This window comes from Watersipora subatra, chromosome 10, assembly GCF_963576615.1.
Source record: "Watersipora subatra chromosome 10, tzWatSuba1.1, whole genome shotgun sequence".
NCBI classification, from domain to species: domain Eukaryota; kingdom Metazoa; phylum Bryozoa; class Gymnolaemata; order Cheilostomatida; family Watersiporidae; genus Watersipora; species Watersipora subatra.
In genome coordinates this window covers 6,223,423-6,347,641 of record NC_088717.1, presented here as the reverse complement: position 1 = coordinate 6,347,641, position 124,219 = coordinate 6,223,423, and the positions used below count along the sequence as shown (strand labels likewise).

Here is a 124,219-nt window from a genome sequence, read left to right as displayed (position 1 = left end):
TGTAATTCTTGTGGCTTTTGTACTTTTGACATCAGCTGTGCCTTTTATCAGTAAGATGGCTTTTAGCCAAACAAACCCTGGGGTAAAGATGTTACCCCTACATGCATCATTGCACGCCCTTATGCATCATTACTCGCCACATGCATCCTTGCACGCCAACTTTAGCGACATTGAATTCAAAGAGGCTCATTTTAGATTGTCATTAAAAAATCTATTTATAAAAAGCTAATTGGTTTTAATTTTAAATGTACTTGTATATTCAGTATAAACTACAGGTATATTAAATGTATATGGAGTTGTTCTCTCCGAGTTGCATAAGTGATCTTAGTCTGAAGCTTTCTATTAATTATAGCCATTTGCTGGTAATTGTGGTACTCAACTAAAACCTATAACAGAGTATTGTTAGATTCTAGTCAGCACATAAGATGTCTCTGCATAACAAGAGCTATGATTACAGACATCATCTCTTACTCTTACTAATACATGTATATAAGGGTAACAAGAGCATATAAAAGAACTATGTCTACTTCAGAGATAATCTTTATTAACTTCTAGTTGTTCATCACGGAAAGTTCCATTATAAAGATTATTTTTTAATTCAACGATAGTAGAATGTTTATTAAAAGACCAACATCAACTTTAGTGTATTTCTATTGCAGCTGATCCAACCTAGATTGAATATAATGATTATTTATACTGATTCTTTAAAGATTTTAATTAAGATTTCTATTTTTTATTTTTTTATTTAATGAAGATTTTTATTTATGCCTGAACTGATCTATGTCTCACTCTATTTACTTAGTTGTGATGAAAGTAACTTCATGAAAACTTGAATGCTTCCTTGAGTAAGTGCTGTGCCAGCATCTGTTTGTATGTAGCCTACATAGATTGATTTAAACAGTAGCAATTTTAGATTTTAAACTGTGGCGTTATTAAATTACTATTACTAGTACGCTGACAGTCTACGGTGCTAAGAGAAATCATCAAGTAAAGGTTAGGTCTACCAAGATGAATTCTGCAGAGTGTCTTTTATCTTTACTTCTAATCGTGGCTTCCGCAAGGTCGGATAAACACGGCTCTAATTATAGAAAAGATTTTAATAATCGTTGTGACTAATACCTTCCCAGTCGTTTTATTACATAATTGTTGGTATTTTTTAACAATTATTTTATGTTTTCATCCAATCACTATCAACAAAACTCCGAGAAAAGATAAACTTTTCCTACAGTAAGCCCGCATTCCCTTGACAACTATAATTGATGTAGCATTCAGATGAGATGCACTCACGCAAATAGTATAAACTGTCATGAACCTTGTCTACACAACCTCCACTTGTATCAGGGTGTGAAGGGGAGGAGAACAATATAAATTGATTGCTTGTCATTATCAGGTATTAACTGGAGGCAATTCCTTCAAATATCCAATGATCTCTATACTAAATGAGTTACTGGGTGATTCATGACCTAATAAATAGCAAACGGCTTGCAGACCTTCCCTATATAAATCATAAACTAAACTTGCCTAGAGCTAATATGATAAATGAGTTTCAGTCCAGGCGTATGACACTGACCTGTTTTATGATGCTGTGAGAAAACAAAAGTGGCAGCATAGATGAAATCCGCTGTTCTAATAGCCTGTCACTGCTGACTTTGACTTACTGAGATGTCTGAGTGTCTAAAAATAGCAAGGTATCATTTGCCTTCTGCAAACTAAAATGTTCTGAAATAGTGTAAATCAAGGCCAACAACTAAAATGCGGTTTCCCTTTGGCAGTACTTAACGGGCGTGTTTTGAAGCAGATCTCTAAAGCAGAACTATCAAGTAATATCAAGTAAATATCAAGTAAACACATACTACTCTGTTTTGCCGAGTACATCCACAAGGAGAATATTCCGCTTTGAAGTCATATCTGGGCCTCTGGCTGATTGTTTTGTGATTGTATCAGGATTGAATGATTTGGTCAGTTTGTTGCTATGCCCAGTGGTACTGATCTGGTCATTACCACTGGTCATTATCCCGGAGATGGCTTGCAGCTAGTGCAAATAGCATTGCGCATTTCACCGCTGCTTGTGACACAGAGTCAATAGTGTAAGTAAAAATACTTTAATAACTCAAGTGAAATAGTTACACCGATTATTACTTGTCCTGAATTGTTTAGACTTGAGTTGTGTTACTCTAGTTACCTGCACATTCGCTTTACTTTACCATAGTTTACCTGCATGTCCATCTTCTTTTACCAGCCTTTTATGGTTCTGGATATTCGGGTTTTTTGAAAATTTTATTTGTCAGATGTAATGCCGGGAGTAAAATCTGATCAATTGGCAATTACTTGGTTTCAAATCGAAATGTTTTTCAATTGTTATCAATGAGTTGTCTTCTCTATGATATTTCTACATCTATTATGTACATCTGCCAGCAGTTCTTTCTATAATCTCCTGATGAAGATTGTGTTTGGAGACTGTAAAAGCATGCATAAATATTCCTCTATGTTATGGTGCATTCAGAATAAACTAAATGTAGTTAGTTTATGAGTACACAGGTGTATATAACTTCTGGCTCAGGCCCAGTAATGTTATGAACTCATATAGATCAGCTAAATGTGAAAACAAAAAATTACGTATTACAGCTTTCTTGTATAACGATATTTGTGGAATCTGGGCAAACAGTTTTACATTTTTGGTGAGCATCTACATGTATCGTAACATTAACGTTAAATAAAAACCTCAGGCTACACTAAGGGTAGAGGCTAAATCTAGCATGGCTACGCTTAAGCTCACTCTACTGGTTTGAGCTCTATATGAAGCTACCACCATGTTTGCCGTTGGAATTTCCTCAGAGAGATGGATGGCATTCCAAAATGTCATAAACATCGCACACCAGAATATTATCCGTCTGCAGAAAACTTGTCAAAACTTCCATATGTCATTATCAATACTTACTGTTAAGCTACTAAAAGCTAAATGAGAAAAAATTTAGAATTTGGTTTATACCCACATATGCTTGTAAAGTTTTAGGCTTTTGACATATTTGTCATTGACACCAAGTTTACTAAAATAATACAAATACAAAAATATAAGATGTAGGGATGTTTCTGACAACACATAGTTGCAGGGCAGAAATAAATGACTATCAAAAATATGTTTTAAAGCCATTCAAAGCGTTCATGCAATAGTTGTTATAGATGAAAGGCTACCTTGTAAAACATGATAACTCCAAATTGCGTTTGTCTCTAAAAACAATGAAACCCATTTATTGCGCATGTTTATAGGTAAGGTAGGAACATAAGCTTCTTGTCCATATTTTCAACTTCATTTCTTTACTGATGCTCGGTACATACTAAACCTTCTAATGAAACAAGTTAAGGAAAAATCTAATTAAGACTTTGATTTTTAGAGACTTGTTGGGAGAGAACAGAAACATCTCCACTTATGTGAAAGCACAGATTATGGAACCGAGGCTATGACGTATGACTTTCCTTGTTGGTCTTACGAAAAAAAGGGAAAGGTTGGTTGCTAAGGAAGATTGCTTTGAAAAATATTGCGGCGACTGGTCTACAAATCTTAAACCACCTTTAAACTGTTGCGTTTGTAAATTACTAGACTAACCTTTTGATAGTTTAATGTGCTGTGAGAGATTGTCAGATATGCTATAGGAAATTATCAATAAATGGTATTTTATCAAAGTTCATTCTTATTATCTCTGTTCATTTTTTCTGAACAGAAAATAAATATTTGCATCATTTTGTTTCATCAATAAATCTATGGGCTAGTTGGGACACGTCTGCATTGTTTACCTATAGCATTGTTTACAAAAGAACTGCTAATATTAATACCTAGTGTCTCATCAATAAGTCTGGGAGCTAGGTGAAGCCCGTATACATGCTTGCTGACATATTGATTACCTATAGGAGTTTTCAGCCCCCGATTTAACTTAAGGATATTTCAAAATACAAGCTAAAATTACTGATTACTCTATAGGTGCAACAAGATTCCCCAGTTGACTAAAATTTCATTGCCAGCCCCTACTGTATGTTAAATAGGTTAAACAATCGCTATTGATAGAAGTTGCCTTCTACTTGTTGCAACAATCTATGGAATAAGATAAGCAGCAGTCTATTACCAGAGTGGACAACTACTATTTTTGAACAGAATGTCATGAAGTACTAGCATTAAATGCATATTGCAAAACACATTCAGAATTGTGTTAGCTGATATGATTAAACCTTTTTAAAAGGATAGCAAAATTTAAATAGAAAATGATTTACCGAGAATACAACTCCCTTTTGAGTTGAATAGGAAGTGAGAATGTGAAGGGATTTGTTGGTCAGGTAAGTACTGACATTTTTGCATCTGATAGTCTGTAAAACTAATAAAAGAGCCTCAACTGTATTATTTCTGGTAAACATTCCATTTTTTGCACTTACTCTCACCATTGACTACCACAGAGAAATAGTAGAGTACGTCGGTTCTAATCAAATACCATATAGTTTGAGTTCCAGCTAAAGACATTTAGTAATAAGTTTTCACTAAACTTCCAGTTTTTAAATAATATTTGTTCAAGCTAGGATACAATAATCAAAAAGTTCAAAATTGTCTTTACTTTCTTCCTTTTTTCTTGAGTTGTATGATTTAAAAAACCAACAAGATTAAAGTGAGTTTGATGGCTAGTACTTTTCAAAACAGGAAGTGTTTAGTTGGTCCTCATAACTTTGGTTTTAGGTTACTGAAAAAGTAACAGAGTTTCTCACGTCATTTTGGTTTAGCACTCTAGTTGCTAAAAATGGCAGCAATAGTCAATCCGCTGTCACCACTCTCCAAACAAAAAACTCTCAACTTCTGTTAAGAATACTGAAGGTTTACGAGTAAAGATGTTCTTAAACAAAGTAGCACACATATAAACACGTAACTAGTGTCCTGTTTTACTGCTGACAGAGTTCACGACCCTTTACACTGATAGGTCAGAAAAGCCATCAGCGGAGTAATAGTGCAAGGGAACGGAAAACTACAGCAACAGAGCAGATAACCAATTCTACTGAACCTCATCACAAAAACACAGCAGTCGTCTTCTCCAGCTCTGTTCAGAGAAACGGAACAAACAGAAGCAAAAAGACATGGTAAGGTAAAGAGGGTTTAAACCGAGCTTTGCAATTAATGTTAGAATTTTCGCATAATAGTTTAGGTGCTTATGCTGTTAGTAAAAAGAAAAAAGGGGTATCAGCTCTAGAATAATAATACTGATATTAATAGTTTCCAGCTTCTACATTTATCAGTGTTTCCTGTTAGTATTCAGCTCTAGTAAGGAAGATCCTGACTATAACAGTTTAATTAATTTAGATTGATGACTGTGTAATGATTAACTCTGTTGCATATTCACAAATAACTATAGATGTAATAACAAGGAAGAGTGCGTTGTTTAGAAAGAAAATATATATTCAAGTGACATTTCCAAGCAGGTGCTGGTTGACACCTCTCATCATCCTACACAAAAGGTGCCCATCATGTTCCCTAACAGCATATAAAACTATGTGTGCAGCTATTATTTATAGTTGTACACATTTTTTACATTTTTCACATTGTTTACTTTATAGGCCATATTGACTCATCTAAAAGTAAACATGGTAAACATGGCCTCAAAACTTTTGAAACTATTTCGAAGCCTCCTAGACAGGCAGAGCAACACAAAAGAAATGATAGCCTCAAACTTGTAAAGTCACCTCATCAAGAAACTTTGGCTATGTGAACAAGCAAGCTCTTCAGGACATCGATTGTGCGCTTCTTCTTGAAAAGGAAATTCCTTTGTCTAAAAAGTGAGAACGGCCCTTGCTGACATACGCAGTTCAACACCTCGGGCTAAGGTAACGGTTGATTTCAGTAAAACAGAAGGCAAGTAACTTCAGCTTCATGATGATTTCATATCGTTTAGTCACCTAGCTGAAACTGCAAATGAAGATATCCTCTGGTTCCATGAAAAAAAGAGGAGACAAATCCTTATATGGAAAAAAGAGCACTAAAATTTATTTTAAGTGAGAAACCAGTCCCTCCTCAGCCCTAGTGACAAATAAAAATTTAGGAGCAAGCAAAGAAGTTGCAAAGGAAAAGCAAAGTAAGTGATTGCAATTAACATCCCGATAGCCAAGTTTAGGTAAACCATAGCCTGTGTGCCATAAGCCTTTTGTCTTAGGGATGGGACGGCTACAATCTCTCTACTGAGAAAGAAAACATTGCAAGGAAAACTATAATTGAAACTAAATATAATTGAGTTATATGGTCGTGCAGTTATAATGTTATTTCTATGTAATGAGAAATTGAATTGAATAATGGTAATAATAATAATAACTTTTTCATTATTTTTCAGATTGTAGAAATGTAAAACCTGCCTGACGCTGATCAACCAGAAAGAGCAGTTCTGTAACCTATAGAGTTGCCTCAACCCTACTTCTAGCTTCTATCAACTATCAAGTTATAAACATGAAAATTAGTATGAATTTTAATTATTTAAAACTGGTTAAATATGGCAATCATAAAAGGAGTTGCCCGCTCATAGACAAAATCCACATTTTGCTGCTCATGCTTTGTGATCTGAGCTGTTGGAATTTATAGCGTTGATGTGAAGTACAATGGTTGATTCTATCTAGCGATAAATGTATGAGAGAAAGAGAGAGAGAAAGAGAGAGAGAAAGAGAGAGAGAAAGAGAGAGAGAAAGAGAGAGAGAAAGAGAGTGGCTAATTAACCAACTCAACTCTGTGTCTATTAGCTACGAAGTGTAAGCTGATAAACTGGTACAGATATCCATTTACTGAACTCTTGGTAGTTGAATCATAAAAGGATGTGTTTGCCCACGAAACCAGACACCTGTTTGTTGCCCTTGTTAGTTGCTCTAAACTGCCAGCTTTGATAAATTTCATGTTATTTTGGAATAACAATATAGGCTAGATTATTGTGGTTGCAGACAAACTGAAATGGTTTAAATAATAGAATAATAATAAATTTGGTAGGCAAACACCCTTCATGAATGGATAGTGTAAAACATTGCACTAATAGTAACATCTATAAAAAAGGCAGAAACATTTGATGGTTCAAAGATTTTTTGTATCGTTGTCTCCGTATTTTTACAATGTTACTTATAATAAATTCAGTAATAGACGTAACAGATGTAACTTTCCCTTATTTAGAAAATAGTTAGCCGCACTCAGTTAAAAATATTGCCACCCAAAAAGTATGAAAGCTAGAATTTCAAAAATGAACTTAACAAAAACTTGGAAAAATTGTTGGCGCTGGTTACAATATATTATAACAACAAAATATTATGTATTAGACCATTCAATACACATTATATTTAGTTCAGCTTTTTTAGGAGTATTTGTATCAAGTTTCTTATTAGAACTCCAATAAAAATACTAACCCTATCAGATTTGAATAGCTACACACAGGTCTCAAATTGTATCATGTCCTCTAAATACTGTGTAAACACATAGGTAAGTACCCGATGCCAATGAGACCATATACGTGTATTTATCACTTATAAACAATATGCACGGTACTGACGTCATTTTTGGAAAAGCCTAGGCATGTCTTTAAATGTGATTTTAATCTTGAAACATCCTGGCAGTATGATCACCTACAAATCTGAAAGCACAAAAGAATGTCTATACTTTTTGATTACATCTTTTAAAATTTGACAATAGTGACCATTTAAACTGACTATTGTACATGTCATAAAAACCAGAGACATGAGGTGCTGGCACTTACAGCTTGTGCTAGGTCATTTATACTAGATTAGATATCATGTTAAGAAGACATGCTGTCACAAGATCTGCAGGTTTATATTTGTAAATTTGGAATATTTGGTCCTCTATCATGAGGCTCCCTCATTTTGTAGAAAGACAAAGACACGCAATCCAAGATAAGCTTTTGAAAAAGCTGCCAAAAAGTAAATGTGTGATGTATTGCATTCCTAACAGAATAAACAAATCCATATGCTATGCGTGTGGGTAGTACAAACCTGGAATGAAGAACTCACTTGGGTATTTTGACAAAGGAAAGCAACTTCTATTATACATGAAAAAATGTCTATAAGGCTGCTATGAAAGGTTGCGAAACAGCACAACCTGTAAATATGAAAAACAGGAAGGCAGCAGTATCTAGTAATCTCAATTTTTTTTTATAATTATGTCAAAATGTGTTTATGGTAAAGCTGTTGGCCTGCGTGTTTGACCTTGAAAGTTCGCTCTGCAAAAAACAACAAAAGCACAACCGCTTCATCTCTAGAACACCCAGTACCGAAATTTCCTACGTCTCTTTATGCTGAAAAGTTATAACTCTGAAAACTCTGAACTTTGCTGCTGCAAAAAGAGTGTTCTAGTTTATCCTTTAAATGTATTACTTGGTGGAACCTGAAGAGATATGGCACTGGAGCCTATTAATGGTCTATAATGTTTATTACTTGGTGGAACCTGAAGAGATATGGCACTGGAGCCTATTAATGCTCTATAATGTTTATTACTTGGTGGAACCTGAAGAGATATGGCACTGGAGCCTATTAATGGTCTATAATGTTTGTCTTTTTTTGTTCTTTTGAGATTCGCTGACTGCCAAAAACTCATCTTTTTAGGAGAGAAAGATGAGCCACGTATAAATCTGATGCTCGTTGGCGAGTCAGCCAATATACCAGATATCTATTAGTATCGTGTTTTGAAGTAAATCTAGCAAATGTTGGAGAGTAAATATTAAAAAACAACTGTATACTAACCATATGTTAACACTTGGTGTCCATATACACTAAATATTATAGATTATCCGTATGTATTATCATGTAATGTCTATATATATTATCCAAATTGACACCGTGTTAAATATAAATGAATTGCCACTGTAAACCAATTTTTAATGTCTGCCCTTGCGTCTTGACATATTTGGAACCAGCTTAACTCTAACAACAATTGTAATAACTTCTTTTCAACACTGTTATAAGCTAGACAGTCAGTACAAGCAGGTATTACATAACTAACACTACAAAGCTTTAGCTAGTTATAATGCTATATATTTTATCTCATAATTGCATAAACATAGAAGCTGTTTGACAAGACTATTTAGTATTTGAGAGAAGTCACAAAACGTCTTTGCAAGACTAACATGTATCGAACACGAAAAAACACAGTGAACAGCAGAACTCATGCATTGAAGGAGGTCAAGGTGAAATTATTAACTAATAATGAGATTGGTCAACATGTTACGAAGGTAAGTGCTATACATAAATCGTAAATAGTTAATGATTATGGAGTACTGCATTTTTATGTAAGTTGGTTCTTAACATTTACCCATAATGCTGCAGCCACAGTTTTAAATGTAACAGATAACCACCAGGTAACTAATCATATAGTGATAGTAATAGGCTGATAAAAGAGCCATTGAAATGTAGGGATAATTGATGGTGAGATAATAGAGTTGGGCACAGTGCCTGTCACTCTATCATAATAGACAGTTTCTAGGACTACCTGATATCAAGCGAGGCCCACAATGGTCTAGATGTGTAGTCTGACGTCATGAGTTTATAGTGATTTATGAAAATATAATAGAGTTGTCCGCTTTTGCCTATGGCTCTAAATGATTCCTTGCATTATTATAGTAACAGAATAACAAGGCGGTCCAGGAATATGTATAAAGTGGAAACAAGGATATAGTGATTAATTAAATAGTAAAGTTGGTCAACTTTTCTGTAGTTATGAGGTTTACTATCCGTAATTCTTTGCAGAATTATTATAATCAGTCATTTGTGAGTATGTTTATCTCAGTGCCTACTTTTGCATTCCGTGTGATGTCTCTATACTATGTCTCTTATTCCTATGTAGCTGTTATAACACTAGCCTGACAGGAAGTGGGGTAAGTCAAGTCAGGTGTATTGAAAGGCGAATCATACATGGCTAGCTGAAAATGCTAAGGCTATCTGCTGAGGCCTTAGTCAAATTTATTATTTTCAAGTGCAGAATTAGCCAGAAACCAACGAAATGTGCATATGAACATTGTTGCTAACGGCGTATGTCAGCTTCTGCATTTCCAAATGTTAGACAAAGTCTTAAATAGTTTGTTAAATGATTTGAAAGCAAATGTTCTTTGTTACATGTAGCCTGAGAGTCCAAAAGAAAGGAAACACAGTCTAATAGAAACATCAAGAATGTCTAGTGTTTCTCTATCACCATCTAAATACCGCTCTAAATCTTTAGATTCTGGGGTGAGTTTGCTGTTTTTGGATGTAATACAGTTACAACTTGCCATATTTGAAAGGAAAATCTGTCCAAAGTTAGGAATCAACGGAAATTCAAGGATTAATCTGTGTGATATGCTGCCTAAATTGGAGTGCGTGCTGCTTGAGTTCCTAGCAGCAAAGGTTACACACTCTGAGCTTCTCCTACTGTGTAACTCATTGATAAGACTCCGGATGAGGTGTTAATCTTTGCTTGTATGACTTTGTGTGTAATTATCTCTATCAATTTTCATAATAAAATAATGTTTGTAAAGGCTGTCTGTGTAAAAAATTGTAAATGTATATCTATATTAGCGGAATTCCTGGCGTTGCACGGGTATTACAAATCAGCTTATTAACAATGAGAGGTAATGTAGTTGCCTGCCACTTGCTATTAGTCTGGCGCATTGCTAATGGCTAATTTGAGCAAGCTTACTAATAAGAGCTAACTACTTGCGCTCACAATTGGGCGCGCATAAAATTATGCTACCGCTCTCCATCATGTTGGGCCATCACTTTACGTCGAAACGGTACGTGGTAGCGTATTTGTACCTTATATTGCTTAATGAATCCAACAAGTTTGTGTAGCTTAATTGGTAAGAGATTGGACTGGTGAACTGGAAGGGTTTGAGATTAAATCTCCTGCGACACATATTTGTTATTCCAAAATATCAATAGCATTAGCTGGACAAACACACATACCAATTTTGAAAAATATAGATTAACAAATCCCGCTTGGTCACTGCTTGTGCGCATGTGTGTCTGTTAGTCGGCATGAATGCTATGCCTTTTCACGCTTTTTAGCTGAATTCATCTGAACTTCACACAAATTTTCTCCGTGCATTCTGACAGGTATTTAGAAACATTTAATTTCAAAACTTCATCTAGCTCCTGCGAACCGGCCTCCTAAACACTCACCTGAAATAAATCCCGAGCATCGCCACGCTTACTAAAATATAAAAGTTGTAGATGTATGCGACTATATATAGAATATATATATACTATATATAAATATATATAAAATAAAGATTGTGAAAAAAAAATGAGAAAGCTACCACGATTTTATGTCTAGAAGTTTGGGTAGAATTTGAACACATACTGAGCGAAATCACAGTTTGTGAGAGTTTGCGCCAACAACACTAAAATTTCCTTAGAATTATGCAAGAATAGAGCATACTATTTAATGGACAAATGGAATTTATTTAGAATGTATATGTATTTAATCTATAATCTTAATCAATTATTGGTAAATGCACAAAATATATTATTTTATTTTTATGTGTCAACAATGACATAGTATGGATATTACATAAATCTTCTAGCACATTCCAAAAACAATTATGGGCCGCTTATTAATTATTGTAGAAGAAAATGAAAGGAGATCTTCGAAAAGCTGTGATTTTAAAGCAGGCGCTATCAATGCGCAGGTCAAGCTCCATCAACAATTCAACCTACCTGCTCTCACCATCTCTTTCACCAATCTATCCTTCAACACAATCTAATGATAATAGCTTAAAGACGACACCTAGCTCGATATCTGTTGATGACACGGTATCTGCCGCTGACAGCACACTAAACAATTCTACTTCACAAATAAATCATGAAAATGACGATGTTTTTCTCGATGACACAAATTGTTAATAGAAAGTAAAAACTTTATAGTATAAGTTTGAAGATTAACTGAGATTTTAATCGTAGACGAACAGAGCCAAGAACACTGGACATTCAATATTTTACAAGATTTTATTATTTGCTACACTAACAGGTGGCTTTTTGACTGTGCGCAATACGTAGACTAGTGGTGTTGGAATATGGAGTTAAGAGTTTGAATATATGGAGCACGGAGTTGAGTAGCCTGTCTTGACAAACTGTTGTTTTTGCGGAGTTGTCCCTCGTTGAGCGGGACGACAACGTCCCAAAAACAACAGTTTGTCAAGACAGGCTAGGAGTCAAGCTGCTCTTACAATAAATCTCGTTAAAAGCAGAATGTCTGATATCATATTCAGGTCTTTCTAAAATATCGGAGTCAAATTCACACTAAATGTTTGAAACATTCGTTTGAATATTTGACGTAAATTAGATTTTTGTATTTTAATAGTACATCAAATTTTTTAGTTCCTTTATAGTCTTCAATTGCTCTGAAGTACTCTGTTGCTGTAAACTGTGTACTAGCATTAATATTATTGTTAATACAGTATTACAATTAGTGCTATTACTACTGGTATTATTGCTATTGTGATTCCTCATCTTCTCAACAAAACTGTTAAATGTTTGAGGTCAAGAGCTCTCGATGCCGTTCCGTAGCTAAAACACTTTCTCCAAACTTATTCTGTCTTCTCCAAGACCCTTTTTTCTTTTTGACACCCATACATACAATTGCCTTTATTATTAACTATTACTGATTATTTGTCATCATTAAATTGAATATTCTGATGAATTTAGACAGCTTAAAAATATAGTCAACCATTTTAGATAGTCGATAATCAAATATTCTATTGAACAGGCAAAATGTCAGTCAGTAGGAAGAAGTTGTCTTCTCTCTACGGTGGTTGCTAAGGTAAACAAGGAAACTCATAGATATAGTAAACCCATAAATAAACTCATAGATATAGGTATAGGGTTTACTATACCTATGTGAAAACTGCCACCACTTACATGTCATAAATTCCCGTTTTGGCACGTTTTAGGTCTTTTAAAGTTTGGTTTTAGCAGGCTTACTCAGGCTTTGTAGGTTTACACTTTGGTGATGAAACGCTTGCTCATCCAACCGTCTTCCAACTAACCCATTTTCTACTCCTGTTCCACAAGCATTGCTACAATCTATAGACATCTACAATCCCTGACATCCCTGAAGATGAGTAATTATGTGTTTGAAAACTTTTTTGCCATTTTACACAAAGCAAACATGCTATAAAGTTCCTCTTTAGAGGATTGTATCTTTGCTGATTAGGCAGGAGTGCTGCAAACGTGCTCTGTCTAGTATTGTTTGTAGCGCAAACTGGAAACGATGCAAACTTACCCAAATTGGCTAAAAAAATTAGGAAAAGTGACAATGTATTTTATTGCTATGTGGACTAAAGAAACAAATGGTTTCTCATTAAAAGATCACCACTACTTCATTGTCTGTAAGGTGAGAGAGAAAAGCACTTGCCTACTACTTTTTGTTTACTATGTCTAACTAGGAATTAGTGGCTAGTGGAGAGAAGATGACTGATGATCAAAGTTACATTCTTGAGCTGAAGACTAACTAATGACCTTCGTATTGCTTTTACTCTTCTTTACATAATAATCAGCTGCTGCACTGAAACGTAACTGCCCTCTGAGGAACCGAACTGCTCTGCTATACTTTGACAATAGAAATGAGAGACACGAAACTTAAAAAAAAAATGATGAATAAAGTTGCATTATTCAACTGACTGATCAAACATCTTAAAAACCATAAAAATGGAACAAGTACATTATCTTACAGTTGAGATGGACAAGTTTAGAAATTAATTTTAATTAAAGTTAATTTAAATTTTAAATAACCTTTATTAAAAGGGCGGTTTACACACGTTTCCTGATTTTTCTTTTGAAGCTTTCTGTTACCACCTAGAAACATCCTTGTTTCAATTGGCATCGAAAAATTGTTTCAATTGGCATTGAAAAAGCAACCTTCCCTGTTACGGAACACTTGAGTGACCTGTCTATGACCTTACTTGAATAAAGCAGCTGAATGCTAAAATATATATCTGATCTAGCCAAGCACTACTGTATCTTGGTAACCTTAAAACAAACATTACAAGGTTGCGATGCAACTGTCACAAACTATGCCCTTACCTAGGAACCTGATGTACTACATATTAGGCCAAGCCTATTATGACCCTTCGTCAATTAAATATGTTTGTGGGCAAAGAATGACCATAAACTTCTAACCCATGTTTGCAACTTAACATACATACTTCTTTACTGATGCTCGTTACCTACAAAACCTTCTAGAGAAACAAGTCTAGAACAAAAACAAATAGCAAATAACTTCCACCATGACAGACGAAGTCTTGCTCTGCTAGTATATGAGTGAATATGGAAACATCAGCATATTTCCTCTATGCAGTTAATTACGTTTGTGTTTATTATCAAGTCATTATTCTATTTCCACTATTCTAAGTCACTATTCTATTTTAGTATGATAAATATTTTTATTTTTCACTAGACAATGATCAGAAGTTACTTTACACTGCACTAACGACAACCTATGGTTAAAAACTCGTCCAAGATGATTGTAACACAAAGAAGGAAGGCAATTCTAAAAGTATTCAACTCCCTGCAAATGATGTATACTTCTTTAATGAAACGCTAAAATTTGGTAAAATGAAAATTTCTGAGGTTTGGAGAGAACTAAAAATGTATTCACTAAAAATGAATGATACAAGTTAAATTGAAACCTCATAAAACATACTAGTTTAAAACCACGTCATATTCATGCGCAGCCATGATTTTACGCTGCAAAAGTGCTTAAGCATTTTTTGTAAGATACGTTTTCAGTCTGCTAAAGGATTTTAGCAAAACTGAATAAAATATAAAAGCGTTAGCACTAGTCGAGCGAGTGAAGATAGGAGTATGTACAAATAGTGCAAAAAATCATTTGTACAATCATTTGGTATACAGAATGTATAACTAGCCTGACATGCCTCGTCAGTAAATATAACAATCGCTACCTACGTGAGGCCTTCTATGGCACAAATAAAGAAGTTGCACATTTTCACACACGATTAAAATAGTTAAAAAAATGGGTTGATGATTTATGCAGGTATATGTATATACATTTGGGCACTTGCAGAGTATTAACTAGCCACTCTAACCGCTACCTGGTAACACTGGTGCTGCATGGGCTGCTTGTCGCACTGGTGTTATCTATGCTACGGCTGTTAGCGTTGTTATTGTTTGTGTTACAATCGAACATGTCACTCTCACTGTCTGTGGTAGTGGAGCTATAGTTGTCCGTCGTTGGCAGCGGACTAAAAGTGCCACACTGCGCTGACGAGGTTGAATGTATCGCGCTGCTGACCGCTCCGACGGATGAATGCTCAGATGCGCTGTCATCAAAACTGCCCGTTGATAAACTGCTAAAATAATAATTTAGCGTGAATCCTAAACTTACTTACCTATAAATAGTGTTGATATTATTTTTAAAGTACAGATAACCTGATAGAACTAACCAGAAAGCATACATGACAATCAAAGCTGAAAAAGAAGAGAAAACGAGCCAAGATTTTCATAGTTTGCAAATTATAGCTCAGCAGAACACAAACAGCGGCGAGTTATATAACCTTCGCTGCCAAACAAAAGTACACAAAATGGTCAAGACTAGTATGGTCTTTGAGAACATATAAACCAAAGGAGACCAGCTATTTATACACTGACTACATTAGGTACTGCCCATATTAGACAACTAACTATATACGTATGAACAACAGGGTTATACAGACACACTTTATGGAAAATGCAACCGGCCTAAGTGATTCCTAAACTAATTGATGTTAAGCGATCAGTAAACTTCTATAAATAAGTAATCGATTACAAAGCAATGATGAAGACATATCAGTTCACGGGAGGCAACACCTTAGCTACCCAGTTAACCCTTTGAACACTGACGGCTGGTATTCCGCTATCCACATGGTTTTGTTTACAAATGCTGTTTCTAAGTAACGGCATGAACCAATCAAATTAATTTTTCCATATGGCGTTAGACCGAAACTTTTACTTCCATTTATAACCATTGTCAAAAATCTTTATTTACTTCCTTATAATACCAATTTTACTAGGATGACATCGGTAAACAAATTTGATACGGCTCGTTTGTTGTTAGGCCGTGGATGATTGTGATGCAGATGAAGAATTATGTGATACTAACTATAATTTTGCTTCTTATTTCGAGTTAAAAAGCGATAATGAATGTGTACTTGGAAGTATATGATGCTACAACAAAGATTTTCAGAATTTGTTAAACTCGTACGGGTTTTTATGATTTGAGTTTGAGTAATTGTGAAACAATTTTTTTTATAGTTGGTGGCATTTGCTGTGTGTAGTTGAATTTTTTTTACCGGTGTTTTACCAAATCTCATGGTGTTATGAGCATATTTAGACATATTTAATAAACATTTCACGACGTCCTATCGTTAGACAAATAGCCCAGGGATACTGACTGACACACATTGACAAGAACAGTCAGGGTTCAAAGGGTTAATCTAAATGGACAGTAAATAAAAAAGCTTGCACAGAGCAAAAGTGTGAAAAAAGCTTACCTGGAGGCATGCTGACGCATAGTATGCAAGTCAACTCCTAGCCTCAGGTTATTGTTGATAACTTGGGAGGGTGAGCCGACGTGAAGTGAGGCTGGAGATAGCAAACTGCAGGAGCTGCTGGTGAAAATTCTCTTGGGCTGACTGAAACCTGACTCCCCGTCGCTATCTACTGCAGGATGAACATGTATTAGATGCTGATAGGACAGTGATTCTAGCAAAAAACCAATAGAGCAAACAGGAAACCAGTGATACCTCTAGAGATATCAACACATCATAGAGCACCTGTAATACATCCAAGTTGCCACAAAACCACTTTTTAATATGCAGGGGTAAGTGTTGGATATTATGATCTGACTGTACAAATGAACAACCTATATCAATTCTGTTGAACTTATACTATTGTTCAACTATTAACAATACTACTAATGTAATGCGTACCACTCAGCTAATTGTACCATTACTAGCAATATTATTACTGACATACTGTGTAACTAACATACAATGGTAACTGAGCATCTACTTGTATGACACTATCAACCAGCTTATTGGTGCAACAACTAGCACACGATTTTGGGAGTAACATAATAACCATACAGAACAGTTCAATAGGAGAATCTACAAACCGTTCACCGAACAACTGAACTGAATGACGACTACAGCATTTGATCAGACAAGAGCTTTTTAAAGTTTGGCGAATTATGGTGTATGTGCCATTAGCCTACTCTTTTACAACGCTGAATAAAAGAGAAGACAATTCTTAATTAATATTGTGCTAGGTAATGTAGATTTGTTTGCGATGTATTCGCAACAAGCTTGCCAGTCGCGACAAAAATTTGTGAGAAAGCTGCTTAGTAAACAGTTTGCAATTTGTCCCATAAATTTCACAGATATGGGAAATGTTTCAACCACTTACATTTACGTTTCTGTGAAAGCGTGGAGGGCTTCAGAGTGACTATGGGACTGAGACTACGCCGTGTGACTCTCCTTGTTGGACTTGGTGAGGGAGAAGGAGAAAAGTTAAAATTGCCATTGAGGATGACAGGTGCTTGCATCGATGGTGAAAAGCATTGCTAAAAGTGGTATGTGAAGTTTGAACAGACTGGTCTGGTGGTAAGTGTCATTTCATTGACAGGTCTGTTGACAAGTGTCATTTCATTGACTGTCTGGTAATACATGTCAATTCATTGACAGGTCTGGCCATAAGACTGATTTCATTGATAGGTCTGGTGGTAAGTATCATTTCATTGACAGGTCTGGTTAAAATTTTCAATCTCATTGACAGGTCTGGTCACCTGGCTTATGTGAGGTAAGATAAAATACAAAGAGTAACTGCAAAAAGATGACTAACGAATGGAACTAAGGTGATACTACAAAAGTATAACGAATTGCGAAAAAGGATGAGCAACCTTGCCAACTCGAGTAGGGGAAGGGGAACTTGCCACTGGAAACCCTGAGGTGAATATATGGAGATTCTCACTAAGCGAACGAGGTCTATTCTTCTGACCATCTGTATTTGACATGCTTGAGTCTTCCTGCCAACAAATATACATCACATTTAGATAAGATCCTGCAATTTTCAATACAATAGGATCTTGAATTTGGCCTAATGCCGCATTCCTTGTGCCATAAAATGTATAAATGGTAACCTAATGCACATTTATTAGTAAACTAGGTGAATCTCCAGCGTTGCACGGGTAATAAAAAGTTTTTACACAGAAAATTTGTTTTTAATCAACATATATACAACGTTTACCATGCTAACTCTTAAATTAAAGTGCTTGCTTATTTCTGTGTGCGATAAGTTTAGTTAAGTTTATGCTATATTTATATAAATATATATTTATGTATATAAATCTCAGTGTTTGTCATTTGTCATTTGTGTGTCTTGGTATGGCGAAAGTTATAGGAACGAAAAATCAGTTCCACACTTAAATTCAACTCTGAACTTCCAGTTTTGAGGTGCCATGCGTCCTGTCCATTACATTACGTGTCCAACTGGCATTACTACGGAATAATTGTGCACATACTCATACACCTGCCAATAAAAGCCTAGTATTCCATCAAAACATTGAGCGGAGAAAGACAAGTGACAACCAGTGGCCACAGGGCAATAATAGAGAATGTCTGCAGACATAAGAAAAATATTACTGACAAGAGAAAAGTTATCCTCCCATGATTGAGACATTTGCATGGCTGATTGTGTTTCCCTTTCGTGTTTGATTTCTCTGTGCACGTTTGTCTGCACTTCCTCATCCTGTTTGATCTGATGCACTCTGTTTGCGACTTTGATTGGAGTTGAAACCTGCAGATGGAGAGGGCTGCCATTGACAAACAAAATTAATTATCACTTACAGTACCATAGCTTTTGACTTCTTTTGTAAGTCAAAACCAAATGAGCAATGCTAAAATTTTTCTTGCAGTTTTTTATGGCTACTTCATTTCTAGGAACATTTTCAGAAGATTTCAAGATGAACACTACTTTTTCCTAAATAGCGCAATGTAACAAAATGGTATCCAGCATACGTGTCGTGAAGAATAAATGGTTCCAATGCAAATGGTCTCCAGCACAACTAGCCTCCATAAATAGCTATCTGTAAGCACATGCTGTGAAACCGACTCGCATAAAAATGTTGACGGACAACACTTGTCACATCAGCCATAACTAATCATCAAACACTAACACACCAAATTAATACATTCCAATATTTGCTTCTTATGTCGAAGCAGTCGCGCATTGGAATAAATATTCTTATAAGAATACTGTGTGTTAAATTTAATTTTATCTACAGCCCAAAAACCTAGTGCGACCTACTTCAGGTAAACCTAGTGCGACCTACTTCAGGTAAACCTAGTGCGACCTACTTCAGGTAAACCTAGTGCGACCTACTTCAGGTAAACCTAGTGCGACCTACTTCAGGTAAACCTAGTGCGACCTACTTCAGGTAAACCTAGTGCGACCTACTTCAGGTAAACCTAGTGCGACCTACTTCAGGTAAACCTAGTGCGACCTACTTCAGGTAAACCTAGTGCGACCTACTTCAGGTAATTGTATTTAAAAAACAAATTGTATAAGGCAAAGTAAAAACCAACGTGTAAAAACCAAATTATTAGTAAGAAACTAAATAAACAATCTAATAATCAATAGAAGGTGTGATAAACAGATGCACGGAAATTAAGTATTGGACATACAGGTAGCGGTTGAAGCCTGGGTAGAAGTGGCGTTAATCATACGTAGCTAATATAATTCATACTATACGAATTTTAAATAAACATACTTTATTCATACTTTTTGTTTCCATATTGGATGTTTGTTACATTTTATCTTTAACTATCATAGCCAACTTCTCCACTTCCACTTTAACAACCCCTTTGTCTTCTACCTTAAGATGTCTACTAGACACAATCAGTTTTTAAAAAGACTGAACCAAAAGTTATTTGCAATTTTTTCTATTATTATCTGTTTTGTAAATTAAAAGAAAAACATTGCTTTTCCATATTTTTACCTCTATTATCACTCGCAGTGATATTCTTAACATCTTAAGATTAGAGGACAGCGAGGAGTATAGAGAGAAGAGAGTATATTGAAGGAAGCATAGGGGACAGCTTACAATATCATTAGAGCAATGCATAACTGAACAATGGAAAAAAAACTGGGTAACTGTGCAGTGATTTACAAAACTACACTATTTGAGCAACTTTGAATATTGCAAATTGGAAACTGCTTAGTATGTCGAGAGTGATATTTGCTCCTAAAGTCAACAAAGTTTATATGTTGAGTTGATCACGGGTTGAAGTTTGACTAGATATAAGACGGAAAGTTCGTCTGCTCCAACAACTAACCAATCAATAATTCCGAATCAACACCGAGTTGAATGACGCACTAACTTACATTATTCCCTGAAGAACTTGCAGTAATAAGACTGCTGGTGCTGTAATGCCTGGATCGTATCTTAGAGTCAACTGGCTTGAAACCCGAGGATGGGGTGGACAATGACAAAGAACTACCAGGCTCCAGACTGAAAAAGCAATACAAGCATTCCATTGCGTGAACATTTGCAACTACAACTAGGTAAATGCGCAACAAAGTCCTTTAGAATTGTCAAAGAACTAATAACTGTTCCAAAATAAAATCCAGAAATAGACTGCCAGAGAGCATAAACACCTGCTACTGGTTATCGGCTTGGATGTGTCATCGAGCGCTCTTTTGCTGCCAGAGCTAAAGCTAGGATATGCACTGTCAGAAAGCATGTTGATCATTGGTGCGCTGCTGCATCTTTTGAGGTTAGACATGCTATCCATAGGTGGCAAATGCTCTCCATCCACCTCCATGTGGGCCGCCATGTTGGACTGGCTTTAGAGCCAGAGTGACACACCGCAGTGACCTATTTCTATATGCTCCCCTATAAAAATTAAAATCAACAAAATGAATCGAAAAAGTATAGCATTATGATTAAAGATTAACAGGAGACCCTTGTAATTATCATATGTTATACTTGAAAATTTGCTAAAAATCTGAGCGGAACAACAATAGAGTTGGTGACAGGAGTTGAAACTGTGATAATGATTTGATTTACAAATATGCATGCTTAAATAATCTATGTACAATCTGTAATTTGTCTATTTGAAAACCCAGCTAGTTTATCCACAACTTACATTATGCTTATATAACTCAGGGCATTAAAAAGCTTTCACAGTATAATAACAGACAAATAATTGACAAGCTTCCACAAAGTAGTGAATTAATCTGATGACTGACTAGAATGTGGCCGAGGAAAAAATGGATGGCATGTGACAGTGTTGACAGAAGGAAGCTGTGCTCAATATGATTTGTTCTGCTTATAGTTGTTGCAGATAGCAATATTAAATTTCTTTATCTTGTACACTATAAAACTTAAAAATGTTGCAGAGTTGTTCCTTGGAAACCATAAAAAAGACGCAACTTTTTATATTCTATTCCAATAACTGAATGAGAAAATTTGAATAACCAGCGACATCTAGCAAAATAAAATGTAGCTAAATGACCTGATGACGAATGAAAGGGTGTGAAATGGATTGACATCTCAAGCGAGATATACTAAACTACAATTGACATCATCGCTGTGATAGAATATCAATACCTAATTATAATTTTAGCTATCTTTTTCTTCTCATGTTTATATATTGCATAAGCTTGTAGAGATAATAAATATAAATTAGTTTTGTTATTAAAAAGGAAGTTCCACTGGTTGGCTTTTGAGTTCCACATAATGAATTATCTCATATTTAAATCTACGCATTCTAGACGACAAAATTGGTGAAGTGTGAGGAAGCAATAAAAAAATAATTATACGGTATTATCAAAAATTGAGATAAAATTTTCGCACGCAAGATTTGGAGAAAACCGAGAACTAGATTTAGAGATATGTCGTTGTATTGTAACTACCCATTTGAGACAAAAAAGGTTATTTGATCAATGTTGTTTCAAAATAACTTATATGCCATATACTGTTGCAAATGATGTACCTGAGGTGAACACGAGGGGCTTCAAGGCCGCGCTACATTGCTGCTCGGAAAATTCATACTGTTGCCCATAAATGAAAATAAACATTTGGTTTACGAATCAAATGCATAGTACGTTGCAAATACTATGCTTCTATGTTACCACGCAGAAAATAGATGAGCGTGATCTGCGACACTCGGTGACCATCACTAACTAGCACTATAGTAACTTCGTTATTCTTTCCGTTTCTTTTTTACTTTAACTACTGTGTTCTGCTGATTAGGTTAAAGGGCATTAATATTTGGAGCATTTTTTTACAAATCATGCCTGATTTTGTTAGCCAGAAACAGCAAGCATGTGTTAGAAATAGTTTTTATAACTTGTTTGCCAAATAGCACAACACAATTGCGATTATGAGCTGCCTCTATGCGAGCTTTATCCGTTTGCCAGTTCTGTGAAGTGGTTATCCTTGTCTCAAACATTACACCTGAGAACAACGACAAGATTGTATTCCTATTTAAAACGTGTAATAACCAGTTTATTAGCATTAGAAACGTTTTTTGAGGCCGACTCCAAAGGAAGAAAAAATTTATTTCGGTTTTAAAACTACAGTCTAATCTCCGTTTTGAGAAAATTCTGATATGAAATAATTTGGAGTTCGAACAAAAAAATTCAAGGCTCTCACTTTAGGTGCTTCTCCCCTTAAGAATTCAGAACTCAAACATTTCTATTTTTTATTTTTTAACATTTCTTTGCTTCGGAGGCTGAAAAAACTTGGAACTCGAAATGTCATGACTTCCTCTGAAGGCATAACATGAGCCGAGAAAATCTGGCGAAGCATTTCAGTTGCCAGCTGAAGCTCGATCTTTTTCTCGCCAGCTATTTTTAGTAATTCACCGTGAAAGCAGATGTGCTAATTATGCTTTACAAAACAATAGCTGTATTTTGCCACTGTGCAAAATATATTACTTTATTTTTCATTAAAATAAAACATACAATATGTTACAAAACCTTTTGTTTTATGCAACAGCAAAGTTGGGGCACAAGCTGCAACAGAAGCAACATTGCATTCCCAAGCCTAGCCATTTCTATTACCATAAATTCCGGTGTAAAGTCCACAATTTGACACCAAATTGGAAGCTTAAAAATCCACCCTCGACTTATACGTCAGTCACATTTTTCCTGACAAGAATTTTAGCAAAATTAAACTTCAAAAACCCATTGCAAATCAAAGTTACATGATATGACATACTGGGTTTTATAAAATTGTACAATACTAGTAATACTTCTCAACATGAAATGGATCAAACACAAAATCTCATTCTTCACCATTCAAATTGTCATCGCTAGGATTCTTTTCTGGAATGTTTTTTTTTAAAGATTCAATGCTTTCTTCAAAGTGCCTGCCCACAAGCCTACACTTCTGTAATCCATTTGAGACATCCACGCAGATATATAGGCGAGGCAATAGGATGGTGAAGTATTGTTTTTTGTGCCTTGTGGTTTTTACTAGAGCTGTCATCTCTCACTCTTTTGTTAATTATTGTGCGTATTGCGGACAAAAAACATGGTCATTTTTCAGGTTTTTTCGTTTTTGTCATTTTTTCAGCTACGCATCATCCACCTCTGATGCCGACTGAGCTACTTGCGATAAAACGATTTGAGTCAGACAAAGAGGTTGACTCATATGGCAGGTGCATGTCAAAACCAAGATTTTAAAACCAAATTTAGACCTGAACTTACGCGTCGTGTCAACTTGTACCTCAGAATTTACAGTAAGAGTATATATGTAAAATTCAATGTACTTTATTGATCGACTGTTCTCTCAACATACATTTTATGGCGCAAAATAATGTAAAAGTGCTTAACAAGTAATTTTTTTAATTTATATCGGATTAGATCTATTACAAATTTTGTAATAGTTTGTAATAGAAATAAATGGTTTCAAAATATTCCCTTTTTAAACAACACTTTGGAATGGAATATGGTGAAAAAGTGCAGACAAACAGTTCTACAGTAGCACTAGTGCTCACCATTTAATTTTGTTATTAATCTGATTGTTGAGATATGAACCTAATCATGTTTGACATCATAACTAGTCTTGCAACTCAATGCACATAAATGCTGAAATAATGCTCTCAAAAGCATTAAACAAACCGAAGTAAAATAATAATGAAGGAATAAAATTCAACTGATATTTCAATGTTGAAACTAGTGGAATCAAAAGCCTAGCTTGGTACATGTCACTTTTCTTTTTGTCAGTAGGCCTATCTGTTTATCACAAGCAAAATTCATTCAATTGAATTAATTTTGCATGGTACTCTTGAACAACAGAATTTTTTGCTCTGTTGATTGTAAATTTGAGAATATATTGTAGTTTGGAATTTCCAAATATATTTCCGTCTTTGATAAATGGTAAAATAAATGATCTTTGATAAATGTATTTCACATAACAAAATGCACCAAAAACTTTTAATAAGCTCATGATTTTTATTGCAAGTTGTAAAATTACACGCTTTCAACACCTTGTGATTAAACCTGTACACATACTAACACTCTCACTCCCTGAACTAGGCCACATAAGCACTTACAGGTTATTTCCCGGTGTACGCGTACAGCCTAATGCAACTTCAAATTATTTGCTGAAAAGGTGACTCCATTGTACACCATCTCTTTTATGACTATAAAAACACAGTTATTTTACAATAGATTTGATACAGCAAATCAAGATTTAGTGCAACTATCTTGACAATTTAGTGACAATGCATTTACTTTCTTTGGTATCATACTGTCTCTATATGTATTTACTGTACATACTGTACAACTATGTCTGCATATTTAATCCTATTCTAATGGCTTAAAATTGTAGACATTAGATAGAGGCCTATGGAAAAAGCATACTGATTTCAACTTTGAGCTTCAAGAGATGTGCAAACAGGGCATTACTTACAATAGTAAAACTCTTTCTGACATGTTAATAACACAGTAAAAAGCAAATAAAACTTGTATACTTGAAATTCAGCAGCTGCAAATAATGTTTGTTCAGCAACACTAGCATTAACTCAATTGATTACCACAATAAAGATTGCTCATATATAACCCAAAACTTCCACAGTACTCTCATTTGAACGTTACACAGGTCCAAAACTTTGTAGTGCACCTAGAATCACTGTATGAATTGACTTCAAAAGAGCTTTGGGCTATACAAATTTTTCACAATCAAAATATGCCTATCAAATTATGTTCGATGTAGGCCTATTTGTGCTGATTAAAATGACCACTCATAACTATACTTCGAGGGGAACGTATTTCAAATGTTTTGTAGTCAGATCAGATTGTTCTCACTGAGAGCCTCTAAAGGCAAAAAGACGTGAAAACTCAGTTTCAAGAACTTTTTTGTTTATTTTTACTTTTATTTATTTATTTTTATTCTTTATTATATATTTATTTATTGACATATATACATGTACAAATCTCTCCAGTTAAATCAAAGAAACTAAACATCTGCACACTCGACATCCCTTCGAAGATCCCTAGTTGTTTTTGGCCAAAAGGAGTGAAAATATTGCCCTGAATTTATAGATGGCCTGTACAATTCCCTATTTTGTCTTGTATCGTGCGGGTTATTGGAAAGAGTAAAAGTGTTTTGAATAACACCAGAACTCAACACTTTGCAATATAGTTTTATTCGGGCATCTTTTCTACGTTCTTGTAATGATTTTATGTTAGTGCTTTCCCTTAATTGTGAAAAGCTTACTGGTGATCTTATGCGGTAAACAAATTTTAGACATTTATTTTGGATTTTCTCGATCTTCTTCATATCTTTTTTTAAATGTGGGTCCCACACCTGGCAAGCATATTCAAGGCCTGATCGTATCAGAGTCTTGTATGCCACTAATCTTGTCTTAGTGTCAGCTGTTTTAAGAACTCTATGTAACATTCCTACTAGTCTGTTAGCTTGTGATATAATCATATCTATGTGTTTTTCCCATTTTAATTTACTACTCGGCTCAACTCCTAAATATGGATTAGAGTCAACATTTGTTAACTTTACAATATGTAAATAGTAGTCTTGCTGAGATTTCAGTTCACCGATGGAAAGAACTGAATACGTTGAAGGATTAAAAGAAAGTTGCTAAATGCGGGACCATTCCTCGAGAGTCATTAAATCTTCGTTTAAAACTGAACTCTCAGTTCTTAAATTGTACACAAGGGCATCATTTGCAAACAGACGACATTCCGATGTTATTTTGCCTGGCAAGTCATTCACATAAACAAGAAACAGAAGCGGACCCAAAACCGATCCCTGAAGGACCCCAGAAAGAACATCGCAAAAATGTGATTCAACACCCTTCCCTGAAACAAATTGCTTCCTACTAATTAAAAAATTTCTAATCCATGATATAAATATAAGGCGAACGCAAAGGCTTTCTAACTTAAATAGGACTTAAATAGTAGTACTAGATTATAAATTTACCTGTTAACAAGAGATTTCGTTTTTTCCTAAACCTAACCAAAACATTTTGTAAAATAAAAACCGCTTACATATATAATATTTTTTCTTAGAAAACAACATATTATCATTATTAGAGATGCACTAAACACAGCAATGTTCAGAACTTTTTTCGACCTTGACCTTGTTTATTGGGTTGAGGAAGTTTGCTAAATTATGAGTCCATGTTTATTTTAAAGCAAATTTTATTTGTAAAACACTCACACTTATATTTTCTTATCAGATCAAACATATTTGCATAAAATATAAATAGTTTAAACAACCCATCAGCAATTTACGCAAGGTCAAACTGATCGTGACTCTTCGTGAGTATCTGCACATAGAACAACTCCTACTGCTTTAAAATAGTCCGAGAACATTAGCAACATATTTTTGCTATAAAAAACGACACTCTGGTGCAACGTCATGTTTAACCCTGCAGATCGCAAATGGTTTATCGTAGGAGATTAAAATCACGACGCCAGCCTCACTTTGCGGTATTCCATCCGTGCACCTCTTTCGCGCTTCATGGGTTTTTTTCAATGGAAATTTAAAAAATGATTAAGTCAAGAGCCAAAGTAGACCAACAAGCCAATTTGCTACTAGCTAAAGTTCAAAGCGATAATGAGGTAAACTATTGAATTAAATAGGCAACTTACAGGAATATGAGTAAATTAAAATCTTGGTCCTTTCGCTTTTGAACAGTACTCATGTACATTGCGACCCGGGAATCAATGTGTACATTTTGATTTATTGCCTTTATTTCTACCTTTTTTTTAGAGCGAACAAACCTAGATGTTAATTTGTTCATAATCAATAACACATGCTTATTAAAATTGAGGATTTGTGCTTAATTGAATATGCAAGTGGCGTGAATATAATCTTTATGGTACCGGTAGCTGCATTAATTTATAACTAATGCTATTTTTATATTATCACGTTAACGATATTGTTTAATATTTAGAGAAGACTGAAAGGTTACCAACTTGGCAACCTATACTACCAAGCAAGAGAATATGATCAAGCTAAAAAGTAAGTATTTTACTTTTGACTCAAATTTATCTGTTATACTCGTACATTTCAGGTTGCAGTAGTCATAAATTTTGGTAAATTATGTGGACGTTGTGTGTTATTATCAGTAAAATTAGTACCTGCTAATATTTCACCGAATACATTGTGCAGGCCTAAATAGAGTGGTGAAATTGAATAAATAATTATAAATAACAATAACCAATGGATACTCCTAAGAATTATTTATAAAAATGAATGAAATGTATCACAGCTTTTACACATAACCGAGTGTTATATCCCAGATCGTTCTAGGAAGAAAACCGGCGGTATGTATTACATTTAGCAAATATATTTATTCGCAGTGTAACTCGTTGGCTATGAGTAGTGGTTCTGCTTTGATCCGAAAAATTAAAAAAATATCTTGAAATTTGTGTGATAAAGCTTCTGCAGATCCAGAATGTGAATCGCTAGTAATTTTGTGCAGCAAATATATATGCATGTTTTTTGACGATCTCACGCCGAAGCTGCGCATTTCTCAAACATTGCACCTCATTTTTTAGCTCAAGTTATTTCAGGATTTTATAGAACTGCTGTTCATGGCGGACATAGAAGTATCAAAACTAAAACAACAGATTGAAAATGAAGTATCGATATATTTGTACCATCAATGTAGCTAGTGCAATTGATCGGTAATTTAAATGTTTGACTGCAACTAGCCTGTGTTCAATGTGTTGCAAACATTTTTGTTTTGTATTTGTTTCCATTTGTTAATCTTTCAGTTCTAGTCCAACACAGATTGGTCAGAAGTGAGTAAAATGACAAATAAATGTATTGATGATCTCCAGTCACTGGATTGTTAAAGAAGGGTATCTTCAAATTTGCTACACTAGCTGCACATAGTCAATAGGCAGAGTGTGTGCGATTAGTGTGAGATATAATCACACATACTTATAGCTACATAGTTCTAACAACTTGAAAATACAACATCTAGAACTGCTGCCATATTGATTTTAGGTCTGCCGTTGCCATGAATATTTTCATTTTGTTGATTAACATGTTGCTTAGCAGTGAGTATTATATACATGTAACTTACTAGTAATAAATTGCCGGAGACAAATTCATTATAGACATAATGGGATATTACATGTTCTTTCAAATAAAATGATTCCAACTTTTTTTATTTTGCATTAGAAATAACAAATAGTGTAATGGTACAGGTATATCATGTTTTTACTATTTCAGAGAAAATTAAGCATTTCTATAATATTTCTATTTGCTTACTGCATATTAATTTTTACATAGGAAGCCAGCATTCGCAAGTTTCATTCAAAGCTTAAATACAATATATACAAAAGATATTTGTTTTTACGAATGTAGAACTAGTGTGGTACTATATGAATTCCAAGATGGTTTATGAAAAAAATAGTTATGACGGAGAAGTTAGCCACTGAACTTTGACATTTCTGATGACAACATTTGTGTTCAGAAGCTGTGTCATTTCACAGCACTTGTAGTTGTTCAGTTTTACACTTTGTTAGAATTTATTCTGTTCACAGGAAGCTTTGTATTACAGTGCAACTTAGGTTTTCAATCACAATTCCTTCTGAAAGCTGTTCAAAAAGTTGACAGTTTAAATTCCAGCATGATTTTTTCCATTACCAATGCAGTCATACTTCGACTTACAAGTGCCACAACATACGAGAAACGTGAGATACGAGCCATCTCTTAAGCGAGTTTTAGCATTAATATGCGAGCCAATTTTGAGATATGAGCACGCGAGTCAGTGGCCAAGTACGTCAGACGTGTCTCATGAAAACAGCATCACTCTGTATTTTTTAACTGCTCAGGTTATACTTTTGCAACATGTCTTTTGGTGCGTGTTTATCTGTGTAAAATTAAGTGAGTTAAAAGTACTGGGTGTAGACCGAAAGCCAACTGATACAATGATGGACAATGAAAAGAAAAAGCGAATGATATGAAAAATATGAGAGAGGTGTAGCTGAGGGATGAGCTGGCTTGCGAATATGACAGAAATACATTCACAATTATCAAACAGAAGGATAATATTAAGGGCATTAACCCTGCAAAAGGGCTAACCATAGTTTCCAAATGGCACAGCTATCTTCACGACGAGATGGAGAGACCGCTCATGCTTTGGTTAAAAGACAAACAATTGGCCGGCGACAGCTCAACTGAAATGATACTATGTGAAAAGGCCAGTGCTATCTATCAAGACTACAAAAATGACATTCGGACAAGTTGGCTAGTGGTCGTGCATTTGCCCTTTACAACGACACCCGTGTTAGTTTTTTTTCGCAACATGTTGAAAGGACGACAAAGGGAAACGTCCTTAGATAGGTTTCTCTTAAAACGACCGGCTGATCGTGAGAGCGAGAAAAAGGAAAAATTAGCTAAGCCGCGAGAACAAATTTGAAACTATGAACACCAAAGAAATTTTAATTACGTCAAGTTTAAAATAAAAGTTTGCTTTCAAGTCTGTGCATCAGAATCCAAATATATCAAAGTCAAAAGTTGTAATGAAGGATAACTTTTCTCTCCCTCCCTGGCAAATGCTAGCGTTAGCTGTTACTGTATTTAATTAATGACATTTTCTTGTATTATTTTTATTTGTTGCTTTTTGAAAGCATGTGGTAAGTTAGCACAATTACCAACCAGGGTTGTTAAAAATCGATGATTTTAAAAAAAAACTCAAAAATTGATTTTTCTGATTTTTTCAATTTAAGTCAATTTTTTTGTTTCAGAAAGATGTTTTGTGTTCTAAATTGCAAGTTATTGCTATCAATTTGGAATTTATGATTTGCAAGGGTGTTATGTAGTTTTATTACAATTAGGAAATGAAAAAACAGTTACACAGTTGACAAACCTCAAAAAGGACAGTATAATTTATGCGTTGGACATTAAAACCCCGAAACGAAGATGAAGAATCACAGAGAACAGATCACACAACCGAAAGCATTATTGCATGTTAACATTGACATTCCCAAGTAAGAAACCAAAATACATAGACCTAACTCCTTAGTTCAATAGCAATTTATCTAGAATGCATCAAGTCTTAAGAATTTAGACTAAGAATTAAGAATTTCACTCAAATCAGTGCGGTCATTGAAGATTGAAATATATTTAATTATCTACCAGACTTTTCTTCCCTTCCATTAATTAACGAAAGGTGCAATGCTGTTTATAACCTCATCGGTATAAGCTATGGACATTAATAGGCTTCTAACCCACTGTATTGCTGCACACAATGAGCTAGATTGCTAGAATGGTCTGCAAAAGAGCTTTCAGTGAGCTCAAGATACATAGCAAGGTTTATTTCAAACATATCTACCGCGTTATAGAATAAAAATCAAAAAATCATGATTTTTTGAGCGATTTAAATCAAATAAAAATCGCCTGATTTAAATCGGTTGATTTAAATCGTAACAACCCTGTTACCAACATGTTTTTTCTGTTACAATATCTTGTTTTAAGTGTTTTTGTTTGTGTTTTTCAGAGTATTGAAACCAATATATATTTAATTGTTCTATATATAAATAAATTGCACCAACATGAAAGTAAATTGACATACGAGCCCAGAACACATTAAGCTCGTGAGTCAAAGTATGACTGTATTGTAATTAGTTATAATCTGTACCAAGACTAGAGAACAACATTTTTGCATTTTATACCATAAACTTTATATTAAGAGAACAGGTATTGTTTAAATAAAGTAGACCAATCTTCCCACAAATACTCTATTAAGTATTAATTGAACAGGCGGAGCTGTGTAATGTATTGCTGTAACTGTTGCAGTCTAACTGTGCTCAGCCTTGTTTTTTCTTTAGATTTTTTGTGTCAATGAATAAGTGTGAACTAATTTTGTGTTTTATTTTATTAAAGGATAAATTCTTGAACAATGCATTACACAAGTACTGTCAGTATTTCGTTAACCACTATACCTTTTTTGCATATGACGCTTGAATACTTCAAAGTGACAAAAGGAAGGAGGTAGAGGAGAGAATGCTAAGTTTGAGTTCTTAGTTTCTGTTTGGCGCCCAAAGCAAAGAAGTCTTGACGGATTCGAGTTCTAATTTTTATTCACCGATCTTTGCAAAATATTGAGATATTTTGGGAAGAACGGTAAAAAAATTAGAAAACATCTCATAAAAAGTTGTGAGATATTTTATTGAAACTACAATTTGTTCGAAATCTGATACGAAAACCGAGATTGCGCTGCATTTATAACCATCTTTATGTTTATTGGCCACATAGACAAGTTGGTTTCCAGTCATTTACATAAACCCTCGTTTGGTCGAACTAATGCAAACTGGGCCATGTCCAGACGCTGAAAAAGTCGGGACAATGAAAATTGAGTACTGTACAGTACTTAAACGGTCTATGTTATACACATACTCTTAGGCTACATTATGGTACGATATGCATGTACAGCATACATATGAGAATAAAATATGGTTATACTTTTAATACGGTACAGTATTAACAGCAGTAATAGGTACAAACAAAAATTATGGTACAACACTCTGGTAGGAAATGCTCACATCGTCTGTCGCGAGAGCCACCTATCAGTCAGAGTTATCATTTTTTGTACAGACACGACCGCATTGTACAATTGTCCAGACCCCGGGCGTTGTCTGTGCAGTTGAAAGTGCCGGGAATTGAAGTCCAAGGAAGCTAAGGTCGATTGTACAGACATTTGCATGCTTTAACAAACTGCTTGTAACAAGAGGTTGAAATTGAGTGCACAGTATGATGAGACATTTTGTTTTCCATCGTGTTTAGTTTATTTGCTTAGCTAATAGTTTTGTCAAAGCATGATGTTGATCTCTAAAAATGATATGATATGTCTAAGGACGTTTTAGTCTCATACCTAGTTGTTGCTCAGCAAATTGCTTTTTTGATTTAATCGGCAAATGCATGCAGTCTTTTCATGGTAATTTTACAAGCTATCTGTATTGATTTTCTTTTGAGTTCCACACACCAGGTTACTGAATAACTCCTATTTAATATTCTTCCACTCGACATCCGACTGTACATTTCTTCGACATCCGACTGTACATTCCCTCGACATCCGACTGTACATTCCCTCGACATCCGACTGTACATTCCCTCGACATCCGACTGTACATTCACTCGACATCCAACTGTACATTCCCTCGACATCCGACTGTACATTCCCTCGACATCCGACTGTACATTCCCTCGACATCCGACTGTACATTCACTCGACATCCAACTGTACATTCCCTCGACATCCAACTGTACATTCCCTCGGGGATCCGACTGTACATTCCCTCGGGGATCCGACTGCACATTCCCTCGGGGATCCGACTGTACATTCCCTCGACATCCGACTGTACATTCCCTCGGCATCTGACTGTACATTCCCTCGGGGATCCGAAGGGACTTTCCCTAAATAAATCTATACTGAAAGCAACCACTTCTGTTGTGCAACCACTTCTATTGTGCAACCACTTTTGTTTTATTTGTTTTTACAACCACGTCTAATACATTCATATATTTATCCACTCCCGGTCAGGCAGCTGGCTTTATGTGTGATTCTTGATTATGTATTATTAGCTTACCCCCAAATTCTCCGTCCGTCAATTATAAAAGGCTTTTACTAATCTCTCATACTTCAGAGTACATGCAGCAAATCTGAAAACTGTAATAGAAGATGAGATTGATAGGATAGTGCAACGGTTTGTCTACTTTTTATATAGGTATGTGTCGCAATTTCTCATGATCAAGGATGACTACGCCCCAGCTCACAAGCTCCTTGCACAGATTTTTGAAAGGAGCGCTTCTCAAGAGGACATAAAGAAGTCCATTAATTACTACAAGAAGTCTTATGAACTGGATGAGAGTCAGACACAGCTAACGCTAAAGAGTGAGTCACAGAAAATGATATCTTGCTCCACTCACTTTCTCCTCTATCAAAGATGAAAACAGTATTTTCACAAATATTTTATATGTATTTAAAAAAAAATTTATTCAAGATGTTAAAAGCCACTTTCAGGCTGTTGTCAAGTGTACAAACTCGTTAATATCTCAGTTCAAACACATGAGCTATGACATTATAACATAACATTAATGATAATAGTAATAAAATACCTAGTCTGTAGTAACATTATCCCAGGGTTACCAGCCATGTTGCTCATGGCTCATGTAATGTAGCTGCTGTCGTGTTGTTTTGTGCTGTCATGTTGCTATCATATGTAATAATCGTATATATGTATATAATTTTTACTATTTTGTAATAGTAGCGCATCCAATACTTCGTATAATGTGTCACATTATCTATGGTTTGATTAACCACGAGCTAAGCATTGCGCGATTATTTTTATAATTGGTACTCATCTATATTTGTAATTTAAAAGTGATTAGTAATAAGCTGAACTTCATCATATTGTAAAAGTTGATTGATTTCCAGTAAATATTAAGTTGAAAAACACATTAAATTATGCTTTACCCTATCTCTAGAATTTTATCTCAACTTTTTAATACCTTTTTCTTGCTTACGTAACTTTTCTTCTCTTACATACTCCGTTTTATCCCTTTTCATGTTTTATTTCTGTATCTGTTATTATTACTCTCCACTTTTCTGTTGCTATTCATCATTCTTCTTACTTGGCTTTACTAACCTCTCTTCATTTGTTTCTTCATATCTCCCGTTTCTTCTTCCCTTTTCTGTATTTTTTAATGTAACTTTGTTCATCACAAGTCAGCAAAAAGTACATATTTGAGAGTTGTGTTACATTTACTCCTTTCTTTTTAATCTCAATAGAGTATATTGGTGCTATCATTGTTCTTATTAAATGTGCATATCATATTCTTTACCAGTGCCTGTGGAATTATTGAGTTTGTACTTCTATATTGCGCTTGCAGTTTGTGCTCTTTATCTGAAAGTGGAAACAACCCCTGAACAGGCTTCGTCTGTAATGTATTGGATTGAGAAAGCGAAGATGTTCTATCCTACAGACCCTACCATTTTCAATCTACAGGTAAGATGTCATACTTTGCTGAAGGATAAGTTTTGTGACCAGTTGTCTCAGAACTCAAAGCTTTGTCACAATGTTTGCAATGATGCAATCGTGAACGAAAACTTTCCAAATGATTTTATTATTAATGCTATAAATTTTGATGACGAATCAGTTATTCAAACATACTGCTGCTGTACTGTATGAATTCTTTGATGGTAAATCAAAGTTGTATAAGATTTATAAATATGCTGATAGATATGCTGCATAATTTCAATTCAGCCTTTTATTTTAACAAACTGGTGCTTCCTTGCTCGATTAGCCTGTCTTGACAAACTGTTGTTTTTGCGGAGTTGTCTCCTGGCGAGCGCGGCAAGCAAAACAACAGCTTGTTACAGACGCGCTACACCTGATGCATCAGCTGCACTGAAATGGAGTTGTTTTCTCCCGTCTATGCGGCTTGGCTGCGATGTTATGTCGGTCGCTCCATTGGTAATCATAACGGATTTCGCGCAAAAATTTATGTAGAAAAACAAAGTTATAAACGTTTAACCAGCGACCAGTCTCTGCGGTAAACTTTAATATAACTATGTATATAACTATAACTGTATAACCTATGTATCGTTGTATACCTTATAGTTTATTTAATAACAGGCTACGTGTAATGCTAAACTGTAAGTTTAGCATTACAAATTGTAATGCTAAACTTACAGTAAAATTGTAATGCTAAACTTTGTAGATTTAGCTAAAACTACATTCAATTTAACCTCCTTCCATATGTAGGAAAAAATGCTTGAACAAGCTGCCAGACTTGATCCTGGGGCTTCGCTTGATGATTCCTTGAGCACCATGGAAAACCTTCTCTTCGCCAACTTGGTGAGTTTGCTCATCTCATCAGTCCTAAAGGAATTATCTGTAAATTCACTCCTAATATGTCAAACTATTAATTTACTAGAATTATAAATATTGTGTATTGTGAGATGATACAGCGGAGTCCTCCTTCCGGAGCATGCACTGTTTTTGTATACAGTTGAGGACACTACCTTCTGAATGCTATATTTAGCCATAGTCAAACTAACATGTTATATGATAAGGTTTATACAATTCACTAGAGATGACCGTACGCGATCCAGCTGATGTCATAAGATTGCAGGCCCTTCACCAATGATATAGTTATTCTCTGCGTCCCTCCACGCATTATCTTCTTTGTATGCTGATGTCTCAGAAATCTCAACCAACAGAAGTAAATGTCCGGATAAAGCTGCTCAAGTGCCTCGAGCAGTCGCAGAAGTTTGATGAGGCTATCGACTGTATCAGCGATGTGCTCATGAAGTCTCCCTACTATGACAGCTTTGAATGGTACAACTACACTGCTGGCCTCCTCCAGGTATTTCATTCTGTTTCTCTCATTTCCAATACCATGTCATTCGGTGCGAGCTTTTAATCTTTGAAGTTGTGGAGACGAAGGAATGTTTTTTAACAAAAATTGAGGAGCTCCCCTTCCTCTTTTGCTTTCTTAAACTTAGTCTCCATGGTTTTTTTTTAATTCTAACAGGAAAACAAACACTGTTTGCTATGTTGATTAAATGTAAAAGGTTTTCAAATGTGGAAAACATCACGAATACAGAGATGGTGGTAGATTTATAAAATGTTTACCAATTAATCTATTCATTTAAATTTAACTTATCTCTCTTTAAATCAAATCTTTAGAAACCTGGATTGGAAATGATTGGATCTCTGTACAACTTCTATGATGTTTTTAATTTCATAACACTGATTTATTTTTGAGGAACCGCTTGTTTTTCACAAGTTACCGATCTATACGCAGTGCTCAAAACTGTATGAAAATTTGTTATTTCGACTTTAAATAACAACTCAATTGTTTTCTTCATCGATGTATGTATAGGCTTTGCAGCATGCCATGCAATGTATATAAAAGCTGTTATGTTTATAGAATCTCATCTTCTTAAAATGTTGAAGCTTCAAAATTATTTGCAATATGTTCTATTTTCAGTCTGTGTCAAAGGAGAGAGGGGAATTAGCCAGCTATTTATACCTGCTGCACAGTTTTGGGGCCGCAAGAACTGCGCTCATGAATCATCCAGAGAAGGTTGCTGTGGAGGCATTGAATAGGTAAATCATTCCACATGCCTTTTTTCGTCTTTGCTGTCCATTTTTTGAAATTGGCTTTTAAAATCTTGAATGAATTTTGAAAAAAATACATATAAGAAAATATTTGCTTGCAAAATACTGTTTTCAAATTTTATCATCAACTAAAAGTAAACTTGGTTATTCCATGTAATCTAAGGTTAGTCTGATATCTTGTGCTTATATTCATGAATAGCTGTTCATGAGATGAATCGGTCGATATTGATACCAAATGCACATTCTATGACAGTGAGATGGTCATAACATCTCTTATTTCTTCCTACCGAACCTCTGGTAGGTCCAGTGATACAGTTAAATTAACTCGGTAACATCCAGTAAACTTTGACTTGAACTCCTGATAAAGCGCGCAGTGAAACCTCACAATTTATTGTTTTTTTGTTTGCTAGGTTTGATCAAGCGCTTTACAGTTCTCTGAATCAGACAGGTGCCCTTGTATCGACCCTGCGTGAAGAGCTCAAGGCTCAGCAGCTCCTTCTCTTCGCAAACTCACTCGTCAAACGGAACGCTGATGCATTTTGCATATCTGCCCTCTACATAGCAGCATATAGTAAGACGCTAGCGGCTGATGTTGCGACCGGAGGAGATGATGATTTGAGGGAGTTGAATGCCATCACTGAGCATCTGAGAGCTAATAGGCTCGCTCAAGCAGGTATGAGACTGACACAATATTTCAAATGACATTTTTTGGAAGACTGATTTTTTATCGTTTTCTAATGAAAAAATCTGTCGGTGCAGCGTTGTTGTTTTGAAAAAGCTTACTAACGGAGATCATTGATTGCGTCTCTAAATTATTGACTTTTTGTCAAAGGGTTTCCTCTCACGTAATGATTATTATAACATCACTAGCGCAGTGAAACAGTTTTATTGACATAAACAGTAGTCGTATCATGAGTATTCGCGACTTGTTCACATCGCAGTTCAGTGAATACACTGAACTCCTTAGCCAGTCATGGACAAAAAGAATACCGTACTTTTCAGACTATTACCCGCTAATTTTTTCTGATGTTTTGAGCCATGCGGTTTATATAAGGGTGCGGCTATTTTGTGGTTTTTTCTTTCACTGCTAGGGCGCATTAACTGGTGGAAGAAAAAATGAAACAATGCCCAACGGCACTGTTCCGTTAGGGTTATAAAGCGTTGGTTAATACGAAATAGTGCCTAATGGCACTGTTCCGTTTTAACCAGCAAAGTTGCTGCCGTGTTAAAAAGCACCGTCATGAGTTCTGCGGCCTATACAAAAGCTGCGGCCCATGTATTGTTTTATTATTAGTTTTTTGACAATAAAGCAGATGCGGCTTATATAGGGATCGGTTGATAGTCCGAAAAGTACGGTAATTGTCCATGACTGGCTAAGAAGTAAAGTGTTGTCTTCTCTTTTAGTCAAGTCATCCTAAAGGGGTGTATAACTCATTCCATTGTACACCCGTATTTGATCGTAGCCAACCAAACTTGCTTGAACTTTTTGTTCAATTCATTATTGTAAAAGTTTTCCCGTTACCAGTAAAAGAGTTGCGAGTTTTCATATTGTCACTGCCAATAGCTTCACAGCTATTCTTCAGTATGACCTTCTAAAATGCCTTACACTCCAAATAGTTTTATATATATATATATATATTATTTCAACTCTTTCTAGGATTTCTTTTAGGCCAATTTCAAACATTCTGCATTCATTTTGAAATTGGTTCAGTGTTTCTATAATATTTCCCGACACAATGCTTGTGTGTTCCTTTTTTGTGGGAATGCTGTCAAAGTACCGTAAAACCTCTATTTGAACGTCACCTTTATTTGAATGAAACCTCGAATATAACGCCACTATAGGAGAATTGCAAAGTAGAGCGCTACCCTTTAATTGAATGCCACCTCTAGTGACCGCCACCTCTATTTGACCGCCACCTCTATTTGACCGCCACTCTAAATTTCTTTAAAATTTTCGGACCCTCAAAAAAAAGTGATCGATAGAAAGTGGCCACAAAATTGTACTAATGACGGCTCGCCTACATCAATAACGATTAGATCGATCATCACAATCAGGGCAACTACGCACTGATTTGAAGTCATTAAGGTCTAAATCTGATCCACTGTCTTCAGATTCGTCGATCATGTGGTTTACAATCTTACCTGAAGACTTGAAATTGTTATGATAACCGATGATAATACTATTCAGGAAAACCGTACGACGTTATAACAGCCATTGTTAGGGTATAACCAAGTCCGTTTTGTAACTCAAAAACTTTATGCTTTTTTCTTTAAAATTTGCTTTGAAAATTGCTTTAGTTTAGCAGAAATGCTGAGGCCAACGGCATTAATGTCGCTCCGCCTGAAGGAAAGCGCAAAATATAGGCGACATTAGCATCGCTTCGCCAGACAAAGGGTTAAATTTATCTTTCAAAAATTCTGACGAGCTAGTCGAAAATTGTGGTGCCACTCCTCTATTTGAACGTTGTCTCTAATAAAACGTCACTATAGGAAAGGGTTGAAAAATAGAGCGCCATGGCTTCCAATAGAGGTTCTACGGTAATACGCCAGTGACTGGGAGCTGATCTAAAATAAACTTATTCAATTCCACCTTCCTACAACTTTGTCAGGTTGCCCACACGGCAGCTGAAATGGGTTCTATGATTTTGTTAGTTGTTGATTTGGAGTTGTCCCAATACAACCAAAGCTGCAAAACTGCAAATCAAACAGCTTTGATCCTTTAATTCTGATTATTATTTCAAATCTGAAGTTTGCTTATTAATTAGATACAATTTTTGCTTCATTTTCACACAAACTGTTAATTCAGTTGTGATTTAGAATGCCACCAAGGGAATTGTGCAACGACGGAGCAGAAAACGCCTAAAACGAAGTTAATTCGCCTTGTTAGGTTCAGGCATACGTGGTCACATGATGTGTGATGGATGACCTTGATTATTACATAGCCATTTGTGCATCATCATTGTGCTATGTCGCAAAGATATCATCACACTTTGGGAGTTGTCATTTTATGAACAGATAATTCTCAAATATATAATTGTTAACAGCTGAACGGCGCCATTAGAAGCACAGTTTGTAGCTTAAAAATATTTTAGGTTCACACAGAAGTTCTTTCAATATCCTCTGGCATGGGTCATGTTATGATACACCTTGATGTAACTCGTAACAACAGGAGGTTATTTGCTTTATTTATTTATTGTAGCGGTTGAACTCTTGATGAACTTACTCAAAATAAACTGTTGAAAAACAGTGTATGTTTTGCAAGTCCCAATTAGTCCTGTTGTCTTTTTGCTATAATGCATATTTGAATACATTGAGGTTTTGTGGCAGCTGAAGTTTTTAGTGCAAACTCAAATTTTTGGAGATCTTGTTATCTTCTGCAGGCTTATTTTTTCATCGAAACATTCTTGATAGAACTTTCATAAATCAATTTACGAGCCTTTTGATGATCATTAATATTGCAGATTTCTTTGCCACTTACTTTCCTTCTGCTAACTTTTTTGTTTGACCAAATTTAAAAATATTTCATATCACCAAATGTATTTAATTTAGTTGGCTCTTGTTGACAACATGGAAGAGCTAAGTTTCATACCACGACACCAGAACTTGAGATTCCCGCTGGTTCGTAATTATTGGTCATGGTGGACGATGCATTTAATATTCATGCCCACGTTTACATATCGTACAAGAGCGTCTTCTGTCTACCCTTGATGACAGTCGATCATCAGTATTCAAACTAGTGCTTGTAGCTCTTGCTCTCTCTATGAGTATATTCTGGCGCTGCTAAACGTTTGTCTTGGCACTCATTGTACATTTGCAAACACCCTGTAGATGATGAAGTCATCATGATTCTTCTCAACAAAGCTTATTCTGTTAAAGGTTATCTCGTCCTGGATAGATGTCCCTCGGCTGATCAGACCACCTGGCTCAGGAAGCTTTCGCACAAATTCTTCAACAGAGATGTAAGTTGAGCTTTTCTTGTCTTCCCGTTTTGCAATAATTTTTGAGAGTTGTGCTGCATTTTCGACCAAGTGAACTGGGCTGGAAATTTTTCATTATTTTTCTGCTTTAAGTACCGCCATCACATATGTAATTTATATGATGTATGATTACCCCGTACTCATATTTATATTATATTCATGATTATCCCTTCATCGTATTTTACCGGTATTTGCATTAATCATTTAAATAAGTTTTACTGACTTCTGTTGGTTTTCTAAACATATGCCTGTTGAAATTACTCACCAACTAATTTATTGGCTTGTTTTGGGCAATAGGTTACAAGAACACCAGCAGTAAGAGTTAGAGCTGATGCTTTCCTTCAAACTAGTCTGGTCTGGTATCTTGGAACAAATTTAGTTCTCAAATCATTCCATAGCTGTTAATTCAGACAGCTTAAGGTCTGACATCTAGCATTAGAACAGCCGTGTAAAAACTGTACATACTGGTTTATCTAAGATATTCTGATTAAGATGTGACTTGCAGTCTGACATCTAGCATTAGAACAGCCGTGTAAAAACTGTACATACTGGTTTATCTAAGATATTCTGATTAAGATGTGACTTGCAGTCTGACATCTAGCATTAGAACAGCCGTGTAAAAACTGTACATACTGGTTTATCTAAGATATTCTGATTAAGATGTGACTTGCATAATCTTAACAATGAATTTTCATAATCTTAACAATGAATTTTCATAATCTTAACAATGAATTTTCATAATCTTAACAATGAATTTTCACTGTTACAAAAACCTGCGGCTTCAGAACTTGAACTCTAATGGCAAATACCGGTAACCTTTGTATTTGACTGCCGTACACTTTGAGTAACGATTACGCGCTTCCTAAGTTTTACTTCATTCTAAGATTAATGATATGTCAGGTATGATTTTTATCGGCATTGCTAGAATACATAAGGTCATTGTATGATTCTGTAGGAATAGGAGTGTTATCGATCATTTTGTTAGAGCGTAAAGATTGTTCAGCTTCGATATAATATCTTGCTTTATATACCCATGTGATTTAAAAAGATAATGCTATATCTGGCCATGCCAACTATTAGGCCCTGAGTGTGACCCACCACCCTTGCCATGCCAACTATCAGGCCCTGAGTGTGACCCACCAAACTTGCCATGTCAATGATCAGGCCCTGAGTGTGACCTACCAAACCTACCGTGCCATATACATTTTATTTTTTTGCTTAACACCTTTTCGTCTTAAGTCCACACCTATATGTATGACTTCTGCTCAACATGTATAAGTTATTTGAACAGCCGAAAGGCTGTATAGGTGCTGCACAAGAGTAGTTTCTCTAAATATTAACACATTTGTTTTGTATTCACACTCTAATCTCGGAATAGTTGGCACGATAGGTTTAGTGGGTCACACTCAGGGCCTGATAGTTGGCATGGCAAGTTTGGTGGGTCACACTCAGGGCCTGATAGTTGACATGGCAAGTTTGGTAGGTCACACTCAGGGCCTGATAGCTGGCATGGCAAGTTTAGTGGGTCACACTCAGGGCCTGATAATTGGTATGGCAAGTTTGGTGGGTCACACTCAGGGCCTGATAGTTGACATGGCAAGTTTGGTAGGTCACACTCAGGGCCTGATAGTTGACATGGCAAGTTTGGTAGGTCACACTCAGGGCCTGATAGTTGGCATGGCAAGTTTAGTGGGTCACACTCAGGGCCTGATAGTTGGTATGGCAAGTTTGGTGGGTCACACTCAGGACCTGATAGTTGGCATGGCAAGGGTGGTGGGTCACACGCAGGGCCTGATAGTTGGCATGGCAAGCTTGGTAGGTCACACTTTTCACCAAATGGTTGACATGCTAAGTTCTGCCACTCGCGATCTTATGCTCACTTATTTGAGAATTTGTTAGATGAGCCGCTTACAGATGGAACATGATACAGCTTTTGACAGTTACTTGCCTGGATCCTTTAGGATACGGATTGTGTTACGTAGAAATTTGTAAAAGTTAATCCAAGGTTTCGAGGCTGAGAGTCATGCTTGTTGGTCTTCGCTGTTAAGTTATGCTATTTGGTCAGGTTTGTGTTGAATAGAACTGCTCCCGTCAGTCTAATAAAGTCTCTCTGGCTTTGTTCGTAGATGTTATCACCGAGTGAATCTTTGGATTTCATGTAATCTTACACAAACAGTTCTAGCATCCGCCTTGATCAACTTTTTTAAATAAATCGTGTCTCATGCTTTCATTTTGGACAGAAGAGATCTCGTTGAGATTACTAGCTTGTTGGATATCTGATAAACGTTTCATTGTAGACATTGAAATTATTGGGATGTGATAGCGTGCTCTGCGTATGGAGGGAGGTGCATCGTTACCTGTAATACTGTACTTTTGCATTGCGAGAATTTTTAAGGCTCTGGCTATTTGTTAGCTTTGCAGTTGCAAAGACAAACTTTGGTAGGCCTGACAAATGTCTTCACAAAATATTTCCAGTGAGCTGAAATAATCTTGCGCAGAAACATCATAACTCTATTCATATTTTATAATAAAGAAGAAATATGCAAGCTCGTTGGTATCTCAATTAAAAAACTTGAGCTATGTATAACATTATAACATAACTAATGATGTTAGTCATATAATTTCAAGTCTAATAAAACCATCTCAAAGTTGCCAGCCATGCTGCTTATAGATGAGTAGGTAATGATTTTTATTATCTTGTGATAATAGCGCTTCCAATTTTAGGAAGTAGTAACATTATTCAGTGTTGTATCAACTGTAGACTAAGTATTGTGTGATTATTTAATATTTATCATTACTCATCTATAATTTTAATTTAAAATTAGTTGGTAAGAAGATGAAATTCAACTTATTGTAAAAGTTGTTTGATTTCTAGTAAATATTCGCTTGAAGTTAAAAAACGAATTATCTAATGTTCAAGTTTCTTTGGTTTTGACAAATTATGTTAAACTAGTACGCTGACAGTCTTGTGTGCTGTGAGAGGTCATCATGTGTAATAAGTATGTGCACAATTATTCCGCCATGCAGCGAGGTGTTCGACTGGTGCAGTGGTAGTGGACCTGACTGGTTAGTCCGAAGTCTAAGTTAAACGTGGCTAAAGACGACTTGGCTTCCGTTATGGTGAAAGATGTACAGCCAAAATTTGCCCTCTGAAACAATATTTTATGCTGTATGCATGCACTAAAAAGGTTTTGAAGTCCTTTTGTTTGGAAAATCTAGCTTGTAAGACAAAGGGTCTACTCCAGATTCCTGTGTTTTAGTTTAGGAATTGAAATGTAACTCAATTTACTGTTTTTTTTGCTCTGCTAAGGATTCCTTCCTTTCAATCGTTTCCATTTTGCTTTTGATTACAAGCTAGAATCATTGTAACCACACCATTAAATTATCTCTAGTTGGTCACTTGCAGAAATCATTTTTTCTAAAGGTAGAACTAGGTCTCTGTGCAACATACATAATATAACAGACTTAATATTCTAAAACTCCGAATAGAGACAAAAGCATTTATGTAAATATAAATAGTACACAATGATGGCTTATCAGACTCCAACCTGTTCTTCTAAGTTGACTGCCTTCTTAAGCTGTTGAATTACACCTCATAAATGTGATTGCACTCTTAATGGATTTGGTAACCATACTAGATAGGAAAGACATGCATCATCCATGATTGTTAGTATAGTTTTGGTAGAACTTATAATGATTACCTCTAGTATTAGTGAGTTGGCAGTGATCACTTCTAGTGTTAGTGAAGTTGACAGTGATGACCTCTAGTGTTAGTGAAGTTGACAGTGATAACCTCTAGTGTTAGTGAAGTTGATAGTGGTGACCTCTAGTGTTAGTGAGTTGATGGTGATGACCTCTAGTGTTAGTGTTGATAGTGGTGACCTCTAGTGTTAGTAGAGTTGACAGTGATGACCTCTAGCGTTAGTGGAGTTGACAGCGATCACCTCTAGTGTTAGTGAAGTTGACAGTGATGATTACAAGTTTTATAGCACTTTTTACGCGCTCTTCTCTTTTCATTACAATTTTTAAAGAGATCTATGTCAGACATCGGTAAGGAACTCTCGACCAACATCATGTTCTTAACATTGACAGGCCAAGACAACTCTGTATACCACGGTTTTTGGAAGCTCTAGAAGTCAAACTACTTCCATGTTTATGGCTGATGGTGGTCTTGATCAAATAAAAGCTCTTATGCCTGACGAGAAAGAGTTGATCACACACTGTTCAATCGCCCAACAGCTCTATCCTGATTCGCTGCATTACCAGACCTGGTTCGCTCTAAGGCAATATGAGAATCCTCTAGAAGATTGTAAGTCCAGTCAACGGCTTGTTCACTTTCAGAGTCGAGTAATTTGAGCCACGCAAACAGTTGGTTTAGCTGTTTTTACAGAGCCTATTATGCAATTGATTGCATATACTCTTATTATGGGTCAATTGCTAAAAATAATTGATTTCTTGAATTGTTTCGTACCGTTTCGTATGTTTTGTTGTTTTGAATTATTATGGAGGCGTGCAAGAATTTTAAACACACGTTTCTGCAAGAAAGTAGAAATAAGTGATAGTATCATGATGATGTCATGTTGGGCATGATTAATATTGGAATGATTAAAATAACGCTTTTATGAAAATCATCAATGATGATCTTTTGATCATGATACTAGAAATGCGCATGGGTAGGCATCTGGCATGATAATAATTGCTGCGAATAGTTTTATTGGTTGCAGGTCATTATTTACTTTCAATTGTAGAGCAATTAAAAGTAATTTAACTGTTATATTAAACATCATTGTATTTATTTAATTCCAGTGAACTTGCCTGACTATTAACCTATTGATTTTTCCTTTCCATGTTCATGACGATTAAAGATATTGTATGTACCTCATGGTTGTATTTGCAGATATCATGGATCTGGCACCACGTCTTACCTTCTCTCCTGCCAGAATCACTCAATGCGAACCAGAGAGCCTTTCTCAAATAGACCTGACTGTCTTTCTCCTGCACACAACTTATGCTGCACATTCTCGGCTCTGTGAGCATCGCATTGGTGACAACGGCGTAAAGGTGGCTGATCTCTCTCCTAGCCTGTGCTCAGAGGCTCAGTCGCAATGGTGGAGGGCCGTGTATGAGTCTAGTACAGCCAGCCATGTGTCAGCGAGGTATGTTCCTTGCCTTTTCTCAGTATTTTCATATTAAAGTAGACTGTTATGCTAAGTCTCGCCATTTTTGTTTTGCCACTTGTTAAGTCACTGAAAACCTGTCTTAGTATTGAAGACTCTCAGCTTAGGCCATTTTTGTTTGCGAATAACAACATCGATATGATCAACATCAATACTGTTTGCGCTCCTGATGACACATTGACAAGCATTTGGGTCATGCATCATGCTCTGTAGGTGAATCACTGCTGCTAAATGCCTCAAAAACTGTCTTACAGCATTCCTATATGTATATGAACACTTAATTGACACAATTGACCAAACACCTGTACTGTACAACTACTGGACACCTGTAAAACTGTACACCTGTAAACTGTACACCTCTACAACTGCATACCTGTACAACTACTGTAACCTGTACAATTAAACAGATGTGAAAACAGATCAATGTCGACCTACGACTTCAACCTCTGCATATGACTTTTCTGACATAACAACATAAATTTTGAGCAAATACTCAGCTTGATATATGAAGTAAATGTTTAATGTAAAATGCCCTTTTTCAAATCTACTCAGTTTTGTAAGAAAAAAAACTGATAAAAATCGAACGAATAGAAAATGCATATATTAATTTGATTAAAACACTATCTAACTTTAATTGACTATCAGTTTCTATATAATATCTAATAAGTTCAGATGCATTCTTGCATATTCCTTACAAGTAAACATCACTTTTGTTTTGAAGCCACTTTCACTGTTTCTCAGGATGGTGAAAAGTATTTTTTTTCATTTTGCTTGTGGATATACCCGTTGATTTAAATGTTAACAAATTAGGCTTCTGTATGATTATTTGTACATAGGTTAGGGTTAGTTTGAAGTAGCTTGAAAGACTTGCTGGGGCATGGTCAGGTGAAACATGTTGTTAACAACGTGTGGTTAACAACTTGTTAACAACATGTTAGGTCATTTTTGTGTAGAATTTCAAGTAATTTTAAGCATTTTTTTTCTTGTAACTGGCTGGAATATACATGCATATGGCTCAAGGCCTGAAGAAAAGTTATAATTTTGACCAGTCATTTGACAACATATATAAATAATTATGCATCATTTCATATGCTTCAACCAATCACAATCTACATGTATTTCCAACGTAAAGATCTTTTAGCTGCAGAAAGCTATGACTAAACATTGGTATAGATAAAAATAACGTTTCGTGAAACTAGTGTGAGATTTGACTTTGAAAGACAGCTCCATTCACACAGTCACTAGAATATTTTACTTTTTGAAAGTCTGCAAACTCTTAGAAAGCGTGATATAATTAGAAACAATCAAAAAATCCAATCTAAAAAATATCAAAGGCGACGGATGTGAAGGTAATGTTTTATCTGGCTCAGCAACGATTTAGCTTTATTCAATAGATCAACAAAGAAGGTCAGTTATTAGTTTTTGCACAATCGTTCTATATGTGAAATATGAATGCCTTCAATTCATCAGCCAGCTGCTCTAAACAACACACACTTTATACATGTCATCAAATGACTGGCCGAGACCGTAGCTGTTTTTTAGTTGATGACAAATGTGCTTGCACCTCTTAGCAAGCTGCAAGAAAGCCAATGTTTCAAATGACTTGAAATTTCATAATTCTACATAACAGACCCTGCCTAGTAACATGGTGTTAACAGATTGTTTCACCTGAACACGGCCCAACAGGACCTTTAATGTAGTCATTTGTTTTCTATTCAATTTGATGAAACGATGCTTCAAAGAAACTTGAAATAGTTTCTTGCTGTTCATATAGCAAGCTATAATCTAAATATGGTGGATAAATTTGAAGATGCTCCCTGTCTCTAATAAAATATATGCTTTAAAATTCTAACTTTTTGTTTTTAATATATGTTGATTGATTAAAGAGATAGCAAAACTTGGCTTGTTTATTTCGGACTAGTATATACTAGTGAGTAATTATTTAATGTAGTATGTTTTCGAGTGAATTATAATTAAAAATTTTTAGTCATTTGTGTTTTGGGCAGAAATCCTATTTTACTTTTGTTCTAAATGTATGTAACTGCTGTAATTACATGTTTTTCTATAGTTATGGTCTTTGAATATTGTGCAGTCATTTGGCATCTATGAAGCTGGAGTTTGACTGAACTCGGGCTTGACTGAGCCGGTGCAGGTGGCATTTGAAGGCACTAAACTCGACTTCACATGTCATGATAATCAATAATAAAGGTTATAGATTATAGAAACCTTATCGTAAATATATTTGCAAATGTTGTCAACCAGGCATTGCGAATCTCTATAAACAAGTTATCAAATCGTATAATGAACACTGTTCACTTTTTGCCATAAAGCTGTAAATGTTTAGGGTAGTAGTCCTTTCTAAGCCACAGAACTTTTAGTTGCCAAGAATTGAATGTGTCAGTTTTAGGCGACAGTTGAAAATGTTGACTGATAACCGTTTTTCAAAAATGCTAGTAAACAGCGAGCTGTTCTTTTACAATAACACAGAATTGTATTGGCTCTCAGCTTTTTGTCTGGTCGTCATGGCAATCCATGATTGATGGTCTTGCTCAAGAGTTACATATATGTAAAGTGCATCTGTGTCACAGCAGTGTATTATAACTAAAGCTTATAACTATCAATTATTCCATTGCAAAGGTGAAGAAGTAGGTTGGAGACGTAGAGAACAGTACAAAAGTTTAACTGAAGAATGAAGTCTTCTATATTAATGTTTGATATGAAAGAATAAAAGGCATTGATTATAAGCCACCGAGTGCTGCTTAAACCCGATAAGAGATATTATGTAATCATCTGTAATGGTAGCATTACCTGTGAAACTAGATATATGCACTAGGGAGATTGCAAGAAACAGTAAAGTTACTCAATGACCTGCGCCATCATTAAGTTGAGAATATTTTCTTGTTAGGTGTAACTGCATTCCAATAATAATAGACCAGATTGGAGGCAGTTGAGCTCCTATGGATGAAAAAGAAAAGCATATAAAATACTTGAGAGTAAAGATATGTCATAGTTAAACATCGGAAAGTTTTATCAATGTACACTTTCAGCAGTCCAACTGTTGCTGAAGATTGGCGGGAAACATCGTATTTATTGAGGTCTGTATCAGCACAGTTATTAAATTTGAGTGAAAATTTTTGTTATAACAAAGAAGAAAATGAGAAAAGTCCCTGTTGGTGGATTGGATGAGGCAGTGTTACACCCATCTCCTATACATTTGCAATCCAATAATCCATCTACTTCATAGCATCCAGCTGGCAAGCCGTCTTTTTTGCTGCAGTGTCTGTAGACTATATGAACATACAATGGTCAGTTAGTTCAGCAAGATAAACTAACTACCATCACTAGTTAGATTAAAAAAAGTTTAATTAGAAAGCAACAAATAAGTAGTGAATTTCTAATTGACTATAGTGATATATCGTATTTAGTTTCGATCCCAGCTACCTTAGTAACATCATGTAGTGGTTGAAAACTGTCTACGGAGACTGGGTATTTCCTTTACACAATTTTATGTCATTTGAATTTCTTCATGCTGAGATTAGGTTTGGAATGTGGATATTAGCTATTTTGTGTAAGGATTGAACTCCGGTTTATTTACTTTGAACATTTCGCAGGGTTTAGCCACATCTATAGATTCCTAGTACAAGATATGCTTCTATGTCATTCTAGCAGCGATTGCATACAAACAATCATTGCATTAAGCCTATACATGTTCTACTAGAGTTCTGACAAATGCGGATGTTTTGAGACATTGTTGATCAGAAAAGGCAAACTGATGGTTTCTTCATGATCATTTTAATGAACTTATTATTTTTTCAATTATACCTATGCTGGCTGGCTATTTGCCAAATAAGTGGCACCTTTATGGCTGTATACAATGGTTAATTTATATTTTACTTATACCCTAGGACACTTATATTTCGCTAGTATTTAGTTTCGTGAGTAGCATACAGAGTAAATTTCGCTGCAACTTAATTTCGCAGCTCTGATGAATGCGAAAATATAGTGATGTGAAAATAAATGCAGTGGAACAAACATAATTAGATTCCTCAGGTTCAGTTCACCGATAAAAAAAAATTCAATTTGCGACTAGTTTGTAATTGTGAACCGCAGGTAGAATGGTGTGGGCGAGGTCGATAATGCAATCTGATCACTTGCTGCCATTTGTTTCTTGGACTATCAATGAACAAAGCTATTTAATTTCGCGTTTTTGCTCGTTCGTTAAGATAGTTTAGTTTCGCGCATGAACTTTTCGCGAGAGGATGACTCCGCGAAAACGCAAAAGTTAGATGAGGCGAATACATAAGTGTCATAGGGTAAAAAAATTCCAGTAGCACGCTAACTTTCCTTAATTTACAAACTGCAATACTCGCTAACAAAATTAGCCGAAGTAATGCAGTACATCCAAACTCATTGGTTAACTTTCATCCACAACATCCACAATTCATTGGTAACTGTATTGGCTTGGATCATAAGCCTGTTTAGCTATTCCTTAAGGGAGGGCATTATAATAATAGCAGGAGTACTAACAACCCAAAAAATGTAGTGATACATTTTGTTCATTCTAAACAATTCGAGTGGAGTATTACACAATTTAAAAGTAACAATAATAACCCAGCTTTTGAGGTTTTATATTAAACTAGAATAAACTAGAGTTCCTTAACTCATGAGTTGTCCGACAATCCTTGTAGTGTCATAAGTTGATAATGTTCTAACAGAAACTACTGTTTTTCAGCTACAGGCAGAAATGTCTTCAACTCTTTCACTAGTGCGCTAAATTCGCTATTCTGACCAAATTAATTTGAATGGGTTTTCGAAAAAATCGATATACCGTATTGTATTTATATATTTGATATACCGTATAGTATTAATATAGTGTTTATGCAATATCTCGAGAATCAATGCAAATATTGTTTTACTGTAAAATGCATCTTATTTAGAACAAAATTCTCTACAAGATAAGTATAAAATTGTTTAGTGAAGTCTACTCTTGCAAAATGTCTGACGCTTCCTTTGCATTAAACGAACGCGGTGAATTTCTTATTGCCATGACTGTGCGATCTGGTTTTCCCGTTTTTAAAAATAATTCGAAATATAATTGCTTAGCAAAATGATTTTCGATTGGTGCACAGGATTAGCAACAGGGTTGTTTCGTTGGAGACAAAATTTGATTGGTCTAGCTAAAGTATAGGCTTCGTAATGAAAAGAAAAGTGAAACCCTATTGATAAGCCGATACATCTTCTTACGGTCTGTACTTCTATTACCACGAAAGCCGATACATCGGCTTTTGCGGTAGGAAAGAGTTAAAAGCACACATTTTTTTCCAAATCGGATAGTGAAGTTTGCGGTGTTGCTAATTCATTTGCAGTTCAACTAACAAACTCAAACCAGTTCCTTACAATCTTTAAATCATCATTGTTATTTGCAGACATTTCTACTGCCGATTTTTATTAAGCCGTAAAATTGTTTTTAATTGTAACTTCTAATCACTGGCTATCTCAATGACTGTCATGGGTTGTCTAACTTATACTCAATGATTTCAAGCGAGGCAGGCGAAACTGTCATGACAAAAGCCCTGCTATGCGTGTCACCAAACACGACTGTATTGCTCGTTCAATCAATGGCAGATATGATCCAATTTCAGCGATGAAAGAGGTTTTGTCTGCATCAAAATGAACTCTATCTTGACATCTTATTTTTGATGATGCTTCTCAAATAACGAGTCACATGTGACTACCAATGTCTCTTTTAACAATTTGCATGTGACCTGATCTGTGAAAATCTATGGTAAGTTAACGATTTGGCTGGTTTTAAAAATGTTGTGTTAGATTATTTTAGCTTCAGTAATGCAGTCTCTACTTACTGGTACCAGCGCTGTCGATTATCTTTCGACAAAAGTGCTCGTCTGCCTTAATAGTGCTGCAGTCATCTGGTGTGCCAAGGTCAGGCCCACAGATATCGCAGTTGTAGCAGTTTACAGCTGAACAGATCTGTATCATCGCTAAAATACAAATTATTGGTGTTGTACACTTCTCAAGTTCTCATGCAGTTTAATAACCAGTCCCGCATAGTACATCTATACAAGCGATATGACCAATGATATGAGCTTAGTTGTACTCGTATTCACTTTTGATTATTTAGGCTTTGGCAATAGGTACGGAAATTACAGCCAGTGTTTATCATTGATGCTGTGTGGACCTCTAGTGATGCCGTGTTGACATCTGGTGATGCCCTGTTGACATCCAGTGATGCCGTGTTGACATGTAGTGATGCTGTGTTGACATCTAGTGATGTCATGTTTACATCTAGTGATGCCCTGTTGACATCCAGTGATGTCATGGTTACATCTAGTGATGCTGTGTGGACATCTAGTGATGCCATGTTGACATCTGGTGATGTCGTGTGGACATCTAGTGATGCCGAGTGAACATCTAGTGATGCCCTGTTGACATCTAGTGATGTTGTGTGGACATCTAGTGATGTCATGTTGACGTCTAGTAATGTTGTGTTTACATCTAGTGGATGCTTGTTGTCGTCTTGTCACTCTAGTCCATGCGTTAATCAGACAGTTTACATAACAGTGACATGTCTACTTCTTAGAGTTGTACAATTTGTGCAATAATTGGACTGACAAATGCTTACTGTCCATTGCAGAGTGTTATTTATAAATGCTAACAATGAGACTGCCATCACGGTGTATGATATACAAATTCCTTCGTAATGGAACAGAACTCAATGATATTTTACAGTTTTTCTCATATATTGTGTCTGCCTCTTATTGACTAATCCCTCCTGCCGAAGGATCAATTGCACCTTTGGTTTATTCTACCAGATGAAAGAGCTTATTATTTATTAAATATCAAAACAGTATTTTGTCACAAATAGATGGCAAACTAGTGACTAATTTAAACTATTAAAATAGGTTATAATCTTGTAATATATTTATAAATAAAAGTAAAATGTCTAATTTACTATTGAGTCAAATAGCCAATCTGCAGTTTAATTACCAAACGTACTTCACCATTGTGATTACAGTAATCTTTCTACTTAGGAGGTTATGAACATGGTAATTTCCACGAACTTGAAACTCGAGTGGCCGCAAAACCCGTGATACAGCGAAACTCGTGATACAGCGAAACCATGATAGTTGACATCGGGAGATAGGCAGGATGACTGTACCTTATAAAACGTGGTTTTTACTTTCTTACTAGAATTTCTTTCAACGCAACCGTATTGTGTTTATTACCTATGTGATCAAGTGGTGTGATCAAGTTCATGTCCGAAAAAGACAGCCATAGCAATATTTGCAGTTTTTGGAAATTTAAATCTTTGAAGTCATATTATTTTTAGTATTTGACACGAGCTTGTGCTTCTTTAGGCAATAATAATATTTGAAGATTTGTTTGCATTACTGAATAATATGTTTGTTGCATGTTTCCATAGGATCTCTGATAATCGACTGACTGTTACACTGTAATTCTAATGGATGATTTGTCAAATGTCAACTAAAGTCACTAATCTATAATATCTTTTGATGAGTTTTTTGCACTAACAAAACCTTTGAATAACATTCCTTAGTGTTAACTGACCCAAAGTCTGAACCACATTCTGAGTAAATTCTGTGTTTTGATGACATTTTCTTATTTAAAGATCAAGATTCTCAAAGCATGGAAGCTAAATAATTACCTCTCTCAATGTCATGATGAACAATATTCTTTAAACAAGTATTAAATCAACAGCGCCGTTGATAAATAACAAATGAAATAGGCAAAAAAATGGCTCATCACCATAATTTACAGCATCTAGAGTTGGTTTTTATGGAAGATGTGGCATCAAGCCATGATTACATTCAACCGCAACACACCGCTGCTGTCCGGCATGTATGTGTGAGACTAAAACACTTGCTATGACTATGCATAACAGGACAGCTGCATAACGCATTGAGTTGACAATTGATTTGCCCTCCGGTTTTCTAAAAGTCATTCTACACAAACTTGATATTATATAGACTTTGACAGGTCTAAATCATCCAGGATTCACAGTCACTCAGTTAATTCTTCAAAATGAAAACCGAACAGCTGCAGATAGCAGTATATTTGCATAAATACATACTGAATAAAGAGAAGTTTGAGAAATACGATGAGTCCTTCATCCCTCATCACTTATGAATGGATCACAGACACAAGGCGATTTGAGGTGAAAAAATAAGTTGAAGCTGAGTCAACTTTCATGGTCAATAACTAGGGTGTTAAGGTTACAAATCAGCCCATAATAGTTGCATGAGGAATGAAAAATTCTTTTGCACGGAAATTTGACTTTTAATCAACATAGACTGTAAAACCTCTATTTGAACGCCTCCTTTATTTGAACGCCACCTCTATGTGAATGCCACTATGGTAGAAGGGTTGAAAACTATAGCGTCATGACGTTCAAACAAGGGTTTTCGGTACATTCGTTCAAAATTTAAAACAGCTTATAAACCATGGTGGGTAATGTAGTTGCCATTGGGTGAGTTTCTTCACACAATGAATTTCAGTAATTTAAGCTAGTCTACACTTTTACTATACATATAATGAAAGCTGTGTCCGTCTTTCTGAAGCTGGCTTGCGCTTATAAGTGTTCTTATAATCATTACGTTATGGCATGATCTCTCACGCAATCATGATTGTCAAGCGTCCTAGTAGCAACCGATAGTATTTCAATCGGTGTGATAAGTATGTGCCCAATTGTTCATTAGCATGACTGGTTGAACGCATATTGTAATGGATAGTACACCTGTCTGCAGAGCTGGCGGTTGCGAGTTCAATTAATTCCTAAAACGTTCGTTCAATTCATTCCTAGAGTTTTCATTCTTGAAACTTTATCGCTCTAATAACTGTACATACGTACATCAACAGACAGGCACATAGATTTATATATATATTCCTACACTCTGCAATGGATAGTAAGCATTTGTCAGTCCAAATATTGCACAAATATAGCTTGTCTATATATATATATATATATATATATATATATATATATATATATATAGACAAGCTGGCGTTTTCATTGAATTTCCATTGTCCAAATCAGAGTTGTCTCCTCTCTTACACTGATTATTTACTGCATTCATGCTTGTAATCACCAAATGTTGGGCCTCGTGTTGCAGAATAACTTTTAGAAAATCGTCATTCATAATATTTTTGTGATTATCTTTAGTAATAGGGGAAAGTTGGGTGATATGGGACGCTTAAGCTTCCAGCAAACCCGGCAAGTAACTCGACTAAAATTTCACCTTTTTGTTGAACAGCTTGACTTTCTTGCCATGTTATTAAATTTTTAGCAGCTTATAGCTATTAGTTTGGCCACAATATCTTTTTTTGTGTGTCCCATATCACCCGTGATTTCGAGAGGCTTATGGGTGATATGGGACAATAATTTAAACTGATGAAAGCTGTTGTATTTTACCCCACCACTACCATTATTGCTACTGACAATCGTTTAAAATATATGTGAAAGAAAGAGCAGTATTAAAATAACATCGTTTGTAAAATAATTGTAAATATTTATTGGAGTAACAGTTACAACATGTCTTTAAAGAAACAAACTGCCTATGTAAGTATTTGACCCTACCACCACATTATTTTTGTTATCTATTTAAAATGAACACAGTGAGTAAAATAGCAGTGGCAGTAAAACACATTGCTTGCCAAACTACCCTTAAGTCTATGAACTAGTCCGATTCGCAGTTGTGGCATGTATACAAGTGGTAACCAGGAGTGCAGGCTTCATGAGCCCAATGTTTACAGTCACTGCACTGAACCCATGGTTCCCTTGATGCGCTGTTACCGAAGTGTTCAAAGCACACAATACAAATGTTAAACTCGTCGTCTGAGTCGTCGGAGTAAGATAAAGGTGGCCTCTTTCTTTTTTGTTTGCCTTTTACTGACTTCTTGGTTACGGCGGGATTATCATTACCTTTTGATGTTAAAGTGGGCTCGCTAGAAGATTTTTTAGCTGCCTTCTTTGCAGCCTTTTCTAACAAAGTGACTTTCACTGGTGTTGTGTTTAAGACCGTACTACTTTGAGAGCGTGATTTGTCTTTGGCCTTACTAAAGTTCATAATTGGTTTGGGAGAAATCTCGCTAATCAATGATCTGACACATTTGCTTTTAGAAATAACCAAAGATAATGTATGATCATGATCAGAAGCTGTGCTCAAAGTAGAAATTTCATAGCCATTGTTAGAGCTATCAGCTGCAAGAGGTTGGCCATTTGAAGTTTCTCTGTTTTTGTTGGTCTGACCTGTTGGCTGACATGTTTCCATGCCCTCTGTTATATTGTCATGATGTGGTCTCGGTACTTTGAAATTAGCAGCTTCCAAATCATCTTTAAAAATACTAAAGTCTTCATCACTAAACACGCTTCTGTTAAATGGCGATATGCCTGTAGCGAGGAATCCAGAAATTGCTAGGTCCATTCGACATGTAGACGAATATGCCTTGTTGAAAATCCCAGCTACATCGACAGGCGTAACAACCTTTCCAGGATTTTTCAACAGCCACAAGCGTACATTCTCTGCATAGTTAGTTTTTAGTGGTTAAAAAAAACTCACATCTAGTGGTTGGATTCTATGCGACGTATGTGGGGGAATCGTTACAAAGTTTATACCATGGTCACGTAAAAACTGCCAAATCTCTAGCGAAAGATGGCTGCTATGATTGTCGGCGATAAGAAGTACAGGATTTTCTAAAGAGCAATTGGTGAACTTTTGAAAGTGTTGCAACCACTTGAGAAACAGTTTTTCATTTACCCAGCCACTCTCTGAGCATTCTCCGACAGATCCTACTGGTGCTCCATTCATAAGATGGGGAGCCATTCTTATTCTCTTAAATATAAACATTGGTGGTACAAATGTGCCGGTTGCGCTCATGCAACATATTACAGTTGTATTTGTCCCTCTTTCCCCACTTGTTACTGCTCCTACTCTTTTCTTTCCACGCACTGCTAAGATCTTCACAGGTTTGGTTACAGTGGATACTCCAGTCTCGTCAACATTGTATATGCGCGCAGCATCAATTGCAAGAAAAGGCTCCAAATTGTCATAGAATTTTAAAATAGCAGATTTGTTAAATGCCTTTGCTCTGTTCATTGATGTGCCTTCAGGAAGTCGAACAGTAAGCTCTGGATGGCGTCTAATAAATGCTGTAAACCATTCTTGCCCAGCCATTTGTGACTCCTTGTTGAACTTATGTGGGATGCCTTTCTTTTCTGCAAGCTGTAATAAGTCAGGAAAAGGTAAAATCATTTGATGAAGATTCTTATAATTTTCAATATCATTAGGCATTGCAGAACAAGATTGATTTAAAAAGTTGAAAGGATCCTAAAATTATGGTTTTAGCTATTTACTTGATATGCCAGCTTTCTTAGGTCTCTTGCTGTGATTCCGAACAATGTCCTTTCCATATCTAGTACATGACTAACAAGATCTTCTTCCATGTCACCTAGCACGGGTTTTCCACCTAGAGCAATCTTTCCAATACTGAGGTTGGACTGCCTTCGAAGTAGAGTTGTCCGTGGTATGCCATATTGTGATGAAGCTTTACGAAGAGACATTCCATTTTTTACACTGTCTAATGCTTTCAGCAAAGCATCCTCTGACCATGCAGCTCGAATGTTTTTTGCAGTATAGCGAGGCATGTCTAACAAAATCACAAAAGAGGACTTAGCAGAAAGCAATAGTAGTATATGGGTGATATGGACCACCTGTCCATATCACCCATATACAGGTGGTCCATATCACCCATACACACATAATTTTGTTTATAGGCTAGTGTTAAAAACAAAGCAGACAGAACAAATCCAATTTTTGAAATAATGATGGCAAGATAAGGTAGAACAACTTACCTTTTACACTTTGAAAAATATTGGATGTTTTTTGCCAAAATGGCAAGAAAAAGGCTGCAAATTGTTAAAAGGAATTGTGTAAAAACAGTTAAATTACTCTCTCTACAAAGGATGCTGTTTTATGTTGGCAGCCATTTTGCAGGAAGTAGGGTAACTAAACCTTGACCTTTTACTACCTTCAGCTGTATCCTATTACTGTTGCCTAGTGAGATATAAACTGTCCCATATCACCCGGTAGGTCCATATCACCCAACTTTCCCCTACCAATGTGCGTGTTGATGTACAGATGAGTACAAATCTGCTTCTCTATTCATAAGCATTCAACATCGCTCAGTTAAGACATGCTTTGATTGATTTCGATATGTAGTGCCAGAGGTCTTAGATTTCATATAATTTGAGTATGATAAATTCAATTTCAAGCCTTGAATGTGGAAGGTTGGGAGAGTTAATATGTAAATTAACTACAGCAGGAGCTTTTAAACTAATCCTCCTACAACAGTAGCTATGAGTGCACTTGCTGACGTTTGTAACCCTACTGTGGTGTTTGAAATAAACTGGACTCTTTTGTTGGAAAACTAAAATTTCCATTTACATTATTATTACTCGTCTCGAATTCGGTCAATGGCTATAAATTATATATTAAATTGTCTTGATTTCAATTACGGAAACCAAACAGCTGTGAATTTGCGTTTTTGAATGATCATGTAGCCTAAATTCTGAACATTTCATATTTTTAACAGTTGAAGGTAACAATTTGTACAGATATGATCACACCGCATACATTTTTATTAGCTTATGTCAAGCCAAATACATGTATAGCTTACTTTAGCAGTTAGTTTACCACCAGCTTTTTGATGAAGGTTATTGGTGATTAGGCTGTGTAGGCAGATGTACTATAATGCCATAGTCGTTGTAACACAAAAATAACAGATCTCGAAACGGTTCTTGCTTACTTATCCGATTGCTATTTTGAGTTTTTACAAATAAGAATTCTTCAGTATTATCGCCATCTTTCTTACACTAGTGTGAATGCACAATATATATATGCTTCATAGTCAATACATAAGTTTATTATAGCGTAAGTCCAATTTAGTAGACCACTAATACAATGCTATAGCGTAAGTCCAATTTAGTAGACCACTAATACAATGCTATTATTAAAAATAAATTTCACCAACACAGAAGATTTGCCGAAGTGGCTCGAGCACAAAATTACTGAATAATGTTTTGAAATTCTAGTATAAACCATTTAAAAACAATTGCATTTTCGAATCCAGAAAATAGGAGAAATAACTTATAGTTTTCACAGAATGTATGTAGGTGATAATGGCTATAAGTTTTGTGAAGTTTGCAAGAAATTGTTCGATGCAAAGATACAATGTTGGAATTGTTTTTCTACAAATGTAATTATGACCAAAATCGAATGATGTGATGTACATGTGGTTCGTTTCAATTTTTTTGGATAAATATTGGAACGATTTATTTTCTAACCAATAATCTTTCAGAAAATATAATAATGAAGACAGCAGACTGCCGTCTTTTGACTTAACAGGTTCTTAAAACTTGTTTAGTCGAGTTGCGTATTTGTTTCAAGGAGATATATTCTGTTTAACGGCGAACATTTATAGTCACATAGCGTAAATGGACCTACATTTCTGCTTAGACAGAACTTGTTCAGTTAGTGTTCTAACTGCACATAAATTTTTTACAATTAAAATAATTATATTTCAATTCTAACAGGTTTGTACTAATTTATTGTTACTCCATTGTGACTAGAAAGTCTTTAATTCTTATTTAAACTTTAGCCAGCTGTCTCCATTGATATAATGACAATCTTTACTTGAAATCTTTGACAGTAAAAGGTGTTCGAAGAGAACCATTGAAGTGAATCGTATGATCAGTTTTGTATTAGTCACACACTCTATCAGTATACTGGTCTGTAAACATCTACAACTAGTATCTGTTATTACTAGAGCTTTACCATTTTCAAAAATCACCAAACGATTCGATATTGCAAATAGACAATTCACGATGCTATTAGAAGGTTGAAAAATCTGAAAATTTTTGTGTATTTTTTTGTATATTTCAACTTTGAAAAAAACTATTTTGTGTTCGTGATAATTAGAAACATTAATCTCATGAATGCGCATGTGCATGGAAGCTCCAGTATCGCTCACTTTAAAATACGTCAGTTATCGCCATTACACGATTTGATAGTTCATACGATTGATGATATCTCTTAAAATGGTGGTGATTTTCAAATCGCCTACCTTAAAAATCGCCACTAAGTAATCAAATCGCTTATCGTGAAGCTATCTACACCACTCACTCCTTAGAACCATAACCGTAAGAATTGGTGCTTGTCGATATATCCTTCAAGAATCTCGATGTTACTGTATTGTTATGGATACGTTAGTAATAGTTAGATCAATACTCACCGATAATTAATAATGTGACTACTATTGATTTCCACATGTTTGCTTCTAGTAACCGATGTGCAGCAAGTGCTCGCTGGTTTAATGTTGGCAGTAGAGTATCGTGAGGGTAGTTATGCGGACTGATGGTCGCATGCCTTATTGCGAATGTTCATCTCACGTGGCTCTCTCTTAATGTGGAATACTGTTGCAGTAGATCACTGCACCTTTTGTGTCAACAAATCCTTTAGCCAGTTAAACGTGACCCTTTTGGCTTAAGTCCAATATCCTACCTTCTGAAATTATTATTGCAGTGATAGTTTTCTAGGGAGTTGTCTTTTCAGTTATCATCGGGGGAAAAACTTCAAGTTTATTATTATGTTCTGGAATCTTTAAGAAGTCTTTTGCGAAAACATGTGGTACTATCTTTACAGTGACGTTGTGATCCTTTTTTTTCATAATCTCAGTCAATCATTGCTTCTGCTTTTGTTTTACCCAAATTATGAATGTTTTTGAGCATTGCCATAAGAAACAATCCTCAATCATGTATCACAACTTCAGAAATTCATGAAATGTGCCAAAGTAAATCTATTTCCGATTCCACTCTCATAAAATATATAATTTCGCTACCACAGTCCATGGTTCCCCCTATTGACTGATAGTAAACCTTTGCTAAACACGAGACTACAATTTACGCAAGTTTCACCAAGACATGAGTTATACAATTGATGGGCACATATGAGACTGAACCTGTTTAACAGTTATTTCAATAAGTCTGAGAGTTGACTTGTTTTTGGTTTAATTTGATACCCACTCTCCAAGGTATCGTACTCCTTAGGTGATTGCCACACAATTAATGTCATGAGAGATGTCTAAAAACAGGAAGTTATATGCAAATGCATATATTGTAATTTGAAGTAAATTGCTGGCACATTACTGTTTTTGTTATACGTTCTTCTCTAGCACCTTTCTGTTTGTTACTGAATACTAGTCAATTGGTCCATTAGGAATTTGACACAAATACCGATTTCTTTAACTGTCGTTGCAGAGAATTCCATGTTGTGTTATACTGCAGCAGCAAGGTTTTAAAAAGCCACACAACTCAAGACAGCTCAATTGTTATTTTGCATGAAAAAATGATGTGAGATATTCACATTGTTAGATAACTTAGAAATGCCTCAGAAAGAATGTGTATAGCCGATTGTAGTGTTATTTCATATCTTCTTGACAAAATTGTAAGCTTGCCTCCAAATAAGTTTCCAAATGTCTCAGATCATATGATTGCACATTTAAAAATTATTCATTTGATTTATTTATGTACATCAACAATGGATATAAAATACTGAAAACATCAACAAGGAAGTCCTAATTTGCCAGCGCGTCCGCAGTTTAATAAACAAGTATTGCTAGGCATAAGCTAACTAGAACAGAAAGCATCGTGGCAACGCTCATCGTCGCGTCGTTGCACAGGTCTGTGTCGCACTTACACACCGTCATGGATGTCGATTTGCTGCAGCCAACTTTGAGATAGCTTGACAGCTCATCGGTTTGGCAGGCCCTTGACACTGTAACACACAAGCAATGAGTTACTCGAGTACAACCGTGGCTGTCTGATGCTTGTTTTTCTTTGTTTTGTTTTCTCCCTTCTGTCTATATGATGTATTGACGTTTGTCTATCTTTGTTTAAGTCAATCGGTGGTTTTAACATCATGGTTCTCTAATAGTCTCATTAGCCTGTCTCGTTAATCACTTGCATTTATATACATTTTTTTTGCTGTGAAAACATTTGCGGTTGCTCATTTGGTGGATAGAAGTTAGCGTAGTATAATTGCATTAGAACAATTACAGTTTGCCACATAAAAAATATTTGCATTCACAGGAACATATATAAGGAATGCTCTGTCATTTTTGCAATTTAAAATATTGAAGAAAGTGGCAACAAGAATATAGTACAATATTTTTGCAGGTAACAATGTTCAACGTTGATAAAATTTGAAAAATTTCAAATTTTTCCTAAACTTTTAAAATCCTTTTTTAAATTGTCAGTTTTTTGATTGGAACTATAAAGACAAAAAATTGATGGTTGAAGCAATCAAATACTGCTGTTTATACAGTATTTGGAACAAGGTCAGTGATATTGTCCCGAAGCCATATCAGCTCTTGTTAGCTGTTAAGTTATAGTTTTGTTATAATTGTTATAAGTTATAGCTGTTTGAACTCACCTACACCGCTGCTTGTAACCGCTTTGAGACAGTATTTGCTGTTTACCATTCCGCAGTCCAACTCCATGCCCACATTGTCTTCACAATCAGCACATATGTAACATTTGATCCCATGGCTGCTGCATACAAGACCTAAACGTCAGAGCAGAGTATTTGCATTCTCCAAACATTAGATGCTAGTGGTTGTCCTATATTGTCAAGTATCAGTGTGAATGTAGCTAGTTGTGTTAGATTCTTAGCAGGTTAGACAGCTGCATTCATCGGGCACAAGCTGAGACGGCATTTTCACAACATCAAATCACTTACTAATCATACCATAGCTGCAGCGCATAAACTAAGCATGCTTTTTGTTGCAAATAATAACTTTCTCTACATTTATGTTCTGCGCAAGGCTAATTTCAAAAATGCTAACTGAAATCAGCTGTGGTTCTTGGCGTATGGATATAATCTTTTAGTATTGCTTGCTTTTTTACGTAAAAAATTAAGACTTTTTCTATGCAAACGGACAGTACACTTGTAGATGGCATCTATATTAATGTCAGACTTGACCATGGTAATTTGCAATTTGTCAATTTTTATTTTTTGCACTCTGAATTAATTGAGTTCACATCGGTATGCAAGTGGATTGTCAGAATTTATGCCCTTGGGGTACAGACCAACATGAAGTAGTGTGAAGTATATAAAGGTCTACCTGCTAGGGTTGTCGCTGGTAGCTGCTGCTAGTCAAATGAACAGCATGAACAGTGCTGACTATCACAGCTTGTACATAGTCATAGCTGTTTATTGTATCGGCTGGTTCATGTTGACATCAAAACCATAGCATAGCTACGACTTGTGTTGTACACTTATAGACGTTCTGATCGCATAGAATACTAACAGCTCGCATTTCACAGGATTTTTTCAAACTTGACCTATTCCACAAATACCAAAAGGAAAGCAAACAAGAGTTAGTAGTATTGTGGCTGTGAAACAACTTTTCATAATTTGAAACATCTCAATGAATTTTTTGCTCACACATTTTTATAACAGAAAATCTCATGCTCCAAAATTTTTCAGTTTTTTTTTCTGTTTATGCTTGAATGCGTCCTAGACCAAAAATTTTGTCCTTTTGTTTCCATCTTCTGATTAGAAGATTACCCCAAAATATAAGAATTTCTGATGATCAAATATTTGGCTTTGTTACATGGAATGCTCAGGGGCGCCACCAAGGATGAAAACCTTTGATGTTGTGAGTTTCTCTGAAATGATCAGCGAGCCAATCCTTTTAAACATCATAAAGTTCTTGTAATTTCTTTGGCAAGTTTTTGAAAGAACGTTATTATTCATACTGCTAATTTTTGGAAGCTTAAAATCCATACATTCAATCGTGGGTAGTAACAAGAAGGTCTTAATAGTGTTCGCAAAACTGCTTCACAACCTAAAAATTACTGCTTTCTTATCTGAGCGAGCCATTTACAGCTCATTTATAGCAAAGAACTTTTTCTTTTAACATGTCCATTAAGTGGTAGACACTTCACCTGAGCACACCTGATTGTAGTAGATAGATAATTAATATAACTCGATTAGGTGAGTTTACCTACTTGAATGATCATATGCTGCAATTTTAAATTAAAAAAACAAAAAGAGCCAATTATCAGAGCTTCCCAAAGCTGTCTTTTCCCCTTTAACAATCAATCCTACATTGCTAGACCTTGGCTAGTGCTGCTACTCTACAGTTTCACCAACTCACCCATAAACACTATAGCGACAAGTAGCAAATTTCTCATTTCGTTGCACTCAGGTAGACAATGATGAAGGATGATCCTGACTCCTCGACAAGCAAACAGCCAATATTCTCATGGATATTACCCTTGTTTCATGCTTAGGAATTAGCCTCAGAGATTAGTCAGTCAGGGTAATGATAGAGAGGCAATGGCAACGCCTCATCTTCATTGATGAGACCTCGGTCTAATTTAAAGTAGAAATTAGGAAAAGGATCATGCAAATTATACTGAGCTTATTCATTAGTATTCAACCCACCCTTCCTAATGGTGTGTTAGTCAGGCCTTTCTTCTATATCTAGAAGGTTAATTATCTAAATAGTTGTGGTGTTTGCTGGGTGAACCATATCTATATTTTGGATGTTATTGTGATACCTTCCTTTATATGGGCATGTGTCATTGTATAAATTGAAGAATTTCCATTCATATCCGACATTGGATATGATATACTAACAAAAATTGGAAATCAAAGAATACTAACAGGATTGATGTATTGTGTCAGCTGTAGATAAAAGAGTTGCCAAGCGCCTGGTACAAGTTTATCTTGCGTAACAAAATTTTAGCAGACAATATCATCTAGGCATAGTTATTTTCCAGTGTTAATTAATGTTCTTTAAATAAATGATTGGCTCAGTTTGCTGCATAAACTCGCACCTTCCCCAATCCACCAAAAAGTATAGTGTTTGATGGAGCATGAGCGATTGCTGCAGGAAGTAACTAAGTGAAAAGGTCTTAAGTGTCCGATATAAATGAAAGCGTGTTCTTTTGTTTTAGCTCACTGAAGTTTGGCCGGCAGCGGCAAGTCATATCCAGAGGCCTACAAGTCATCAGACTGATTGACAATCACGGGCTTTCTGCGCAGGCCGTGTGCAGAGTAGCGCAACTCCTTCAAGCCAAGGTATGGCCCTTGTTTATGCAGCTCTTTTTGAAAGTTTATTATTCCTAGCGCGCGAAAGATGCTTTCGCGCATAGTTTGAAATATTCCTCTGATTCTATACTATGTTTGTTAGCTGGAGGAGGTCAAGCTAGGACTATCCGATGAAAATTCAAAGGTCATTCACCTCACACAATGGGTCAGACAGTATTGGACAGAGGCTGTTAGAATGCTTAACGTAGTGTTCAGGTAGGCTGTTGTTTCTTCTGTGTCAAGCAGGTTTTTATGGTAAACTTCGAAGTTCCCAAGTCTTGTGCATGAAGAGAACCAGAAATACTATTTTTGGAAACATTTCAATTCTATTCAAGCAATGAACTATGTTGATTTTCCTTCTTCAAGTTAGTTGAATTATATCTGTTAATTTTGAACCAACTGATATGTTTCATACTCTTTGGTCACTTCATAATTATAATATTCTAATGTTTCATTGCCTAATTCGGTCTAGTTGTTGAGAGTTGTACACTCTGTTTATGCCATACTCTTCCAGTTATTTTTTTATTCGCCCTGTAGGCGCTTTGCATAGGTTAGACAGAAACATCGCGAGATGTGTTATGTTCTACTGGGATGCGTTGACGCGCTGTTTTCTGTCAATTGTGTCATCTGTGCTATTATAGAAATGGCACCCTTGCTCAGCCAAGAGAAAAGCTGTTTGGTAACTATGAAGAGAACCTTAGACCAGAATGTGTAAAAGAGCTGCTAGCTACGGGGCGCCTGTGGATAGCCCTTGAGATGCTTGAAGAGGACAGGGAAGATGAAGCGCTGGACGAACTAAAGGAGTTGCCTCAGCCTGTAGCCTCTTATACCGCTGCTCAGGTATGCCTTATCTAGTTTAACGGCTGCCGGCTTGCATTTCATAGGCACTAAGGCGTCGTCTAATAATCTACCAGTTTCTCTTTAGCCCTTGCGAGATACCGTTGTCATCATTGGGAGTCAGTATCATGGATTTTATTTAAAACAAATTTTTTTTTGCCAACATTTCAACAGTGTTTAACATTGGCCTTCTTTAACCTTGTTTTTCTTGCCCGTTGCTATTACTCGCGGAGACTACACCTCTGTCTGTTGTCTAAATATCTATTAATGCCGCGATGAATAGTTCATACCGGTAATTGCTTTCCTCATGCCTTGTTTGTGAGACTTTACTTGGTGCTTAAGTTATTATGCCATCTGTTCACTACAGATATACCAGAGCAAAGCCGACACCTTCGCAGAGGATGAGGATGGTAAGGAGGTGTATCTTCTCAGAGCTCAAGAACTCTTGAGGCTGACCATGGATAGGCTAGCTAACGACATCAGAAATCCTCTTAACGTTGACGTAGAGAGGGCGCTGGAGAGAGTCGAGGCTGAGCTGGATGGCCAATCTGTCTCTTTTTTTAGTGGTAAATAGCTAGTGATTGGATTCCGGAACATTTCGGAGAGTGATCAGATTCATTTGTTAGACTTCTTTCTGTAGAATGGTGGATTATCAGTAGGAGGGTTGTTAGTTGGTTGAAGGGTGGTTAGGGTGTTGATGGGTCGCGTGTGATTGGCTATGACGCGATTCGCTAGCATAATATAGATTATTCTTTTATTAGATTTTGCAGGATTAGTTATTTTGTTACTTTTCGTTAGATCGGTGTATGCGACTGTTAAATAGAACGGTAGTTGTTGCCCCTTTATTCAGCAGTATAGGTTATATGATTGTTTGTACACACGTCATGAGAATGTAAATAAATAGAATTGGATAGGTTAATATCACTGCAGTGAATAGTTTGTGACATTGAATGATTTATTATTTATTAATGTTATTATTTATTAATGCTAATATTTATTATTTATTAATGTTATTATTTATTATTGTTATTATTGCCTGATGTGTGAACCAGTCACCTCTGGCACATTTGGAATTTTACAAAACGGAACTCGGCAAACACATACATGAACTCAAAAGGACTTAAAATCCACTATAGAATGGAGAATATTTAAGAAAGACAAACCATAGGCCTACTCTAACTACAAAATTAATTGATAAATATATTAAACTAAATAAATAAGAAAATGAGAATATATAAAGTACACTGAAATTCCGGTAAATGCTTTATTAACCCTTTCACTGCCCTACGCGAGTTTATGCGAAATCTATGAACGACTGCCGCGGATGCATTTTGGCAAAATTTACAGTGGCTGTGTAGTAACTGGATATTATTGATTCATGACAACATAACCCACGGGCTTTAGTATTTATAAGACGTTGACAGTAATGTACGAATATTTCTCTAAAAAATTAGCCTATATTCGCAAAGCAAATAATAGTCTGATCAGGAAATTCCAAGTCAAAAACGAACATTTTTTTTCTAGTGTTCAAATTTTTAATTGTAATATGGCTTCTGCAAGCACTTCTCGTGTTAAGGAATGAACAGCTTTTGTTGATGACATATTTCAGATTCAGACTTAATTACATACTCCGATAATGAAGGTGACAGCACTGACTCTGTCGGTGGTGAAATTAATGGTTTTTATAAGAATCAGTAATATTGTAGAGGATCGTTATAGCTTCGTAGCGATCGTAGCTTCAAAGTTCAAATTGCATTAGTAATGCACATAATATAGTGGCAATAAATTTTTTGCATAGTTCTATTTCTTAACATTCTGACAACATAAAATATGTAACAAAGTTGCTCTAGATAATGTTTGAAATTGGAAAAAAGTGCCTCCATATCATACAGCAAAATTAGCAATTTTTAGTAAAATGGCTGGCAGTAGGATGGTAGTGAAAGGGTTAACCGACACGGCTGGACTGGAGAATTTATTGCCTTGTCTGTATCAGCTCGTACCGCAGCCTCGTTTCCACAGATTTTTGGGTGAAATAAAGTGCAGAAACAGCCAGTGTGTTTTCTAATATAATACTATACTAATGTATTATGTAAAATACAGACTGTATTTTTCAAACCGCAATGAGCACAGCTGCATACTATGGTTGAAAGGTGAAGATACCAAGAGAGTCAGTTGACATTCAAACCATCTATCAGGTTTCTTGAATTTATCTCATAGATTAATTAGATTATTATAGATTATTAGAAGGTGTTTGAATTAGGAATTTATGTTCCTCATCTGAAACAAACAACTTTTTTGTTTGTACTTTGAATTGTTTGAAATTTTAGATGTTAGAAAACTCAAGTTACACAGGGTATAAATACCTATCAGACTTTTCAAATAATGATTCAAGTTTATTCTAGATTCTGCGTAATATTGTGAAAAGATAAATGACATGTTTGATAAAATTTTTTTACTTAAGATTATAATGTTATGCGGTTTGATATGACCTTTTACATTTATAAGCTTGGACAACCTATCGAAAGCAAAAAGTTAACTCGGTCTATGACGTAACTCGTTAAAAAGTCATGGTCGATGTTGATAGGTCCTCAATTGAGAATAATTTTAAGTTGACAGTTATCCTTTCTAGCCCAATTGAATATCTCTCATCGGAAATGCTAATTTTGGAAAATTCTCTAAAATTTTAAGTAGAAGTTGTATGTAAAAGGTTATGCTAGCAGACACGTAGTTATGTCAGATTATTCTGATTTGTAGCTGGCGAAACAATGTCTCACACAAAGGCACTAAATGGTTCGGTGGCCTCTACCCCTAAGCAAGCTATTGGAGCCAGGGCTATGAGCATGAGGCTATCGTCTACTCCTAGAGGCAGCCCAGCCCTCAATGTATCAGATGTACCAACTGGTGTAAGCCAAATTTCTTTTGTAAATTACAGCCTGGTTTTATTATTTTCCAATTTACATTTGTTTAATTTTTCACTTATTAAACCTGGTGCGTCAGAACATGTTCCTTTTGCAATATTTCACATCTACTCATATGTGCCAGCAAGCTCTGAAGGGTTCATGTCTGCCTTATGGTAACGTGCCTATATCTAGTTTTGTTCTATACATTCAAGATTATACCTTCATTGTTAGTTAGTTGATAGAGGTTAGCATCAACCTTCACCATCAACCTTCTCGTGAATTTATGGAAAAGTCATGCCTATTTTGGCGAAATTGGTCATCCATAATCAAACTGTACTCCTTATAAATACCGCTCAAATTTTGAGACAATACCCTTTCCTTACTGGAGTATTGGCAATGATTCGTCATTCGACAGTAGATCACTGTTCTGTTGGCAGAGGGTGAGGCCAAGTCCAGAGCGCCTCGAGTTACAGGTGCGGTCGCTGGCCACAGCACAGGAGTCTCTTCGTGCGACCATTCACGAGGAGAGGGACATGGCTACTGAAAGCAATCGACACATGATCGACTCTGTCACTCAAATTTTTGATGACCGTTTGAAGATGATGACAGCCGAGTTTGGGAAACTGACAGAGCGTATGCAAGCAATGGATGAAAGTTTGAAGGAAGTCAAAGCTTTTCAGGTTAGGCAGGGCGCAGTATGCCAGTTCTTGTGTGCGAGCTTGATTTCAATGCTCATCATGCGCATCGCTCGTTCACACGTTTTGCAAAATATATATTGCTTGAAGCATCCATCTTGTGAGTACTTTTCAAACAATTGGTTGAGCGCGTGAGCATTCATGGTTCATTGTATGCCAGTGTTATGTTCATATTGCTCCAGATGAGGCTAGTGCTGTTCAATTGTACACAAATTCAACCTAGTTCCTTACCGCAGGATTTAGCACAACTATTTGAAGTAGTGAATGCAAAGAATCTAAGCCTATGGACAAAAATACTTGAAGGAATGGTTCTTGTAATCCACTTATTGATTACTTGATGTTTGGCTGTTATGGCTGAATGTACAGGACATGAGTTCAACTTTCTTCAATTGGCTGGTGGTTGGCATTTCTCTCGTCTTTTTAAGGAAAGCAAGAAGACGCCATCCTGCAATTTAGCCTCGGTCTTGAAACACAATTTACTCGTATCTTTGTACATCTTTTCACCTCTTGTTCCTTTTCACCAAACAGCAAGATCTCGGAACTGACATACGAAGTATCAAGGCCAAACTAGACTCGCCTCCCGCTCCTTCTCCTCCTACCGCCACACCGCAGCCGTCGAGCTCCGACACTCAAGTCACCTTCCTTCAGCAGCAATTGGCGGCACTAACTGCAATGATGGCAACGTCTCTTCAGCACCCATCTATTAGGCCGCCTGCACACCCAACCAGTTTCTCAGGCTATGGTACACCTACTAGAGGCACTCCTCCCGTCTTTCAGGCTGGACTGCCAGAGAACCTGCAGCTAGGTTTGTTTGTCTGTCTGATTTTTTGTCCATTTCACCCTTTTACACTTGTGTCTGTTCCTAGCTAAATAGTAGCAGTTTATGTTTAAATGGGAGCAGTTTATGTCACTTTAACATGAATGGAATTTGTATTTAATGGTTAATATTAATCATTCAATCGCGTAGCAGTTAGAGGGACAAGGCAGACTTGAAAGTGCCAGCTCACTTACATCCTTTTTACTTAGGTACATACCCTCACCTGCAGCAACAGTCGACCACTCCATCGAGAGCGCAACCCAGCAAACCCGTGCTCACCCAACAGGAAATGCAAGCGGCTGCAGTCGCCGCCGCCGAGCATGGATATAAGGATAGGGAATACTACGTTGATGATGGCGGAGATGATTATTACGGAGAGGATTATGGCAATAATGACTACGAAACAGGCTATGTAGGAGCGGAAGGTAAATGGTAACGGTAGTCACCATTTCTTTTTATTATTCGGTATACTAACTGGTCCTCAGAATCAGTCATTGTGTTCAGATGTTACTACATGGAGGGCTGTTCTCCGATAGTCTTACTTTTTCGCTATGCATCAGGCACGCAACTTCACCAATTAATATGTAAATGTTGTTTTTTGTTCCTTTGTGCTGAGTTGTGGGATTATTTTTAAGCACAAAGGGATGGGAGACGGTCATGATTACACGCAACAGTGATTTTGCGAGCATATTTTCCTTGGGCATAACCGTCCACGCTCTTCCTGACATGATGCTGAACTAACACAAACCCTTATAGTAATACTGGATTATAATTACACATGCAGGTGCTATTTTACATTTCTATTCGTTTGCCATTTTGCAAACAGTGCCTTGAAATGGTCTGTTTGCAGGGTATAATACCATAGCCTACATGCCGAAAACTTCAGCATCTGGGAAACCCATGCCGCAGCCCGGGTTCTTTGCGCAACCAGAAAAAACTCACCATAAACTAGCAGAGCCAAAGCCTGCAGAACCCGGAGTGCCGCCAAATGTTTTGATGGGTAAGTGGCAATCATAATATCAACATTGGTACTAGTAATCATGAATGAGTGAGTCGTTTGCAGAAGATAGAGAGCATATCTTAGAGGGTTACATATGACAAGATATTACAAAGATATCTATCGTATATTGTAGTATATGATGATAGACATTTGGTTAGTTCTGCCCTTATCTATATGTCTGCTACCTGCAACCTTCATTGATATATGACTAACACGGTAGCTACTTTATCGAAGAGCCATGTACGAATCAAATAAATCATCTTTAACATACACTGATAGGTAAAGCAAATGTTCAGTTATCAAAGCCTAAAACCGTTACATTTATAAAGATTTCGAGCAATGACTTTTGCTGACACATCCCCCTTCCGTATGTCCTTATTCACTGTCAAAGGTCAATTCACTGACTTGGTTATCATGTACCATCATAGACCCAATTCAAGGCCAAAATTACTTTCTATTTGAATGTTCGATTCAGAAATCGAAAAATTCGATTTCTATTGAAGTTCTGAGGGGAATGCAATTTGAATCTGAATTTAACGGATCTCATAACAGAATCTAATCTAATGATCGCATACCCCCTGTACATAGGGAATTCAATCACCTTTATTCCTACACCGCTTTTGGTGGTTAGTTAAGAATGCCCTCAGCGTGATATGTTCCTCGAAGTAAAATCTGGTATTATGAATGCTGTGGAATGGAAAGCCATATATAAATTTATTCAAATGGAGGAAACTCAAATCATCTGTCACCCTCCTGTGCTTGTCTTCTGTTGTGATATATATCAGTAACAACCACTTCATGTAAAGTTTGTGTTACACTTGAAGAATGTTGATCATGCTTGTTTCGGGCACTCTCTGAGCAATGAAAACTTATTTGTTTGTTCCTATGAGCTACATTACTCAGGGGTTTGTAACCCACTGCTAGTATAGAGAGCAAGTCAAATTTCACATGTTTCTATTCTGTTTGTAACTTTGTCTTATGTGGTTGCTTCAAAAATCCTTTCATTATCAGGGCTGACCACCAGTGTGTGATTAACTGTGTTACAGCGAGGAAGGAGGGAGAGGGAGTAATTGTGTGCCTTTTAAGTGCTTTGAAATCTTTCTTTTATTAACAACAAAATGTTTCTTTTTGTTTTTATTTAACTTTTCCGCTAGGGTGAGTCGATGTATCGGCAATCGCGGTAATAGAAGTATAGACCGCAAGCCGATGACTCGGCTTATCACTAAGGGTTTCACTTTTCTTTTTATTATGAAGCCTACGCATTAGCTAGACCAATCAAATTTTGTCTCCAATGAAACAATCTTGTTGCCAATCATTTGCAACCAATCGAAAGTTTTTTTGCTAAGCAACTCCAATTTTTTACTTATTTTTCAAAACGGGAAAACTAGGTCGCTTTCGCCATGGCAAAAAAACTCACCGCGTTCGTTCAATGCAAAGGAAACGTCAGAAATTTTGCGGATTCACTAAACAATTTTGTAGTTATCTTGTAGAGAATTTTGTTTTGAATAAGACGCATTTTACAGTAAAACAATATCTGCATTGATTTTCGAGATGTTGCATAAATACTAGCGGTATGTCGAATTTTCGAAAATCTATATGAATTAATTTGGTCAGAATACTGACTTTAGCACGGTAATGAAAGAGTTAAAAAGATTAGCCCAAAGTATTCGTCGAATTGCCATCAACTTGAATGTTATAAACAGTTACATCTCATCAATGCATTCTCTGGAATACCATTTTCTTTGAGTTGAGGTTTGTGGTTACGTCAGATCCAATGTTATAATGTCTGTATTCTATGACACAATAGCATTTTTTATTTCCTGAACTTTTTCTCTATGACCAGATTAGCTAACCACTTTTAGCCTTTGTCGAGATTCAAGTAAAAACTGGAGAGCTCCTAGCAGTCAGGTTCAGTTGATAAGTAACTCTAGAAATAATGTCCGTAATTCTGGCGGCATAGTATGTCTCTTTTCTCTAGATAAGACTCAGTTGATATGTAGCTCTAGAAATAATGTCCGTAATTCAGGCGGTATAGTGTGTCTCATGTCTTTAGATAAGGTTCAGTTGATATGTAGCTCTAGACATAATGTCCATAATTCTGGCGGTATAGTGTGTCTCATGTCTTTAGATAAGGTTCAGTTGATATGTAGCTCTAGACATAATGTCCATAATTCTGGCGGTATAGTGTGTCTCATGTCTTTAGATAAGGTTCAGTTGATATGTAGCTCTAGAAATAATGTCCATAATTCTGGCGGTATAGTGTGTCTCATGTCTTTAGATAAGGTTCAGTTGATATGTAACTCTAGAAATAATGTCCGTAATTCTGGCGGTATAGTGTGTCTCATGTCTTTAGATAAGCATATGATGGATAAAGACCTTGCTGCGCAGAAGCTTGCTGATGTCAAACCGAGTCCCCTGGTTGTCAATGTACCAAAAAACCCTATCACTACCCCTGATCCTACAACTCCAACTTCAGGTAAATATCTTTCTTTTGATATTGGGCAAAGTGCTATTGCTTGCTCTGATAACTCTTGACGAGTGTGCTTGGTTTGGCTGTAATAGTGAGTGGCATTGGCCTGTGCTGTTTGGTACACTCAGGTTTGATTAAACTTCAGATAGTATGCGTCCGTGTTTATAATCCGTCAGATGGAGGGGGTAATTTTAATACCCAATTGGAACGTTTTTCTGTTCGCGTTTGCTGCGTTTTTATGTCTCACTAATGGCTTCTGATCTGGTGTTGGATTTTAGTATCTAAAGGCAAGGCAGTTCCCCCTTCTCCAGCCAAGTCAGACACAGGCTCTGTTCATGACAGCTCATTTGATCCACAATTTGAGCCAATTATTGAGCTGCCTCCGGAGGTTGCCGTGATTACCGGTAGGTTTTATTACACTTTCTACTTCGTTGCATTCTTTGGTATTACCAAATTCAGACGTATTCCATACTTCACTGGTTAAGAATTTGTTTTTGAAAGCAAACTTAATTTCAGGGTTATTTGTGAAAGGCACTGAACAATGTGTTAAAATGGTATTTTGTGAGAAGGTAAGATGCTAGGCTAACCAATAAAAATAAGTATGTGAATAGAAAGGTTTGCATTCGTTCGCAAACATGCGCGGATTACTTCTCATTTCGCTGTTGCTGTAAGCGTTTATTTTGAAAACTTTCAACTTGAATAAATTTCGCGTTTACGAAAAATAAATTTAGGTCACTGTATGCAATGTTCATTGCGAGTTGTATTCAAGAGTGTCTCGGTAACATCAGCATTCTCTTTTGTCAACTAAATATATGCAATGGTGGAGTTGAGGACTAACTAACGCTAGCTTCCCATCAATTTCCCTGTGCTATTGATCGTTACAATGATGTAATTGTGCCAAGATAATGCCAACATGCTCACTGTAAAACTTGTTTTATTGGGAACAATACCTTTTCCTGCTGGTTGGCTCTGCCCTGTTCAGGACACACTGAAACCAAAGAAATGCATTTTTTATGCAAATGTTTATTGCTTCTACTTTTCTCATATCATACTTGACAGGTTTAATTTAAGTTTCCCTTTATTTATTTTGTTTCAATGGAATTTCATAATAGAGATATCAGACATATAATTGTATGCATATTTTAATGGGTGTCAACAAATGGTTCATTGGTATATATTGATGTATAATGATACTTATATAACGGTATTGCTACAGATTACGGATAACAGTAAATTACAGAGATATTTATCTGATTACATAAGATAAATAATTTGACAGAGTCTCTGTGGGTAATGTTTAATCAAATCCATTGACAACTAAGTTTTCTGACATTTCCTTTCATCTCTTTCATCAATTCAACAAATGACTGTGGAGATGTTTTAATTTGCGCTTGTTGTCACATCTATTAGCTCCGGTATTTTAAACCTACTTTCATCCACAATGTTTCTGCCTGTTGCCTTCGAACGAAACCATATTCTGGTACCTGGCTGCTGCATTAGTAGAATAATGGTATCTGCCTAATGTTTGTTTTTTTATGGGATCAAGCTTATATCATAGCGGTGGTCCGATGTCTGAGGGACTGCTTAGACTAGTGAGTCTTACAATGTTTCGAATTCCAAATCAAATACGTTTTCTGTCAAGTTGTTAGTTCAACTCTCTACAAGTTGAACATTTCTCTCTGAATTGTGTTTCATTAAAACAGTACAAACTGTAATCACATCTAGTACATGATGTAATCACCTCTAGTACGTGCTGTAACCACCTCTGGTACATACTGTAATCACCTTTAGTACATGCTGTAGTCACCTTTAGTACATACTGTAATCACCTCTAGTACATGCTGTAATCACCTCTAGTACATGCTGTAATCACCTCTGGTAAATGCTGTAACCACCTCTAGTACATGCTGTAATCACCTCTGGTACATGCTGTAATCACCTCTAGTACATGCTGTAATCACCTCTGGTAAATGCTGTAACCACCTCTGGTACATGCTGTAATCACCTCTGGTACATGCTGTAATCACCTTTAGTACATGCTGTAATCACCTCTGGTACATACTGTAACCACCTCTAGTACATACTGTAACCATTCTAGACAGTCTGCTTACTAGTATGAAAACTATAGAGGCTTTTGGAGTTTGATTTAGTAAAATTATCATGTATTGCATGAGTATGCATTGGGTTGCTTTTGTCACATAAATCTATTTAGCCATAAACTGACAGATATCTTTTACTAAATTTTTATCGAGGCTGAAAACAAGGCTTTGTGATGATAAGTTCTAGTAAAAAGTTGTGAACTCCAACTCCAGTTTTGCTTGCAATTACAACAGCTAATGCAACAAATAAAATGTTGCCATTATGCTATTATAGATATGACCATGTTTAAAATTGAAGAACTATTTTCTGTGAATGGTTTCTGCTAAATATCTTGGTATGTTAACAATAGCCATCGATTATTCTTGAGATTGTTCCTACCATTACAAACCTGTGGATAATATAGTGACTCAGTGATTGTAAACTGTTTTCGATCATCTCAAATTAAAATCTGTACTTTATTAATTTTAATGGTATTGTTTTGCCAACGCTACAAGCATTTGATTGAACTGTTGTTTTTTACTCCAACTTTTTATTTGAGTCATGTTTGACTTTGACATCCAGATGTTGCTAAATAGGTTTCACTGTACATATAGATCCTTTTAAGCAGTTCATAGTTTTGACAAATCATTGTTTTCGCACCTTTATCTGCTCACCCGCCATACAATTTTGGTAAAGTAGCTCTGTATATGACTACATGTTGGCTTAGGGGAAGAGGATGAGAAAGTTCTGTATGAATCGCGAGCCAAGCTGTTCAGAATGGATGAGAAGGAGTGGAAGGAACGTGGCACTGGAACCATCAAGTTGCTCGAGCGTAAGGACACTCCTGGCAAATCGCGACTTTTGATGAGAAGAGATCATGTCCACAAGATATGTCTCAATCATGCCATATATGCGGAACTCAAAATGGTTGCTATGGGACCACAAGGCAACGGTATGCATTATACGCTTGTGACAGCAATGATTAACACTCGTGAATTTTGTGAATTTTTATGCTTTTGTAACGCTGACCTCACTTTTACTAGTTGAAATATTCAAATGGTGTACAGGGTTACTGCTCTCAATATAAATCATGGTTGTTTAATATTGCCATCAGGCTATCTTTTATGTATAACTGGCAGTCTCGTGCGCTGGGAGTAATCATCAGGGGTGCCGAGTAAAGTGCAGAGAATAACCAGCTGACAGTTATTCTCAAGCGCTTGAAGGTGGGTGATTCACTCAGGCGTCAGAGTGCTGATCTACTATGCTGAATGTCATCAGTTTGAGATTTATCCCAACCTCTAACCATAGCTTCAGGCTGTCAGATGTGTACTAGTGCAGTTTTATAGAGTTTCTATCATTTGGAAAAAGTAATTGTAATGTCTTTATAGGTCGTGTATAATCTGTTAAATAGAAGCCTGACCTCTGTTTAACAGTTTACATCTATAAAAATCGCATGTTCTGAAAAGTTTTTGAATATCATTATCTGCAACCCAAAGTGCTATATTTAATAGAACAATGTTTTAGCATGGATCTGGTCGGCGCTAGATCACTCTGAGCCTACGCCCGTACAGGAACAGTTTGCTATCAGATTTAAGACATCGGAGATAGCGAATGAATTTAAGAAAGCTGTTGACTTGGCCAGTCAAAAGTGTGGCAAGACAGAGGTAAAGGTCGTGCGTAAGCCGGCAACTGGTGTCCAGGTTGAGGAAGCCACCCAAAGTAGCTCTCCTACTTCTACAAATGGTAGGCCATCAACTCTTGTCGTTGACCCGTAGTCTTTCCCTTCGTAGTACCAGTTTCACTCGCTAACTTTACTGTATCTTTAAATCATTTTATTGAAAGCTTAATGTTCTTGTTTTATTTGTCATGACTAAGGCTTTGAGTGTGGTGCCTGTGACAAACATCTCTATCCCTTGTTAACTGGAGATAGCTAGTTTAATTCTTACAAGGTATTGTCACTTAACGCGACGTCTTTGTTAGTGTATGCCAAGAATCATCGGATACTTTTAAAAAAAATTTGAGCTTTTCATGATGTAAAACGTGACACATTTTATAAGTTTATGTGACCTGTGACACTTCTTCAATGCAGTTTGTTAACCTTCTTGTCTCGCATTTTGTCATACCGTATTACCAAGTTCTGATTATTGATTCTGGTTTATGCTCTATTTTTATTCATAGCACCGCTAGCAGAACTGTTCAAGCCTGCTGACGATCAGTGGCAATGTGATGGCTGTTATCTGCAGCACTCCACATCTGTTACCAAGTGTACTGCTTGTCAGAGTCCGCAGCCAGGTCTTCCATCAGCACCCGCTGGACTGTCGGCATCTGCTGAAGCCGCAAGCACCAGCACTTCGACTGCCATCTCTACAGCCGCTCCACTCGGATTTGGAACCTTCCGTATTTCTGGCCAGTATGTATATCCGACAAGGGTTTCTGAGTAGAATTGTTTAACAGGAAATTGGATATTTGCAATTTTAGATGGGTTTTGATTTAAAATTCCTCACTATGTTGACACGCTCATTATAAAGTGTTCCTTATGTGGTTTGAGCAATGCCTTAGTCAACCACTGTTTGACCCAGCAAATAGCGAAAAATATTGTCGAGACCCGTTGAAATGCTGGAGATAGTAATATTCAAATATATTACTGATTGCTTTTATCACTCAGTTATAGATGAACTTGCACAGAACTCTAGTAGATTTAACAGAAAGTTTCAGTAATATTTCCGTCATTTGTGATTGTTTCTGATGTTGGAGCTGATCTGACTGCCAGGATGTTTCAAGATTAAAATGACAGAATTTGATCGCTGTTGAAATACTAGGAAGAAAAATACGCGCGAAATTACGTCACTAGTTGATATAGGCCAAGTTGCAGCATTTTGTTGGTCTCTTTGCAACTACGTATAGACATCATGATCTCACCTTGGATTGATCGGAGCGTCTCACATGCGATCAAGTTTTGTTGATTTCAATTTCGAAACATTCTGGCAGTCAGGTCACTTCAAACATCGAAAACAAAAGATAGAAAAAACACTGATACTTGTCTAAAATTTAATGAAAATTTTAGACAAGTTCAATTCAGAAATTCATTGATTTGTCTGCACCTTCTGTAGACCGTTGAATTGTAATATAGAGATAACAAAAAAGTAAAAAGAAATTGAATACTTGGATGGCATTGTTTGTCTGAGCATCCTAAAGCTGGTCAGATTAGCTTGTCAATCGCTCAAAATGTCAAGGTCATCAAACTCGGATAAAATGTTGGTTGGCAAGCATAGGTGACTTGTTTAACTTGGATAAAATAGTTGCAGGTTTTTTGGTAATTTTATGTCACAATGTCAATGCTTTTAATAAAGATTAAACTTCAATGTGTTTGTTGCCTTTCCTTTTCTATAGTTGCATTTTACCGTTGCCCAAGTTTGACTATACCGTTTATCTAATCACATTGGTGTAGTGATAAAGTGACATCAAATTACTCTAGGTTTTTAGAGATTCATATGTTTTTGTGGCGAGACATTTCTACACTGAAGCGTCTCTTTTGGTTTTTCAAGTATTTCTTTTTATGATTATGAAAAACTGCCAAATCTTAAATTGATACGATGTGCCAGTTTTAAATGAAATAGCATGCACACACATTTTTGTTATTAAATACTTCTTAAAGATGTAGTTGCGTCAAAATTTAAGTTGATCTTAAAAGAAAGCATTTTTTTTTCTCTATCAGTTGATATGTTGTTTGTTGTGTTACGCGATCGCATTGCCAAGATATTTGAAGATTAAAACCGAAAAAAATCTGATCACCGTAAAAACGCTCAGGCCACAAAAACGTGCCCAGCCTCGCCAAAAATGATGTCACGCGTTTGGCAACCTCTCTCTATCTCTCGTATTCACATCGGCTATTTGCGATAAAAGTCTAGTCTTACGCGGCTCTATTGGCATATATCTTATTTTGTATTTGCTCGTGTTGGCTAGAATAAAATTTTAAATCCTGCTACAGATGCATCATTATGAATGTTTAAAAGGCCTCAAATAACGAAAATTGAAAGTTTGTTCTACTCACTTTCTCCAAATGTTGTGTAAACATTTGGGTACCGACTACCAATTCTACCGGTCTACGGTAATTCTGTCTAGTCACTTTATGTAGAACGCGGTCTTTGTATCAGCACAGTTCTGCAGCTACCCATATAAACGATATACAGCCTCCCATAAGCCCCGCCCACATTATGTCGCCTATTACCTATTGCCTACGTACTAGTTTCTTACTACTAGCAAGCCACCTCTTTGAAAAGAATATAGACAGGGATAGAGTTTTAAGGATGAGAAGTCTGCTGCAAACTGGATTTGAACTCACATTCTCCAGTTCTGCGGACACCCATATACCATATCCGATTCACTGCAATATTCTGCAAATCATGTTTTGCATTATCTTCAACAATATTATTTTATTATATAATTTTTACAAGCAAAAATATTTTCATCTCGGCATAAAGCTTTTATTAAAAATATTCATCAAGTCGTGGCCACTCACATAGTATTAGCTGATACAATAAGACAAATTCATCTACTGCAACAAACTCAAACAAAACATCATCCAGCACGCATTCAAGTCTTGCTTTCTCCTTTATAGCAGTTTCCACACTGACAAAGCTTCTTCGGCTGGTGGGACGACATAAACATTCTGTAATCAGTAAAACAAGTAAATGTAAACAAAGTAGATGCAATAAATATGTCATTCATAGATATGTCATTCTAAAGCGTATCTATTGACAGCTTCCAAATTGGGAGTTAAATAGATTGCGAGTGTAATTTTAAAAACGAATAAACATTTAATAAAGGCACAAGTACGCCAAGCCAACGATTCGAAGCTTTGGTTCTGGAAATTAAAGATTTGCAATGATCAATCGATTTTACCCACTTCCTACGTGTGAAAATAATTTGTAATCATGACTCTAATTTACCAAAGAAAATTCGAAAAAAATATTATAGCTAGGTAAAACGGCAGATAAGCTATGAAACGATGATTGGAGATAGCAAAGAATTATCATTTTATTAATTAGTATATGTATTTATGACTATAAAAAATATTACATTTACTAAAGTATAGAAGACTCTAAGTTAATTTACCTCCATTCTGTCTTCTTCTGCAGCAAAACGCTGCTGACGCCTGTCAGCTTTGGCCATAGGCTGTCTACTCTAATCTTTTACTAAACGTTGCTCAGATAACTCTGAGTAGCGGTCGCTCGAACTTGAAGCCATTTTAAAACTATGTATAACTTAGTAATTGTTGAAACGCGTTGAATCAGTAACGATGAGCATGAATTCTCTAGCGATGAGAATCTTCGAGATCACAGACAACGCGTTTTACGAGTGATAACATTTATTACGGTCTATATAAAAATTTCGCGATCGTAATTGGCTAACGAAGCGACCTCATATTTATCGCTCGTGGTTTCGTTTCAGAAAACAAGCTAGTGATGTCACGAAATTGGCACCCGCTGGAACGTGAGCTTTTTAAAAGAGGGCCTCATTCAAACGCATATATCTCTGGACAGGGTTGGTCTACAAAGACAAAAATGGCATCAAATTGTAGCTGATGTTTTAGCCTTTTATGGGTCCTAATTTCATTTTTGACGCAACTACATCTTTAAATGTCATAATGTGTCTGGTGCTTGGATATTATTAGTTTTTGGAGTTGTCTTTTCTTTTGGGAAGTTGACTACCATTTATGCTACCGTTTATTGCTTGCAATCAACAGTTTGTATTAAAGCATGTGATTAGTTAAAAATGCATATATAAATGTTTCTACTATGCGTATTGCTTTTGTGTTGCACACAATTTTTCATTTTTAGGGGATCTTTGTTTGGCGACGCATCGGCCAAAAGCACATCAATATTTGGGAAGGCACCAGACAGAGAAATAACAGGTGCTCTTGCAGTGTCCTCGGCTCCATCATTGTTTGAGACGACTTCCAGACCTGCTACTAGCACCTTCAGCATGTTTGGTTCTAAGGCTATCACGAGCGCTAGTACTGGCCCAGGCCTCTTTGGTGTAACAACTTCCATTGCCACCACCTCTACCGGTCTGTTTGAATTTAACACTACTGGATTGTTCAGAAGTAGCGCTCCTACAGATACACCTACCAGTACTCCCACTCTATTCACAAGTACTAATAATCCTCCTATCAGTTCCTCAGGTCTGTTCGGAGCTAAGGCTTCTGAAGGTTTGCCCCCGACCAGCAGTAGCAGTCTGTTAGAATCTGGGTTGCTCACCTTGAAGCCTCCAACTACTTCTCCAGATTTGCTGGGTGCAGAACCTTCGAGCACCACCCCCAGTGTATTTGGAATTAAGGCTATTAGTGATACGTCTACTACCAGCACTTCCAACCTGTCTACTGCTAAGACTTCTACCGACACACCAACTCCAGTTGTATTTGGGTCAAAAGTGACATCCACACCATTTTCTGCAACGTTTGCTCAACCTTCTAAAACCATCGGTACCACTGATTCAGCAGATGGTTCTCTTCTCCGGTCTCTTCTTTCTGAGGACGTTTCTAGCAGCAAGGCATCGACAGGCTTCAACATGGGAGGATTCTCATTCACAGGTGATTGTTTCTGTTAGCTTACAGCGATTTATTTACTACGGGATGTTGTTATTTTCGGTACCTTGATATTACCTTTATAATGGAGGTTTTGTTATAGTCAGTACATTACAGCGTTACCTTTATAATGGAGGTGTTGTTATTGTCAGTAACATACAGTGTTACCTTTATAATGGAGGTGTTGTTATTGTCAGTAACTTACAGCGTTACATTTATAATGGAGGTGTTGTTATTGTCAGTAACTTACAGTGTTACCTTTATAATGGAGGTGTTGTTATTGTCAGTAACTTACAGTGTTACCTTTATAATGGAGCTGTTGTTATTGTCAGTACATTACAGTGTTACCTTCATAATGGAGGTGTTGTTATTGTCAGTAACTTACAGTGTTATCTTTATATTTAGGTGTTGTTATAGTCAATAGTCTATAGTATTTGGAGCGTTGCTGTGACATAAACCTTGTTTTAGCCCCTCCCAAAGTCGTTACCAGTAATGATAACAAGTCGGAGGAAACGGAAAAAACGAGCAAGCCATCTGTATTTGCAGGATTCACCGGATTTACAACACCTCGCAGTTCATCTGCTGCTGCTTTCACCTTTAGCACTCCTTCAAGCACTGCCAGGTTAGTTCTTATCAAATCCTATGCTTTATGAGTCTTTGTATGTAGCTTTGATCCATATTTACACCATTACTACATTATTCGAACTGTATTAGGTCAAATAATGACAGGCTACCGTTGTATAGAAAAGTTGTAAAGGTGGTCATGTAGTTTGTCTAAGAAGCTCTATTCCGCTTAAAGCAACCCGAGACCCAATTCAGACAAGCTACAATCGCTTTTGAGAGGTATTGTATGTTCGCTTTCTATCAATTCAAGTAAGATTCTTCACCTACTCCGTGACTGCTTGATAAAAAGAAAAGGTACACCTTACACAAAGTTTGTTTATAATTACATTTAAAAATAAACGTTCAAATTTATTGTTATAAATTTTTTAGAGCAGACACTTAATGTATCAACAAACATATATTATGATGAATAATAATTTCATTTTAGAATGCTTGAAGCAATCATGAAAATTGTATTTTTGGAAAGATGTACCTCTAGCACGTTACAGCGAATCTATTTTTAGCGTGAATATTTCGGAAATGTAAAAAGTCCTGTTCATTAGTACATTACAGGACCTATAAATTACCTGCCATGAGCTACTATCACTAAAATAAGTTTTTTTATTTATTTTACGAATCAATCACTACCTTCTTCGTTTTTAAAAAGACAGTCATGAGGCTACACTCAGTTCCATTTCGATATTCTTCATCAAACTCGTTTCTTAAATGATTGACTAAATTGAGAAACAAATTCATCAATTATTGCTTCATCATGTAAGATATGGATTACAAGTTTTGCCAAGTTGAAAATTTCCAGCTATAAAAACGCTTCTGTTTTTTTGGGGCTATGTGTCAGCTTCTATTTCACTCATCAACAAAGTTTAAACTGAAACGAGAAGGTGAGGCTTTACTCTATCTCAAAGGAATCTCATTTAAGTAATTTCTTCCATTGACATTCTCCAGTTTTGATCGCATGATCTACAGGTAAAATAACTTTTCCTCAGTTACAAAGTGAGAACAACTCGCAATGAGTACACTCATCAGATCGCTAAGTATTAAGCTATTTTTTATAATTATCCGCTGTTATAAAATAAACGAAACACATTTTTCAACCAGATCATTGAAGTACCATTTGACTTTTGTGATATAGATTAGATTTTTTTAGAATCTACGCTATGTTGGGATCTTCAAACATACTTGTATATTTGAAGGTGTTTGGAGAAGTAATTTATTTGCTAGCCTGATGCAGGTACAAATTAATTGGTTCTGGTTAATATTTGGTCATAAATTGCAGCAAATATCCGTATAAAATATTGTTTTTTGTTTAGATTGGTTTGGAACCTAAAAACAATGATAGATGTTTCAATAGTTACATATAGCATTAAAGAAAATGTGTTAAAAATGTAAAAGCTGAAATGATATGACCAAAACTAAACTAATAGAGTAGTAATCAGTCAGATGAGGTTTTATTATTACTTCATCCAAGGAACAGAAGCCTCAGAAATAGGCGGTGTAACTTACTTCAACTTACACTGAATATGTTAAACTTGTTTAATGTTTGTTTAACTGGTTCTTTTTCATTTTACTTGCGGCGCACAAATTAAAAGTTGCAAGTCTTTTGGTTTGAGAAGACAACTGTTATGTTGTACAGTCATTTGCAAAAGTTTGAAACCACTTCCAGTTACAGTTTTTTGGCTTATCAATGATTGCTTTCATACTACGATATTGCTCAGTCTCAAACCATCAAAGCATATTTGTGGTCTCATTAGGGATGACTTTGAGTCATAACATGATGTCTTGCACAACTCACACACTACTCAGTTGCATTACACTACCCAGAGCGATCAAACACCCTGATAATTTTAGCTTGCAAATCAGCCGTCAGTATTGCTTCACATTGATGGAGAGTATGCCAAGGCGTCTAGAGGCTGTCATCAAAAACCACGGTGGCCACACCAAATATTGACTTGGAATAGATAAAGCAGACTGATATTCTGTTTAGAGTTGAGAAAATATTATGTTTATCAATCAGCTAGCAAGAAATAAAGCAATGTAAAAAAAGTACCAACAATATGTGATTTAAGGATTATTACAACAGTGGTCTTAAACTTTTGCAAATGACTGTTTGTTAAAAAGGCATAAGTGAACGTTTGACTGTTTTTTAAAGTAGTCTATAACAACGCCATGATGATTTGCTCATAAGGTCAACAAATAAGAGTGATGGGCTAGTCATTTTCTTGTATCCAATCACCTTTGATTTACAATGTGTGAATTAAGACTTAGGACAACTCCTACATGTATAAAGAGTTATCCCTCCATCATATATAAAGAACTGTCACTACTCATAGAAGTAGTTGCTTCATAGCCCTACTAAAACCCTCTGATCAGTGGCTCCTCCAGTTCTGCTATAAAACTACAAATCTAATGCTGAATTGAGATATCATCTATTGTCTAAATAATAGGACATGATAATTCTACTATTCATTCTTTTGTTGCTATCGCGAACCTTGAAGTGTCTTCTTTAGGAATTCTAGAAGTGTCTTCTTTAGGAATTCTAAAAGTGTCTTTAGGAATTCTAAAAGTTTCTTCTTTAGGAATTCTAAAAGTGTCTTCTTTAGGAATTCTAAAAGTGTCTTCTTTAGGAATTCTAGAAGTGTCTTCTTTAGAAATTCTAGATGTGTCTTCTTTAGGAATTCTAGATGTTGTTATGACTGGCATGAGTGATGGATATTGTAAATCTCCACTCTTATACAAACGCTCTAAATTTTATAGCACCAGCAAGGCTTCTCCATTCGCCTTCACACCACCTACAACGAACTTAAGCCAGGGATTGCTTTCTCCCAAATCAGGTATGACTGCTCCCCATCAGGTATATTCATCATCAGCTCCCTCTTGAGTGTTCTACTTTATAGTAATTAGTGAATGAACAAAGAACTTTGTGATGCAAATTCAACGGTATCTGCTATTTTTACAAATTTTTACTGATGTTCTACGAATGAACGTTATGCCGGTGACCAGGTGTCTGATATTCAACATTCATATGAAATGGTCTTTCAGTTTCATCAGTTTAGCTCGTGTCGCTGCTGTAAGACAACCAATGAACTGCCAAAGCTCACTCGTTTGCACTACCATATTTGGGCAAATAGATGTATGCGGGAGAAATATTAGTAACTTGTGTAATTTGCACATTACAATTAATCCATTTTAGTGAAGCACACCATTTAATTTTAATTTTGTCTTCTCTGTATCAATTAGTCTTCTCTTCGCTGCCTTCGCTGAACTGGTTGGTGTATCGAACAGTATTTCATAACAAGGAAAAAGAAATCTACCCAATTTTCAATGAACCACAATTTGTTTGTTATAGTTCCACGTACTATATAAACGTATTAGCCATCACGTCAATCAATACGCTCTTCTATGGTTGTTCATGCTTCTGATTTAGCGAATACAACCTCGGCATGTTGTTGTTTTTGACGACTTGCAAGAGCCATCAGCTCTCATCGCAGTAAATTAAATGAGCAAATAAAAAGATTTTGTTGGTTCACTCTTAGCTCGCATTAGATTAGGCTAGCGGTGAGTGGCGTGTGGAGCATGGGGCAGAAAAGCGGTGTGACTCTTAGAATTACAAGGTAATTTTATTTGTCTGTATCGTATTTTTTATTCGCTATCATGGCTGAAAGTGGGAGCATGGAAGTTCAAAGTTGTAAAAAGCGATGCTATTTTATAGCAATAGCGATAAACAAGCTAAAGCCAGTGTTTATGGTGAGCGTGTATCTGTCAGTGTTATCATCCACGTGACCATAGACCTATTAACTATACTATTAGAGTATAGTTAATAGGTCTATGCACGTAACCCACCTACAATGTAAAGGAGGTGCCACTAGAGACCTGAGAACTAGATACTTTACTTGCGTTATACAGTAGCTTAATGACTCTTCCCATTTTAATCTATTCTTAAACCTTTTGCATATGCGCTTTTACTATTGCCTCTTCAATGTTTCACACTCGCAGATAAAGAAAAGAATTGATAAAAATCAACTGTTTTTATATTTTTAAAAAGTTTAAACTGCAATATTTAGCTAAGCTTGACACAAATTATTGAACTTTGCTATCTTTTGGGTGTAGCGCAATAGCGATACGATATTTTATGTATAAAGGACATCATGTTTGAATTCTTGAGAAATATGTTCCAGAAAAATTATGTGCACTAGCAATGCATCATAACTATTTACATGTGGGATTTGTCTTCATAACGAGTCTTCAAACTAATTTCTACAAAATCTTTTGACAAAAGCAACCGCTAGACTAGTATTGAGTTGCCCAGAGCATTAAAGTTTTTAGTTAACTTAGTAGATAGTTAGCGAACTAAATCGACAATAATTTGTGGTTTCATTAACCAGTGCTACCTCTCATGCGAATTCAAGATAAATGGTTACAACATGTTGCAGGAGGAGATTAATCCTGACTGAAATAAAGTTTGTTTTCATCTAATGAGTCTCACATACTGCGTAAACTTTAATTTAACTTTTGTTTAATTTGCTTCTTATGAGAGAATTCGAATGTTACATGGCTCAAGCAGGGCTGACCCATGGAGCTCGTCATGTAAAAAAGATTCATTTATGAAACACTCTAAGAGTGAGCTGCTAGCTAGATTGTTTCTAATAATTGGAAGTGGTGCTCGCCATTAATTTTACTGTTAAAATCAGGTGAAACATTAATTTAATTTTTAGTATCACACAAACTAGCAACTTTGAAGCAATACAAATTTGGACATGGCGCAATCGAGTACCAAAATTTTTAATAAAAACTGAATAACTTGGCTCAAGCCTGTTCATATAACTAGAAAACCTTTTTTAAATACACAAGCAATGCTCAAACATAAGATTCGGTCTGACTCAGCAAAAAACTTCAGCAATGCTCATTGTTTTGAGAGGGTTTATGGTTCCGCGGTGTGAAATAAACTGAAATTATCAACGATCTTTTATTTATGTATAGAAGTTGTCTAAAGTGCTCAAGTGTAATGCCCGCAACCTACTGCATTGACATAGATTTTTATTGTTGGTTGTATAAGTCCTCCCAAATTTGTGGATCACAGTGTGGTGCTTCTTGCCCTTATGAATGGCTCCAGTGCTAACGAAATTATGTGAAAAGTTCTCAAGTATTGACTCAGATTTGAATAGAGTTCCGCTATGCTGCAGATATGAAGCAGTCCAGCTCAGCCCCCCTTCTGGGACCAACTGAGAAAACACCTCTGAGCAACAAAAGCAAAGATGATTTGAGTCTGATTTCCCCTAGCAAGGGGAATGCTGAGGAAGAATGCAATGCCGAGTTTACTCCAGTCATTGCTCTGCCTGACCTTGTTGAGGTAGGTCTGTTGGATACTCAACTATTAACCCACATTTCCTTATCGCTCTTCATGACCTTGTTGAGGTAGGTCTGTTGGATACCCAACTATCGACCCACATTTCCTTATCGCTCTTCATGACCTTGTTGAGGTAGGTCTGTTGGATACCCCACTATCGACCCACATTTCCTTATCGCTCTTCATGACCTTGTTGAGGTAGGTCTGTTGGATACCCAAATATTGACCCACATTCCCTTATCGCTCTTCATGACCTTGTTGAGGTAGATCTGTTGGATACCCAAATATTGACCCACATTTCCTTATCGCTCTTCATGACCTTGTTGAGGTAGATCTGTTGGATACTCAACTATTGACCCACATTTCCTTATCGCTCTTCATGACCTTGTTGAGGTAGGTCTGTTGGATACCCAACTATCAACTGACATTTCCTTATCGCTCTTCATGACCTTGTTGAGGTAGGTCTGTTGGATACCCCACTATCGACCCACATTTCCTTATCGCTCTTCATGACCTTGTTGAGGTAGGTCTGTTGGATACTCAACTATCGACCCACATTTCCTTATCGCTCTTCATGACCTTGTTGAGGTAGGTCTGTTGGATACCCAAATATTGACCCACATTCCCTTATCGCTCTTCATGACCTTGTTGAGGTAGATCTGTTGGATACTCAACTATTGACCCACATTTTCTTATCGCTCTTCATGACCTTGTTGAGGTAGGTCTGTTGGATACCCAACTATCAACTGACATTTCCTTATCGCTCTTCATGACCTTGTTGAGGTAGGTCTGTTGGATACCCCACTATCGACCCACATTTCCTTATCGCTCTTCATGACCTTGTTGAGGTAGGTCTGTTGGATACTCAACTATCGACCCACATTTCCTTATCGCTCTTCATGACCTTGTTGAGGTAGGTCTGTTGGATACCCAAATATTGACCCACATTCCCTTATCGCTCTTCATGACCTTGTTGAGGTAGATCTGTTGGATACTCAACTATTGACCCACATTTCCTTATCGCTCTTCATGACCTTGTTGAGGTAGGTCTGTTGGATACCCAACTATCAACTGACATTTCCTTATCGCTCTTCATGACCTTGTTGAGGTAGGTCTGTTGGATACCCCACTATCGACCCACATTTCCTTATCGCTCTTCATGACCTTGTTGAGGTAGGTCTGTTGGATACTCAACTATCGACCCACATTCCCTTATCGCTCTTCATGACCTTGTTGAGGTAGGTCTGTTGGATACTCAACTATTGACCCACATTTCCTTATCGCTCTTCATGACCTTGTTGAGGTAGATCTGTTGGATACTCAACTATTGACCCACATTTCCTTATCGCTCTTCATGACCTTGTTGAGGTAGGTCTGTTGGATACCCAACTATCGACCCACATTTCCTTATCGCTCTTCATGACCTTGTTGAGGTAGATCTGTTGGATACTTAACTATCAACTGACATTTCCTTATCGCTCTTCATGACCTTGTTGAGGTAGGTCTGTTGGATACCCAACTATCGACCCACATTTCCTTATCGCTCTTCATGACCTTGTTGAGGTAGGTCTGTTGGATACCCCACTATCGACCCACATTTCCTTATCGCTCTTCATGACCTTGTTGAGGTAGGTCTGTTGGATACTCAACTATCGACCCACATTTCCTTATCGCTTTTCATTACCTTGTTGAGGTAGGTCTGTTGGATACCCAAATATTGACCCACATTCCCTTATCGCTCTTCATGACCTTGTTGAGGTAGGTCTGTTGGATACCCAAATATTGACCCACATTTCCTTATCGCTCTTCATGACCTTGTTGAGGTAGGTCTGTTGAATACCCAACTATCGGCCCACATTTCCTTATCGCTCTTCATGACCTTGTTGAGGTAGATCTGTTGGATACTTAACTATCAACTGACATTTCCTTATCGCTCTTCATGACCTTGTTGAGGTAGGTCTGTTGGATACTCAACTATCGACCCACATTTCCTTATCGCTCTTCATGACCTTGTTGAGGTAGGTCTGTTGGATACCCAAATATTGACCCACATTCCCTTATCGCTCTTCATGACCTTGTTGAGGTAGGTCTGCTGGATACCCAACTATCGACCCACATTTCCTTATCGCTCTTCATGACCTTGTTGAGGTAGGTCTGTTGGATATCTAACTATCAACTGACATTTCCTTATCGCTCTTCATGACCTTGTTGAGGTAGGTCTGTTGGATACCCAACTATTGACCCACATTTCCTTATCGCTCTTCATGATTTTAGCAGGGATTATTTGTCCATCTTTATTATTCCTATCTCTTCTTGACCTCAAGTTTTTATTGACTGTTCATAGTTGGTATGTTATGTACATTAGACTCCTATAACTTAACCTATAACATATACCATACTGTCAATCTATCGGTCACTTCTTGTATTGGCAGTCTCTATTTTAGACCGCTTATTATGTTCTAAGTATGTTAAATGTTTTGCTCTTGTATTGGTCAGCAGGCCTAGTTAGTCCGCTGTTTTATACTGGCTGATTACATACTCTGCTCATGTTGTTATACTCACTGGTTGGCTCTCTACTCCTATAAAACTATCTAAGAATCAGAATCTCAGAATGAATATATATTGTTATGAGAACTGGGAAAGCTGAACACATAAAATAAATTACTTTGCGATTTTCCAGGTAGAACAAATTTGAGTAATAAGGTACATGAAATTTTACAGAAACATGAAAGTTTTGGTGATATTTTCTAAAGAAATCTATTCATCACTACATATATATATGGTTTATAGTAGTTATCTCTGTAACCAAGGTAATATCAGTTCCCACTGTTATTTCATCCAACCATCTCTTAGAAATTAAATAATCATCGAGCCACATTGAGACATTTTCAACCAAGTCAATTTCTCAACGGCAAAAAAGAGAAATTGATTTCTAAGCTTTGATTTCTGTCTGTTGATACTATAAGAGTTTGTTTGTCAATGAGTTTGGGGTGAAAGATTATTTATGTGGGTTGCAATAGTGCCTACGATGCCTTTACAGACTTGTTGCAAATTATTTGACCATTCAATGAGGAAGTGTTATTTTTTAGTTTCAGTCATGCAAATAGAAATCTTCGATATCTCTTTATTATTTTACCTTTATCTTTTTATTATTTTTATCTTTTTTTTATTTTTATTTCTATTTATTATTCAATGTTGATATATATCTCTGCTCCGCATTATTATTCAACTCGAGTTATAACACCCTCTACTGTGTTAGCATTCCACTCACAAAATATGAACCATGTTGCTACACTCTATTATCTGATGATATCCCTCCCATCCCATCACATGAGTTATGATTATCACTCTCAAACATGGAAATACCTTTATTTCTATTTACGTAATCTGTATTACAACTCAGCCATGTGTCGACGTTCCTCTCAAATTATGACTGTTGTAATAATACATTCCATTAGTTAATATTCTTTCATAATAAAAATTAAGTTACAATTCTTCTGCTGCATGTGTTTTCTACTTTGTTAAAGCAAGCAAAATATGGCTGTTAACGTGTAGTCATAATAGCAGTACAGAGTTTCAAATGATTGTTTCTTAGGTGACAACTGGTGAAGAGGGAGAGGAGCAGATATTTGTAGAACGGAGTAAACTATTCCGCATGGGAGATGGTGAATGGAAGGAGAGGGGAGTTGGTGAGCTCAAAATCTTGCGCAATCCGCAAAGTGGCGCCTACCGACTTATTATGAGAAGAGATCAGGTGTTAAAACTAGCTGCCAACCACCATCTCTGTTCTGGCATGAAAATCACTGCGGTGCGAAAGTACAGATCTTCTTTCTATTATAATCTTGTGATTATTTTTCTGTTAGCCAATGATGAGCTCATATCCTTGCACTTTAAGTCTTGGCTGGCTCGCTGAGACGATGCAGATAAATATGGCTACCGGAGTCGTGAGACCTCGTTGGTCGGACTCTGGTCTGAGGCTATTGTTTTAGATAACATTTGTGAACTTCTTCAAAGGTTGACTTGCAACAAAATTCATATGACAGTTACAGACGGTTCCCTACTTACGAACATTCGAGTTACGAACAACGGTACATACGAACGCATGTACGTTGTTCGTAACTCGATTAACTTTCGAGTTATTTGTTTGAACTTTGTTTGAACTTTACATACGTATTGTAAAGAGATTTGCCGGCCTTTACTTGGCAAGATCTCTACTAATAAATAAAGATAAGAGAGTGCCTGTAGTTTCATTCAGCTTTTAATTAGCGAAGGAAATTTCACCAACCGAGGAGCATACGGCTATCTGCTCTGCTCAACTAATAAATGAGCGCACTCATTTATATACCTACAATAATATCAACCGTTCCGGCAAACGGTAAGAACACCGGCTAACAAGGTGAATGAATTGGACCGCTAGCGCGTTGGTATGACAACAATCTAAGTGACGATAAGTGATGGTGTTATGACGGTATATCAGATATAACAATAGCATAACGAGTGAAACAACGATATAATAAACGGACAACAAATACAAAAAATAAGACAACAAACGATAAGTGATAGCATAACGATTAAAACAACAATATAATAGAAAGGACAAGATATACAATAAATAAGAAATGCAGTGTCATGGCCCGGCGTCCACCAAACTATTATTTCCATTTTATTAAATATTTTTTCAGTACAAACCAATACAGGTTAATTATGCAAGCCTTAAACATACTTATATAAACCTTCAATATACTTATATAGGCCTTAAACATAAATTATAATACAAAATATAGCACTGAAGCAACTTACGAACAAATTCACCTTACGAACAATCGTTTGGAACGTAACTCGTTCGTAGGTTGGGAACCGTCTGTATTTGGTATCAAAAGATTCACCACGTCTTACTCTGCTGTTTTAAAGGTGGAAAATATGTGGAGATGTGATTACATGCTCTTAAAAGCTCAAAAACGAACAGTTAATCGCCGCCATCACGAAAACACCGTATATTAGAATCTCTTTCCAACCGGCTCAAATGGGACGTAGTTGTACAAGATGGCTTCTGTTTACACCTTCACGCAACCCTATTCGTCAAAATATTTTCACAAATATCCTTCGCGTATTCAATAAAACCATGTCTATTGTTCTAGCGCGTCTATTTCATCGTCACTGTAATGCTGTCATTTTGCGCACTGATATCTCAAAACCTACCGTAAAAAACCGTTTAATTTTTTAACCTTAGCTCGAAGGAGTGCATATCATCCTCTGATGAACATGACGAGCCTGTTGGCCGCACGTTACAGTCGAAAAACGCTGCAAAAATTATTCGCGCTGTTGGGCAGGACGTATGGGTCACTAGTCGATTAGACCAAGCCGAAACAAAACTAAAGTAGCGAGCATCTATATTCGATACGGGCTCTTCGGTAAAACCCGAAGCGTTTTTCATAAACTAGTGCTACGAGAAGTTTTATATTGAGCCTTTTATTGGCCTTTCAATTCATGTGATGACATCCTGTGTCAAAACAAGAACCAAATGGATTGATTACGTCAGAGAAATAAATTGATTCCAATCCACGTCAGTTTCGTTATGGCTGCAATAAGCTGTTAGTTTTGGAGCTTTTAAGAGCTTGTAATGACATTTCCACTCATTTTGCACCTACAACACAGCGGAGTGAAACATGGTGAATCTTTTGATACCAAATAACTGTAATGGGAATTTTGTTGCAAGTCAACCTTTAAAGGTTGACTTGCAACAAAATTTACATTACAGTTATTTGATATGTTTATCAGAGGATGATATGCACTCCTTCGAGCTAAGGTTAAAAAATTAAACGATTTTTTATGGTAGGTTTTGAGATATCAGTGCTCAAAATGACAACATTACAGTGACGATGAAATAGACGCGTAAGAACAATAGACATGGTTTTATTGAATGCGCGAAGGATATTTGCGAAAATATTTTGACGAATAAGGTTGCGTGAAGGTGTAAACAGAAGCCATCTTGTACAACTACGTCCCATTTGAGCCGGTTGGAAAGAGATTCTAATATACGGTGTTTTCGTGATGGCGGCGATTAACTGTTCGTTTTTGGGCTTTCAAGAGCTTGTAATCACATTTCCACATATTTTGCACCTACAACACACCAGAGTAAGACATGGTGAATCTTTTGATACCAAATAACTGTAATGGGAATTTTGTTGCAAGTCAACCTTTAAAGGTTGACATGCAACAAAATTTACATTACAGTTATTTGATATGTTTATCAGAGGATGATATGCACTCCTTCGAGCTAAGGTTAAAAAATTAAACGATTTTTTATGGTAGGTTTTGAGATATCAGTGCTCAAAATGACAACATTACAGTGACGATGAAATAGACGCGTAAGAACAATAGACATGGTTTTATTGAATGCGCGAAGGATATTTGCGAAAATATTTTGACGAATAAGGTTGCGTGAAGGTGTAAACAGAAGCCATCTTGTACAACTACGTCCCATTTGAGCCGGTTGGAAAGAGATTCTAATATACGGTGTTTTCGTGATGGCGGCGATTAACTGTTCGTTTTTGGGCTTTCAAGAGCTTGTAATCACATTTCCACATATTTTGCACCTACAACACACCAGAGTAAGACATGGTGAATCTTTTGATACCAAATAACTGTTATGTAAATATTGTTGCAAGTCAACCTTTAGACTAGAAAGCAAGTCTTCAAACCTGATAGCTGTGGAGATCGGTAGTTCTAAGCTGTTAAATGTGTTCTTTCTATGCCCTTTAGTTAAACGAGAAGTCTCGTATGTGGGCTGCAAAGGACTTTTCTGAAGGTGAGCTCAAGAACGAAACGCTATTCGCTAGGTTCAAGACAGCAGAGATAGCCCAGCGGTTTGAGGAATGCTTCACAAAGGCGGTCAGCAGCTCGCGTTCGACACCCACCCATTCGGTGAGTTTAAGTAGATGCAAGTTTTTGTATGTGTTTTTATCTAGTGAGCGGAGGGATGCATGCAAGAGTTGATTGATCTTTCAGGGTGGAAAGAGTGAGGACAGGGGGATCCCTGCTCCAGCCCACTTGGAAGCTGCACCATCCAAGTCGACGCTAGCTGAACTCTTCAAACCAAAGGGTGGTGAATGGATTTGTAGTGGATGCGCTGTTAAAAATAAAGGGGAAGTACACTCTTGCCCCTGTTGTAATACTAGTAAACCAGGCACTGATGATGACAAATCGTCAAAAGAGGTATCTGTCGCTACATGGTTGTGTTCTTTATAATCTTTTGCATAGAACTGTTCTGAGTAGGCACCTTTTAGGTTATTCCTTAGTTCCAATTGTCATAGAAATGTCTATTATTGATTATATTATTGCCATATTATTGATTCTCCAGCAAGATTTCTGTAAATATTTCTAAAATTAGTGTTCTATTGTTTAAACCAGCTAACATACTCTAAGCTTGTAGCGGTTTTGTTCCTTGGCGACCATTTGTAGAGTTGTCTTTTCATGTTCAATTTGATCGTTGCTGTTCTTTATCATGCTTGACCCTGTATTACGATCTTACCTTTCCATTATGTTAGGCCTGTTGTTCACGATGACTTCTATGATAGAGATCTAGGCAGGTTAGTTAGCGAAGTAGGAAGTTTCCATCTCATAGCACGTTGTTTGCAAAGCCTTGGTTACAAAGTTGCATGTGTTATAAAAGCCTATGATTTAAAGTTACATATTTAAAAACCCAAAGAAACCAAAAAACGTTAGTTAAATATTTTTTAATGCTGTCTAGATTACAAAAAATCAAGCAGAGAAAAAACCTTAAATATTGACCATCATTTTGTAGAGTAAATGAACAAGTTGAGAATAATTGTCAAGAAAGTTTGTAAATAGACTCGATGTGATTACCTGAGATCACTTCTAAACAAGAATAGAATAGTTCAAATGCTTCCGCCTATGAAAAATGACGGTAGTTAGACCGAATAACCAAAATTTGTTCATTTGCGGTATTTTTTAAATTTTCTAAAGACTGCTGAACAGTTTTTTTTCTAACCACAATCCAAACATTTGGGGGTGGGCATGAGTATTGACTACATTGTGAAATGTATCAGACATATTTTTGAGCTTTGTTGGAGCGTAGACTAATTACTGTAGTTTAAATTAAATATGACCGAGTGTGTTAAAAACGAATAATTAATAACTTAAAAACGTTTCCATATTCTTATTTATGCAAAAACTTAATTCAGATTTGCCTCCCTTAGCCTGGCTCTTCAGTGATCGATATAATACCTTCATATTTGTGTATCTAAAGAAGTTGAACGCGATAACAAATTGCTTACCCTTGCATTGGTAGTAGGATTTGTATTCTTCACTAATATGGAGTTTACTTTAAATAAGACTATAAAAAGCCGGCAAATATAAACATTGGCCCTAAACAATATATTTGTATTTGAATGATCAGCAACCAGATTGTGGATAGTTGGCTTGTGTAAGACCAACAATTATAATCTGGGGTTGTCATTGGCCTGTTCTACCGCTTTTGCGCAAACGTACGGAGTCACGGAAGTTGTTATTCTTAATAAGTGCACTTGACGGTCTTGTGCCCTGTAAGAGATCGTAATGAGTAACCAATGTATGCATACCTAGTTCATGAAGTGTCAAGGCAGCGTTGGGTGTAATGGTTGGATCTCAGTTCACGAAGTGGCAAGGCAGCGTTAGGTGTAATGGTTGGATCTCAGTTCATGAAGTGGCAAGCCAGCTTTAGGTGTAATGGTTGGATCTCAGTTCATGAAGTGGCAAGGCAGCGTTAGATGTAATGGTTGGATCTCAGTTCATGAAGTGGCAAGGCAGCGTTAGATGTAATGGTTGGATCTCAGTTCATGAAGTGGCAAGGCAGCGTTAGGTGTAATGATTTGAGCTCAGTTCATGAAGTGGCAAGGCAGTGTTGGGTGTAATGGTTGGATCTCAGTTCATGAAGTGGCAAGGCAGCGTTAGGTGTAATGGTTGGATCTCAGTTCATGAAGTGGCAAGGCAGCGTTAGGTGTAATGGTTGGATCTCAGTTCATGAAGTGGCAAGGTAGCGTTAGGTGTAATGGTTGGATCTCAGTTCATGAAGTGGCAAGGCAGCTTTAGGTGTAATGGTTGGATCTCAGTTCATGAAGTGGCAAGCCAGCTTTAGGTGTAATGGTTGGAGCTCAGTTCATGAAGTGGCAAGGCAGCGGTAGGTGTAATGGTTGGAGCTCCATGCGGTAAATCGGATTAGCCGAGTTTACTTCCTGTTCAATTCAATTTTTTCCTAACACTCTTAGCATGGCTTAGGACAGCCGAACAGATGGACACGGGTCTTATTACAGTAAATATTATAGTAAAGATTTGAATGGAATTATCTGTCCCTTACCCATATCCCATAGACATATTCACAACACGCGTAGGCTTTGCTGTTGTCCTGCTTAGACCATACTTTATGAAAAGTTGCTGTATGTTTTTTTCTGACCGATTCTTTGTAGAATAGTGTTTTATGATAGATTTATTAACCATTATATTTTAGTTATGTAGGCTTTATATCAAATCCTTTTCACACACGATGACTATTTATCAAATGAAATTTCCTGTATATTTTTAGGAATCCAAGGCACCTCCACCTTCGGCTGGATTCTCTTCGTTTTCCTTTCCTGGTTTTTCTGGTGCGGATAAGCCTTCGAAGACTGCTGCCGACAAACCCTCGACTCTCGCCGGCACACAGAATACAAAATCTAGTGGTGGTTTTCCTGCCTTTAACTTCAGTACTTCTTTAGCTGTGACCTCTAGCAGTGAACAAGCGCCTGCTGCTGGAAAACCCACATCACCTGCTCAGGCTCAGAATTCCAAACCTGGTAGTTTTACCTTCACTGGATTAAACTTGGGTACCGCTGCAGCCACTCCTGAGAAAGGTTTCAGCACTTCGGCATCAACCTCCGGACCTGTACCCCAATCTCCAGGTGAGTCTTGGTATCTGCCCATGACTACTTAAGAGGAACAATGTTTGAAATAATCAGATCTACGATTTAAAGGTTGACTTGCAACAAAATTTGCATTACAGTTATTTGGTATCAAAATATTCACCATGTCTTACTCTGTTGTGTTGTAAGTGCAAAATATGTGGAAATGTGATTACAAGCTCACAAAAGCTCAAAAACAAACAGTTGATCGCCACCATCACGAAAATGCCGCAATTTGGAATATCTTTGTTTCGATGACATACTCGAGCAATTTGGTTGTTTAGACACATGATGTTATCACGTGAAAGGCCTATAAAAGGCTCAATATAAAACTTCTCGTAGCACTAGTTTATGACAAACACTTCGGGTTTTACCGAAAAGCCCATATAAAATATAGATGCTTGCTACTTTACAGTTTTGTTTCGGTTTGGTCTAATCGTCTAGTCGTAATCTGATCAGGTTACCCATACTTCCTGCTAAATGGTGCAAATAAGTTATGCAGCATTTTTCGATTATCACAGGTGACCAACAGGCTCGTCATGTTTATCAGAGGATGATATGCACTCCTTCGAGCTAAGGTTAAAAAATTGAACGAATTTTTACGGTAGGTTTTGAGATATCAGTGCTCAAAGTGACAGCATTACAATGATGATGAAATAGACGCGTAAGGACAATAGACATGGTTTTATTGAATGCGTGAAGTATATTTGTAAAATTATTTCGACGAATGAGGTTGCTCGAAAGTGTAAACAAAAGCCATCTTGTTCAGCTATGTCCCATTTGAGCCGCTTCGGAAAGGGATGCGTTTTTGTGATGGCTGCGATGAACTGTTCATTTTTGAGCTTTCAAGAGGTTGTTTTTACATTTCCACATATTTTGCACCTACAACACAGCAGAGTAAGACATGGTGCATCTTTTGATACCAAATAACTGTAATGTGAATTTTGTTGCAAGTAAATTTTTAAGAAACAGCATTTCCGCATCAATACTAAATGTGACTTCAGCTTTTCCATGGTAAGGTAAAGTGCGTGAAGTGTTCGGCTACCATAATTTCCTTTTCGCAATTCCAGAAGAATGGCAGACATCTGTGTTGCCACAACCAACACGTTTCAGCTCACAAACAGGGTTAAAAATAAACCGGCACACAATTTTAGTGGATTTTAGAAAGTATTGGTAGTTTTCTATCATTTTTCCTTTTATTTTTGACGCTTGAGGTGATCTGACAGTCAGGATGTTTCAAGATTAAAATTGACAAAACTTGACTGCAGCTGAAACGCTCACAAATGATGTATAAAGTTGCAGAGAGACCATATATAGAGACGTATAACGCTGTAACTTGAACTCTATAACCGATATCAGCTATAGCAACGATAACAACTAGTGACATCATTTTGTACATATATTTCTCCTGAGCGTTTTAATTGCGATCCAGTTTTGTTGGTTTTAATCTTGAAACATTCTGGCAGTTAGACACCTCAAACATCAAAAACCATCTCAAAGGGCAGAAAACTACCGAAACTTTCTGATAAACTCTACTAAGATCTAATGTACGTTCATTTCTAAGCGCATGCCACTTCATGAATGATTAACCACAATTTACGAATAATGTCTGTAGGCTACGATAACCAAACTACTGCCATTTATAAATTCTAAATATGTTTGCTATTTCAATAGACGAGCAGTGTAACTAACAAACACCCTGACAATATTTGTTACATGAATGGCAGGTAATTACGTGGAGGAAGATGGTGATGGAGCAAACATTCATTTTGAGCCGGTCATTGATCTTCCCGACCTTGTTGATGTGAAAACAGGAGAAGAGGAGGAGGAGGAGCTATATGTACACCGAGCCAAACTGTATAGGTAATTATATTTCAGTGGCTCATATTGAACTCTCGCTACATCAAACGTATTACAAAAAGTATCATTCCAGGGGTTAATATAGTTTAGGGTGTGTCATAGGAAAATTTTAATATGTCAATAAAACTAGTGTTTTCATTCTAGAAGTTCAAAACAGGAAATCAAATGTTTAATCACAACTGATTAAACCTTTGATTTCCTGTTTTCACATTTTTCCTACGAGCTCCTGACTACTGCAAATGTTAATTACTACTTGTATTTCCATTTAATACAAAAATGAACAGTTTTTACATGTTTAATGCAGCTGAAAATGGAAGATTTTGCATGGGCTGTTTTTTTCTTCTTTAAATGAGCCTGGGACAACCAAAACAAAAAATCAAGTAATATTAAACCTTGCTGACTCAAAATTTTTGTTATAGTGATAAACCGTAAAACCTCTATTTGAATGTCATGGCGCTCTATTTTTCAACCCTTTTCTTAAAGTGGCACTTTATTAGAGATGCTGTTTAAATAGAGGATCTTTAACCCTTTTACGGGCGAAGTGAGTGTCGCCTATAATTTGCAACCGCATTCGGAAGGAGCCACATTAACACTTTTTGATGCGAAAATTCTGCTGTAACTTACCTTTAAAATTATCGTAAACTTCTCAATAAATATGCATTGGAATGCTGAGTAATGTCTCTGATAGTTGATATGTATTGCTTGCAATTAACCTATGAGGATCATAGCCTGCATCGAAGTTTGTTGGAGCTTTCAATTTTTTATTTCAATCTAAATTTGAAAGCATATTTTTATTTTATAACCATAGTAGCAAAATGACCGACATTGCATGGGTATTAAAATCAAGTTTATAAACAATGAGAGGTAATGTAGTTGCCTGCCACTTGCTATTAGCCTCGTACATTGCCAATCGCTAATTTGAGTAAGCTTACTAATAAGAGCTAACTACTTACTCTCACGATTGAGCGCGCATAAAATTATGCTGAAACCGTAACTTACACCGTAACTGAGAGCGGTAGGGTATTTGCACCCATATAAAGACATGTGCCTCAAAGTACATCAATTATATCAGTACTCTTATCATATATTTCAGTACATCAGAGTCTTGGCTTTCGAATGAGCATATATTCAATACACAAAGAATAATAGAACTATGAAAAACAGGGTGTCAAAAGTATGTCCTGCAATAAAAAAATACTTGGTTGTGGTTCCCACAATGTGATGTCATAATTAGCATTCAGCCTTAGGTCATCGATCCTTTTCGCTGCCATTGAAGCTGCGTTTTTCTGTGACAATCGGTGCTCTTAAACCCACAACGTTACGTAATAATAAACTAGGATTTTTGATAATCAACAATGCCCGGGATCGTGCTAACGCCCGACCAATACAAACACATGTTCTGGGTTAATAGATTTCGGGTGATTGGTAGAGTTTGCTTTTTCATCCTTTCGTTCATAAGCCTTTAGAACCATAAGTTGTGGAAGTAGTTGCTGTTGTAGTAGTATTATTACCTGAAGAATTCGTATCGCTTTCTATGTTGCTTTCTAAATATGATTATGCTTCAATAAATATACTGTCGTCGATAAAGGTAATGAAATCACATCAATTAAATTGTGACCTGCAATGGCGTAGCCCTAGGACTATATGTAAATTTCTTGAAATTAATTAGCCTCAGTCATGCCCCTCAACATCACAACAAAAAGAGAGGGCTAGTGCATAATATCATCGGGAAAACATAGTATGGTGCTTGGAATCTGAGCTATTTATCATAGAAGTAATCTGTACATGGAGAGCTAATAACACTGATTTCTTTGTCATCTTCATTGGTTCTCTAGAGTTGTCCTACCTACCTGCCTAATCGCCTGCCACTAGCGTCGTTATCGTAGTTGATAAACAAGCGGTAAGAGCACACAACACCGAATTTGAAAATTGTGATGTCATAGTTTGCGCGCCTATACCATTGAACATTTCTGTGGTAGAGCTCTGGGGAAATCCTATAAACACCAACCAATTTCTGTCTCACCATGTCAAACAATGGCTCATTTGAAAGCCAAGATATTGAAGAACCTGAATAAGCTGAAACAGTACACTGATATAATTGATGTGCTTTAATTGGTAAGGCATTGGACTGGCGAATGAGAGGGTTAGAGATCAAATCTTCTGCGATACGGATTCTTCATTCTATGATTTTAATAGCTATAGCCGGACATACACACATGCAAACTTTGAGAAATATATACATTGTATAGCTTTAACCATGCTGCATAAAACCTCATTGCACTCATTGAAATGTTTGCTACATTTGCAGCCAAAACTGGCTTTTCATGTGCAATAGAAAAGCAGTAATGAACGTTGTTCCATTGTAAGCTGAGTATAGATAACCGCAGTAATGCTGCCAAGTAATATGCTATAAATCTGCAATTTATCATGTAAAAATAATAATCTATCAAATGCTACAAATGTACATTTGAGACCAAGTGATATAAACAAACCATATTTATAATACATGTGTAAACAAAATTAACGTTTTTGAAACCAAAATATTTTCATCGTTTGCTCCGCCAGTTGCGTTCTGATTGTTGCTGTCGTTTGGACACATTTCAATTTCTTCTAGCTGTTCAATACCTTCCACAATGTCTTCTAAACTCAACTCTTTTTCTGCAATGATGAACTAGTCAATATTAGTGTCTAAACAATTTTTTGCAGAGCAATACATTTACGCATCGCGATTTAAAATACACGCAAATAAAGAGAAACCACGCTTAATCTTTCTGGCACATGTGTGCTAAACAGAAGTCATAGCCTCAAAGTTGTAGAACAAATTCTATCGCAATTACTAAATCATTTTTCACATAGGTCGAAGCAAGGTTAAACTACGAACTACTATTAGCCTGATACAGTTATTATTCCTTCGGCGTTGCTTCCCAAGTTTTAACGTACAACTGTAAAGCTTTGGAGTTAAAAAATGGACTTCGATATGAACAGCAACAACGAAACAATAACAACGAAAGAATTATTAATGGTTATTGATGTAAATGAGTCATTATTAGTACCATTTTGTGGACACTTTTCTACTGATCACCTATGGGTTCGTGAAGCTCAGAGAATGCCAAAGTGGCGGTCAAATAGAAGTCGCGTTTAAATAAAGGGGGCGTTCAAATAAAGGGGGCGTTCAAATAGAGGTTTTACGGTACCATTGATTGTATTTGTGGGCAACAGCACACATTGGACTTAATTTCTTTGTAATGCATATACGAAGAATTAGCTGATATTATCATTAATAATAATATATTATAGTATATATATAATTATATACTATATTTTTGGAGTACATATAGTTATAATTAGCAATATCATAACTACATTGGTAATAAAACTAGTTTTTGTGGCAAATACTAGGCCATTTCAACAAAGCTCTTCAACAGCCTCAAACCACAGAAAATGACAGGGTAATTAAGAAAACAAAGTAGTAATGTGTAACCTTAGATATTTTGGCTTGTGCTATAGATAGTCGAATACCAAACTATAATGACAAGACTTCGTAATTGTTGTTGAATAGCGTTACTTCCTACTTGATTAAAGTAAAGTTGTCTGCCCATTGACAATTTTTACACAATATTTGAACTTTGGTGCTGCCTCACATTCTTTAAACTTGATTGACTCTACTAGTCAGATAGGTTCATAGAGTTAATTAGTTTGGAGACCATTATTCATAGTGTACATAGATACATAGATCTATGGAATAGTGCATGCATAGATTAACTCTGCTAGTCAGATAGGTTCATAGAGTTAATTAGTTTGGAGACCATTATTCATAGTGTACATAGATACATAAATCTATGGAATAGTGCATGCATAGATTAACTCTGCTAGTCAGATAGGTTCATAGAGTTAATTAGTTTGGAGCCCATTATTCATAGTGTACATAGATACATAGATCTATGGAATAGTGCATGCATAGATTAACTCTGCTAGTCAGATAGGTTCATAGAGTTAATTAGTTTGGAGACCATTATTCATAGTGTACATAGATACATAGATCTATGGAATAGTGCATGCATCAGGTTGTATAGCCTGTAAACAGACGTGTTGTATATACATAAAGTTAGTCGATCAGTACATACATATTCAGAGAGTTGTTTACTCCTAAAGCCCCTATTAGCTCCATAGACTTACGAGTCCTGTAATATTAGTTGAGTTGTTTAGTCACTAGGTAGATGTTTGTGGTACAGAGCCCATCCAGCCTCTCACTGTACATCTTCTGGCAGGTATAGCAACGGTGAGTTTAAGGAAAAAGGACTTGGAGATGTTAAGATACTGCAACATAAGGAAACAAAAAAGGTGCGAATCATATTACGACGAGAGAAAGTACTTAAGCTTGCTTGCAATCACTTGATCACACCAGACATGAGCTTAACTGCCATGGAGAACGCAGGTGGCAAGGCATGGATATGGTACGCACTGGACTTTGCAGAGAGCGCTGGTACTGAGGAGATGTTCGCGATCAGGTTGGTCATCCTGCAACATAATGAATACATATAGACCTGTATGATACTCGGTACAGACTTTTACAGGCATGACTCCTTAAACATGCTGTTGTCTTGAGTATGGTTATGTATGTTACGGCACCATGGTATTTAGTACATGTTTCACTTTTAGTTAGCAGTTTTGTTACAACTTTTTTAAAAATAAAGATTAAATTATTTCGTAAGTTAGAATAGATAGTTGCAATAACAGCAACAATAATATTGGTAAAAATGCACGCTATGTAAAACAGGTATATCAAACTCAGTCTGCCCTGGGCAACAGGAGTCAATTTGTACTGTAAAGAAGGTCGCAAAAGCTAACTCTTCAAATAAATTCTTTTTCGATTTTCCAGTTAGAACGAGTTTGAGTAATAAAGTACAGAGCACCCCGAGTTACGATGTCCTTGTTTTCAAGTTTTTCGTCTTACTATGCGGGACACAATGTTTTTTTTGTCCCCTCGTTGTGGCATTTTCTCGCCAAACGGAGTCAACAAAAATTGGCGATCGGTGTGCTGAATATGTCGGAATCACAAATATGCCAATATGCTGTTTGCCGAATTTCCTCCTACACCGCATGAAAGAGATTCGATGCTCGCTCTCTCCCTCAGATCAGCCATCTTTGTGCTTCGTAAATGCTGAGTATTGCAAACAGTGAATTGCTGAGTGAAACAAACATTAGTGATAAGTTAAAGTGAACATTTTATGTGCATTTTAGTGTTTAATGTAATATTTACTATAAATTTCATTCACTATATTTATAACTATTTAACTACATATATAACTTTAATTCATTAGCCATGGGTCCTAAGACTGATGACGGTGTTAAAGGAAGAAGTAATAATCATAATCATAAACAGATCATAAACACTAAATACACTAAAACCACTGTGGGTAACTATAGTTACTAAGGTCAATATATTATTTTGTTAATAAATTTTAGTATGTAGTTATATAAAATGTAGATGTTTTTTACCTGGGGTGTTTGCAATAGATAATTACTATGTGTAAAATGGAGTCGTATACCCCTGTATATGTCATTTTCACCTTCCGATACCAACACTGGAATGAATTAATCTCATGTGGCGGGGTCCTCTGAACATGGAACTCAACAAAACAATATAACAACATTTTGGATGATATTTGCTAAAGAAATCTATTCATCACTATCTGGCTTTTGAGTTATTATCTCTCTAACCAAGGTAATATCAGTTTACACTGTTATCTCGTCAAACCATTTTTAGAAATCAAATAATCATCGAGCCACATTGATACACTTTTCACCATGTCAATCTTTTAACGGTGCAAAGAGAAATTGATTTGTATGTTTTGATTTCTGTCTGTTGATACGCATAGGAGTTTGTCAATGAGTTTGGTGTGAAAGATTATTTGTGTGGGTCACAGCATGGCCGCATGAATGACTTGCCTGAAGTATAAGAACAAGAATAAAAACCCTCTGACCATTTGCTAAGATCCGGGTATTACCTAATACCTTGCCTGACTGTTTGTGATCAAAACTGCTTTAGTAATAATAATTGAATTGTCTGTTAAACAATTAAATTCAGGTTGGAATTTTAATATCGTACCTCAAGCTGTTATCATCAGGAAATTGAAATATTTTCTGTATGCTCATAAAATGCGTGGAAACATCTACAATGCTTGATCGTTAATCAAGCTGATAAAAGTTTATAAATGTACAGTTTTGGGAGGTGGTAAGATACTAGGTTAATGCTATGGAATGGATTCTTCAGCGAGCTACTCATTGAGCAAATGTATGCAGTGGACTGTCAGTTTTTTTTGTCAGTCTCTTGAAATCTACTTAGGATGAGCCTTTATTGTCCATTGTCCCTATGAAGATAGGTCATTGATGTAAGGAGTTGATGCTACATGCCATTGTTTCTAGGTGGGGTTTGTCATGGAGACACCAGCCAAAGACAACAGCATGATTCCTTGTTTTATTGCCTCCATCATACAATTAAAGCTAGTCATTCTTGTCTGGTGTTGTTAATGCTTGCACTATGTTTGAGTGGTTTGAATGTTGCTGCTTCAGGTTTAAAACAGCGGACATTGCTGCCGAGTTCAAAACCTGCTTTGATGCCGCCAAGAAGGGTGAAAAAGCTCCCGAACAGAAACTAAAAAGTGTCACTCCCCAGAAATCCCGATCCAGGCCATCAAGCGAATCCAACACAGGAAACAGGTCACAAACAGCTAGTGAAACCCAAAGCCAGTGAGTAATATGTTTGGCTTGTAACCTAGCAGTGATACATGATAGCTTTTCTGAGTTAATCTTTCATTGAAGGTGACCAAAGAGTTGCTTTGTGATAAATGTCCTTAGAGCACCCTAATGCATGATCTATATTGTAGCACAACTCCAGTAAAACCAGCTGTACCAAATAAACCGGCTACTCCAGGAAAACCAGTAACACCAGTAAAACCTGCTCACCCTCCGAAGCTAGAAACTCCAGTGAAACCAGCAACTCCAAGTAAACCAGCTACTCCAGAGAAACCAGCATCCTCTGGGAAGCCAGCCACTCCAGCGAAACCAGCCATTGTGACATCTGCTAGTGATATTACAAATGTCACATCTCTCTTTGGTAACTCAGTTGTATGTAGTCCAGTAAACCCGAAGACTCCTTCCCAGGTCTTTGGAACTCCTAGTAACCAGTCCGCAGCCGTAAATATATTTGGCGGCGGCTCGGCTTCACCTAGTGTGTTCGGCGGCGCTACAGCAACCAAGGAAAAATCTTCACCTAAAGCTTTATTTGCAAAGATGGCAGGGCAGGCTGGCGACAACTCCTCGAGCTCTTCAATTGCTAGCTCACAGCAGATTAAGTCAAGGACCCCTGTACAAGGGGGTACCAACAAGGGAATGTCAGCAACAAAACTTGACCCCGCTTCTGTCTCCACCCCTGGCAAATCAATGATACCTGTCGCTGACAAACCGGTGACTGCCCCTAGTGGCACATCATTATTAGCACAGGCTAAGTTTAGTCCAACTTCCAGTGATTCTGCTCCATCTACCAAAACGTCACTTGGAGGTGGATTATCAAAACAGGATTCTCCGCTATCTGTTGGTGGTGACACAAGTAAAAACAATAACAGTAATGGCGTACCGTCTGGTGTTAGATCTTTATTCGCTAGTGATGCAGGAGAAAGTACTTCATCCGATACGATATTTGGTGGAGGACATGCGAATGGCAAATCAGTTGGCAGTTTTAGCAAGAGGCTAGAGAGTGGCCAGTCAGATGTGGAGTTTGTGTGTGAGAACCGTCCGGATGAGACGCTGGTAAGGAAGGCGAAGGAATTTCTCTTACCTAATGGGTTTTACCTGTATGAAAAGAGAAAAGACTGTCGAGGATGCATAGGTGAGACAACTCTCTCTCTTTTGCCTTGTAACAGTCTCATACTACTGCCTATTAATTTGATGGCTCATATTCGCGTAACGAGGCCACACTGCTTGGGTGTATGCTGCCTACATTTCCTACTATATAGTATATACTAAATGCTTAACCAAAACCTGTAGAGAAATTGGCCAAATTTGTCATTATACAATTTGTAGTCTTCATTCCGGGTAGTTTAGAAAACCTACATGTAGGGTTTGTGTGTATGTTGTTCATGTTACAATCACAAACTATTCACAATTGTTGAGGATTTAAAGGTTTTATGATGACTTGGCAATACAATGATAATGATACACGCAACCAAGTTACGGAGGTCGCATTGGTAGAGGATATAAGGATACACCTCTTTCTCTCTCAAAGTATCATTAAAACTTTAACTCAAGATCATTCTAAATAGTTTGTTTGTTTGTTAGCTTGAATTACCAGCCTCACTTCGTAAAACAGAGGCGCTCAGCAAGTTATATCAGGGTCTTTATCGGATTAGCTTATGGGCTATCCTTTAGTGAGTTTAGTCGATAGTGTAATTACCCAGTCAATCTCATATCATCGGAAGCAAAATATAGAAGAAAACTCTCAATTTATGGATGCGGGGGCTTCAGCCGATTCTTATCCTGTGACAGTGGATACTTTTTTCACATACCTCAGAGGAGTTGAGATTGAGGATTTGAAACACCCTCAACATTGTTATTTGTTGTTTTAACCTGTTCTTCAAGTTATTTCTTAAGTTGACTTCTCTAGGTTGTGATGCTCACGAAGGCAATTTGCTGGACCACCTATTTTATGAGAAACCATATACAAAATTGCCTGGACTCTCTCTAGCTTCCAGGAGTGCCAAATTAGTGCAAACTAACAGTAAATCAGGTTGGTTGAACTCCCTTCTGCTTTCGATCAGCTTCCTTTTAGCTTATGCCTTGCAGCTATCGTCTGTTGATACCTTTATATCGGTAAAACTTTTTTCATTTGTTCTCAGTGCAACGCTTGGTTTAGTTGATGGCTAACTGAGATTGCTGAAGACACCCCTTTACATTAATGTCACAAATTGCTCACTCTTCTCCACTTCACCCAACTAGTAAAGTGAATCTTTGTTGCCAATATCACAAAAATGTTAGCAGGGGGTTGATTAGGCGACTAAGAGATTCTCGCTGAATATCATCGTTGTGAAGTGAATCAAATCGTTTTTTTAGAATTATTGCCTCTTGTGTGAAACTAGTTTGATATGCTAGATAACAAGTTCCACGAGCTATCATAACTGACTTTGAAAATTTCTAGAGTTGCCTGCCGCCATGATGTAGTTGTTTTGATAACTGTTATCAAGGCACACACACACACACCAACAGTTATCAAATCAAGCAGTTGTTTTGATAACTGTTAGCTAAACGATCCATCGTTTGTGTAGCCAATGCGCCTATGACGCATCGGCAATGGGTTGCAGATGTGTTATTTTGACGACGAACATGTAGGTCTATGTTGGAAGGGATAAAGTCGGCATATGTGCGATTGGCTGAAATAGTTGATTATAATGGTTCCACTTTTATTCACTTCCAGTGTAACAAGTATCAAAACAGTATTTAAATAGTTTTTAAAAAACCATTAGCTTTTTGGATCAGATTAATCTTATATTAATAAATCCCAATTTATAATATTGTGTCTGTCTGTTAGTCTTCATTAACGCTATGCGTCTGCTTGTTGTTTTTATTTGATTCAGACTTGGAACGTTTTTGTAATCTTCTAAAATGGACATTCAGGGTGCTTGTGAACATAAATCACGAGTTGATACTAGCTTTCAATGCATCATTATTACAAATGAAATATGGAAAGTTAATGTAGCTTCTTTGCACACACTTTCAAACGCTTATAGAAGGCACCCTTGTGCCTTAATTGCCAGTCGGCAACTCCAGCGATAGCGTTAGATCTCTCTAGTATTCAGTCGATTCCTGTCACCACTTCACTGCTATAGATCATCATTTTATTTCCTTGTCTTTCTGATCCTGCAGTCATAGTTGTCATTTGCATTGCTTGCGTTCAGTCATTTCAGCATCGGCGTAATTAGGATCTGCCTAAGCATAAAAATACAAAGATTGAGATAGTTCTCTCTAGCAATTGTGCGATTATGTTTCGATGATTATGATTCGATGTTCTTCATCGTATAAGTTGCTCTTTTTCATGAGCAGAAAGTGCACCAGCAGAGGAGAACACCTTTGCTAACTTCACCAGTTCCGTCGACTTTTCATTGCTCTCGGCAGCGAGCAACACAAATGCATTCCAGAAAACAGAAGGTATTCAAATATTTTTGCGATCTCATCTTTGTTTATATCTCTCTTGTGTTAGCATTTGCTTTGGCTTGAATGGGAAGTTTGCACTTAGTGTGTCTCATTAGGTTTCAAGTGGTCCGGGGCCGGCAGCACACTTTTTGGAGGAAGTTCAGATATGGCAAAGGAAGATGCTGACAATCCAGAAACATTTGATGCGCAGACAGAGTTTAAACCAGTCATTGAAGTCTTGCCTGAGGTCATAGAAGTCCGAACAGGTTTGTAAAACTTGTAGTATGCAGTGCAAAGACGCGAGCGACGTTCTAGCAGTTTCTAATTTTAATTTGTTGCCAGAGGTCTAGCCATAACTATGAAACTTGGAACCTGAAAATTTGGGGCTTAATGAAGCATTATTTTTCAAGTTGCTTTTACAATAAGATAAAAATTTATGATTCAGGATCTTAACAATATTTATAGATTTTATAAACAACTAATTAGCAATCATTTATGTTAAATAGTGTTTGATTAAAAGATATATTTTATCATTGTGAGACATTTATGAAATGACTTCGATACATTTTTTATAACTTTTTCAGATAGTGTTTAGAATCCACTAGAAATCATTTAAGCAAATCGCTTTAACAAAACAGCATTGTTATAAACAAAAATTTAGCTAAATCTCTTATATAGTAAAAGATTCAAACTCGTTCTGGTCAGTGTGACTCTTGTATGTTGGCTAATAATAGTCACAAGAGAACAATTGAAATGGACCTGGTACTGTTTACTGACATTTTCTTTGTGCAAAAATAGAACATTAATATTATTTTTTGCTTCTATAGCCAAAATGGAACTACCAACAGGAATTTATTTTTCATATTTAACACTATTATTGCCAGAAATGGCCCCAAAGGCGTAGAGACTTGTTCTTAAAAAAAGCTGGGTAGTTATGATCAGCAGTAAAATAATTAGCAAATACAATTAGCGACTTTATAAAATGCTGTTTATTTCTAAGCAGACTCTTGCATGATACCTCTTTGTAGGTGAGGAAGATGAAGAGAGGATATTTTGTAACCGAGCCAAGCTGTACAAGTTTGACCCGGTGATCAACGAGTGGAAGGAACGAGGTGTTGGTGAATTGAAGTTGCTCAAACACGCCGAAAATGGTTTGTATTAATACGATGTCTCACTTCGCTGCCTTTCATGTTACAATCTCTAAGATAGTTTTGGTTAGTGTAAAGATTGTGACCCGCAGGTACAGTAAGGATACTGCTGCGCAGAGAACAAGTATTCAAATTAGTCTGCAACCACCTTATACAACCCTCCATTAAGCTTCTCCCTATGACGACCTCCGAGACTGCTTGGTGTTGGTTTGCCAAGGACTATGCTGACACTAGCATCGAAAGTAAGTCGAAACACCAACAGTGTTCTGCTCAATCCTACAGTATAGCTTTATACCAACTCATCTTTCCTCGTATTTATTGCCACTCCTATGCTTCTTTATAGCATAATTGATAAACTAATTTGGGTGTTTGCTCCGTTTAGATGTCCCTGTAGAAAGAATTGCTGTGCGATTCAAGAATATCGCTATAGCCACAGAGTTTAAACAAAAGTTTGAAGAAAGTCAGGAGTTTGTAAGACAAGCACAGGAATCTCGAGCTGACCTTCCTGCAGTCGGTGAGCATTTGATCAGTGTGTGTGTGTGCATTCTCTTTGTTATAGTCCTTTTTATTTAGAGATTCTTTATATATTTTGATAGAGTTGTTGCAGTTATAAAATTATTGCTTTATTTCCTCTGTTCCACCGACACAGTTTCAAAAGTAGAGACTCCAATCACACCGTCGTTATTGGAGCAGCCAACCGGTCAGGTGAATGTCGAAGATGAGGAAGAGGAAGTTGAAGACGATGATGATGATGAAAATGATGATGAAGATGATGAGGATTCGTCATCAGACGAGGATGAGATAAAAGTTCTATACGAACGTCAAGTGACACTCTATGAACGACAGGGCTCCAGCTACCAGGCAAGTCATTGAGCTGTCTGCCTGTTGTGACCTTTCTTGCTCGTCGGAATATTCAGTAATGTCTTTTTTATCATCGGGCAATTTTTTTCAGCAGGAGGCTTGATTTAACCATTTTTTTAGCAAATGGTATTAATTTAATCGCCTGTCTATTTATTACGTTTGATACTGGAGGGGGCCATATAGTATCAGTGAAATGACCTTTGCTGCTATTGGTAAAAAACACCGATGAAGTGCGATTAGAATCAAGCTTTAAAATGAACCATTAAATTATGTGCCAATTTTTTTCAATACTTTGAGGCCAAATTGGACATTAGACCGACCTTAGTTTAATTCCACTAGTATTAGTTTCACGGACCTTAGTTTAATTCCACTAGTATTAGTTTCACTGACCTTAGTTTAATTCCACTAGTATTAGTTTCGCTGACCTTAGTTTAATTCCACTTGTATTAACTTCACTGTCCTTAGTTCAATTCCACTAGTATTAGTTTCACTGACCTTAGTTTAATTCCACTAGTATTAGTTTCGCTGACCTTAGTTTAATTCCACTTGTATTAACTTCACTGACCTTAGTTTAATTCCACTAGTATTAGTTTCACTGACCTTAGTTTAATTCCACTAGTATTAGTTTCACTGACCTTAGTTTAATTCCACTAGTATTAGTTTCACTGACCTTAGTTCAATTCCACTTGTATTAACTTCACTGACCTTAGTTTAATTCCACTAGTATTAGTTTCACTGACCTTAGTTTAATTCCACTAGTATTAGTTTCACTGACCTTAGTTTAATTCCACTAGTATTAGTTTCACTGACCTTAGTTTAATTCCACTAGTATTAGTTTCACTGACCTTAGTTTAATTCCACTAGTATTAGTTTCACTGACCTTAGTTTAATTCCACTAGTATTAGTTTCACTGACCTTAGTTTAATTCCACTAGTATTAGTTTCACTGACCTTAGTTCAATTCCACTTGTATTAACTTCACTGACCTTAGTTTAATTCCACTAGTATTAGTTTCACTGACCTTAGTTTAATTCCACTAGTATTAGTTTCACTGACCTTAGTTTAATTCCACTAGTATTAGTTTCACTGACCTTAGTTTAATTCCACTAGTGTTAGTTTCACTGACCTTAGTTTAATTCCATTAGTATTAGTTTCACTGACCTTAGTTCAATTCCACTTGTATTAACTTCACTGACCTTAGTTTAATTCCACTTGTATTAACTTCACTGACTTTAGTTTAATTCCACTTGTATTTGATCATGCAGTGAGCTAATAACTAGAGATGCCCCGATTCTAAATTCACCAGCTGATTCAGATAGCGATCCGATATACCGATTCTTATTGAAAAATAATACGATTCAGATCCCGATTCAGATCTTTTGTGTTGCATAGGTAGTTGTTCATTTTATTATGCAAATACAAACATAATGCAAAGAAAATATAAATATTAATGTATTTATTTGTTTGTATTTATGGAAAAAATATATATACATATTCACATACTGACATACCGGGCATGTAGTAACAAAACAGTCCATGCTTCTTGTAAATAAAGGTAATTACTGTTAGTGGTACAGTTCTCTCTGTGACAACGAAGTCTCTCTTTTATTGCTGGATGAACTGCTGCGCCTGTACAAGTTTAGAGCAAACTAAACAAAGTTTAGTTTGCTCTAAACTTTGTTTAGTTTAAACTAAACTTTGTTTAGTTTGCAACTAAACAGAGTTTAGTTTAAACTAAACAAAGTTTAGTTTAAACTAAACTTTGTTTAGTTGCAAACTAAACAAACTAAACTTTGTTAGCTAACAAAGTTTAAACTAAACTTTGTTAGCTCTAATGTTTCTTTTAATTACCGTTAGTGATTCAATTCTCTCAGTAAGACGTCTCTTTCTTCAATCACTATCAATGTAGCCAGGCGTACTGAAGGGGGACTCACTTGCCACAGATGATGGAGGACAGGCTAAATACCGACAAGACACTGGGGTTACCGGTTTTTTGTACGGTACAAACGATACTTTGTATCGTCAGGATCAAGAGAATGATAGATAACTTTATGCATCGACTGTTTAAATTACTTTCGTAATGCTAGTAAATAGAAATATTACACTGCTTTCGTGTCTCCCATCTTTGTTATCTTGTTCGTGATTGGGTGCAATAAATCCTATCGCTGTGATTGGGAAATACCACACATTTTGGTTACGTCATTGTGTGGCAAGCCCGAAATTATTAAGTAAAAGTAAGAAGCTTACAGCTGATGATTTTTTATTAGTGTAGCAGGCTAAAATACAGTTTTCTGCTAAATAGTTGATCTGTAAAAAGTATCGGATGGCTCAGATTTTTTAAGAAAAGATTGGCCGATACCGATTCAGATACTTGACACCCATATCGGCACCGATACCAATTCCGATACCAAAATCGGGGCAACTCTACTAATAACTGAACACTTCGTGAGTCTCTTTGTCATTAATATTCCAAGCAGTAAAAAGTATGGCGACTCCTGTTTTTTATTAAGAGCAGTAACTCATCAAGCATAGGTACAAAATGTTGCGTCTATTAACCACTCAGGGTTGGATTAGCTATTCCAGTCTTGAACAGAATCACAAGTGTTAAACAACAAACTTGTAACATTTAATAGTATAGAGCCTTAAGTTTTGGTTACATCCAGGATATTGAACCCTGAAAAATTGTATTGTTATATTGTTAAGTCTACGCTATCAGTTTAGTTTAAATAGAAGAAATTTAAGTTATTAGTTGTTTAAAACAAATTAAATATTTTAAAAAGATGTTGGCACAAAGAGTGATTTGCTTCACATTAGGAGCCGATGCTTCACGTAGTTCCTAGTTTGCATTGTATCAGTAAGATACAATGGTGTGATGTTTAATTGTAGCTATTTAATTATTAATATGTGTGTGTATTTTTAGTCGTTAGGAATCAAGATGATACAAGTGGTTGAGGAAAATGTAGATATTATCGGAGGCATGGCAGTATATGTATTATCAGATGATGACATGGACTACAGACAGCTGATATTCCAGGAAACTCCCATGGCTACAGTGTAGGTGTTCTCATAAAATGTCCTGCGCGTTGTATGAAGTTACATTTCATGGCTTGCTGTTGGTAAAATAAGCTGTTGAAGGGTGTCATGACTCAGCTGATATAGGTTATGTCTCAGTTGATATAGGTTATGACTCAGTTAATATAGGTTATGACTCGGCTGATATGGTTTGTCTTAATTTTAGAGAGAAGAAGACTTGCTCATGGCACATGTATGACTTCCTAACTGAGCGACCCCACTTAAAATATCTTCAAGCCAGATTTGCATCGTCAGCCGCAGCCAAAGACTTCTCAAAATACATCACACAGGTATGTCATGAGGTGTAGAGTTATGCCTTAGGACACAGGTATGTCATGAGGTGTAGAGTTATGCCTTAGGACACAGGTATGTCATGAGGTGTAGAGTTATGCCTTAGGACACAGGTATGTCATGAGGTGTAGAGTTATGCCTTAGGACACAGGTATGTCATGAGGTGTAGAGTTATGCCTTAGGACACAGGTATGTCATGAGGTCTAGAGTTATGCCTTAGGACAGAGGTATGTCATGAAGTGGAGAGTTATGCCTAGGGTACATTAATTTATAAGTGTGCTTGATTAGTTGATTGAATTGTGAATTTTAATGATGTTGTCTTACAGGTATGTGCTCTAGCAAATATTCTTCTTTCTGTCGATATTCATTACAAAACTCATTGGTGAAGAGTAGCTGTCATTTACAGGGCATAGCCTATGCAAAGACTATGCAGCTGAAGGAGGCCGAAGCAATTCACGCATCTATGGCAACCAACCCGATAGAATTGAATCTTTCAGCGGACGGGGCTTCAGGTTTAACTCCGAAGTAGAGAATGAATTGCAGTTTAAAGATCTTACTTATTTTAATTATGGTAGCGTTCAGTTGCAGCTTTTCTAATCTTTTCATACGAATAAAAAATGATACTATTTGGAGTTGTCTGACCATTTGTAAGCTATTTGTTATGCATGACTGATATTGTCTTTGAAAGTCTGAAGTATTTCTTATTGTGCAATTGAATCACAGCGAAAACCCTTGTTAAGCTTCTAATACAAATATTTAGTGGAAAAATCAAGCTTTTCGTTCATGACGATAGGACTATCAGCTGCGGTTGTTGGCAGTCTCTCAGTCTGATAAATTCTCTGTGGTTCTAAAGGGAGTTTACCCTTTTGTAAATCAGACCAAGGGAAATGGCATTGGGAAATGCAAAAGCTGTTAGTGCCGTGACTAGTTTAAACACTTGATTCTCAGACATTCATGGGTCTGAGCTTTTACATGAAAGCTGCTTATTGATAAATTCTCCATCACCTGTATTGCATTTGACATATTGTTATCACAATTGTAATGTATAACAATAACAACAACAATAACCCATCATGCAGCGCTTTTATGGTTATGGCTAGAAGAAATTACAAGGGATTTTACTGCCAGGTGTTGGTTACTGTACTCTATTGTAAATTTTCATTGAACAAAGATGCTCGAAAAGGATGCTAGTTTTGGTTGCTAGTAGCTATCAGATATCGAACAAATACTGTAGCTGTATGCATGTGTGAACATTTGCATGAGCAAAAGAGGTAGTATTTAATTGCTGACATATTTGAGTTTTTAGGCTCCTATCATTTTAAATTTTGTAGCTAACCTACATATATCACAAGATTAGTTGATGGGTCTACAATTATAAGGTTTGAATTGTGTTACATAGACAGCTTGGATGCATGATGCAACATGGCTATTGCATCCCATCAATATAAACAACTACAACACTTCTTCGTCACAGTGCAAAGTAGGCAGTCGTATTGCAAGTCTTGCATTCAGCTACAAGACTTTCTTGCTCAACTATTACCCTGTGTATTGTGCACCTGTTCAGGGAGTATTGTTGTGTTAGAAATAGTGTCACTAACAACTGCTAGAGCTAGCATCACCAACATTTGTTAGAGATAGTTTCACCAACATCTGTTAGAGATAGTTTCACCAACATATGTTAGAGCTAGTTTTACCAACATCTGTTAGAGCTAGTTTCACCAACATCTGATGGAGTTATTTTCATCAAAATCTGTCAGAGACAGCATCACCAACATCTGTTAGAGATAGTTTCACCAACATCTGTTAGAGATAGTTTCACCAACATCTGTTAGAGATAGTTTTACCAACATCTGTTAGAGCTAGTTTTACCAACATCTGTTAGAGCTAGTTTTACCAACATCTGTTAGAGCTAGTTTCACCAACATCTGGTGGAGTTAGTTTCATCAAAATCTGTTAGAGACAGCATCACCGATATCTGTTAGAGATAGTTTCACATACACCTGTTAGAGATGGTTTTACCAACATTTGCTAGAGATAGTTTTACTAATATCTGGTGGAGTTAGTTTCATCAAAATCTGTTAGAGACAGCATCACCGATATCTGTTAGAGATAGTTTCACATACACCTGTTAGAGATGGTTTTACCAACATTTGCTAGAGATAGTTTTACTAATATCTGGTGGAGTTAGTTTCATCAAAATCTGTTAGAGACAGCATCACAGTTATCTGTTAGAGATAGTTTCACCGACATTTGCCAGAGATAGTTTCACCAACATCTGTTAGAGCTAGTTTCATCAACATCTGGTGGAGTTAGTTTCATCAAAATCTGTTAGAGGCAGCATCGCCGATATCTGTTAGAGATAGTTTCACATAAACCTGTTAGAGATGGTTTCACCAACATTTGCTAGAGATAGTTTCACCAACATTTGCTAGAGATAGTTTTACCAACATCTAGTGGAGTTAGTTTCACCAATATCTGGTTGAGATGGTTTCACCAACATCTGCTAGAGATAGTTTCACCAACATATGTTAGAGATGGTTTCACCAACATCTGTTAGAGATAGTTTCACCAACATATGTTAGAGATGGTTTCACCAACATCTGTTAGAGATAGTTTCACCAACATATGTTAGAGCTAGTTTCACCAATATCTGGTGGAGTTAGTTTCATCAAAATCTGTTAGAGGCAGCATCACCGATATCTGCTAGAGATAGTCTCATCAACATCTGTTAAAGATAGTTTCACCAACATTTGCCTCAAAAAATTTTTGAAATATTTACGAACCTTCCTTTTTTCTCACAAGGTTTTTTTGTTCAAGATTGTTTCGATCAGCACATTTGCCTTATATCTCGTTATCAGGCATAAACTGTTTCAACTCCGTAATGTAACTAGTTTTTACCCTCTAAATTACTGCATTCTAACTTGTCAGCAGTCGGTGATACAGGAGAGTGTATATGTATAGGTCATAGTATATGTGTCAAGATCATACTGTGAATATATGGGTCGGTGATACAGGAGAGTGTATATGTATAGGTCATAGTATATGTGTCAAGATCATACTGTGAATATATGGGTCGGTGATACAGGAAAGTGTATATGTATAGGTCATAGTAAATGTGTCAAGATCATACTGTGAATATATGGGTCGGTGATACAGGAGAGTGTATATGTATAGGTCATAGTATATATGTGTCAAGATCATACTGTGAATATATGGGTCGGTGATACAGGAGAGTGTATTTGTATAGGTCATAGTATATATGTGTCAAGATCATACTGTGAATATATGGGTCGGTGATACAGGAGAGTGTATATGTATAGGTCATAGTATATATGTGTCAAGATCATACTGTGAATATATGGGTCGGTGATACAGGAGAGTGTATATGTATAGGTCATAGTATATGTGTCAAGATCATACTGTGAATATATGGGTCGGTGATACAGGAGAGTGTATATGTATAGGTCATAGTATATATGTGTCAAGATCATACTGTGAATATATGGGTCGGTGATACAGGAGAGTGTATATGTATAGGTCATAGTATATATGTGTCAAGATCATACTGTGAATATATGGGTCGGTGATACAGGAGAGTGTATATGTATAGGTCATAGAATATATGTGTCAAGATCATACTGTGAATATATGGGTCGGTGATACAGGAGAGTGTATATGTATAGGTCATAGAATATATGTGTCAAGATCATACTGTGAATATATGGGTCGGTGATACAGGAGAGTGTATATGTATAGGTCATAGTAAATGTGTCAAGATCATACTGTGAATATATGGGTTATAGCAGAAAAGATCAATGCAGGTAGGTCATAATACATACAAGTAAGTTTTGGTAGATACAATGATTGTGGTTTTAATACAGAGCCTATCTACTGCAGTTGTTATTTAGCAGAGTTAGTATAAAAGAATTTTATTGGAATTTAACAATTGTATTGCTTATATCTAAACATTTTGTAATGAATTTTTGTAACTTTGTTATCTGTTACTTCTACCTGCAGGTTTGGTAGAAACAGCTTTTGCTGATTATCAATATTTTAGAAACACTGAGATGTAAGGTATCGAATGACATCAATGCAAGGTACGTGCTTTTAATACGGTTTGTATGCCATTAGAAAGTATCCAATGAAGGCCTAGCACTATCTCATGTGAGCAGTCAGTATAGATTATCAAGTAATGTGAAATGAGTGGATACATAGTGAACCTTGGTAATAAATAAGTGGAAAATGTAAAAATTTTGTGTGGACAATAAGTAAAGTATGGGTTGACCGTGAGTGGACATTGAATAACCCATGCGTGGACAATAAAAGAACAGTGGTCGGCAACGAGTGGACAAAAAGTGGACACTGAATAGGCCATGCTTGTACAATGAGAGAACATCACTCGGCAAAGAGTGGACAGTGAGAGAACAGTGGCCGGAAATGAGTGGGCAAAGAGTGGACCATGAATGGACATTGAATAACCCATACGTGGACAATGAGAGAACAGTGGTCGGAAATGAGTGGGCAGAGTAGACCATGAGTGGACAATGAATAGCCCATGCTTGTACAATGAGAAAACATCGGTCGGCAAAGAATGGACAATAAGCGAACAGTGGTCGGCGATGAGTGGACAAAGAGTTGATTACGAGTAGACAATTGGTAGGTGAGGAGTGAATGATAGATTGTGGACAGACCTGAGTAGAAAAAAAGTGGACAGTGTATGTGAATACGAAAAGACTTTGTGAGTTTTTGTTACAGATAACATAGCAATAAAGAAATGTAAAAATAGGAATTAAGTGATTCTGCTACTTACTGGAATGTTCTAGCTGAATCCGATGGGGAATGAAGTAGAATCAGAAAGCTCTAATCCAACGGTTCTTCTTCCAAATGAAGTACCACAAAAAAGCCTTCAAATCATCACAATGAAGACTTCTCTCGGAACAGCAGCAATACTCGAGGTTAGTTACCTTAGCTGTAGTTATATAAATACTAGCTTTGCTACCCTGTGTTGCCTGGGTAATAAAAAAGCCTTTGGATAAAAATTGATTTGCCTTTAACATATAACAACAATTGCTATTCTAACTTTCAAACTACATATCATGTGAGAAGTGCAGTTGAAATAGTTTAAAAGAAAAAATAAAAACAACTGTAAAGGTTTTCAAACTTTTTAAGCAACTGTAACTTTAAAACTTCATATCATGAGAAAAAGGGTTTTCTGCAGGACAACTGATTTAAAAATAAATAAAACAATTGTAAAGGTTTTTAAACAACTGTAAGTTTAAAATTTCATTACTTGAAAGAAGTGTTTCGTTGAAATAAATTAGAAGGACAAATAAGAATGTAAAGGTGTTTAAATGTAAATGTGAAATTATTAGCAAGTAGTGGCTACGTATAGTCTGTTTTGCTACGATTACAATCAAAAATGGTTTAGTCTACAATTATGATTTCAGCAAAAATATCATAGGCTATAGACGCACATATAGTGGTAAGGAAACCCATAGTTATTATCTAATGCAATCAGCCCCTGATAAAAATCATCATCATTAAAAATAGTACCAAAATACTATGTTAACCGTAGTAACTATAGGTAGTTACAATGACTTTAGAGCATTTTGTGGTTATGATTCGCAAGATAATATAACATTACAATATACTACGTGGAGAGTTCTTAACTTCGAGACAGACGTGTAACATAAACGCTGAATCTAACTTAAATGAATTTAGTTTACTAAACACATACTTGAAGAATGTTTTAGCATGTATTTTAGTAAACTTCAAACTTTTAACAAAAGTTTTATTATAATATTTTATTATAATCATTTTTATTATAATGGATACCAGATATACCGGTATAACGGTTATGGATCACTAAACCATGGCAAGTTCAGCGACGTCTATTTTTTAATAACGCACATTATATGATCACTACACAAATTGCCAAATTTTAGGTTCGATATAAATTATTACTGCGGGGGGAACAAGTTTGCCCTAACGAAAAAAAGACGAAGAAGCATCGTATTGCATATGCTTAGGTCCCAAAATATTTCTTAACCGGGCATCGTAACTTGTGGGCGCACTGCCAAAATAATTAGCGTGTTGTAGCATAGCATAGGCATAGCATCTTCAACTCAAATGCCTAGTAGTGGCTTGGAGCAGAGGTATGGATATGCCTCTGATTATAGTAAAGATTTTTGCTAAGTCGATGTTCATGAGTGAACATTGTGTGGAACATGAGTGGAAAATGCAGAGGCCTGAGTGTGAATCTTTCGTGAAATTTGGGTGAATTATGAACAGTCGAAGGGTGGACAATGGGTTAGCAATAAACTGACATTATGGATGAGTGGACAATGTTTAACCGTGGATGAAAAATTTGGTCGATGAATCGACCATGAGTATACAACAAATGGCAATGAATGGACAAAGAGTGGACAATTAGTGAACAATGAGTGGAAAATGAGTGGACAATGGGTGGACAATGAGTAGACAATGAGTGGACAGTGAGTAGACAGTGAGTGAACAATGAGTGGACAGTGAGTGGACAATGAATGGATGGTGAGTGGACAATGAATGGACAATGAGTGGAAAATGAGTAGACAGTGGACAATGAGTGGACAATGAGTGGACAATAAGTAGACAATTAGTGGAAAATGAGTGGACAATGAGTGAACAGTTAGTGGGCAATGAGTGGACAATGAGTGAACAGTTAGTGGACAATGAGTGGGCAATGAGTGCACAATGAGTGTACAATGAATGGACAATCAGTGGACAGTTAGTGGACAATGACCTGGGGATGTTGATGTCGCTACTTAAAAGCCAACTTTAAATACAGTTTCCAAGTTTATCACTAGTTCCTATTGATGTCTTGCAGACTTCTTTCTCATGGACCTTTGTTGAGTTTCAATCAGAGATCTACTCAAAAGTTACTAAATTTTTGATAAACGATGAGCAGACAATGAGCAACAATAAATAAAAATTTGGTTGATGAGTTGACAATAAAGCCGTTGCTACGAATAGCAAACTTAAAATACAATTTTTGTACAAACTGCAAGGTTTTGCTATTTATTGCTATGTTATCACCAGTTTCTATTAATTTCCTGTCGACTTCTTTCTTCTCAAACCTTGTTTTTTCAATCCGAGATCAGTTCAAAAACTATGCGCTCAGTGGTTAAATGCGTGGCTAGAAACTTGCGATCACAATATCCGCGAGTGCAAATCCAGCGCGGAGCGAGCTTCTCATATCAAGATTGTATGGCAAGGCCGACAAAGCATTATGTTTTATGGAGTTGGACAAAATATATTTTATAATAGGGGCATCGTAACCTGTGGGTGCAATGTATCAATTAATATGTCATTTAGCGAGTGCAATCAAGAAAAGGGTATACAGTATAGGATACTAGAAATTCCCCTGTCATACAGCCCACGACCAAAGTGATAGTGGAAAAAAGAAGAGGTACTGCTGGTTGAGAAATGCAATATTAGCAGTCAAATAGCACTGCAGTGCAATAGGATAACTGTAATGGTAGCTGCAATGATAGCTGTAATGTACTGGGTGTTATTATGTACAACAAACAGCAATAATGAAAGGAAAAGATTATATGTTTATATCTGTCCACTTCAATAGGAGAAATGCAATATTAGAAGTAAAATGGCAAGCTGCTGTGTAATATACACAGTTTGAAAGTTGGTTGTGTTGAATGTAGAATGGTTTTGACAGCGATCTGTAACCAAAGCGAAGAAATGGGTCATGATCACAGGAACCATGGTTAAGTCGGGTGTGTGAGGTATAGAGTTATTTACACTAGCAGAAGGAGAACATTCTCAGTTATTTTGCAAAAAAAATTGATTCCAGCTTAATTACAGCAGATTTTATGGTCAATAAACTGAATGCATGTTTACCATTAGTGCGAAAACATAGTTCTGAGAAAACTGGTGTTAAAGTTTGAGAAACAAAAACCAATACACAATTTTGTTTACATTTCAAAACGTCTTAGCAACCAATATCAAGAAGTTGTGATATTTATCTAGATTTTTGTATTTATATGCAAAAAAATTATGCTGAATTTAAAAATCTAAACAGTTTAGTTGATTGTCATAGAAATAGCTATATATCTATAAGAAAGTGTAGGCCTATAAATTAATTTTGCAGATATTAAAAACGGCTTGGCAGTACCGCGATATTGGGCACAGCTGCAGTAGTATCATCAACAAAATCTTTAGAAAAATAATAACAGTAACATATTGCACACCATCGGTCACTATATACTTCGATCTTATAAATTCGAATGATTATTCTTATAATTAAATTTTATAATAATCTTTTAAAATCGAATAATTATTCTTATAATTAAATATTGTAATAATCTAATAAGAATCGTTAAAAAAATATCATCATCATTTCCTTTCACTGCTTTGGACATCAGTTGGAATACCAAAGTACTCATTATAAGCAGGCCTGTATTCACTGGTTGCAAGTTGGGGCGGCTAATGTTAGGCGACTAGTTATGAACACCTGGGGGCGTGGAGGGCGTCT

At 36.4% G+C, this 124,219-nt stretch overlaps 3 protein-coding genes and 2 long non-coding RNA genes across 6 annotated transcripts; 1 reads left to right on the top strand and 4 right to left on the bottom strand.

Annotated features, from left to right (window-relative positions):
- Positions 1 to 14,605: 14,605 nt before the first annotated feature.
- On the bottom strand, positions 14,606 to 26,605 carry LOC137406151 (P2R1A-PPP2R2A-interacting phosphatase regulator 1-like). Of its 2 annotated transcripts, none has more exons than XM_068092680.1 (8): positions 26,480 to 26,605; positions 20,686 to 20,923; positions 20,413 to 20,539; positions 18,676 to 18,825; positions 17,930 to 18,055; positions 17,437 to 17,593; positions 16,524 to 16,692; positions 14,606 to 15,344 (listed from the first exon to the last, which is right to left on the bottom strand). In XM_068092680.1, the coding sequence occupies exons 2-8, from the start codon at positions 20,862 to 20,864 to the stop codon at positions 15,083 to 15,085; spliced, it is 1,170 nt and encodes a 389-aa protein (XP_067948781.1). In that variant the 5' UTR covers positions 20,865 to 20,923; positions 26,480 to 26,605; the 3' UTR covers positions 14,606 to 15,082. The 2 variants fall into 2 exon arrangements, with proteins under 2 accessions (XP_067948781.1, XP_067948782.1); XM_068092681.1 differs by having other exon boundaries at positions 16,524 to 16,689.
- Positions 26,606 to 27,051: 446 nt separating this feature from the next.
- On the top strand, positions 27,052 to 116,450 carry LOC137406702 (E3 SUMO-protein ligase RanBP2-like). The gene is made up of 47 exons (XM_068093317.1): positions 27,052 to 27,123; positions 27,459 to 27,526; positions 33,247 to 33,413; positions 34,412 to 34,527; positions 35,287 to 35,379; positions 35,729 to 35,890; positions 36,518 to 36,636; positions 37,059 to 37,321; positions 40,525 to 40,607; positions 44,718 to 44,934; positions 45,523 to 45,781; positions 64,860 to 64,983; positions 65,096 to 65,208; positions 65,634 to 65,832; positions 66,197 to 66,395; positions 68,584 to 68,732; positions 69,167 to 69,409; positions 69,953 to 70,229; positions 70,451 to 70,666; positions 71,092 to 71,241; positions 73,595 to 73,717; positions 73,990 to 74,115; positions 76,518 to 76,742; positions 77,315 to 77,533; positions 77,969 to 78,200; positions 81,631 to 82,382; positions 82,845 to 82,998; positions 85,752 to 85,828; positions 88,178 to 88,344; positions 91,937 to 92,149; positions 95,104 to 95,265; positions 95,350 to 95,556; positions 97,922 to 98,276; positions 100,004 to 100,139; positions 104,405 to 104,644; positions 106,710 to 106,886; positions 107,024 to 108,024; positions 108,799 to 108,921; positions 110,232 to 110,336; positions 110,438 to 110,587; positions 111,350 to 111,472; positions 111,562 to 111,711; positions 111,852 to 111,983; positions 112,113 to 112,330; positions 115,250 to 115,383; positions 115,568 to 115,691; positions 116,099 to 116,450. Exons 1-47 carry the CDS (start codon positions 27,052 to 27,054, stop codon positions 116,219 to 116,221), a joined length of 9,237 nt encoding a protein of 3,078 aa, XP_067949418.1. The 3' UTR covers positions 116,222 to 116,450.
- Positions 48,486 to 60,287, bottom strand: LOC137405870 (uncharacterized). Its single transcript, XR_010979818.1, has 3 exons — positions 60,128 to 60,287; positions 51,664 to 51,801; positions 48,486 to 49,089 (listed from the first exon to the last, which is right to left on the bottom strand). It is a non-coding gene; the product is annotated as an uncharacterized lncRNA (long non-coding RNA).
- LOC137406083 (uncharacterized) lies at positions 56,383 to 57,482 on the bottom strand. The gene is made up of 2 exons (XM_068092605.1): positions 57,192 to 57,482; positions 56,383 to 57,060 (listed from the first exon to the last, which is right to left on the bottom strand). The coding sequence occupies exons 1-2, from the start codon at positions 57,480 to 57,482 to the stop codon at positions 56,383 to 56,385; spliced, it is 969 nt and encodes a 322-aa protein (XP_067948706.1).
- On the bottom strand, positions 61,206 to 64,168 carry LOC137406063 (uncharacterized). Its single transcript, XR_010979834.1, has 3 exons — positions 64,055 to 64,168; positions 62,326 to 62,457; positions 61,206 to 61,668 (listed from the first exon to the last, which is right to left on the bottom strand). It is a non-coding gene; the product is annotated as an uncharacterized lncRNA (long non-coding RNA).
- Positions 116,451 to 124,219: the final 7,769 nt, after the last annotated feature.

Bases quoted from the DNA above. Each gene is read 5' to 3' on its own strand.
- LOC137406151 (XM_068092680.1), bottom strand. From the start codon at position 20,864: ATGGCGGCCCACATGGAGGTGGATGGAGAGCATTTGCCACCTATGGAT. The intron at 18,056-18,675 runs GTCAGTAATATT...ATTTGTTGGCAG, and splicing joins GGGAGGATAACTTTTCTCTT to GAAGACTCAAGCATGTCAAA. The intron at 17,594-17,929 runs GTTGCTCATCCT...TACCACTTTTAG, and splicing joins CCCCTACTCGAGTTGGCAAG to CAATGCTTTTCACCATCGAT.
- LOC137406083 (XM_068092605.1), bottom strand. From the start codon at position 57,482: ATGCCTCGCTATACTGCAAAAAACATTCGAGCTGCATGGTCAGAGGAT. The intron at 57,061-57,191 runs GTAAATAGCTAA...GACTTATTACAG, and splicing joins TAAGAAAGCTGGCATATCAA to CTTGCAGAAAAGAAAGGCAT.
- LOC137406702 (XM_068093317.1), top strand. From the start codon at position 27,052: ATGATTAAGTCAAGAGCCAAAGTAGACCAACAAGCCAATTTGCTACTA. The intron at 34,528-35,286 runs GTAAGATGTCAT...TTCCATATGTAG, and splicing joins CTACCATTTTCAATCTACAG to GAAAAAATGCTTGAACAAGC. The intron at 37,322-40,524 runs GTATGAGACTGA...ATTCTGTTAAAG, and splicing joins TAATAGGCTCGCTCAAGCAG to GTTATCTCGTCCTGGATAGA.